The sequence below is a fragment of the Sciurus carolinensis genome, chromosome 1 (genome assembly GCF_902686445.1).
Source record: "Sciurus carolinensis chromosome 1, mSciCar1.2, whole genome shotgun sequence".
In the NCBI taxonomy this organism is placed as follows: domain Eukaryota; kingdom Metazoa; phylum Chordata; class Mammalia; order Rodentia; family Sciuridae; genus Sciurus; species Sciurus carolinensis.
The window spans coordinates 92,754,067-92,898,245 of record NC_062213.1 but is presented as its reverse complement, the minus strand read 5'-3'; the positions used below and the strand labels follow the sequence as shown (position 1 = coordinate 92,898,245).

Genomic DNA, 144,179 nt, shown 5'->3' with positions numbered 1-144,179 from the left:
CAATTGAAGGACATCTAGGTTGGTTCCACAATCTGGCTATTGTGAACTGAGCAGCTATGAACATTGATGTGGCTGTATCTCTGTAATATGCTGATTTTAAATCCTTTGGGTATAGGCCAAGGAGTGGGATAGCTGGGTCAAATGGTGGTTCCATTCCAAGTTTTCTAAGGAGTCTCCATACTGCTTTCCAGAGTGGCTGCACTAATTTGCAGCCCCACCAGCAATGTATGAGTGTACCTTTCTCCCCACATCCTCGCCAACACCTGTTGTTGCTTGTATTCTTGATAATCGCCATTCTAATTGGGGTGAGATGAAATCTTAGGGTGGTTTTGATTTGCATTTCTCTTATTACTAGAGATGTTGAACATTTTTCCATATGTTTGTTGATTGCTTGTAGATCTTCTTCTGTGAAGTGTCTATTCATTTCCTTAGCCCATTTGTCGATTGGATTACTTGCATTCTTGGTGTTGAGTTTTTTGAGTTCTTTATAGATTCTGGAGATTAGTGCTCTATCTGAAGTATGATTGGCAAAGATTTTCTCCCACTCTGTAGGCTCTTTCTTCGCATTGCTGATAGTTTCCTTTGCTGAGAGAAAGCTTTTTAGTATGAATCTATCCCAGTTATTAATTCTTGCTTTTATTTCTTGTGCTATGGGAGTCCTGTTGAGGAAGTCTGGTCCTAAGCCAACATGTTGAAGCTCTGGACCTACTTTTTCTTCTATAAGATGCAAGGTCTCTGGTCTGATTCTGAGGTCCTTAATCCATTTTGAGTTTAGTTTCTTGCATGGTGAGAGATATGGGTTTAGTTTCATTCTGTTGCATATGAATTTCCAATTCTCCCAGCACCATTTTGTTGAAGAGGCTATCTTTTCTCCATTGCATATTTTTGGCCCCTTTGTCTAGTATGAGAAAATTGTATTTATTTGGGTTTGTGTCTGTGTCCTCTATTCTGTACCATTGATCTACCTGTCTATTTTGGTACCAATACCATGCCGTTTTTGTTACTATTGCTTTGTAGTAGAGTTGAAGTTCTGGTATTGCGATACCCCCTGCTTCACTCTTTCTGCCAAGGATTGCTTTAGCTATTCTGGGTTTTTTATTCTTCCAGATGAATTTCATAATTGCTTGCTCTATTTCTGTAAGGTACATCATTGGGATTTTAATTGGAATTGCATTGAATCTGTATAGCACTTTTGGTAGTATGGCCATTTTGACAATATTAATTCTTCCTATCCAAGAACATGGGAGATCTTTCCATCTTCTAAGGTTTTCTTTAATTTCTTTCTTTAGTGTTCTGTAGTTCTCATTGTAGAGGTCTTTCACCTTTTTTGTGAGATTGATTCCCAAGTATTTTATTTTTTTTGAAGCTATTGTGATGGGGTAGTTTTCCTAATTTCTCTCTCTGAAGATTCATCGCTTATGTATAGAAATGCCTTAGATTTATGTGCATTGATCTTATATCCCGCTACTTCACTAAATTCACTTATGAGATCTAACAGTTTTCTGGTGGAATTTCCAGGTTCCTCTAAGTATACAATCATATCATCAGCAAATAGGGATAGTTTGAGTTCTTCTTTTCCTATGCGTATCCCTTTAATTTCTTTGGTCTGTCTAATTGTTCTGGCTAGAGTTTCAAGGACGATATTGAATAGAAGTGGTGAAAGAGGGCATCCTTGCCTTGTTCCAGTTTTTAGAGGGAATGCTTTCAGTTTTTCACCATTTAGAATAATATTAGCCATGGGCTTAGCGTAGATGGCCTTTACAGTGTTAAGGAATGTTCCCACTATCCCTATTTTTTCTAGTGTTTTGAGCATGAAGGGGTGCTGTATTTTATCAAATGCTTTTTCTGCATCTATTGAAATAATCATGTGATTCTTGACTTTAAGTGTATTGATATGGTGAATTACATTTATTGATTTCCTGATGTTGAACCAACCTTGCATCCCTGGGATGAAACCCACTTGATCATGGTGCACTATCTTTTTAATATGTTTTTGTATGCGATTTGCTAAAATTTTGTTGAGAATTTTTGCGTCGATGTTCATTAAGGATATTGGTCTGAAATTTTCTTTCCTCGATGTGTCTCTGTCTGGTTTAGGTATCAGGGTGATATTGGCTTCATAGAATGAGTTTGGGAGGGTTCCCTCCTCTTCTATTTTCTGGAATACTTTGAGAAGTATTGGAATGAGCTCTTCTTTAAAAGTTTTGTAGAACTCGGCTGAGAACCCATCTGGTCCTGGACTTTTCTTTGTTGGAAGGCTTTTGATGACTTCTTCTATTTCATTACTTGAAATTGGTCTATTTAAATTGTGTATGTCCTCCTCGTTCAGTTTAGGCAATTCATATGTCTCTAGAAACCTGTTGATGTCTTCGAAATTTTCTATTTTGTTGGAGTATAGATTTTCAAAATAGCTTCTAATTATGTTTTGTATTTCAGTCGTGTCTGTTGTGATATTTCCTTGTTCATTCCGAATTTTAGTGATTTGGGTTTTCTCTCATCTTCTCTTTGTTAGTGTGGCTAAAGGTTTATCAATTTTGTTTATTTTTTCGAAGAACCAACTATTTATGTTGTCAATTTTTTTGAATATTTTATTTATTTATTTATTTTTTATTGTAAACAAATGGGATACATGTTGTTTTGTTGTCAATTTTTTGTATTGTTTCTTTCGTTTCAATTTCGTTGATTTCAGCTCTCAGTTTAACTATTTCCTGTGTTCTACTACTTTTGGTGTTGGTCTGTTCTTCTTTTTCTAGGGCTTTGAGCTGTAGTGTTAGGTGGTTTATTTTTTGAGTTTTACTTCTTTTATTAAATGCGCTCCATGAAATAAATCTTCCTCTAAGTACTGCTTTCATAGTGTCCCAGAGATTTTGATATGATGTTTCTTTGTTCTCGTTTACCTCTAAGAATTTTTAAATTTCCTTCCTAATATCTTCTGTTATCCATTCATCATATAATAGCATATTGTTTAATCTCCAGGTGTTGGAGTAGTTTCTGTTTTTTACTCTTTCACTAATTTGTAACTTCAATCCATTATGATCTGATAGAATACAAGGTAGTATCTCTATCTTCTTGTATTTGCTGACATTAGCTTTGTGGCATAATATATGGTCTATTTTAGAGAAGGATCCATGTGCTGCTGAGAAGAAAGTGTATTCGCTCTTGGTTGGATGGTATATTCTATAAATGTCTGTTAAGTCTAAATTATTGATTGTGTTATTGAGATCTATGGTTTCTTTGTTCAATTTTTGTTTGGAAGATCTGTCCAGTGGTGAGAGAGGTGTGTTAAAATCACCTAGTATTATTGTGTTATGGTCTATTTGGTTTCTAAAATTGAGAAGGATTTGTTTGACATACATGGATGAGCCACTGTTTGGGGCATAGATGTTTATGATTGTTATGTGTTGTTGATTTATGCTTCCCTTAAGCAGTATGAAATGTCCTTCTTTATCCCTTCTGACTAACTTTGGCTTGAAGTCCACATTATCTGAAATGAGGATGGATACTCCAGCTTTTTTGCTGAGTCCATGTGCATGGTATGTTTTTCCCCATCCTTTCACCTTTAGTCTATAGGTATCTCTTTCTATGAGATGAGTCTCTTGCAGGCAGCATATTGTTGGTTTTTTCTTTTTAATCCAATCTGCCAGTCTGTGTCTTTTGATTGATGAATTCAGGCCATTAACATTCAGGGTTATTATTGAGATATGATTTGTATTCCCGGTCATTTGGTTCATATTTAAAATTTTTGACACATCTTGGTTCCTCCTTTATTTGACAATTCCTTTAGGATAATTCCTCCCTTTGCTGATTTGCTTCTTTGTTTTTCATCTCTTCCTCATGAAATATTTTGCTGAGAATGTTCTGTAATGCTGGCTTTCTTTTTGTAAATTCTTTTAGCTTTTGTTTATCATGGAATGATTTTATTTCATCGTCAAATTTGAAGGTAAGTTTTGCTGGTTATAAGATTCTTGGTTGGCATCCGTTTTCTTTCAGAGCTTGAAAAATGTTGTTCCAGGCCCTTCTAGCTTTTAGGGTCTGGATATGAAAAATCTGCTGATATCCGTATTGGTTTTCCCCTGAATGTAATTTGGTTCTTTTCTCTCACAGCCTTTAAAATTCTGTCTTTATTTTGTATGTTAGGTATTTTCATTATAATGTGCCTTGGTGTGGGTCTATTGTAATTTTGTGTATTTGGAGTCCTATAAGCCTCTTGGACTTGATTTTCCATTTCATTCTTCAGATTTGGGAAATTTTCTGATATTATTTCATTGAATAGATTGTTCATTCCTTTGGTTTGTTTCTCTAAGCCTTCCTCAATCCCAATAATTCTCAAATTTGGCCTTTTCATGATATCCCATAGTTCTTGCAGATTCTGTTCATGATTTCTTACCATCTTCTCTGTTTGTTCAACTTTGTTTCGAGGATAAATATTTTGTCTTCAATATCTGAAGTTCTGTCTTCCAGGTGTTCTATCCTATTGGTTATGCTTTCTATGGAGTTCTTAATTTGGTTTAATGTTTCCTTCATTTCAAGGATTTCTGTTGTTTTTTTTTTTTCAATATCTCTAACTCTTTATTGAAATGATCTTTTGCTTCCTGAATTTGCTCTGTTAACTGTCGATTGGTGCGATTCTTCAATGCCTGCATTTGCTCTTTCATCTCATCATTCAATGCCTGCATTTGCTCTTTCATCTCATCGTTTTCTTCCCTAATCATTTTAATTATGTACATTCTAACCTCCCTTTCTGTCATTTCTTCTGCCATGCTGTTGTTGGATTCTATTGATGTAACATCTAGATTTGTTTGGGGCATTTTCTTCCCTTGTTTTCTCATATTGTTCAGGAATCAGTGGGTCATTAAGATATTGCAGATTTCCTCTATCGACTTATAATGTCCCTGAAGATTGCTAGTATATCCCCTCTTATCCTTCAGTAGCCTGAAGTCTTGGAGGAAGTTGATAATGCGGAGCTCCACGAAGAAGCTGCCTCTCTAGGGTGGTGACCCTCAGGTGGCGTATATTCCCTGCTAGTGGTCAGAGGTGTCACCACTTGTTGACCAATGGTCATCCAACGGGGAACTAGGCTGCAGGCTGAGGCAAGGCCTTTTGTGCCTGTGTCTCTGTTTTTACCGTCCCTGTGGGAAAACCTCTCCCGGTAGGGAAGACTCACTCGGTGGGAACGTCTCGCTGGTCAGTTCCCCTCCTAGAGGTTCCCCTCAATCTACAACTACCGCCTGGGCTGGGCTGTCTTCCTCTGCAACGTTCCCAGGGGCCAGGACCTACCTCCTGGGCCTGGGAGCCTCACCCTTCGCAGGCGAGTCTCCTTATGCTGCCTCTCCCAGATAATTTGCCCGCAGTCCTGGAAACTTCGCTCCGCCCCTAGGCGTGTCTCTGTGTGGCTCTTCCAGCAAGAAGCCACCTAGCTCCTGGGACCCTACTCTGCACCTAATCGCCTGGCTATGCGGCCCCTCCTCTGAGCCGCCACCTGGAGCCCTGTACAATAGCTCCGATACCCAGAGACCTGCCACACACCTCCTCCACTGGACAGCAGCCCGGTTTCCGACACAGTCACTAGGAGTCCAAGCAACTCACTTCGCATCTCCTCCTCCGGCCAACCTCCCGTAGCCCTAGGCAGTCACTCCAAGCCCAAGTGACCCGCCCTGTTCCTTGTCCTCCTCCTCCTCGGGGTAGCCCCCCGGGTGTTCAGGGGCGGTGGCTCCGAGACCAAGTGACCCACCACGCTCCTCCTCCAGGCAGGCCACTGGTGTTCAGGAGTGGTCGCTTTGGGTGCAATCAACTCACCACTCGCCTCCTCCTCTGGCAACCGCCTGTGGCTCTGATGCAGTCACTCCTAGACCAAGCGACCCACCGCGCTTCTCCTCTTCCTCCAGGCAACCCCCCGGGTGTTCAGAAGCGGTTGTTCTGAGTCCAAACAGCTCGCGATGGAGCTCCTCCTCTGGCAACTGCCTGTGGCTCTGATGCAGTCACTCCTAGACCAAGCGACCCGCCGCGCTTCTCCTCTTCCTCCGGGCAACCCCCCGGTGTTCAGAAGCGATTACTCTGAGTCTAAACAGCTCACCACGCAGCTCCTCCTCAGACAGCCGCCTGGAGCCCCAGTGGTTGCTCCGAGTCCAAGCGCTGTGCCGAGCCGCCTCCTCTATGATGATCCCAGTTGTCCATGTTTACCACTCTAGTGGGGGGAGGGGCATCTCGCCGAGCAACTTCACTTCACAAATTCCCTGCGTTCTGGGGCTACCGCCCCATCCGGGACGCCTCCCCAACGGGAGAGACTCACCCGGCGGCTTTGAGTTGGTCCCAAGTCTCTCACTATCTCCTCTTTTGAATCCTGTGTCCTGGAGCAACGTGAAATGCAGCCGCCCTCTAGGCCGCCATCTTGAAACTCCCTCCTCTTATTATTAAAGTCTTCATTAATATTCATAGATCTTCGTCTCATCATTTAGAATTGATCGACAACAACTTCGGATCTTTATTTTGATGCTTGTTTGTATAGTTTCTGTAGTGGAAGTGGTTTGCCTTCTGAACACCACCTTTACAGGATCCTCTGACTTTCTGTGGACTCCTTGCTCTTGAGGCTGCTGTGTGACTGTCACCTTGGAATGTTTTTCACTGCACACCTGTGTCCCACAATTTTGTGGGTCTTGTGTCTATTCCTCTTAGGAATTTTATTTTATTTTATTTTGTTAAAGTTTAGATTTGCTCAAATGCATGCTCTGTCTGTAAAATAATGTGGTTAAGAGCCGGCCTCTTGAGTTTGAAACCATTTAATAATCCTTGATCTTTGACAAAAGTGTGATCTTAGCACCACGGCATCTTCATCTGAAACATGGGCATAATGTATCTCCCTCAGGGATAATTTCAGGGATCTGTTGAGATAACGCACACAGTATTGTAGGACAGAGACCAGTAAATGATACAATAATATTTTGGTGGCTTTGGAGAGGAGTCAATTGGAGTCCTCCTTTGACCCTTTGAACTGACAGCCAAAGCATGTTCCCAAAGTGGTCACAAAGGCTCACTCTGCACTATGCCTCCCTTGATGATGTCTTTATGCCAGTGACTGACAGACACATCCCCAGGCCTTTCTCCTGAACCAAGACTTAGGTTGTGGATTGTCTGCTTAATTGCTCTGCCTGTAGGTTCACTGTGCATCTCAAATGGAACTTGTTGAAAATAAACTTCTGATCTTCTCCCCCAAACTTGTTCCACTCAGGCTGTTTAACATGTTAGGATGGAATTGCCATCCTTCTAGAGAACCAGGTCAAATATTTTGCAATTCTCCTGCCTCAGCCTCTCGAATCGCTGGGATTACAGGCATGCGCCACCATGCCCAGCTTCAAATATTTTGGAGTGTTAATTCTTTTCTTTCTCATGTACTCATCATCAAATTCACCAGGAAATTCTGGGGTACTCTATCATCAAAATATGGCCAATATTCCACCATTGTCATCTTCATCTTGTCTCAACCATCATTATCTCGGTTGGCTCTCGTGATGGTTTTCTCATTGGTCTGTCTGCTTCCACTCTGTTGCTCTCTGCTGTCTGTCCTCAAACTCATCAGGTATGATCCTGTCTTATGGCTTGAGGTTCCCTGGGCACTCCTGCTGAGGCCCTTGGCCGTCTGACGGGCTATGGGACCTTCACACTTTACCTTGCCTGACTTCTCAATGAGCACTTCCCTGACTACCTCATTTTTAATAGCAGGTTTCCCTGGGCACTCATGATCTTCCTATTCTGCTCTCTTTCTTCTTTCTCAAGGCACATACTACCTTCTACATTACAGCATAATGTTCTCATCACATTTATTGTTTTACGTCTGTTTCTCCTGCTGTAAGGCTGTTGGATTCTTGAGGACAGAATTTTTAAAACCTTTTTTGTTCACCAATCTATTCAGACTGCTTGGTACAGTGCCTGGCTCAGTTGTATACATTGAAATCATATCCAGAGAACAGAGTAGTGGATGGCTGTGAGGAGAGTGGAGGTTCTCCTGCATTGGATTGCTCCCCTGGTCCAGTTGTTTGAAGAGGACTTTTTTTTTTTTAAATTTATTTTTATTGTAAACAAATGGGATACATGTTGTTTCTGTTTGTACATGGAGTAACAGCATACCATTTGTGTAATCATAAATTTACATAGGGTAATGATGTTTGATTCATTCTGTTATTTTTTTCCTTACCCCCACCCCTCCCACCCCTCTTTTCCCTCTATACAGTCCTTCCTTCCTCCATTCTTGCCCCCATCCCACCCCCCATTATGCATCATCATCTGCTTATCAGCGAGATCATTCATCCTTTGGTTTTTTGAGATTGGCTTATCTCACTTAGCATGATATTCTCCAATTTCATCCATCTGCCTGCAAATGCCATAATTTTATTATTCTTTATAGCTGAGTAATATTCCATTGTGTATATATATATATATATATATATATATATATATATATATACCACAGTTTCTTTATCCATTTATCAATTGAAGGACATCTAGGTTAGTTCCACAGTCTGACCATTGTGAATTGAGCAGCAATGAACATTGATGTGGCTGTATCTCTGTAGTATGCTGATTTTAAGTCCTTTGGGTATAGGCCAAGGAGTGGGATAGCTGGGTCAAATGGTGGTTCCATTCCAAGTTTTCTAAGGAATCTCCACACTGCTTTCCAGAGTGGCTGCACTAATTTGCAGCCCCACCAGCAATGTATGAGTGTACCTTTTTCCCCACATCCTTGTCAACACCTATTGTTGCTTGTTTCTTGATAATTGCCATTCTAATTGAGGTGAGATGGAATCTTAGGGTAGTTTTGATTTGCATTTCTCTTATTACTAAAGATGGTGAACATTTTTTCATATATCTGTTGATTGCTTGTAGATCTTCAGAAGAAGCATCTGTTCATTTCCTTAGTCCATTTGTTGATTGGATTATTTGTATTCTTGGTGTAGAGTTTTTTCAGTTCTTTATATATTCTGGAGATTAGTGTTCTATCTGAGGTATGAGTGGCAAATATATTCTCCCACTCTGTAGGCTCTCTCTTCACATTGCTGATAGTTTCCTTTGCTGAGAGAAAGCTATTTAGTTTGAATCTATCCCAGTTATTAATTCTTGCTTTTATTTCTTGTGCTATGGGAGTCCTGTTGAGGAAGTCTGATCCTAAGGCGACATGTTGAAGATTTGGACCTACTTTTTCTTCTATAAGATAAAGGGTCTCTGGTCTGATTTCAAGGTCCTTGATCCAGTGTAAGTTGATTTTTGTGCAGGGTGAGAGACAGGGGTTTAGCTTCATTCTGCTGCATATGGATTTCCAGTTTTCCCAGCACCATTTGTTGAAGAGGCTATCTTTTCTCCATTGCATATCTTTGGCCCCTTTGTCTAGTATGAGAAAATTGTATTTATTTGGGTTTGTGTCCGTGTCCTCTATTCTGTACCATTGATCTACCTGTCTATTTTGGTACCAATACCATGCCGTTTTTGTTACTATTGCTTTGTAGTAGAGTTGAAGATCTGGTATTGCGATACCCCCTGCTTCACTATTTCTGCCAAGGATTGCTTTAGCTATTCTAGGTTTTTTATTCTTCCAGATGAATTTCATAATTGCTTGCTCTATTTCTGTAAGGTACATCATTGGGATTTTAATTGGAATTGCATTGAATCTGTATAGCACTTTTGGTAGTATGGTCATTTTGACAATATTAATTCTTCCTATCCAAGAACATGGGAGATCTTTCCATCTTCTAAGATTTTCTTTAATTTCTTTCTTTAGTGTTCTGTAGTTCTCATTGTAGAGGTCTTTCACCTCTTTTGTGAGACTGATTCCCAAGTATTTTATTTTTTTCGAAGCTATTGTGATGGGGTAGTTTTCCTAATTTCTCTTTCTGAAGATTCATCACTTATGTATAAAAATGCATTGGATTTATGAGCATTGATCTTGTAACCTGCTACTTTACTGAATTCACTTATGAGTTCTAAAAGTTTTCTGGTGGAATTTCCAGGTTCCTCTAAATATATAATCATGTCATCAGCGAACAGGGATAGTTTGAGTTCTTCTTTTCCTATTCGTATCCCTTTAATTTCTTTGGTTTGTCTAATTGCTCTGGCTAGAGTCTCAAGGACGATGTTGAATAGAAGTGGTGAAAGAGGGCATCCCTGTCTTGTTCCAGTTTTTAGGGGGAATGCTTTCAGTTTTTCACCATTTAGAATGATATTGGCCATGGGCTTAGCGTAGATGGCCTTTACAGTGTTAAGGAATGTTCCCACTACCCCAATTTTTTCTTGTGTTTTGAGCATGAAGGGATGCTGTATTTTATTGAATGCTTTTTCTGCATCTATTGAAATAATCATGTGATTCTTAGCTTTAGTCTGTTGATATGGTGAATGACATGTATTGATTTCCTGATGTTGAACCAACCTTGCATCCCTGGGATAAAACCCTCTTGATCGTGGTGCACTATCTTTTTAATATATATTTGTATGCGATCTGCTAAAATTTTGTTGAGAATTTTTGCGTCGATGTTCATTAAGGATATTGGTCTGAAATTTTCTTTCCTCGATGTGTCTCTGTCTGGTTTAGGTATCAGGGTGATATTGGCTTCATAGAACGAGTTTGGGAGGGTTCCCTCCTCTTCTATTTCATGGAATACTTTGAGAAGTATTGGAATGAGCTCTTCTTTAAAGGTTTTGTAGAACTCGGCTGAGAACCTATCTGGTCCCGGACTTTTCTTTGTTGGTAGGCTTTTGATGACCTCTTCTATTTCATTGCTTGAAACTGATTTATTTAAGTCGTGTATGTCCTCCTCGTTCAGTTTAGGTAATTCATATGTCTCTAGAAACTTGTTGATGTCTTCGAGGTTTTCTGTTTTGTTGGAGTATAGATTTTCAAAATAGCTTCTAAATATGTTTTGTATTTCACTCGTGTCTGTTGCGATATTTCCTTTTTCATTCCCAATTTTAGTAATTTGAGTTTTCTCCCTCTTTCTCTTTGTTAGTGTGGCTCATGGTTTATCAATTTTGTTTATTTTTTCAAAGAACCAACTATTTATTTTGTTAATTTTTCCGATTGTTTCTTTTGTTTCAATTGCGTTGATTTCGGCTCTGATTTTAACTATTTCCTGTCTTCTACTACTTTTGGTGTTGGTCTGCTCTTCTTTTTCTAGGGCTTTGAGCTGTAGTGTTAAGTCATTTATTTGTTGATTTCTACTTCTTTTGTTGAATGCGCCCCTTGAAATAAATCTCCCTCTAAGTACTGCTTTCATAGTGTCCCAGAGATTTTGATATGATGTGTCTTTGTTCTCGTTTACTTCTAAGAATTTTTTTATTTCCCTCCTGATGTCTACTGTTATCCATTCATCATATAACAGTGTATTATTTAATCTCCAGGTATTGGAGAAGTTTCTGTTTTTTATTCTGTCATTTATTTCTAATTTCAATCCATTATGATCTGAATAGAGTACAAGGTAGTATCTCTATCTTCTTGTATTTGCCAACAGTAGATTTGTGGCATAAAATATGGTCTATTTTAGAGAAGGATCCATGTGCTGCTGAGAAGAAAGTGTATTTGTTCTTTGTTGGATGGTATATTCTATATATGTCCATTAAGTCTAAATTGTTGATTGTGTTATTGAGATCTATGGTTTCTTTGTTCAATTTTTGTTTGGAAGATCTAACCAGTGGTGAGAGAGGTGTGTTAAAATTGCCTAGTATTATTGTGTTGTGGTCTATTTGATTTCTGGAATTGAGAAGGATTTGTTTGATGTATGTGGATGAGCCAAAGTTCGGGGCATAGATGTTTATGATTGTTATGTGTTGCTGATTTATGCTTCCCTTAATCAGCATGTAATGTCCTTCTTTATCCCTTCTGACTAGTTTTGGCTTAAAGTCCACATTATCTGAAATGAGGATGGATACTCCAGCTTTTTTGCTGTGTCCGTGTGCATGGTATGTTTTTCCCCATCCTTTCACCTTTAGTGTATGGGTATCTCTTTCTATGAGATGAGTGTCTTGCAGGCAGCATATTGTTGGATTTTTCTTTTTAATCCAATCTGCCAGTCTATGTTTTTTTTTTTTTTTGTTCTGGGTTTTCTTTTTTTTTTTTTCTTTTCTTTTTTTTTTTACTGTAAACAAATGGGATACATGTTATTTCTCTGTTTGTACATGGCGTAAAGGCATACCATTTGTGTAATCATAAATTTACATAGGGTAATGTTGTTTGATTCATTCTGTTGTTTTTTCCTTTCCCCCTCACCCCTCCCACCCCTCTTTTCTCTCTATACAGTCCTTCCTTCCTCCACTCTTGCCCCTCTCCCTAACCCTAACTCTAACCCTAACACTATCCCTTCCCACCCCCCATTATGTGTCATCATCCACTTATTAGCGATATCATTCTTCCTTTGATTTTTTGAGATTGGCATGATATTCACCAATTTCATCCATTTGCCTGCAAATGCCATAATTTTATCATTCTTTATTATCGCGCTCCCTCTGCCCGCAGAGAGAGACACGACAAACGTCTGAAGCTTTGGAAGTTTATTATGTACAGTCCCTCTCCTACACTTCCCTTACTCCTAGCTTCCGCGCACTCTCAGCTTCCAGCTCAGCTTCAGCCTCCGTCTCCGCCGCTTCTTCTGCTTCTGCCTCTCTACTCTCCCACCCACCAGGCTTATATACACTTCAACCAATCAGGGGAGAGTACACGAGGTAAACGCGGACAGCTGCAAGCATAGGATAGGTACACGAGGGGGGCATGCTCTAGTCACATCGTTAACTAGCCAATCATTGGAATTCGCTGGTTGTTTACTGTATAGTTGGCCGCTTTTGGCTCAGCGTCAGGCGCCATCTTGACCATGCCCAAGGCTGGGGGTCCTGGAAACCCCGACACTTTATGGCTGAGTAATATTCCATTGTATATATATATTCCACAGTTTCTTTATCCATTCGTCAATTGAAGGACATCTTGGTTGGTTCCACAATCTGGCTATTGTGAACTGAGCAGCTATGAACATTGATGTGACTGTATCTCTGTAATATGCTGATTTTGTCCTTTGGGTATAGGCCAAGGAGTGGGATAGCTGGGTCAAATGATGGTTCCAATCCAAGTTTTCTAAGGAATCTCCACACTGCTTTCCAGAGTGGCTGCACTAATCTGGAGCCCCACCAGCAATGTATGAGTGTACCTTTCTCCCCACATCCTCACCAACACCTGTTGTTGTTTGTATTCTTGATAATCGCCATTTAATTGGGGTGAGATGGAATCTTAGGGTGGTTTTAATTTGCATTTCTCTTATTACTAGAGATGTTGAATATTTTTCCATATGTTTGTTGTTTGCTTGTAGATCTTCTGTGATGTGTCTATTCATTTCCTTAGACCATTTGTCGATTGGATTATTTGCATTCTTGTGTAGAGTTTTTTGAGTTCTTTATAGATTCTGGAGATTAGTGCTCTATCTGAAGTATGATTGGCAAGGATTTTCTCCCACTCTGTAGGCTCTTTCTTCGCATTGCTGATAGTTTCCTTTGCTGAGAGAAAACTTTTTAGTTTGAATCTATCCCAGTTATTAATTCTTGCTTTTATTTCTTGTGCTATGGGAGTCCTGTTGAGGAAGTCTGGTCCTAAGCCGACATGTTGAAGCTCTGGACCTACTTTTTCTTCTATAAGATGCAAGGTCTCTGGTCTGATTCTGAGGTCCTTAATCCATTTTGAGTTTAGTTTCTTGCATGGTGAGAGATATGGGTTTAGTTTCATTCTGTTGCATATGGATTTCCAATTCTCCCAGCACCATTTGTTGAAGAGGCTATCTTTTCTCCATTGCATATTTTTGGCCCCTGTGTCTAGTATGAGAAAATTGTATTTATTTGGGTTTGTGTCCGTGTCCTCTATTCTGTACCATTGATCTACCTGTCTATTTTGGTACCAATACCATGCCGTTTTTGTTACTATTGCTTTGTAGTAGAGTTGAAGATCTGGTATTGCGATACCCCCTGCTTCACTATTTCTGCCAAGGATTGCTTTAGCTATTCTGGGTTTTTTGTTCTTCCAGATGAATTTCATAATTGCTTGCTCTATTTCTGTAAGGTACATCATTGGGATTTTAATTGGAATTGCATTGAATCTGTATAGCACTTTTGGTAGTATGGTCATTTTGACAATATTAATTCTTCCTATCCAAGAACATGGGAGATCTTTCCATCTTCTAAGATTTTCTTTAATTTCTTTCTTTAGTGTTCTGTAGTTCTCATTGTAGAGGTCTTTCACCTCTTTTGTGAGATTGATTCCCAAGTATTTTATTTTTTTCGAAGCTATTGTGATGGGGTAGTTTTCCTAATTTCTCTTTCTGAAGATTCATCGCCTATATATAAAAATGCCTTAGATTTATGTGCATTGATCTTATATCCCGCTACTTTACTGAATTCACTTATGAGTTCTAAAAGTTTTCTGGTGGAATTTCCTGGTTCCTCTAAATATATAATCATGTCATCAGCGAACAGGGATAGTTTGAGTTCTTTTTTTCCTATTCGTATCCCTTTAATTTCTTTAGTCTGTCTAATTGCTCTGGCTAGAGTTTCAAGGAGGATATTGAAAAGAAGTGGTGAAAGAGGGCATCCCTGCCTTTTTCCAGTTTTTAGGGGGAATGCTTTCAGTTTTTCACCATTTAGAATGATATTAGCCATGGACTTAGCATAGATGGCCTTTACAATGTTAAGGAATGTTCCCACTCTCCCTATTTTTTCTATTGTTTTGAACATGAAGGGGTGCTGTATTTTATCAAATGCTTTTTCTGCATCTATTGAAATAATCATGTGATTCTTGACTTTAAGTGTATTGATATGGTGAATTATATTTATTGATTTCCTGATGTTGAACCAACCTTGCATCCCTGGGATGAAACCCACTTGATCATGGTGCACTATCTTTTTAATATGTTTTTGTATGCGATTTGCTAAAATTTTGTTGAGAATTTTTGCTTTGATGTTCATTAAGAATATTGGTCTGAAATTTTCTTTCCTCGATGTGTCTCTGTCTGGTTTAGGTATCAGGGTGATATTGGCTTCATAGAATGAGTTTGGGAGGGTTCCCTCCTCTTCTATTTTATGTAATACTTTGAGAAGTATTGGAATGAGCTCTTCTTAAAGATTTTGTAGAACTTGGTTGAGAACCCATCTGGTCCTGGACTTTTCTTTGTTGGTAGGCTTTTGATGACTTCTTCTATTTCATTACTTGAAATTGGTCTATTTAAATTGTGTATGTCCTCCTCGTTCAGTTTAGGCAATTCATATGTCTCTAGAAAACTGTTGATGTCCTCAAAATTTTCCATTTTGTTGGAGTATAGATTTTCAAAATAGTTTCTAATTATGTTTTGTATTTCAGTCGTGTCTGTTGTGATATTTCCTTGTTCATTCCGAATTTTAGTGATTTGGGTTTTCTCTCGTCCTCTCTTTGTTTGTGTGGCTAAAGGTTTATCAATTTTGTTTATTTTTTTGAAGAACTAACTATTTATTTTGTCAATTTTTTGTATTGTTTCTTTTGTTTCAATTTAGTTGATTTCAGCTCTGAGTTTAACTATTTCCTGTCTTCTACTACTTTTGGTGTTGGTCTCTTCTTCTTTTTCTAGGGCTTTGAGCTGTAGTGTTAGGTCGTTTATTTGTTGAGTTTTACTTCTTTTTTTAAATGCGCTCCATGAAATAAATTTTCCTCTAAGTACTGCTTTCATAGTGTCCCAGAGATTTTGATATGATGCTTCTTTGTTCTCATTTACCTCTATGAATTTTTTAATTTCCTTCCTAATATCTTCTGTTATCCATTCATCATATAATAGCATATTGTTTAATCTCCAGGTGTTGGAGTAGTTCTGTTTTTTACTCTTTCATTTATTTCTAACTTCAATCCATTATGATCTGATAGAATATGATAGAATACAAGGTAGTGTTCTATCTTCTTGTATTTGCTGACATTAGCTTTGTGGCATAATATATGGTCTATTTTAGAGAAGGATCCATGTGCTGCTGAGAAGAAAGTGTATTCGCTCTTGGTTGGATGGTATATTCTATAAATGTCTGTTAAGTCTAAATTATTGATTGTGTTATTGAGATCTATGTTTTCGTTGTTCAATTTTTGCTTGGAAGATCTGTCCAGTGGTGAGAGAGGTGTGTTAAAATCACCTAGTATTACTGTGTTATGCTCTATTTGGTTTCTGAAATTGAGAAGGATTTGTTTGACATACATGAATGAGCCACTGTTTGGGCATAGATGTTTATGATTGTTATGTGTTGCTGCTTTATGCTTCCCTTAAGCAGTATGTAATGTCCTTCTTTATCCCTTCTGACTAGTTTTGGCTTGAAGTCCACATTATCTGAAATGAGGATGGATACTCCAGCTTTTTTGCTGTGTCCATGTGCATGGTATGTTTTTCCCCACCCTTTCACCTTTAGTCTATGGGTATCTCTTTCTATGAGGTGAGTCTCTTGCAGGCAGCATATTGTTGGATTTTTCTTTTTAATCCAATCTGCCAGTCTATGTCTTTGATTGATGAGTTCAGGCCATTAACATTCAGGTTTATTATTGTGATATGATTTGTATTCCCAGTCATTTGAATCATTTTTGTTTTTTGACATGATTTGGTTTCTCCTTTATTTGGCTATTCCTTTAGGCTAGTTCCTCCCGTTGCTGATTTGCATTGTTGTTTTTCATCTATTCCTCATGGAATATTTTGCTGAGAATGTTCTGTAATGCTGGCTTTCTTTTTGTAAATTCTTTTAGCTTTTGTTTATCATGGAAGAATCTTATTTCATCGTCAAATCTGAAAGTAAGTTTTGCTGGGTATAAGATTCTTGGTTGGCGTCCGTTTTCTTTCAGGGCTTTGTAAATGTTGTTCTAGGCCCTTCCAGATTTTAGGGTCTGGATTGGAAAATCTGCTGATAATTCTTATTGGTTTCCCCCTGAATGTAATTTGATTCTTTTCTCTTGCGGCCTTTAAAATTCTGTCTTTATTTTGTATGTTAGGTATTTTCATTATAATGTGCCTTGGTGTGGGTCTGTTGTAATTTTGTATATTTGGAGTCCTATAAGCCTCTTGTACTTGGTTTTCCATTTCATTCTTCAGATTTGGGAAATTTTCTGATATTATTTCATTGAATAGATTGTTCATTCCTTTGGTTTGTTTCTCTAAGCCTTCCTCAATCCCAATAATTCTTAAATTTGGCCTTTTCATGATATCCCATAATTCTTGTAGATTCTGTTCATGATTTCTTACCATCTTCTCTGTTTGACCAACTTTGTTTTCAAGATTAAATCATTTTTCTTCAATGTCTGAGGTTCTGTCTTCCAGGTGTTCTATCCTATTGGTTATGCTTTCTATGGAGTTTTTAACTTGGTTTATTGTTTCCTTCATTTCAAGGATTTTTGGGTTTTTTTTTTTTTCAGTATCTCTAACTCTTTATTGAAATGATCTCTTGCTTCCCGTATTTGCTCTTTTAACTGTTGATTGGTGCGATCATTTAATGCCTGCATTTGCTCTTTCATCTCCTCCTTCAATGCCTGCATTTGCTCTTTCATCTCCTTGTTTGCCTCCCTGATTGTTTTAATTATGTACATTCTGAACTCCTTTTCTGACATTTCTTCTGCTGTGCTGTCATTGGGTTTTATTGATATAGTATCTAGGTTTGTTTGGGACATTTTCTTCCCTTGTTTTCTCATATTGATCAGATGTCAGTGGGACTCTGAGATATTGTAGATTTCCTCTATTGGCTTATAGTGTCCCTGTAGATTTCCAGTGTATCACCTCCCAGCCTTCAGTAGCCTGAAGTCTTGGAGGAACTTGATAATTCAGTGCTTCTGAAGAAAGTTGCCCCTAACCCGCTACTGGTTCCAGGTCTTGGAGCTGGCTCTGTGTGGAAAGGCTCCCGCTGGCGGCCTGCTCCGAGAAGCTGGCCATGGAAGGAGCCTGCCACCGGAGGGAGCAGGGCTACCTGGGGAAGACTCTAGCTGCCTTGCCCTGCTCTGATAAGCCGCCCCTATCCATGCCTGCCGCCCAGGCTGAGTTTCACCCGGTGGGGGAGACTCACCCCATGGCTCTATTTTAGTCCGAGTCTCTCAATGCCTCCCTTTTTTGAGTCCTGGATTCTGGAGCGACTGGAGATGCAGTCACCCTCTAGTCCGCCATCTTGGATCACCCCATGGAAAGAGTCTGCGGCCGGAGCAGGCAGGGCCACCTGGAGAAGTCTCTGGTGCCCTGCCCTGATCCCAGAGGCTGCCTGAGGGTCGGAGCTCTCCGCTGGCTCGGGGACTTGTGGCTGACTCTGTGTAGAAAGGCTCTCACTGGGCGATCTGCTCCAAGAAGCTAGCCTTGAAAGGCGCCTCCTGCCGGAGGGGGCCGGGCTGCTTGGGGAAGTCCCTGGCTGCCCTGTCCTGGTCCCTGAAGCTACTTGCGTGCTGGAGCTCGCCACACTGGCTCCGGGACTTGGAGCTGGTTCTGTTCAGAAAGGCTCTCACTAGGGTGCCTGCTCCGAGGAGCTGGAGAAGCTGGCCATGTGGGAGGGGCCCACTGCCGGAGTGCGCAGGGCTGCCTGGGGAAGACTCTAGCTGCCCTGCCCTACTCTGATAAGCCACCTCTATCTGGGCCTGCCACCCAGGATGAGCTTTACCTGGTGGGGGAGACTCACCCGTGGCTCTATTTTAGTCCGAGTCTGTCAATGCCTCCCCTTCTTGAATCCTGGGTTCTGGAGTGACTGGAGATGCAGTCACCCTCTAGTCCGCCATCTTGGATTGCCCCCCCCAATAATTCTTAAATTTGGTCTTTTCATGATGTCCCATAGTTCTTGGAGATTCTGTTCATGATTTCTTACCATCTTCTCTGTTTGGGCAACTTTATTTTCAAGATTAAATATTTTGTCTTCATTGTCTGACATTCTGTCTTCCAAGTGGTCTAGTCTGTTGGTGATGCTTTCCATTGAGTTTTTTATTTGGTTTATTGTTTCCTTCATTTCAAGAATTTCCATTTTTCTTTTCTTTTTTTTTTTCTTTTTTTTTAGAATCTCTATCTCTTTGTTGAAATGATCTTTTGCTTCCTGCAGGTGCTCTTTCAGCGTATTGGTATTATCATTCATTGCCTGCATTTGCTCTCTTATCTCATCCTTTGCTTCATGAATCATCTTAATCATGTATAATCTGAAGTCCTTTTCTGACATTTCTTCTAACATACTGTCATTGGATTCTATTACTATAGATTTGTTTGGATCATTTTCTTTCCTTCTTTTTTCATGTTCATGTATCTTCCCCTCTAGCAGTGCAGATCTGGGGTATTGCAGATTTCCCCTTATAGGCTTATAGTGACCCTATAGGTTTCCAAAACCCTGTCTTTAAAGGGAGATCACTATTAGCAGTGCCAAATTCAGACACTATGCTATCCTAGACCAAATAGCCCCTATGAGGACAATAACAAAATTGTCATAATAAACAGAATGAGTTCAAATATTATCTTCAGTAAAACAAACATTTGCAATAAGTTCTGCAGTTTCAAATGGAGGACTGAAGAGGACTTTTGACTAACAAGCCCGGGGAGCAGAATCTTCTTAAGGGAGGTAGATTTCAGGGTGGAAAGAGGGTAACAGGATACATGGAGACTTCCCACTCCAGCATGCACTAAACCACCTGTGTCAAGGGTTTTTTTCAACTTTCTCTTCCTATGACTTCAGGCCTTTTGGGGTGTTCCAGAGCTGGGGATTCCAGCATAGGCTGAGTGATGTCTCAACAGAGATGCTGTGGAGGGACTCAAGCAGGAAAAAGACATAAAGAGTAGACAGCCCTCAAGGCTCCTCTAAACATGAGCCATGAGAATTAAATAACTGGCCTCTCCCTGAGCATTCTGACTCCTAAGACCCAAGTCTCAGTCCTGGAATCCCAGACCCTGTTGGTGGGATGTAACTGATCTTCTTTCAGCACCTCCCTCCATCTAACTAGTTTATCCTGTTTTGGGTAAGGCAAGGTAACAGTTACCTTGACTGACAGAGGGCACCCTGGGCAGATGGAAAGAGTGAGGGGCACCTGCTCTCAGCCTTATTCTTTCATTTCTCCTAGCTCTCCCCCTCACTCTTCAACAGCTGTAAAACCAACCATGTACAGAACTTTCTATTAGGTTTGCACTGTGGTTCTGGAGAGGGAGGATGTGGTGTTCGGGGGTGTGGAGAAAGCACCTAAGGTGTGAATGAGAGCAATGAGGGAGCCATGGGAAGGGAGGGCGGGGGCTGGGTGTGGAGGAGACAGCCGGAGACGCCCAGGAGCCTGAGCACTCTCATTGGATCTCTTTTCATCCCTGCCCTCAATCTCTTGAGTTACCTGGTGCCAGGTAACCTAGCTGTAGGACATGCCAGGGCCCCCACCCATGGAACTTGTATTTATCTAAATGTTCTCATGAGCAAACAACATGTTCTTTTGTCAACAAAACACGTGGAAGAGTGCTCTAGGAAGTGACCCCTCTGCCTTTATTTCAGTGGACAATGGTCCAATAACACCCGAATCACAAAAGTGAAACTGAGTGCACTCCCACACTCCTGCTTCATTATCACAGGCCCCTCGTGTTAAGAAGGATGCCGGATTGCTTTCTCTCATTTCCTTCTGAAGCATCTTTTTGTTTTGGGAATTCAGCAGCTGCTTCACTGTAATGATGGGGGAGGGACCAATAAAATCAAATAGAAACCAACGTGAACTTTGTAATGAACACGGGTACCTCCCCACCTGCTTCTGTGAACATCTGCAGGTGTTTACACAAACCTTGTCTCCTTCCATATGCCAGTCCGTCAAGCAGCTGTTATTATTTTCTATATATTACAGATGAAATAATCAGAGATCAGAGAGGTTAAATAGTGAGTAATACCAAAGCCAGAGCTGTTGACCCCAAGTCTCACGTTGTTGTACTTCTTCACAAATGCTTCTGCCCAAATGGGACCCATGAAACCATCAAGGACATTTGGTAAAGTAACTAAGAGCAGGGACGTTGGTGCTGGACAGTCTTAGCTCCAACTTATTCATATGTGACCTTGGTTTAAATTAATTTCCTAACACCTGAGTTTCCTCATCTGTAAAACAGGGACATTAGTGGATTATTGCACAGGTTTGTTGTGGTAAACATTAATTATGATTTATGCAGAAAACTTAGCATGATGTCTGATGTTAATTTTTTAATACATAGTAGCTATTTTTAAGAGTTAGGTCTCTCTTGTTGCAGTGATCAGAAGATAGAGGAGGGCAAGACTATAAGGTTGGCTAGCTGGAGTAAAATTAAACTAGGAGACATTGTGTTAGAGGTGAAAGAGAATGATGACTACCAGGAGGGACAAAAGGCAAAACAGGCAGAAAGCGGGCCTAACTTTGGAGTGGTTTTTAACCACAAAAGTGAGGGAAACTCAGTCCCTTACCTTTTTAATGAGCCCCTTCTTCCTATCAGAGTTCTGACCTAAATGAGAACCAAGTCAAGGAATATAGTAGGGTCACTAGAACACCTTCATGACCAGGATGGTGAATTGCATGTGTCAACTTGATTAGGCCATGGGGTGTCTGTCACTGGGTCAAACATTCTAGGTATTTCTGTGAAGATAAATCTGGATGAAATTAACATTTGGATCAATAGATCAAATCAAGTGATTGCCCTATATAATGTGAGTGGGCCTCATGAAACCTGTTGAAAGCCTCAGTAGAACAAAAGACCTGACCTCCCTCAAGTAAGGGGGCTCCTCCTGCCTGAGTGCAGGCCTTCCTGCCTTCAGACTTAAAACTCAAAAATGGCTCTTCTGGGTTCTCTAGATTGCTGGCATTTGAACTGGAATTACAAAATTGGCTGCTGTGGGTCTCCAGTTTTCTGACTGTGGATCTTGGGACTTGTCAACCTCCAGTACATAAGACCTAATTACTTCCAATAAATACACTCTTTCTCTGGTCTGTTTCTCTAGAGAACCCTGATGAATGAGATGGTTAATAAAGCTGAGCTCTAAGAGCCACATGGGTCAGCTAAGTGCCTACTCTCCAGGATAAAACTTGAGATATCTCACTTCAGGAAGTTTCCACCTGAGTGGAAGTTCCACCTGAAGGAAGTTTCCACCTGAGGAAAGTTTCCACCTGAAGGAAGGTCTCACCTGAGGGAAGGTCCCACCTGAGTAAAGGTTCTATGTTAGGGAAATGGGGAAGACTAAGAGCATTTTAAAGGAAAAATTCTACAGTCCCTAGTTTTTGGTTCTTTCAACCCATTGGTATATATTATCCAGTAAGCCTGTGGTTGACCAGGACTGTGGTAGGCAGGAGGACTATGCGTTCTGCTTCTCCATCATGGAGAGTCTTCTGAGATCACTGCTAGGCAGTGGAGAGTTTGAGAACTCTGAAATGGGTTAAAACAGAGAACCAATTACAGGCCACCCAGGTCACACTATACTCAAGGCTGAGAGTTTACTCTTTGTTGTATTATCCATTCCCAAATATTTCACCAATATTTCCTAACAGTCTATTAGAGATTCTGCAATGAGATCCAATGACATCATTAAGTATTCCAATCATAACGTGACAATACAAAGGTACTCTGATGTTGAAACAAACTTCATTCCATTATGCAATTCCCCAGGGAAATTTTACAGATTAAATTCCCAAGGACATTAAAGTAAAGTATCTTATGTTAAAAAAAAAAAAAAAAGAAAGAAACAAACTCCAGTAATTGTCCTCGATGTCTCATTTGGTTCTGTCTCAGTCAGGGAGTCCCTAACTGCCTAGGCCAGGAGAAGTTTCTTTCCACACTCTCAGTGGAGAGGAAAGGGTGAGGTTCCATCAGCACCTCCGGGACTCTTAATTCAAAGTCAAGTGTCTGATATTCTCCATTCTTCTACATCTAATATTTAATTTTAGAAAATTCTAAATCTTCCCAAAATTGAAAGAATAGCTGCCACTATACCCTCCTTTATATTCAGCAATTATTGTCATCTTTTAAGGTCACATTTACTTTTTCTTACTTTCTCTCTCACCCCCTACATACACACACACACACACACACACACACACACACACACACTCACATGCATGCACATAATTATAAATTTTTTACTGAACTACTTGAAAGTATTTAAAATATTATCAAAAGTATTTTGATAATATGGGATTATTGAATTCAATAATTATTATTCAATAATTACTCAATAATTTCTGTGCATTTTGCTCTTCTGAAGTCTCCTTTATTTCTCAAGGTTTGAAGTCTTGCAGGCACATATCTATAGAGGTTGGTCCTTTCAACATTTTGGAGTGGGGGTTCTGAGAATATAACCCAGGGCCTCACCTATGCTAGGCAAGCACTTTACCACTGAGCTATATCTGCAACCAGAAGAGGGTCTTTGGAACTTAGGATGGAGGAGAACCTCCACTCCTGTGGGCTGCCCTTGGCCAAGACAAAGGGAGAGAGACCGACTGGTCCATGCCTACTCACACTCTTTCCAAACCCTTCAGGGAGCTAAGGAACTGTTTCTTATCTAAGGCAGAGAGGGGTCAGCAGTAGGGTGCTAACGGGCTCCCTCCACATGGTGGGATGGGGATATCAGGAGTGGTGACAAAATGCTCCTTCCTCATATACCCAAACTCCAGGGCATTGTGTCAAGATCTCCTAAAAGCTCCCTCAGTGGGTTGGGCCCTGGGGCCACTCTATGAGGGGCCTCTGAATTCCTGAGCTGAGTGGTGAAGTACTATCTTCATTTCTCTAAGCAGTTATTCAGGAGTCCTCTTTTTTTCCCCTGGTTGGGTCAGGAGGGCAGATACAACACCCAGCGCCCTCACTGGATCACCACCTCCTCCCCCACTATTTCTTAATAAACTCCTCACATCAGCTGATAAGGGATGCCTGAGGAACTGGAAGTGCTGAAGGGTGGGTGTGCCATTTCTTGGTCCTATGCGATGTGTCTAGAAGCGCCTCTTCAGAACATGGTGGGTAATTGTTAACTGTTGCACTCAGCTTTGGGGCTGTGGGAGTTATTCTGAGAAAACAGGAGAAGTTCCATTCTACACACTTATCCATTAAGATTTGAACATCTGATTTACCAAGTCCTGTACTGTGGGTTGGGGTGATATGAGAATCGGGGAGGGTTTCTCTCTCCTTTCTCCATAAGGAATATAAGAAACACAGATGCAAAAGTTATGGAGACCCAGAGAAAAAAAGTGAAGCTTCCCTGAGAGGTGAATTAGGTCTTGGAGGACAAGTGATTTTGATGAGGGAACAGTTACTGGAAAAGATGTAGCGTGTGCGAAGGCATGGCCCCATGAAATCAGGTGTATATGTGTGTGTGGCAGGAGCATGTGGCACCTGTTCCTGTGGTGGTGGGAAAGGACTAGAGATGAATGGAAATTAAGGTTGGAACTAAACTGGAAAGAGCCTTGTGCTCCATAGTAAAGTTGGAACTCTCTGACAAATGAAGGATTTTCAGCAGAGGAATCAATAGGCTGAGTTTTAGAAAGTTTATACTGATGTTGCTGCTGGAAATGAGTCTGGAGGTCAGGACACAGTCTCAAGTCCTCATGGTGGTTGATGAGAGCCTGTACCAAGGAGTGGCAGAGGGTGGTGAGAGAATATGATTTAAAAGGTACCTAAGATAAAAAGCAAAATGGATTGGATTGGGTGACCAATTCAGTGTAGAGACCTAGAGACAGCTATGTATCTCCTGGCTGGAGTGACTGGGAGAGTGGTGTAACTTTAGCTAAAAAGAGGGAGACGAGAGGGGAAAAAGGAAGGAAGGGAAGGAGGGAAGGAGTGAGGGAAGAAAGAGAGAGAAAACAAATTTTGTGGGTTCATCTGATTGGTTTTTTTCTTATGTTTCAGATACCAGCAGGTTGTGCTGATTTTGTACAAGTTAGAAAGTTTACTATAGACTGACAGATTGGTGTGATAGAAATACTTTTATTGGTATCCCAAAACATTCTGAGATCTGAGGATTGAATTCCCCTGGAATAAGAGTAAGTCAGTAAAGATATGGATAAGTTTGTGGAGATGATGTGTATTCATTGGGGGACTTAACCAATATTCAATTTGACAACCGTTTATTGAAAACCAGCTATATGCCAGGCACCATGCTGGGCTGTGTACATCAACTGGAATTGGGCTTTGCTTTTATGGCTTCTCATAGTTGTTGGAGAAACAGAAGTGAACCCTCCCACCATGTCACTGCAACAGAAGAGACATGTGGAGGAAAGAATATGGGGTCAGGGACCCTGGGTTTAATTTAGTTTGGGCTGTGCTTCTACCTGGTTGTGTGATCTTCATCTGGTTTCTTCCCAACTTTCTGGTTCCCCATTTCTAGCTACAAAATGCTACAAAATTAGAGTTTCTTAATAAACTCTAAGTTTCAACTTTGATAATGGTAATTACAACTTTCTCTGTAAAAGTGCTGTAGGTGACCAAAGGAGAAACTTGTGGGGTGAATATTAGTGGGGCTTAGAGAAAGGGCAGGATTCCAGTAGAGGGAGGTGACAGGAGAGGCCTTCCAGGAGAAGGAATTGCAAAAGGGCTGAGCTAGGAAGTGGAGATGAGCATCTCCTGACTAGGTGCAGGGTCTGGAGAGCAATAGCAACAGGAAAGCCTGGAGAGGTAGGTAGGAGAGCTTTGAATGCCCTAGGAAGGATTTTATTTAAGGACGGTGGAGCTTAGCAATGATCTCATGGTATAATCCACAGGGGATAGAGATCAAAAGATGGTGTGACAAGCATCGTTAAAGTGGCACAAAGCATCCCATGGCTCAGAGGTGGGAAAGAACTGCTTTGACCAATTCAAATGGAGAGGGCATATTCATGCATAGAATGTTCATTCTTTTCATGGGAAAGTGTGGGGAAACAAAGATGGCGGCCACCTTCCCCTGCCAAGGGTGGCTGATAAAACCCAAGATGCTGCAGAGAAGTTCTGTATGCCATAACAGCTGGTGGTGCTCTGGTTGAAGGATAGCTCAGGAAACAGTGTGATCCTAGTGAAAGGCCCCTGTGGAGTTACATAGAGGCAGCCAGACCTACTGTACCTCAACTCTCAGTATGGTTCCTGGACTAGTGGCATCAGTATCACCTGGAAATTTGTTACAAATGGAGAATCTCAGGATACACCCAGACTCACTGAGTCAGAATATGAAATTTCATAAGATCCTCAGGTGATCCACAGGCACATTAAAGTTTGAGAAACCCTGTCTTGCTAAACCAAATTCCTCAACCCAGCTCCTTCTTTTTATTTCTTACTCAGAGGAAAGAGAAGTACCTCTTGAATTTTCTAGGGAACATGCTGGAGCTGGATCAGATGCCAGTTGGATCACCCATAGTTTCTTCCTCATTTGTTCATTCAGTCAAATTTTAATTTGCATATATTCTAATAGGCATTCTATCAATGTCCTTGTTCATCCTGGACTTGACATTATGGTGTTACTTCTGGAAAGTTGGGAAAGACCGGGGAACTGGAGTGCAAAATTCACTTACTTGGATAAATAGATGTTAGCACATGAGCAGGAGAGAAGTTATCCTCAAGTCAGGTAACTTATAGTTTCAGACAGGTTGAAATCATGAAATGCAGTCCCACTAGAAGGAGGTCCATATCATGCCTATCATCCATGTGCTTCCCATTTGGCAGGCTACTGAAATAGTCCCAGCAGATTGTTAGCAATTGAGAAATGTGCTCACTGAGAGCAGTACCTCCATGAGTTGAGTAATGGCAGGACCCATCAAAGCTGAAGCCCACTAAGGAAGCCTGGAGATGTGATGGACCCTGGGTTGGGAGCAACTTATCACTAGATTAAAAAGAAAAAATCCAGCAGGGCAATTGTAACCAAGGAACCAAGGTGGAACCAAGGTGAGAGTCCAGCAGGGCTCTGGTCTCTGTGCAGACAGAGAGCATGGGTATTTGACACAGAAGCTGTTGGCTGTGGCTTGGCATGGTTTAAATCTTCCCATTTCAATGCTCCTTCTTCCCCATGGAGAAGACTTGGATTCAGAGGCTGAGACAGCAGTTGGGGAGATGTGTGGACTCATCTGTGAGGAGTCAGGGAGGCCAGTTGCTGGGGCCCAAGGGCTGGAGTGGATGTCCCCTTCACCTTGGAGTAGATAACAGAGGAGTTCTAGGAGGAAAGAACATTTGGGTGAAGACCAGAGCTGTTGGGCCCATGGGTGAGGCAACACAGGTCATGAGACTCACCTTATCCATGCTGAGGCTGTGTGCACAGGTCTCTGTGGAGAGAAGGAGAGTACTCAGCTGTGGAGGCCCGCTTGGGGCCCTCTCTGTGTCCCGTGCTGCAAGGCCAGTCCTTTCCATCCTAGGTCCTCTCCTGCCAGCAACTGCTCCATTCTGTCCTTAACCTTGAAGTGCTGACCAACCCTCTCCTCAATATCACCTCACACTTTGTGTCCCACTCTGAGCTGCCAGAAGCTCTCAAAAGAAGGCCTTTACCTTTGATCTTGTTAGTTCCTTGATCTTAGAGTCATGTTACATATTATGGAGCATTGTCTGAAACATGCTTTAGAGAGAAGATTCTGAGTCCAGACTATCTGGGACTGAATCCTGGGTCTGCCCTGCTACCCCTGTGGTCTGGGGCAAGTCACTCAACTTCTCCTGCCTCAGTGACCACGTCTAGATGATGGGAATCAGCATATCATCTGCCTATAGGGTTATTGTAGAGATATATGCCTTCATACAATGCATGCATATATTGTGCATATGCTTTTATATGTATAATTTCTATCATCTATCATGTGTTGAGCAGTTTCTTTGTGCCAGGTACAATTCTGAGTGCTATAAAGAAAATAAACTCTCTTTATCATATGCAAGTATACTATATTTCTGTCTTTCTATATCTATATTTACTACAGGTACAGTTCTAAGGGATGTATATATAAGATACTTTTATATATATGATAAGTATATACATATATATATATAGATAGATATAGATAAACTATTTATTTTTACCCCAGTTCTAAGGAATATATCTATCTTAGATCTTAGACATAAATATATATCTTAGATCTTATATATCTAAGATCTCTCTCTAAATACACAATATTTATTTATATCCCATTATAGCCCAGTTCTAAGGGATATATCTATATCTTAGATACGTTAGATGATTTATATATACACACATATATATCTTAGATGTATCTTAGATTTTATATATGTCATATCTAAAAATAGAAATAAACATACATACATATAATATTTATTGGTACCCCTTTATAACCCAGTTCTAAGGAATATATGTATATCTGTATATAAGATATACTACATCTAAGATATATATAATACACACATGTATATGTGTATATATGTATACATACATATATATAAATTTATTTATTGCCCTTAGAACTGTATCTGGAACATAAGAACTGCTCAACATGTAAAAGATGTTAGAAATTACTATTACTGTTTTGTTATCTACATACTGGAGTGAAATATAATATTCTCCAGAAAGGGCTCTCTACTTTTGGCTGATTATTAGGCTCCCTAGAACTGCACTGAGTGTTTGGGTTCTGGAGACAGATTTTTGGGTGATTTACTAGTTGTATGACTTCAAGGAAGTCTTTTAAGCTCTCTATGCTTCAGTCTCTTTATTTGTAAAATGGGATAACAGTGCTTACCTCAAAGAGGGTTGTAAATTTGAATGGGTTAGTATGTGTTAAAGGAGTATTATTAAATACAACAAGTGGGGCACAAACTTGACTTTATACAAAGATATCAGCAAACAAGAGAAGGAAGTACATGGGTTAAATCACAGCACTTTTTATAAAGCAGAGTTAGAAAGAAAAGCCTGCCCCTAAGGACCTTGCTCTCCTTTCCTGTTCTTGGCAGGAGGAAGTCAGGCTTGGATCCCTCACTGTGGCCACCTACAGAGGTGAGAACACAGCACAGGGCCATGGTCACAGATGCTTCACACTCTACTGATTTAATACCATTTCCACATCTACTTCTTCATGTAGTCCTCACAACAACCCTGCGAGATAGTGCAGTAGCTAGAACAATGTCCTCCAAAGATGTCCACACCCCAATCCCTAGGTGTATATATATATGTTAAGTTACCTTAGATGGAAAAGAGGACTTTTCAGATGTGAAGGTTATGAATCTCGAGATTCTAGATAATCCGGTTGGGGGCAATAGAATAATGAATACTTAAACTCAGACAGCCTTTCCCAGCTGTGGTCAGAGGGACACCTGACTATGGAATAATGGCTGGAGAGCTGCCATGCTGCTGGCTTTGAAGATGGAAAAGGCGACATGAGCCAAGGAAAGTGGGTGGCCTCTAGAAGCTAGAGAAGTCAAGACACATTAATCTCTACAGTCTCCAGAAGGGTAAGGAGCCTTGCCCACACCTTAATTTTAGCCCACTAAGACCCGTGTCAGATTTCTGACCTACAGAGCTATAAGATAATCATTTGAATTATTTAACCCTACCGAGTTTGTGGTAATTTGTCACAGCAGCAATAGAAATCTAAAACGGGTAGGAAGGTCCTATGGATTGAATATTTGTGTCCCTTTCCAAATTAATGTGTTGAAGCACTAATGCACATTGTGAAGAAGATGCGACCTTTGGAATCATTAGGTCATGATGGGATTGGTGCCCTTAGAAGATGAGACACAAGAAAGATGATCTGTCTATCATGAGGGGATATAGCAAGAAAGCATTGTTTGCAAACCAGGAAGAGGAAGAGGGGAAACTGACTACGTTGGCACCTTAATTTTGGACTTCCAGCCTCCAGAACTGTAAGCAACAAATGCCTGTTTTGTAAGTCAACCAGTCTATAGTATTCTGCTATAATAGCCTAAACTAAGAGTGATAGTCCTGTTCCATTTTACAGATGGGTTTACAGAGGGGTTAAGTGACCACCCAAGGTGATGATTTTATTTAGGTTACACTGAGGTATCCATTGAGAACAGAGAAAGTAGCACCATATGATGGGCTTGGATTTAACCCCAAACAATATAGGCACAAGTAAAGAAGTCCCAGTGATCTAGTGTAAGGTGCAGCTGACTCTGTATCTGGTTGGCTCAGACCTTCTGAGGAGGAGGAGATTGAGCAATAATAGGCTGTCAAAGTTGAAGGTTGGCCAGAACAGATGCTTCCTCCGGTCTTACCTGAATGTTTGTTTTTCTTTTGGACGCACCACACTTCTGAGTAAACCACATCTTCTCCTCTAGAATTTACTTAGAAAAAAGTTGAAGTGTCAGAGGACATGAAGGTACTTGCCTCTTTCTGAGCGATTTCCTCCTCCCCCAGCCTGTTTATTCTCTGGAAGGACTAAACCTTCTGGGTCTGTGTGTAGTTCCTCCTCATCTCCAGTCCCAGATCTTTCCCACACCAACCCTTAGGCCCAGCCAAAGCAGGGTGCCGTTGGTCCTCACCATTCATGTATACTGGTTGCAGTTCTACCCATCCTGGTACATTGTGGTAGGTGGGATCTTGGGGGTTTGAGTCTGAAGAGCACCTGTAAGATACAGAAACATTGATGTTTCCCAGGAAGCCTGACAAAGTGGTGATGGTGATCACTCTCAGTGAGTTTTTACCACAGATTGGCAGTCAAGTCTGGAATCATAGAAAATATATAACAAATGGTCTGTGAGTATTATATTATGAATCATGAGAAATTAATACTATATGTTTTTCTAGACTTTATGGCCACTGGGTATATATTAGGCACCATGCTTAGAACAATATTAAATTAGTTCTATTTTATCCACATTTTACAGATAAAAAAGAAAATGGAGTTTTTACAAGGTGAAATGACTTACCAAGATCATGTGAGAAAGGGGAAAACCCAAAATTCAAACCAGGTTTCAGAACCTCTACATTCAGAGAGATCAGTCTCAGAGAAAGCAGCAATCAGAAAAGGTCTTAGGAACTCTGGATGGTTTAGATACTGCTACCACTGCTACCATGGGCTTGCCCAGGGATAGTCTGTAAGCCATGGTGTGGCTACTGAAGTCAGCCTTAAGGATCCAAGACAATGGCCCCTTCTTGAGTTGTTAGAGTGATTTCAAGGGGTGACCAAGTTATGTGACTCCATTCACTTGGTTGTCATTACAACAGGTCTTGATTATGTTGGCCAGAGCTTTCCAGGTTAATTAAGCTAAATCATCTTAAGGCATGGATGGATTCAGTGGTCACAGTGGTCACTCAGACAACCAAGCCGACAATGTGGCTTGGTTGTATAAGGAAGTGAGTTGATAAATAAAAAGTAATTAATACTTGATGTGAGAAGAAGGCCTATACAGTTAAAATGATGGATGAGAAGGTCCTGGGAATTTGCCTTGAGATATCCCAACGGAATTGGCAACATGAAGTGGGTACCACCCATCTCAGCATCATACAGCAGAAACTGATTATCTTTGTGATAATCAGGTTCAATTCCATTTTATACTCTCTGGGAATTTCATTAAATACATAGAAACACAGCCCAGGTCCTACCTGGAGGGGTCAGAGGCAGCCTGTTGCCCTGTAAAAGAAAGCACAGGAGTATTGGATTTAGGAAAAGGAGACCTTCTCAGGGGTCCCAGCCCCAGGAGACTTACTTAGAAATTACCAGGAGTTGCTGTCACTCAAGTCTGAATCCTTCTTTGCTATTCCCAAGGAAGGTGATATATGGGGCTAAAGCTACTAAACTACTGACCCTGGCCTCCAAAGGGGTATGATTATAATGTGAAATAGGAGTCCACAAACAAAAGGCCTTTAACTTAGAGTTTTTAAAGAATGATCTTTTTAAAAAAAATGGCAGGTAGTTTAATAGCTGCAGGCAGGAAAATAGACTTTATCATCTACAAAATTACTGTACATATAAAAAATCACTAAGTTATCAAATCCTATTTGGTTTCTGTTTTCGCCTCTGATTCTCAGAGTTGAAATCATCCTCTTCCCATTGCTTCGGGGTCTTCATGGATACAGAGGGAGATACACTGCAGTTTATGAGGTTGGATAAACCACCTCTCATCAAAGCTGGTTCTGCCAATAGGGCTGTTTCAGCAATTTCAGATTTGGTAAAGAGGGCTTTGAGGGGCCCAATGGGAAAGGTGAAGGGTTATGGGATGGGACAGGAGGAGCTTTTGAGAGCCTAGGATATGGTCCCGCAGTCAGTGTGGGCTTGAGAGAGACGAAGGGATGGACCGTGCAAAGGTGAGCCAGGGAACTACCCACCTGCTTTCCTTGAGAACCAGGAGTGGAGTAGCAGTGCTGCGGCCACAAGGCTCACCCCACTCAGCAGCCCCCCAGTGATTCCCGAGGCCACAGGACCACTTCTGCTCTCCGTGAGCCCTGAGTGGGAGACACCATGTGTGAACCCAAAGAGAGACCTTAAGCCGCTCCGACCCCTGAAGCTAATGCCTGGCCTGGGAGAGAGGATGAGCCTAGATGACCAGTTCCTGAGGTCAAGCAGGTGCTGGTGAGGCTCAGGACATGGCTCCTGTCTTGTGAGGTAATTCGTCACCATGCTAGAGGCAAGGGCTGAGCGTCAGGATGGAGAGTGGCCAGTGAGAGAAGAGCCAGCTGACGAACCCTACGTTCAGCAATGCTCTTTTCCCCCCCAAGTGCCATCAATTGAGAAACGCTTTGGAATGTAACAATTTACAGAGCTACCAGCTTAGCGTACTTGTACCTGAGAAGCACCCTCTTGGTAAAGCATGGCAAGAATGATCAGAGGGTCCTTGGAGGAAATTTTTGGCTCACATCTGTGGCTTGAGCATAAGAATCTTACCTGTGATGAAAAGTGTCACCGCCTCACTGCGCTGAGCCCCCAGGCCATTGTCAGCCTCACAGGAGTAGTTTCCAGAATGTTCTGCAGTCAGGGAGAGGTGGAAGGATGCCCCTCCTCCAGAGGGAGCCAAGCTGTTCCCCAGGGTGACGTCCTCATGATAAAACCAGTACAGGATTGGGGGAGACCCTCTCAGGGCCTCACAGTGAAGCTCCACCTCATCCCCCACCACAACCTGGGCCCTGGGAGTCCTGAGTGTGAGCACAGGGTGGGACACTGGAACTGAGATAAAACAAAATGCCCATAGAAGTTTCTGCTTCTAACATTATTTGTAAGAAAGGGAAAAGTATAAGCAAATGAGTCAGATCTCAATCTCTGAAAATAGATTGAAACAAATGATAATTACTTTGATCTATAAATACCTTTTAATGTATAGAAATATTCAATAGAAAAATATAAAAAAAGTGTACTAATTGATGAAAGCTTAAAATAGCCAGTAAATACAAAAAGACTTTGATCTTCATTATTAATTACATGGATGCAATCATAAAATACAATCATAAAATACAATTCCTTTTCCTTCATATCTGATTGGCATAGCCTAAATGCCTACTAGGTATGGAAAAATCAGGTACCTTGTTATTTGACAGGTGAGAAGGCAAATTTGAGACACTTCTTGGACAATTTGGCAATATCTACCAAATTTAAAATACTTAAAAACTTGGACCCAGCAAATCTACTTCTAGGACCTTTAGGGATACTGACACAATGTAGGTCAAAGTTATTTGTACAAGGATTTCTACAATAGCTAAAGATCAGAAACAATCTAGGAGACCAAGTAATGCAATAATGAAAAATATCCAAGATGTATAGATATATTTTAAGTGAAAAATGGAAGTTGGATAACTATATGTGTAATATGATCCTATTTTGATAAACAAATTCTATGCCTGAATGTTCATGGAATATTTATGATGAACACTCATGAAACAGTTAAGAGGTGGTAATACTAGGAAGAGAAGTTAGAAAGAGACCTTTATGTTCACTTGTACATAGATGTTAGAAATGCAAATTGGTGCAACCACTCTGGAAAGTGGAGTTTCCTTAGAAAACTTGAAATGGAACCACCATTGGACCCAGTTATCCCACTCCCCAGTTTATATCCAAAGGACTTAAAATCAGCATACTACAGTGACACAGTCACATCAATGTTTACAGTGGCTAAATTCACAATAGCCAAGTTATGGAACCAACCTAGGTACCCTACAATAGATGAATGGATACAAAAGTGTGGTATATATACATAGAGGAATATTAGTCAGTCATAAAGAAGAATGAAATTTGCAGTTAAATGGATGGAACTAGAGAATATTATGCTAAGTGAAATAAGCTGTTTCCAAAAAATCAAAGACGAATGTCCTCTTTGATATGTGGATGCTAACCCTAACAAGGGAGGGAAAGATTAGAAGTTTCCTGGACTAGACAAAGGAGAATGAAGGGATGGGAGGGGGGATGGGAATAGAAAAGATAGTAGAATGAATCAGACATATCTTTTTTATCCTTATATATGAATACATGACCAATGTAACTCCACATCACGTATAACCACAACAATGGGATCCTAATTGGAACAAGTTATACTTATTCTATGTATGTATAATATGTCAAAATATACTCTACTGCCATGTAGTAAATAAAAAAAGAAGGAAAGAAGAAGGAGACCTCTACAATGTTGGTCCTTTTTTAACATTTGAATTTTTATCATGAAGATAAAAATTCATGATATGAATCCTGAGACTAGGACACAAGTCACAGAGAGCAGAAACTGCCTCCCAGACTGCTTTTTTGGGCAGTTTCTGTTCTCCATGACTTGTGTCCTAGTGCTAGAACTCAACTCAGACACAATTTATCCAGGATGGGTAGGATAAATTAGCTATGTTGATAACAGCAGCAGAATAAGAGGCATTTGTGCCAGGGAATCATAGAAACAAGGAAAGAAGGATGATCAACATTCCCAGTTCAGAGGAAAATTGTCTGAGGCAGGTGCTGCTGGAGCAGGAGGACAAATGAACTGATTGAATGGGAGAAACCAAACCCGAAATCAGTTCACCTCCCTGTGACTTAGAGATGGCTGCACTGGCTACCTTGAGTAGAGGCTGGATCCTGAGCTAGCATTCCCAAATTATTCTTCTTATTTAACTTTGTCTCTACTCCTTAAGATACCCAGGGATCCAGCCAAGAATGACTAAGAGTATCAACCTACATTTTGCTTTACATGATTTGGGAGGTGTTGCATACCATCGCATGGTCTCCTGTTTCTGGGGTGTATCCCAGAGGTAGGGACAACCATCTTTTCCGTTTGCATGAGTCCTTCTAGGAACCTTTGTGACTGTATGCTCTATATTCTCTGTCCACGAAATTCACAGAATTCTAGGGCAGGGGATGACATGATTTCCATCTATTCTGACTTCCTACTTCATGGGAGAGGAATTTGAGATCAATAAAGGAAAGATCTTAGTCAAGATCATATAAGTAGTTATCATTAAAGCCAAGTCTAGAACATTCATCTCAACAGCCCTAAGCATACTTTTTCTTTACCTTAGGTCTCCCTAAACAGGGATTTAAAGGTTTGGTCATTGCCAAACAGATTAAAAGCTCACAAGAAGCAGTTTTCCTTTGGTTGTTATACTTGATGGCAAGGGTTGAAAGGACAGTTTAGAGAATAGACGAATTTAATTGATGGGGGCTATTTTCATTCATCCTGCTGTTCCTCCTCTGCCCCCATCACCCGCGCCCTTCCTTTAAGGACTAAAGAGTGTCTCTCTTGAAAGTCTGTGCTAATGTTAGCGTATGATTTTCTGGGGGGCAGTCATCAGGAATTGAACTCAGGGGCGCTCAACCACTGAGCCACATCCCCAGCCCTATTTTGTATTTTATTTAGAGACAGGATCTCACTGAGTTGCTTAGTGCCTCGTCATTGCTGAGGTTAGCTTTGAACTCACAATCCTCCTGCCTCAGCATCCCGAGCCACTGGGATTATAAGTGTGTGCCACAATGCCTGGCAGCATATAATTTTAATAGGGAATGTGAATAAAATTTTTATTACTGGTAATGAAGTGAACTCAAGAGTAGAGGCTCCTTGGAAGTCAATGAGCGAAGAACCCAGGTAAGGAATGGCCCAATATTTTTGGGAGCAGAAAAACCCATCCTCAGAATTCTTTGGTTTCTCTTTCATATCATAATTTCAGGCCAGAATGTTGTCTATGTTCTAAAACTGTCTTCTCAGTATTTTCAATGAGGAGCATTGCTCACATTGAAGAAAAACTGTGCTGTCGGGAAAGTTGGGGTTCCTGAAACCATATCTCAGGAATGATCCCAGATATTCAAATAGGGACTCTATAGAGGGGAACTATGCTGGGAAGCCATACTAGAAAGCAGCCCTGAGGAGCCCCGCAGCTTCATTACTGCTAGAAGAGAAGGCAAAGACAGTTCTTGCTTGTGCTGCTGGTGGGCAGAGTCAGCTCACCTGTGACATTGAGAGTCACCACTTCACTGTGCTGGATCTCCAGGGCATTGTCAGCCACACAGGAGTAGTTTCCAGAATGTTCAGCGGTCAGAGAGAGGTTGAAGGACGCTCCTCCTCCAGAGGGGGCCGTGCTGCTCCCCAGGGTGACGTCCTCATGATAAAACTTGTACTGGATCGGGGGAGAGCCTCTCAGGGCCTCGCAGTAAAGCTCAACCATGTCCCCTTCCACAGTCTGTTCTCTGGGAGCCCTGAGTGTGAGGACAGGGCGGGACACAGGGACTGAGGGGAGAAAAACAACCATTAGCTCTTTCTGGTTCAATATACTCATCTACACTAAAGACATTTCAAACAGGAAAACGCTTTTCTTAGTTTTTAATGACCTGTGACATAAAAAACCTGTGGAACCAGAACTCTTTTGCTGCTGCTAGTTGGAAGGGTCAACTTACTTGTGACACTAAGTGTCATTGTGTTACTGCGTTGGGTCTGCACACCATTGCTGGTCTCACAGAAATAGTTTCCAGAATGTTTTGCAGTCAGAGAGAATCTGAAGGACATTCCTCCTCCAGAGGGGGCCGTGCTGCTCCCCAGGGTGATGTCCTCATGATAAAACTTGTACAGGATTGGGGGAGATCCTCTCAGGGCCTCGCAGTAAAGTTCAACCATGTCCCCTTCCACAGTCTGTTCTCTGGGAGCCCTGAGTGTGAGGACAGGGCGGGACACAGGGACTGAGGGGAGAAAAACAACCATTAGCTCTTTCTGGTTCAATATACTCATCTACACTAAAGACATTTCAAATAGGAAAACGCTTTTCTTAGTTTTTAATGACCTGTGACATAAAAAACCTGTGGAATCAGAACTCTTTTGCTGCTGCTAGTTGGAAGGGTCAACTTACTTGTGACACTAAGTGTCTTTGTGTTACTGCGTTGGGTCTGCACACCATTGCTGGCCTCACAGAAATAGTTTCCAGAATGTTTTGCAGTCAGAGAGAATCTGAAGGACATTCCTCCTCCAGAGGGGGCCGTGCTGCTCCCCAGGGTGATGTCCTCATGATAAAACTTGTACAGGATTGGGGGAGATCCTCTCAGGGCCTCGCAGTAAAGTTCAACCATGTCCCCTTCCACAGTCTGTTCTCTGGGAGCCCTGAGTGTGAGGACAGGGCGGGACACAGGAACTAAGGGAAGAAAACATCCATTAGCTCTTTCTGGTTCAATATAGTCGTCCACAGAAAAATGATTTTCTTAGTTTTTAATGACCTGTGACATGAATCAGAACTCAACCTTTCAAGCATTCTCAGAAACTTCTTCAGACCTCCCAAAACAATGACATCTGTGTAGTTATTATATATAGTTTGAGTACTTAGATATACAAACTCGAACATATTTGAGGAATCTGAAAACAGATTAAATTGACACCTAGGCATCTGACAAGTCAAAGATGATTGGGAGAAAAGAGAAATCAGTTCAATAAAAAACAAAGGAGAAGAGAGAGCTGTTGCATTGATAACCAGGGATGTAACTGCGTCTGGGCTGCTTCAGAAACAGCAGCCACAGAGAATGAGTATTGCAATGTATTTGCTCATTTTTATATTTATTCATCAAAATATAAGCAATATAAGCAATCCATAAGTCCCAAGAACTGCTGTATATAAAGAATGTTCAATGGTGAGAAAGACTCAGACCCTTTTCTCAGAGCCTATAATCCAGAAGAAATGATAGGCAGCAATTAAACATAAACACAGATTTAGAGTTAAAACATTGATAATTGACACCAAAGATCAGGGTGCTAAGAAATATTTGATACTAGGATTGGATTTAGTACCAATCAGCTGGGGAAAGTTTCCTCATGATGTTTGAAATTAACCATGGGAAGAGGGAGGAAAAGAGGGGATGGCAGACAGACAGTATATGCCAAGGTCCTGAGTTGGGAAGATGATTGGCATAGGTGAGAGCAGCACTAAGAGAAGGCTGGAGAGCTAGGCGGGGCTTCCCAAGCCACGATGAGGATTTTGATCCTTCTTCTTTAAGCAATGGGATGAGAATTTTGACCTTATTATGCAAAAGAGACTGTAGTGGGGGCAGGAGTGAAATTGAAAGGTAGTTAAATGTCACTGAAGTAGTTGAAATGATGATGGCTCTGACTAGGATAGTGGCAGTAGGGATAGAGAAGTTCCAAGAAATATTTAGGAATAAAATCAATAGGACTTACTATGAAGGGTAAGTGGGAGAAGAATCAAGGAACACTCCTGGTTTTCTGCCTTGTGTATTTGGATGAAGGAGGTGTGATGGAGCAGAGGATGGCATAGGATCGAGTGATGGTTTTCCTAGAGAAGAGAGAAATGTAGCATGTTCCATGCCAATGGGAAGGATCCTATAAAGAGAGGGGCTGAGAGTCATAAGTGAGAAAGGGATAATTGGTTTCATGAATGAAATGAGAATGCAAGAAAGGATGGAGTCTAGAGATCAAATGAAAATGTTCTATTTTAGAGAAGGATCCATGTGCTGCTGAGAAGAAAGTGTATTCGTTCTTTGTTGGATGGTATATTCTATAAATGTCGGTTAAGTCTAGATTGTTGATTGTGTTATTGAGATCTACGGTTTCTTTATTCAATTTTTGTTTGGAAGATCTATCCAGTGGTGAGAGAGGTGTGTTAAAATCGCCTAGTATTATTGTGTTATGCTCTATTTGATTTCTGGAATTGAGAAGGATTTGTTTGACGTATGGGGATGAGCTAATGTTCAGGGCATAGATATTTATGATTGTTATATGTTGCTGATTTATGCTTCCCTTAAGCAGCATGTAATGTCCTTCTTTATCCCTTCTGACTAGTTTTGGCTTGAAGTCCACATTATCTGAAATGAGGATGAATACTCCAGCTTTTTTGCTGTGTCCATGTGCATGGTATGTTTTTCCCCACCCTTTCACCTTTAGTCTATGGGTATCTCTTTCTATGAGATGAGTCTCTTGCAGGCAGCATATTGTTGGTTTTTTCTTTTTAATCCAATCTTCCAGTCTGTGTCTTTTGATTGATGAGTTCAGGTCATTAACATTCAGGGTTATTATTGTGATATGATTTGTATTCCCAGTCATTTGACTCATTTTTGTTATTTGACATGATTTGGTTTCTCCTTTATTTGGCTATTCCTTTAGGCTAGCGCCTCCTGTTGCTGATTTGCACCGTTGTTTTTCATCTCTTCCTCATGGAATATTTTGCTGAGACCACAAAGCTACTGTTAGCAAATACAAGAAGATAGAGATACTACCTTGTACTCTATCAGATCATAATGGATTGAAATTAGAAATAAATGACAGAATAAAAAACAGAAACTTCTCCAATACCTGGAGATTAAATAATACACTATTATATGATGAATGGATAACAGAAGACATCAGGAGGGAAATAAAAAAATTCTTAGAAGTAAATGAGAACAAAGACACATCATATCAAAATCTCTGGGACACTATGAAAGCAGTACTTAGAGGAAGATTTATTTCATGGGGCGCATTCAACAAAAGAAGTAGAAATCAACAAATAAATGACTTAACACTACAGCTCAAAGCCCTAGAAAAAGAAGAGCAGACCAATACCAAAAGTAGTAGAAGACAGGAAATAGTTAAAATCAGAGCCGAAATCAACGAAATTGAAACAAAAGAAACAATTGAAAAAATTAACAAAATAAATAGTTGGTTCTTTGAAAAAATAAACAAAATTGATAAACCATGAGCCACACTAACAAAGAGAAAGAGGGAAAAAACTCAAATTACTAAAATTTGGAATGAACAAGGAAATATCACAACAGACACGAGTGAAATACAAAACATAATTAGAAGCTATTTTGAAAATCTATACTCCAACAAAACAGAAAACCTCGAAGACATCAACAAGTTTCTACAGACATATGAATTACCTAAACTGAACGAGGAGAACATACACAACTTAAATAAATCAATTTCAAGCAATGAAATAGAAGAGGTCATCAAAAGCCTACCAACAAAGAAAAGTCCGGGACCAGATGGATTCTCAGCCGAGTTCTACAAAACCTTTAAAGAAGAGCTCATTCCAATACTCCTCAAAGTATTCCATGAAATAGAAGAGGAAGGAACCCTCCCAAACTCGTTCTATGAAGCCAATATCACCCTGATACCTAAACCAGACAGAGACACATCGAGGAAAGAAAATTTCAGACCAATATCCTTAATGAACATCAAAGCAAAAATTCTCAACAAAATTTTAGCAAATCGCATACAAAAACATATTAAAAAGATAGTGTACCATGATCAAGTGGGTTTCATCACAGGGATACAAGGTTGGTTCAACATCAGGAAATCAATAAATGTAATTCACCATATCAATACACTTAAAGTCAAGAATCACATGATTATTTCAATAGATGCAGAAAAAGCATTTGATAAAATACAGCATCCCTTCATGCTCAAAACACAAGAAAAAATTGGGGTAGTGGGAACATTCCTTAACATTATAAAGGCCATCTACGCTAAGCCCATGGCCAATATCATTCTAAATGGTGAAAAACTGAAAGCGTTCCCCCTAAAAACTGAAACAAGGCAGGGATGCCCTCTTTCACCACTTCTATTCAACATCGTCCTTGAGACTCTAGCCAAAGCAATTAGACAGACCAAAGAAATTAAAGGATACGAATTGGAGAAGAAGAACTCAAACTATCCCTGTTCGCTGATGACATGATTATATATTTAGAGGAACCTGGAAATTCCACCAGAAAACTTTTAGAACTCATAAGTGAATTCAGTAAAGTAGCAGGTTACAAGATCAATGCTCATAAATCCAATGCAGTTTTATACATAAGTGATGAATCTTCAGAAAGAGAAATTCGGAAAACTACCCCATTCACAATAGCATCGAAAAAAATAAAATACTTGGGAATCAATCTCTCAAAAGAGGTGAAAGACCTCTACAATGAGAACTGCAGAACACTAAAGAAAGAAATTAAAGAAAACCTTAGAAGATGGAAAGATCTCCCATGTTCTTGGATAGGCAGAATTAATATTGTCAAAATGGCCATACTACCTAAAGTGCTATACAGATTCAATGCAATTCCAATTAAAATCCCAATGATGTACCTTGCAGAAATAGAGCAAGCAATTATGAAATTCATCTGGAAGAATAAAAAACCTAGAATAGCTAAAGCAATCCTCAGTAGCAAGAGTGAAGCAGGGGGTATCGCAATACCAGATCTTCAACTCTACTACAAAGCAATAGTAACAAAAACGGCATGGTATTGGTACCAAAATAGAAAGGTGGATCAATGGTACAGAATAGAGGACATGGACACAAACCCAAATAAATACAATTTTCTCATACTAGACAAAGGGGCCAAAAATACGCAATGGAGAAAAGATAGCCTCTTCGTCAAATGGTGCTGGGAAAACTGGAAAACCATATGCAACAGAATGAAATTAAACCCCTATCTCTCACCATGCACAAAACTCAACTCAAAATGGATCAAGGACCTTGGAATCAGACCAGAGACCCTGCATCTTATAGAAGAAAAAGTAGGTCCAGATCTTCAACTTGTTGGCTTAGGATCAGACTTCCTTAACATGACTCCCATAGCACAAGAAATAAAAGCAAGAATCAACAACTGGGATAGATTCAAACTAAAAAGCTTTCTCTCAGCAAAGGAAACTATCAGCAATGTGAAGAGAGAGCCTACAGAGTTGGAGAATATCTTTGCCACTCATACTTCAGATAGAGCGCTAATTTCCAGAATCTATAAAAAACTCAAAAAACTCTACACCAAGAATACAAATAATCCAATCAACAAATGGGCTAAGGAAATGAACAGACACTTCACAGAAGAAGATGTACAAGCAATCAACAGATATATGAAAAAATGTTCAACATCTCTAATAATAAGGGAAATGCAAATCAAAACTACCCTAAGATTTCATCTCACCCCAATTAGAATGGCGATTATCAAGAACACAAGCAACAATAGGTGTTGGCGAGGATGTGGTGAAAAAGGAACACTCATACATTGCTGGTGGGGTTGCAAATTAGTGCAGCCACTCTGGAAAGCAGTGTGGAGATTCCTCAGAAAGCTTGGAATGGAACCACCATTTGACCCAGCTATTCCACTCCTTGGCCTATAACCAAAGGACTTAAAATCAGCATACTAAGAGATACAGCCACATCAATGTTCATTGCTGCTCAATTCACCATAGCCAGATTGTGGAACCAACCTAGATGCCCTCAGTTGATGAATGGATAAAGAAACTGTGGCATATATATATACAATGGAATATTACTCTGCAATGAAGAATGATAAAATTATGGCATTTGTAGGCAAATGGATGAAATTGGAGAATATCATGCTAAGTGAGATAAGCGAATCTCAAAAAACTAAAGGATGAATGATCTCGCTGATAAGCGGATGAGGACATATAATGGGGGGTGGGAGGGGTTAGCATTAGGGTTAGGGTTAGGTTTAGGGTTAGGGATAAGGAGTGTGGTAAGAATGAAGGAAAGAAGGACTGTATAGAGGGAAAAGAGGAGTGGGAGAGGGGGGGGAAGGGAAAAAATAATGAATCAAACATCATTGCTCTATGTAAATGTTTGATTACACAAATGGTATGCCTTGACTCCATGTACAAATAGAGAAACAACATGTATCCCATTTGTATACAATAATAATAATAATAAAAAAAGAAAATGTTCACTGACATAGGGAGAAGAATCTTCTCCACACCTTAGGGAAAGGAGGGATGGTTTGCTGGGTGGATAGAGAGGCAAATACTCAGCTTGATGGTAGGAATCAAGGGTGTTCTTGTCTGACAGATTAGGGAGGGAGTGGGGTGTTGTTGAACTGGGAGTTCTGTTGAGGTCTGAGAACAGTAGTGATAGAAGGAGTTGACAGAAGGACAGGAGGTCATGGTGAGATAATAAGTGCCTAAAATTGCCATTTTGGAGATGGAAGTGTGTGTATATGTTTTAGTGGATGATTGATGTGAGAGAAGGACAGGCCACAGTGTTGGTAATAGACATAGACATAGACATGTGGTCATTAGAGTCATGAAATGAAGGTGGATGGAAATGGTTGCTGGATCTAAATACATGGAGGTCTTCAGTGATCATGTGAGACAACCTGGTAGTTGAGTCGTTTTTCAAATTTAGCTATGATGGAGCAATAGATGGAGTCAGATCAAGTGAGGTGGGACCAGGGGTTAGCTCATGACAAATGGGACTTGGTGATACTCCTGAATGGAATGCAGGCATGTCAAAAAGCAGGACTGGGGTTGGGAAATTTTCTAGCAAGGTCCTGAATGGGAGCCCAAGTTGCTCTGGCACAGGGGCAGGAGAAGCTAGGGAGAAATCTGTGAGTTTTCATAACAGTGGTTGCAGAGCATTGCTACTAAGGAAAAGCACAGCTAGAGAAAGGAAGGTGCAAGTTCCTCAACATGTAAAATCCAAAGTGCACCTGCCCTCCGTGTAGCTGTGCACACAGCAGGCCTGCCATGCAGCTCTCAGTGGGTGGTTCTGTGGAGATGGAGCTCCAATCTTGCCGACTGGGGATGGTGGGGAGATGGTCTGTCCCTTTTGCTGCTGCTAGTTGGAAGGGTCAACTTACTTGTGACACTAAGTGTCATTGTGTCACTCCGTTGGATCTGCACACCATTACTGGCCTCACAGAAATAGTTTCCAGAATGTTCTGCAGTCAGAGAGAGTCTGAAGGATGTTCCTCTTCTAGAGTGGGTCCTTCTGCTCTCCAGCATGACATCTTCATGATAAAACTTGTACAGGATTGGGGGAGAGCCTCTCAGGGTCATACAGTGAAGTTCTATCATGTCCCCCACCACAGTCTGGGCTCTGTGAGGCCTGCGCGTCAGGATAGGGCGGGACACTGGAACTGAAGAGAGGAAACAAGTATACTGACATCAGTGTCTTTTTAAAAAATTTAAAACTATTCCTAATTAAAAAAAATGTTTAGAGAATTATACAAAATAAATATGAAATGTTCTATCATTTTTCATATTTTCATTTTTTAGAAGTTTCCTCTGTTGAGTTTGTGGTAATAACTTTCTAAACCTTTTCTACATATGAATACACTTGCTCATATCAACACACAAATAAATATAAAATCACATTCAACAGATCACAATACACACTGGTTTATAACCTGCTTTTTCCCCTACCAATATTTCATGAGCATCCTTCTGTGATATTACTGAAAAATCTGCAACATTCACTTTTAAAAGAACCAACTTTATTGAGGTATAATTTTTATATACAATAAAGTGCAACTCTTTTAAGTATGTAAAATTTTGTACAAATATTACCTGTTTTGCCAACAGCAGACTATTCCATTGTGTGGACTTACTATAATATATTTAAGCAATTCTCTCTGAATGAATGTCATAATTAAAAAATTTTTGAATAATAGTGCATTAAATAATCCTGTAGATATATCATTGTGTATTTGTGCATGTATTTCTTAGGATAAATTCTTAGAAGTAGAAATTCTGAGGTGAGGTATATGACAGTTTAAGTAATGATAAATTGTTCTTCAAAGAAGTTGGACCAATTAACACTTGCACTAATGGCAAAGAAGTTTTTCCACAACTTGATCAGTTAGGTTTGTATTTATTATTTATTTTCTTTCTGTAGTCACTCTACTTGAATAATTCACTCATTCTCTTTGATGTGATTCTATAGGTTATTAGTTGGTTTTCTATGAAACTTCACTAACCCATTAATGAATTATTCAAAATTTTCATAAATGATTTATAAAATGGAAATTTAAAAATTTGTTATTAATTTAAAAAAATGTTTTCCCATTTTTAACTGACATATAGTAATTGTACATAAGTATGGGGTACAGTGATAGTTTGATAATGTATACAATGTATAATGATCAGATCTGGACAATTGACATGTTCATTACCTCAGACAATCATTTGTTTGGAAGCATCATTAATTTTTTTAAATTGTCAAGTTGATTCTTTTTTGTTGCTCATTATGAAATAAAAATGATCACAAGAAAATAATTGTTCTTTTACTTCCTCTCCTGCTTCTGATTAGCTGATTTTTCATTACATTTTTTTACATTCTCAGTGTTTATTTAATTTTCTGTTCTTAAACCATAGTCTTCATAATTGGTTGGCCACCATTTTTATATCTAAATATATGGTTTTCAACCTTGTTGGTACAATATTCTCACCTGAAAATATTGTTTCTGAAGCCTTATTTGAGAGAGTATGAATTTAATTTCTTTCGTAGAGGAGCTTAATAATAGGTGGTTTTGCCAAGTTCCCAGGCTGGGTTGAGAACCACTGAACTACATGGGTTCGGTCCTCATTTTCATACCATGTTTCCCTCATTACGTGTCCTTTATGTTGGTTCACATCTTGGTGGGCTGAATTTTATCATGAGGTAATTTTTTTTCCAAGAAGGTTTAATGGGCACTAAATTCCTTGAGTTTCTGCATTTTTGACAATGACTTTTCAATTTGATACAGAATTCTCAGTTCTCATCCCTCTCCTGGAGATCCAAGTCTGGACACCATGGCTCTCTCTTTAGCATTGACTATTGTGCAAAGTCAAGGACCAACTTGGTATTTTTCTGTCTGAGATGACTGCTTGTTTTTTCCAAAAACCCAATCTCTCTCTCCACCCTCTTCTTTCCCCTCTGCTTCTCTTCTTTCTCTCTCTCTTAAACACACACACACACACACACACACACACACACACACACATTTAATTTTGAAGTTTGATAACCTCATTAAGATAATCTTATGATGTATGTAAGATGTACATATAATATGTAACAGATGATGTACGTATTTTCTTCATTTTACAGAATTTTCAAAATTACATCTTTGAGGTTTTTTCTCCAGTTTTTTTCTAACTTAGAGACATTTTTCTATTTTGCATTATGTATTGTTGTTATTTTGTATGTATTGTATTGCATTATGTATTCTTCTTCATAAAACTATTGTCATCTTTCTTTCCCATTAAAAAAATTTTAGTTTTAATTGACACATAATAATCATATCTATACATGGGCATTGTGTGATATTTTGATTCATGTATATAATGTGTGATGATCAGATCAGGATAATTAGTTCATACATTACACCAAAAACTTATTATTTCTTTGTGTTAGGAACATCAAAATCTTCTCTACTAGCTATTTTGAAGTAGGCAATTAGTTGTTGTCAGTCATAGTTACCCTAGCAGTGTGCCACAGAACATTAGGAATATTCCCCCATCCAACTGCACCCCTGTGCCTATTAAACATCTTCTCCCCCACCACTTCCCAGGCTCTGGTAATCACTATTCTATTCTTCTATAAGACCAGTTTTTTTTTTTAAAGCTTCCACATATAAATGATAATATGCAGTGTTTGTCTTTCTATGCCTGACTTAATTTGCTTAACAAAATGCCCTCTATTTATCTATTTTTGCTTTTTTGCTTCTGTGTTTCAGGTCTCACACCCCCAAATGGGATTTTTCTTTTGAAGCGATCAAGAGAATAAAGGAAATAATCAAGATAATAAGAATTGACCTGAAGAATGGGAGAAGATATTTGTAAACTATTCATCTGACCAGAAATTAAAAGGCAGAATTAGATAGGGAATTCAACAGAAGAAAATAAATATTCAAATTAAAAACAGAAAATGGTATGAATAGACATTTTTCAAAAGAAGATAAAAAATGGCTAACAGATATATGGAAAAATGCTCAATATCACTAATCATTAAGGACATGCAAATCGAAACAGAATGGCTTACCAAAAAGACAAAAAATAACATGCTGGTGAGGAAGTAGAGAAAAGGAAATTCTCATGTACTGTTGCTGGGAATGTAAATTATTAGTGCAATCTTTAAGGCAAACCACACAGAGGTTCCTTAAAAAACTAGAAATAGAACTACCATATGATCCAGCAATCTCACTGTTGGGTATATACCCAAAGAAATGGAAATCAGTATGTCCAAGAGACTTCCCTTTATAATTTCAAATGCATCTATGCAAAGATTCCTACATTGGACTCTTTTTTTCTCTTGTAACTCATCCTTCAATGAATAAAGTTATAGTCAGAGTCTGGCATTCGCTTGAGAATACTGCCTGTGTACATGTTTCCGTGTCCTCAGGTCTATTGGTAGATTTTCAGAAATTTATTTATCAGAACACATTCCCACAAAGTCTATCTGTGTCCTGTTTGGGTCCTTTGAACAAAGCAGATTATTCTACCAAAGGTCTGCATGGCTCACAGTGAAGTTTCTCAGCTCACAGACAATTTTTTGCTAATTCAGGTTTATTTCTGTTCAGTTGCTATTATATGAAGTTTCAAAGATCAGTGTTTTCTCCTTGCTCTCCTCTTCCTTTATCTCACCTCAGAACCCTATTGTTCTTTGAGTTCCAAATGCCCAGTGCCACACATTGTTAGGCACAGGGAGGTAGGGAAGACCTATACTGATGAGGTGCTGTTGTCTTGAAGCACCTGTTGGCATTGAGGGAGACAGACAAGGACCAGGAAGTTAAGAGGTTTTTGATATTGTTAAATGTGAGTAGATAATAAACCCTTGTAATGGGATAGAGGGTGCGTTAAGGCTGGGAACTCTGGCTTTGAAGTTCAGGTCTCAGGACATTTAAGAGTCTTATGTAATCTATTTACCCAACAATCTATATTGTAGCATGTCTTCCTTTGGTTATTCTTGATTCCCATAACCTGAAATAGTTGCTCCCCCACATCTGAATGTTCCAAGACTGTAGTAATGAACTCTACGTGGACTTGTGTTCCTAAGATAAGACCACTGGCCATTCTAGTCATTTGCCTACACCAGACCAAATTTTCATCACTCTGGTTAATTTCTATCCCCAAAAGTCCTGTAGCTATCTCCCCTCACTCTCCCCTTTGATGGATGTCCAGACTGTCAAGATCACGCTGCCCCCTGCATTTCCCAGTAAGGGAGCCTGGTGATCGTGCATAGGGCTTTGACAAGTGCTTCTCGGCCCTCTTCTTTTCCTCCAGGGATTCATGAATGACTGGCCTTTGGATTCCTATTCCAACTCAAATCATAGAATTCTGGGGCTAGATGGGGTCCTAATTATTGTCCTACCTAACTTTCAAAATCAAGTGAAAAGAGTGAGTCAAAGAAAGTTTAAACATTTTGCACAAATCATGAATCAGTCATTTTTGTGACCAGAGCTAGAACTCAGGCCTGACATATAGTTACACCAGACAACCCAAGCAGGGTGTTTTTCATGGATATTGGCTCATAGCCCCTGCTATTTGTATAATTCTCTAAAAAGCTATTTTCTTAATTATGTGCCATGTAGTCCACATTACTAACTTGGCCATAATTTGTTGAACTAGCAATGAACAGTTCGATTAAGAACAGTCCATGTACAGGATTTCCAGTGGCCTAGGAGGGGCTTAGAGGCTAGGCTACCCAACTAGTTAGACTAGTTAAGACCATGTCTAGCAGTGAATCTGCAGAAGCCTGGGGTTGTAGGTTTTGGGGCGAGCAGAAGCTTTGAGTCAACCAAAGTCATGGGGTAGTGAAACAGGAGGGAAGATCACTTAGGATGAGAAAAAATGAAGAACAGAAAATGAAAATAGTAGGGGGTCCTAGGAATAGAGAGCAATGGAAGCTTCCAGTCCAGTGGGTATCAATATAACCTGTTTCTGAGAAGTACATTCTATTCTGAGGGACCTCTCAGTTCTTCCATTAATCTGGCTATGTGGTCTTGCTTGTTTCCCTTATTCCTTAGATATCTTTACAACAAATCCTCACCTACCTGGGACACCAGCAGCTTCTGTTTTCTTTTGATATAAAATAGTCTGACATAAAAGACTCAAGATTTTTCTCTTATATCATTCTACTTCTCTAAAAAGAAAAATGTACTTTCACCCAAGTGTAAACAGAGGCAAATTTCCCTTTCCAAATAACACCTTCTTGATGGTCACATGGGTAACCAGGAGTTTATACTTATGACGTGTATACTTTTCTGAATGTATGCGATACTTCACTAAAAGTTAAAAATGTAATGCAATTACTTTTATACTTATTTTATAAAGATGAGAGAAAACCCCAGAAAACCCAGGATCAGTTTCCTGGGAAGCCATTCTCTCCTTTCCTTTCACATTCTGTTCTCTCCAAAAGTACAGGGAGAGCTATAGCTGCTTGAGACTTCTTTGGAGAAATTGTGGTGTTGCCCAGTATTTGCCCTTATGACTGTGCTTGCAGCTCAATTATATGTGTTAATGGTGAAGCATCTGTCCATCAGATGAAGAAAAATTGACTTGGGGACTAAACGTAGAGGGCACAAAGAGATGATCTGTGAAAATAATGTGTTTGAAAAAAGCTGGGGGAGTCTCTGAGCTGTCATAGGGGTCAGGCTAAGCCAGGGCTGGATGAGTCCTGAGGCCTGGGTTTGCTGAGAAGAGAGTCAAGAAGGGTGCTAGGCTGATTGTGATAGGAAACTGGAAGGTTTGCGCAGACTTGTGAAGAGGACTGTGAAAGAGAGATCTGATCAGGGATGGACTGAGCAGGAACTCAGGGCTTACCCAAGACGGACAGGATCACTGCCTCGCTGCGCTGGGCGCTGGAGAAGCTGTTTTCCGCCGTGCAGTAGTACTTCCCAGAATGCTCTGCGGTCACAGAGAAGTCAAAGGATGCTCCTCCTCCAGAGGGGATTGAGCTTCTCCCCAGGCGGACGTACTCATGATAAAACTTGTACAGGATCGGGGGAGAACCTCTCTGGACTTCACAGTGAAGTGTCACTTGGGTTCCTTCAAGAACCTGGCCCTTAGGAGTGCTGAGGGTGAGGACAGGCCGAGACACAGGGGCTGAGGGAGAGAAAATGAGCCAACAGTTACTTCTGCCTCTTAACTGTAGATTTCCATTATGGCCAGAACAAATGCCCAGACTCTAGTCTCTACTGGCCCTCAGGGTGTTTCAGCAACCTCCCTCACCATCTCTCCCCATCTTTCCCCGTCCTCCATGCTGGTCTTCTCCAGTCTACTCCTTTTCCATCAGATCCCTGGTCTTTTCCCTCCCAGCTCCCTGTATCAGGTGACCTGACCCCCTTTTGCAGAGATGAAGCCCTTAGGGAACAAGTTTCTTATCTTGCTGCCACCAGACCCATATCTTTACCCCCATCAGCTCTCAGCTCCTCCCCTCTGCCCTGTGACCTTGGAAGAGTTACTCCTTGGGTCAATCCAAGTAACAACAGAGAGAGATTCTCTAGAGAAGAAGTTTATGTGGGACTAGCAGAGTATTGCAAGGGGGATACAGGCTCAGTAAATTATGGACATAGCCAAGGAGACTGAGGCAAAGGGTAGAGGGGCCTTTAAGCGAGTCTGTGGTTCTTGTTATTGGGCATGCATGCATAAGTTTCCTTCTTGTAATCTGGCTTTGTTTATTTTTCCTAGGGCTTGACAAAAGTGACTCCATTTTGATTCTGACACCTGTCACACTTGCCTTCCCAAGGTAGATTCTCCTCGGTTTCTTGACCCCTATGCCCACCTGCCTCTATTCTGGATGTAAATTCTCTTCCTGTATCAGCTTATTCCAAACATCATTTGGATTTGTTTAATCTTGTTTAATCCTCTCCATGTTAGAAAAACAACAAAACAATATAATAGCAACCTTGCTTGCATTTAATGTTTTCTCTCTCCTCTTTTCTGTGGACAGACTTCTACTGGTTCCACTTTTGTACCTTAAACTCATTTCTTGTTTATTACCACTGGTGTTTACCTCAAATCTACTAAAGTTTGGTTTTCATGTTTGTGAATATAATGATGATCTTCATAATAACAAAAGATACTTGCTATTATGATAGTAGAGTTCTTTTAACTATAAGCCTGGGATATATATGTATTTGTCATATATAATATATAGATTTTTACACGTGTGAAGACATGAATCATGAAAACAATTCCCTGAGGTACGTTCTAACGTTCTATAGTTGTTCTTATTTTACAGATGAGAACACTAAGGCTCAAAGAGATGGTCATACAGGTGATAAGTGGTAAGGCAACACTCAAACCCTGGTATTCTGGTTATAGTCTGTGTTCTGCTAAATAGGACTCTGACTAAATTCAGTGCCTGAGATCAGGTTCTTATCCTCCATCTTCTCTCAGCTTGGCCTCATCTGAATTGGCTCACTATCTTTTTCTTAAAGCAGTTTCTTTTTTTAGTTTCTGAGTGTATACACTCCTAGCATCTCTTCTCTCAGTTGTGGTCTTTTTTGGCATCCTTTCTCCTCAGCTGAGACTGGCCTGGGGAGTCTGTTCAACAGGACATTCTCTTCTTGGGTTTTTGTATTTACTCCTGGTTGGTTCCTAAACTGGCTGTTCTGCAATCCATTATTCATACTACAGCTGGAGTGATTTTCTCCAGCATTAAAACTCTTCATGGATCCCAGATGACTCTTTTGAATAAAGTCCAAGCCTTTATTAAGGACTAAGGCGAGGCTGGCCCAGCCTCCCTCCCCATCCTCATCCTGCCTCTCCCAACCTTCACTCTCTACTTTGGCCAGTGTGACCCAACCTCTTGTCCATTCTTTGAATATTTCCTCCCTCATACATCTGGGTTCTTTAGCACATGCCTTTACACAGCTTGTTTCTTCTCCCACCCTTCCTTTCTTTTCCTAAATGTTCTCTTTTATCCTTAGGTCTCAACTCACACATAAGGTGTTTTCAAATTGCCCATAATTCTCCTAAGAAAAGTCCTCTCATCTCCCAAGTCAGACTGGTGAGCCCTCCCGTTTGCTTCTGCAACCTCCAGGTATTTCTATCCCTGGGTTGGCATCTGTCCTATGACTCGTCTGCATCTGCTTTAGACCCCAAGATGGGTCCATGTGGTCCAATTTGATGTATCTTTAGATGTCAGTACATTAGGTGAACAGATGGGCCACCATATAGCACTTTAAACATCTCTAAATGCATTTCATAATGATATCACTGTCTCCAATTTCCTTGTCTGAATGTCAGGGACCCAGCTCCTTTATCTCTTCCATGTGAGCTCTCTCTAGAGGGTTTCCTGGTCCTTTCTTTCATAACGTGCACATCTATCATGTGAGGGACTGGATTCTGCCTTTTCTTCCAGAATGGGTCTGTTGTATTAGAGGAGGTCAAACTGAGGCTGATTCTAGACTTAACCAAAAGTGGACTGTCTACCACCAGTACAGACCCAAATCAGACTGTTTCCCTAAAAATGGGGCCTGGAATTTGGTCATGTGAATGGCACAAAACTGAGATTCAAGTCTTAGCAGAACCCATTCGAGCTATATGACAACTGCCTTTAAGAGCCTTGAGGGAGGCTGGGGATATAGCTCAGTTGGTATAGTGCTCGCCTCGCAAGCACAAGGCCCTGGGTTCGATCCCCAGTACCAAAAAAAAAAAAAAAAAAAAAAAAAAAAAATAAGAGCCTTGAGGGCATTAGACCAAAAAGCAAAGGTCAAGCTGTCTGGGAACCTGCTTCCAGACCCTTTCTCTTCTGTGCCTCCTCACACCATTGCCTAATTAACTCTTAAAAACCCTCCAATCAGAGAGACATATTGGACTAACAGTGGTCCTGCTGCTATGTCTTATGTTGCTTGATACACTGTTTTAACAAATGTCTGATAGTAAAGGAACAAGAGATACCTCTGTGCTCTGGAAACTGACGTTATAGCTACTGAGAACAACTTTCTGATTTTCCTCCCTGAGGATCCACAGGAAAAGTAGAGAGAAAGGGAAAATTTTGGATTTCTCCTGGTTGGGGGCCAGGAGAGAGAAAGCTGCTGTGACACATTCAGAGGTGTGGTGGCATCTGGGCTGTCCAAGGAACAGGGTGGAGAGCCAGGGAGTGGAGAGTACATTAGGTTTTCCCAGGGAAGAAGCAGAGGATGCTGGGAGGTGGGAGCACATGTCTGAAGGGGTCAGGGAGAGAGGGGTGGGTGAATGGAGGAAACCAAGGCTTACTGATGATGGATAGCCTCACAGCCTCGCTGCGCTGGGGGCCGTAGCCATTGTCAGCAGTGCAGTAATAGTTCCCAGAATGCTCTGCGGGCAGAGAGATGCTGGCAGACCTCTCCTTCCATTGTTCTGCTCCTATCTCCTGAAGTAATACACTCTCGCGAAAAAACTGATACCGGATCCGGGGAGAACCGCTCTGAACTTCACAGTGAAATGTCACCTGGGCTCCCTTACGAGCTTGACCCCTAGCAGGATTGAGGGTGAGGACAGGCCGAGACACAGGGGCTGAGGGAGAGAGAATGAGCAACAGTTACTTCTGTCCCTTAACTGTAGATTTCCATCTGTGGCCAGAGCAAATGCCCAGACTCTAGTCTCTACTGACCCTCAGGGTGGTCCAGCAACCTACTTGGCCTCTCTCACCAACTCTCCCCTGTCCTCCATGCTGGTCTTCTCCAGCCTATTCCTTTCCCATCAGACCCCTGGCCTCTTCCCTCCCTGCTCCCCTTGTCAGGTGACCTGACCCTCTTTCACAGAGGAGATGATGCCCTTGGGGCCACTCACTAGGGTTGGCCTCAGGGCTCTGACCTTGACCATTTTCCCTTCCAGATTCACATATTCTTGGACCTTCTCTCTCTGCTCATACCCTCTCCCTGTGCCCATTCTGACCATCTCTTATGTGTGCAGGGAGGGTCCCTGAGGATTCTTAAATCAAGGGACCTTGTCAAGGGGAATGGCCCTAGACCAGTCCTGATTCTAACATTCTAATTGTTCTAATTTTCATTCTTAAGAGACATTTCACTTAAACTGCAAAGGAATTTGTAAATATGAAGGATATAGACATAGTCCTAATTACTGAAAGTATTCCTTAATCTCTATTTCTAAGAGTTTCCAAAAGTTCCCACTGCCCTCAGCCCCTTCTGTCCTTAACTCTTCCCTGCTACACTCTCACTAACTCCTGGCAAGTTATTCAGAGCATTGGTGTCAATGGCCACTCCCACCCGACTGCCTGTGGTCTTCACAGAGGAGTCCCCTGTTCAGTTTGATAATCCAGGCTTCGATGACACTCAGCAGAACTCACCCTTCCGTGGCTCGATGGTTACCAGTTGGCTGGTAAAACTTCTGTGACTGTTATTGACTTCACAGTAATAGTCCCCAGCATCACTGGCTTTCACCATGGAGATCCTGAATTCTGCTTCCGAGGCTACGTGAATCTTTGTTCCCTTCCTCTGCTTGTCTCTTTTATACCAGGAGAATGTGATGGGCCCCGGGAGCCTGTCTACTGAGCAGGTTAGCTTCAGCGTCTGTCCTTCAAACACGGATTCTAAGGCTGGTACAGTGTTTATCTGGACATTGGCAACAACTCCAAAATAAATAAATAAATAAATAAAAACATATGTGAGCCTCTTAGCAGTGGGGTGCTCGTGGGTAGAGAAGAATCACAGGATGGAAAGGGTAGAATCTGCTGATTTCCTACATAAGGTTAGCCCGAGGTAGAGTTACCCTGTCCTTGGGAAGAAGGAGACAGTTGGAGAGACTGTGGTCCCCGCTTGGCCAGGGAGGCCATCTACTTCCTAATGTTCTTGTAGAGAGTCCAGGCCAGGAATAGAGGTAACCCTGTTCACCCTGCTCTCGTGTCCACTCACACCTTGATAGAACATGGTCAGTCATCCAGAGGTGACATCTGGTGCCCAAACAGCTGAATGAAATGATGAGGGTGTGCAGGGGGCAGGGAGACTTGGCATCAAAGGGGATTGTCCTGGGGATTCAGTGACAGCAGCAGCTAATTGGAAATGAGACATTATGGACATATTCAGTAAGTTTGCCCTTGAGCAAACCCTTCTTAGCCTGTCTAGCATGTCAGATATGTGGTCATAGGAGGTGGAACCAGGACAGTCCCTTCAAGTAGGCTAATCTGTGATGGGCATGGCTTTTGGTAATGATATTAGTTTAGGACAGTGCTTTTTGAGTTATCCTAAGGTCTTGAAGAACAAAGAAAGATAATTGAACTGTTGGAGAGAAGAACCTGAGGATGGGGGAGAAACTTTGCTAGAAATTATTGTGTCTTAACTATTGGATAATACCCTCTCCACCTTCTCTGGATTGTTCATCCTTAAACTAGTGACCCTAGAAACTCCTGTTTTCTGTAACTGCAATATTAATAGAATTTATTCAGTTTACAAGAAAATGTCATAGAACTTTCATTTTGTGTTTTTTAGGAACAGGAGTAAATTTATGGGAAATGCTGTTACTTTCATTCCCTGCTCACTCAGGGAAGTGGGCACCTCAGACCATGTGTCCCTTCCTAATACTTAAATATATTTCCATAAGACAGACCCAAGTTAATGAAGGGAAGCATTTGGTCATTAGTTAAGAGTCATGCTTGAAAACCTATACAATTTTAGAAACTTAGGAAAAAGTGAGAATGGGCATACCACTATTCCTAGGGACATCAAATTGGAACTGGTTATTCCCCAACATTTTGCCCCTGGATTTTCTTGTTCTTAAGCACTCTGCTCCAGCATCTAGTATTCTAAGTCTGTCCATCTGGCTGGGCAGAGACCACTCAGCCCAGCCATAGCTTATGGCTATAGACTAGCAGGAAATAAAGGACATCAGGGAAGACAGCTTTAAGAGAAAGAGAGTCGTACCTAAACACATTGAAAGAAAAATGCACCTTGTTTCTCTTTTCCTTGTTTTTTTTTTTTTTTTTCTCTAAGTTCTGCTAAGATGTCCAGAGTTGAGGTTTCAGCTTTCATTCTCACAAGGGGAAGAGGCATTTTCCACATGGACCAGCACCCGAACTGATGTGCAATTCTACACAACTCTTCCAGTCTCATTGCCTATAAATCCCAGAACCCACTGATACTCACTCTCCACAGAAATGGAGGACTTCTGACTCTCTTTCAAAACATCCAAAGTCAATGTCTTTGCCTGGCACGAGTAGAACCCTGAGTCTTCTCTCCACATGGCAGGAATCTGAAGCTCTGGGGAGCTGCTCCAGCCTGACCCCAGAGTCTGACTGTTTCTTAAGAAGCGGAACTGGAGCTGGACATCTGACCTCTGCGGAGGGACTTGGGTCTCACAGGTCAGGGTCAATGGGCTTCCCTCAATGGGCTTATCAGAGCTGGTTCTCAGCACAGGACGTGGAAACAGCACTGCAAAGGAGGATCAGAGCAGCCCCCAGGGCAGTGAAGTTTGGAACTGCACTGGAGAAAAGCAGTTCCTCTGCAGCACCAGCAAGCAGTTTTGTGGCACCACATTATTCAGATGAGAAAGGGAAGTCACCTTTGAGTTCTAACATCCATCAGCACAAAGCACAGTTGTGTTTTCTCTCAATGGCAGCGCAGTCCACCCTTTTCTTCCTAGTCTACTTCTGCAACCTCAGGGACCCTCCTTTTCACTAACGCTCTTGCAAAACATTGAAAGCCTTACCTTGGACTTGGATTCTGACTGTATTGGAAGAAGCTGCACAACATGTTTCCTTATATCCAGCACAGTAATATTCACCATTGTGCTCCAGATTTGCACCACTAATATGCAATTCAGGGTTATTATTAGGTAATATTAGAGCTTCATTATTCTTGTAAAATACCAAAGTATTCAGTTCTGTTTTTGCCCTTGCCCGACACCTTAGAAGCACCGACTCTCCTTCAAACACATCAAGTGGGCCCTGGAGGATCAGTGAGGCTGTAGGACAAACAAGACCAGTTATTTGGTTCATCCCATTGTTCCCTCTTTCCTTTCATTATTATTCCAAGGATTCTTAAAATAATTATCACTTTTTTCTGATTTTAAAATGAACTCATGCAATTTGAGAAAAGTTGGAAAGTAGAAATATAAGTAAAAAGCATCCATTATCTTACTGCCCATAGATGCTTCCAGTTTTTTTTTCTTCCATGTTCAGGTAAGTGAGAGTCTCTGTGTATCTTTTTTTATGAAATTGGAATAATTTTTATATATTTGATAACTTGCCTTTCACTTACTATGCTATAAATATTTTTTCTCAGTAATATCATTACTGAACTTGATTGGCAATGGTGACAGTTTTCCTTCAGTGGCAGCAATGTAATTCATTTAATGAGTCTTCTTTTCTTGATCACTTAGGGTCTTCCATTTGGGGAGATATATATTTATGATCATTTTAGTAGGTAAATGTTTAAGAGAGGAATTGTTATGTTACTATGCTGTTTCCTGTTTACTAAATTAAAAGGCATTGTAACAAGGGTGATACTACTTAAACTTCATAACAGGTGGTTTTAGGACAAACAGGAAATTCTCTCTCTCTCCATCTATAGCTATAAATGTGACAAATCTTTATGCCAAGTAATCCTTATGCCATAAGTAATGTGGCTTAAAACTATACAACTTTATGTACAGGAACTGTTCAAATAAACTTCATTCCCAATTTTTTTTCACCTGAGCAGCTTACAAAACATACTAATTCTTGTACTGCCCTCCCATAGGTAATTTATTTTGTAATACCCAGACCCTTATACATGCTAGGCAAGCACTCTATCACTGAGCTACATCTTCAGCCCTTTTAAAGTTTATTTTGAGGCAGTGTCTTACTAAGTTTCTCAGGCCGGCCTTGAACTTATGATCTTCCTGCCTCATTCTTCCCTGTAACTGAGACTGTAGGCATGTGCCTCTGTGCCCTGTACACCTATACATTTTGATTCAGTAAATGTAAGATAGGGCCTGAGTAACTGTATGATTAAAAACCTTCCCAGGTTTTCTGGGTGAGATCAAACTTTGAAAAACACAGGGTTAGCTGGGCCTGGTGGTTGGTGCATGTCTATAATCTCAGTGAATCAGGGTACTGAGGCAGGAGGAGTACAAGTTCCAGGCCAGCCTAAGCAACTTAGCAAGACACTGTCTCAAAATTAAAAATAAAAAGGGATGGAAATATGGCTCAGTAGTAGAGCACCTGAGGATTCCATTCCCCAGTACTCAAGATAAACAAACGACTCCCAGCAAGAAACATGAAACTACAACATCCTCTCTCTACACTCCCCTGGGTGTAGAGAAATTTATTCACTCTGAAGAAATGGTAGTGTTTGGGTCATCCATAACCTTTAGCTATAATGTGACGATGATATCCTTCTGGATACACTACTTGGAGTCTCTGCCCATTGGGCTGAATGACTTTTTTCTGAATAATTTCAATTTTCTTAATTTTTATGTTCAAACTTAAGAAGTTAAGTCTGTTCCCTGTACACAGAGTCTGTTAACTCCCTTCTTGTTTAACTATAAAGTGGAACGAAATTGTTCATTCCTGAGTTGACCAAAGTGAATGGTGTTGGCAGCTTGAGAGAAAATGATCTGAAATAACTTCTAAGGTTTTTATTTCTTTTACTTCTGTCTCACCTTTAGAGAAGTCCAAGTGCACAGTGTTGCTTTCAGGCAAGTCATCAGCCTGGCATTTGTAGTCTCCAGATTCATGGACGTTTAAGGTGCTTGTTTTGTTTTTTAATTTTTTTCTCCCAAGGTACCATTTTGTTGTCTGAGGTGAGTGGGAACTAAATCCTTTGCAGGTCAGATCCATGCTTTCGCCTTGGAAGAAAACAGTCCATGGAAACTGAAGGGAAATCATGGATTTGGATGGAGTTACTGAGGAGAAGGAGAGAGAAAATGAGTCTGAGGTGGCAGTGCCTACAGTCCCAGCAGCAGAGGTTCTTGTGGAATAGATGGGAGGACCTAACTTTGGACAGTGCCTAAGAGGCTCCCTGAGAGGGTCAATGATCACTCAAAGCTGCGTGTCAACCAGCAGCACTCACCTACCCAGGGGAAGAGCGAGTAGCCATGAGCAACATGAATTCAGGAGGATTTGCTGTGATGTCTATGGTTAGTTATCTGTCATGGAAGTGGGTCATAGAGAGAATTACCCTCACCCCTAACATCTTATCATGCTCCTAAGCACGTGTACACATGCTCTTTCTCTCTCTCACACACACAAAACCCCGCAGGCTTAGAGACATTAATCCATTTTGAAGAAATTGTAGTGTTTGTGTCATCCATAGCCTGTAGCTGTTATGTGACAATTATATCCTCTGGATATGCTATTTGGAGTCACTGCCCTTTGGACTGAATGAGTTTATCTAGATAATTTCAGTTTTCTTAATTTTTATGTTCAAACTTAAGCTAATTCCATTCCCTATCTGATTATAGACATAGCTTATATAGGCATTGTTAAAATCACAACTTTGCACTCTCCCTAAAAGAATAGGCAATTTTATCAAGGGATTTTGGTACCGAGAAAAGCTTGAGACTTGCCTAAAAACTTCATTTTATAAATGATAATTCAAATGTCCAGAAACCCCTTCCTTCATAGCTAATTATGGCAGAACAAGAAATGGATAAATTCTCTATTGGAATCCTGAAGGGACCTAGGGTACAGCTGAAGTGACTGATTTGGGATTGGGAGAGGAAATGTAGAGTTCTTTTTAAAAAATTTTTTTTCAACTCACCAAGTTGTTCACTGACAGGAGCTGAAATAAATAAATAAATAAATAAATAAATAGCCAGAGGTTAGCAGAGAGCATGGATTCTTCAGTTTTTCAAAGATAATATATTTTCCCATTCCTTTATCACTTCTTTCATTAAAAAAAATTCTTTTTTAAAATACTGTTACTTTTCAAATGTCTTGATATACTACAATGTATGTCTTGATATATTCTAACATAAATTTAAAAACTGGTATCCAAGACTATCATGCTAATGAAATAAGTCAATCCTCCGAAACTAAAGGTAAAATATTCTTACTGATATGTGGATGCTAACTCACAATAAGTGGGGAGGGTAGGGAAGAATAGAAGTACTTTGGATTAGACAAGGGGGAATGAAGGGATGGCAGGAGGATGGGAAGAGGAAAGACAATAGACTGAATCAGCCATTACTGTCCTGTGTGCACATATGGTTACACAACCAATGTAATTTGACATCATGTTCAATCAGAAGAATGAGCAGTTATACTCCATATATGTCTAATATGTCAAAATACATTCTCCTGTCCTGTATAACTAATAAGAACAAATTTAAAAAATGATATCTGCTAGTAAAAAGTTAACCAGTGGGAGAAACAGAAATATGATGCCCAGGAATATAATAAAGGGTCTAAATACAATAACAGAATTACACATGAGGGACCTGGGGGACAGAAGGCTACCCAGCCTGGTGTGTAGAGTGTGTATGTGTGTATTGAAGAGGGTGAGTAACCAGGGAAGGGTCCTGAAGGAGGCGATGCTCGAGAAAACTATGAATGAAAAAATAAGGACCCGCCAGGCGAGGGGTAGTGTTTGTGCAGCAAGAGATGATGGGAAGAGTGATCAAAACAGGGAGGGCACAGGATTGAAGAAGTGACACTGGTGTCCAGGAGTTGGGCGGTTCTGGAAGGCAAGGCAAGACAGGAAAAATAAGATTAAGAGGGAATGCAGGGCCTGAGGAGGTAGGTCCATTTTTATTACAAAAGTCCCCGGGAGCCATGGAAAGGTTTCAAGGAGGAGCGTGACAAGTTTAGAATTGGACACCTAGGTGGAGCACTCTGACAGAGGGCGTCCTTCCATGGGAGAGATGTGCAGCATCCTGGAAGGCAGGGTGAGAGTGATAATGTTTAATTTTCTCCAGATTGTTTATCCAATATGGGACATTTATCTTGATTATTCATGATTATAACCATTTTACAGACCAGAAGGCTTAATATCTAGTAGGTAGCAGTTCAGAGTTTTGAAACCAGATCCTATTTGACCCCCAAAAGTGAATGCTCCTGGCCATTCTCCTATCCTATTCCTCTGTGTTATGTCACACCAGGAGGTGCTTCTATCTCTGGAACATTCTAGCATCTCATGCACCTTCTATCTGTAGGGCCCTCTTTTCCTACATCACATCCACTCTGTTCCTCCCACTTCCCTCTCCCATTCCTGCTTTCCCTCTGAGTTTTGTGAAGTCTTTGCCAGTATTTATTGCGTAGTTTATTATCTGCCCATACCATCCATTGCGAGTTTTGCCTCCACAATTATTTCACTGGGATCTTGTTCCATAGCTGTTTATTGCACACTGGTTTTGCTGGGTGCTCTTCTATAGTTGAGCTTCCTGAGCATGGAAATGGTATCTCCCCTGTCCTCTCATCATTTCCCAGCATCTGGCATAGTGCTATCCTCAGATAATAAGTAATTTTTTGCCAAACAAATTAATAAACATTTAATTCTAAATTTTAAACTTTGGCAAAAATCTAGCCACTTTGTAGCTATGACTTCATAGAGAATTAAGCACAGCCACAGGCACCAAGAGAATGTCATGTGCTTTAAGTTTTGCCTTGCCCACTGTATCTACCCCTGTCCCTACTGTGTTCTTAATCTGTCAATCATTGCTGTGACTTGCCCTCTCATGCCCAGGACAAGGATCTGGCTTTGTCATACAAGTAACAAATGCATCTCCTTTGCATAAAAGAGAGCAGGCTGTTCTCAGAATTAAACACTAAGAGTAAGCAGGCAAATACATTTTTCTAAGGTTTCATGAAAATTTTGTTAAAGAAAAATGTAAGTGAAACCTTAATTGTCTGATTGCTATGAATTCCTTCTCTTTAAGATTGAAAGATTTTTCCATCTGACCACTTTCTTTGAATTCACTAGAGGAAACCCTGGCCTGTACAGTAAAGCATTAAAATACAGTCTCCTTATGTGGGAAAGACTGTCTGAGCAGGGGCTGGGCCCCAAGAAAGGGCCAGATCCTGGTGGAGAGAGGAGCTTCCCAGACCCCACCCCAGGCTCATGTTGAGTCATCTACTCACCCAGGACCAGTAAAGTCATCCACAGCAGCATGAAGACTGGAACCACCAAGAGCTGAGACCCAAAGACAAGTTTTCTCATAACAGTTTTGATCTTGATCTTACAGTCAGTACACTGTTCACATCACCCTAAGTAGCACATCTGAGAAAATATTTTTTCAAAAAGAGCAACATGCATTAATAATTCAGAAACTAGGAAGTGGGAGTACTTACATTTAACTACGAATCAGAGTTTCCTGCCCTCTGATTAAAGTGAGAAAATAAGGGTTAGGGTTCTTTAAAAAAAACCACATGCCCATTGACCCCATATTTCTGTTGTTGGGAAATCACCTTAAGGAAAGTATGTGAAGATGGCTCTATAAAAATGTTTATTGTACTAGTGTTCATTATTACCTACACACTGGAAGCATGGGGCTGTTTAAGAATATTCCAATCCCTCTAAACAATGACAAACCATTAAGAATGAGGCAAACCTAGCTGGGCACGGTGGCACGTGTCTGTAATCCCAGTGGCTTGGGAGGTTGAGGTAGGAGATCAAAAGCTCAAAGTCAGCCTCAGCAAAAGTGAGGTGCTAAGCAACTCAGTGAGACCCTGTCTCTAAATAAAATACAAAATAGGGCTGGGGATGTGGTTCAATGATTGGCCCCTGAGTTCAAATCCAGATACCCCTGTCCCGCAAAAAATAATGAGGCAAAACTACACATACTAAGACAAGACCACCCTGATTAATGGAAGGGGAAAAAAAGTGAGGTGCTGATTGGCATTTGTAATATTATTCCTTTGGTATAGATGAAAAAAAAATAGAATCTATGTGTATACAAACAAGTACATACTTTTTTTTTCCTGGAAAGCACTCAAAAATGGTTATATTCGAGGCATTATAGGTAGGAAGGAGCCTCTTCATTGTGTTTTTCTATCCTGTTTTACAAATCATCATGTGTATGAATTGCTTTTGTGATTTTTTTAAAAGTCAGGTTTCCGTGCTGGTGCACAGGTTGACAAAAGTCCCTAAGACATTAGCTGCCACGAGGAATGGCAGTTTCTTTTTCTGAAATATTTTTTCCCACCTTTTCTCTCAGGACTCATACTTTGGTCCACCTAAGGGAACATTTAACTTTGTATCCACTAATGCACATAGCCTTTGGCATATTATGTTACATTAGACCTACTGTGCCCCAAGAAAAACATACGTGGGTAAACAGAGATGAATCATCTCAGTTTACTAGAAGAACCTCAAAGGGAACAGTCACTCTGTACATTCGGAGCTAAAACAAATAGTACAGCTGTGAATATTCTTATATAGGTCTCAGTGTATGTGCATGGATTTCTACTGGGTACCTCCCTGGGAGTGGAATTACTAGCTCGTTAGTCACACATATACAGTATCCAGTTTAGAAAGTACTGCCAAGTTATTTTCCAAAGTGATTGTGCCACTTCACATTCTACCAAGCAACACAAGAGTTCTCATTGCTCTAGTCCTGGCTAATATAGGTATTGTTAGCTTGTAAATTGTAGCAATTTTGCTGGAATTATCTTAATGAGATTTCAATTTTCATGTCCCTGGTGAATTATGAGATTCAGCAGTTTTCTAATTTGTGACTTAGATATCTTTTCTTTATGTAAAATATCTGCTCAAATATCTACCCACTTTCCTATGTTTGGTCTTTCTCTTCTTGTTTCACAGTTCTTTTAAACTCTGGATATAGATCCTTTGTTGAATATTGTAAATGTCTTTCCCCAGCCTGGGCTTTCCTTTTTGCTCATCGATAGGGCCTTCTGATTAATGATCATTCTAAACTTTGACGGAGTCCAATTTGTCAGTCTTTTCCTTTATGGTTAGAAATTTTTACAATCCCTTCTGATTTTGTCTACTCCAAGGCCATGAAGATATTTTTGCAGGTTATGTTCTAGTCACTTTTTTCTCTGAATTTTTACACTGACTAGAATCTTCAACATGATGCTGAATGAAGTGATAATCAGTTATCCTTTCAGTCTCACAGGGAAAGTTCTTAATGTTTTACCATTAAATAGTATATTTTCTATAGGTGTTTTTGGTAGATACTCTTCATTAAATTTAGTAAGTTTCCTTCTATTTTTAGTTTGCTAACAGTTTTTCTTTTTCTCCTTCATGATGGATGTTGAGTATTAGTAAATACCTATATGGCATTTATTGAAATGATTTTTTTTATTGCTTGTATGGTCAATTACATTGATGATTACCAATGTAAAATCAATTATGCATTCAACTTGGCCATGATGAGTTTTTTTTTTTTATGAATTACTGGATTTGACTTATAATTTAGTATTTGTGTTCATGAGAAAGATGGACCTAATACTTTTTCTTTCTTGACAAATTTTAGTATAAAAATTATATTGGTTTCATAAAACAAGTTCCTTTTTTCTCTATTGTCCTAAACAGTTTTTGTTGGAAGATTTTGGTGGTAAAGCTCACTGGACCTGAATTTTCACTAGTGTATGTTTGTGTGTGTGTATGTGTGTGTGTGTGCTTGTGCATGTGTATGTTTAATTACAGATTTGACTTTGAAATCCAAATAGGTTTATTCAGATACTTTCTTTTTGTGCTATTTGCATATTTCCAGAAATTTATTCAATTACATTTCAAAACATATTGACATTACTTATAATGTCTTCATATTGTTTTTAATAGTTCTGAGATCTGTAGTGATATCCCCTTTTTCATTCCTAATTTTACTAACTGTGCTTTCTCATTCTCATCTTTTTTTTTTTTTTAATTCTTGATCAGTCTTTGTAGGGATTCATTGGGGAACTAACCTTTTCAAAAAACCGTTGGCCTTGCAGCAAAATGAAATTAAACTTCTATCTCTTACCCTGTATAAAACTAAACTCAAAATGGATCAAGGACTTAGGAGTTAGACCAGAGACCCTGCACCAAACAGAAGAAAAAGTAGGCCCAAATCTTCATCATGTCAGCTTAGGACCAGACTTCCTTAACTAGACTGACTCCCAAAGCACAAGAAACAAAAGCAAGAATCAGTAAATGGGATGAATTCAATAAAAATGGTGGAATAAAACAAACATCATTACCCTATGTATATGTATGATTACATGAATGGTGTGACTCTACAAACAAGAGAAATGAAAAGTTGTAGTCGATTTGTGTACAATGCATCAAAATTAATCCATTCTGCTATCATGTATAACTAAATAGAACAAACAACAAAAAAAAGAAAGAAAGAAATAATCCAGTTGGGAGCATGCAAGCCTATAATCCCAGTTGTTTGGGAGGCTGAGAGTTCAAAACCAGCCTCAGCAACTTATCGAGGCCTTAAGCAACTCAGCAAGACCCTGTCTCTAAACAAAATACAAAAAAGACCTGGAGATGTGGTTTAGTGGTTAAATGCCCCTGGGTTCAATCCCCAGTACCCTTCTCCCCATATCCACTTATCCTTAATAATGATTTTCTTTTAAAGTTTTTTCTTTAGGTCAAGTTTGTTAATCGTGTTATTCAAATCTGCATCCTTATGATTTTAGTCTACCTCAGCTCTTGATTTCTTCTATGCCATGGCTCCTGGTTTTTATGCAGGTATGTTTTAACTTTAAAGCATTAACAATTTTTATGATGTTTTATTTCTCTTGAATATTATTCACTGGCTAGTACTATATGGCAGAGGCATTTACTGCTCACGGAATAGCCATATGCTCAACATTCCCAGCTCCCAGATAATAGAGAATCACGTGATTTGTGTGTCCAATAAACTGTGGTGGAAGTGGTGTATACTAATTCCAGGCTCAAATATACAAGAATAGGTATGAAATGTTCATCAGTCCTTGCCTGGCTCTTGGATCACAATCCATGTGTGGAGAGTGGCGGTAGAAAATGGTGAAGCCTCAATCTGCTTGGGTCTTCTGCTGGGGCACATTGGACACATAACTGGGATTAAAGTCAGCTTTTATGTGATGAGTTACTTGAGTTTTGGAGTTCTTACCGCAGTACAAACTGTCCTTTCCTACAACATACTATCAGAAAAATTCCAAGCTATCATACATATTCCAGCCTTACTGGAAATTATTGTAGTATTCTTCATTCAAAGTGAATCTGACTTTTGAGACACATAGTGATTTTCATATTAAGGAAGGATCCTTCTAGTTTTATTTTTTTATGTGCTGCAGGACTGCTTAAGTAATTTTGTAATTATCTTTGAATTTTAGAGTCAGAAGAATACTTATGTTACAATGTTAATGTAGCATATTTAATAAGTGACTACAATGAACGATGTTAAACTCTTCTATCCTGAAGTTAAATAAATAATACACCTTCTATTCTTTTTAAAGGCCCATGTAAGTGTGTATAGGAGCTGATGATCCCTATCAGCTTCTTTCTTCCCTTGGTTTTGTTTGAATTTCACTACAGTTTTTCAGAGTTTATAGGTTGGGGTTGTGGCTTTTAAGAAGTTTCGTTGAAGATTAAGATTCTTTTTCTTTTTCTTTTTGTCATTGTGGTTGGTTTCAGAAAGTAAAATGTGGTAGATATGCTTTTATTCTGAACTGAAAGAGTCTTAGCCCAATAATAGCTACATATATTGGATGGTTACTGTAATAAAGCATCACATCAGATATTTGTAAAGATTACTTTCTTGATCTTTGCATCAACACTAGAAAACTTAAACAGTGAAATAACACAGGCAGTGTTCTTTCAGGCAGATATTGCTATCCACATTTTATAAATGTAGAAAACAGAGGCTCAAGGAAATTATGTATCTTAGTTTCAAGTTCTTTGAAAGCCAAAGACTTATGGACTATAAGTGGTAGAGCCAAGACTAGAATTCAGATCTGTCTGAGCCTTAACAAATTCAGTAAAAAGATACACTAGTCATAGGCATCGGAACAGGAACTTAGATGCAATGGAGTCCTGAAGCCAGCTGTAGCAGTGTCAGATTTCATAGCTGAATAGTTACCTCTCAAGAGCAATTGTTAAGGGCTATTCTGGTGACAGGAAATGGAAACTCAGTGTTCTGAAGTTTAAAGATGAACACTGAGCTATTTACAAAACATACAGATCATAGTCAAAGTTGTTTGGAGGACGTATTTCAGCAGGAGGTGGGAAATTAGCTGTAGCAATCTCATGATCATTGAGTGGGGCTGGAATATATTTTAGGGTTCTGTTCATCAATTTGGAGAAGGGGCAGGACCTCTCAGGAGCTCTTTGAGTGATGAGGAGAATTTTAAATGTTGATGAGGATGATGCTCTGGCATACTAATAGGAGAAAAGTGTCATATAATATAGTAGGGAAGAGAGTTGGTACAGGAAAAGAGGGAATACTGGAAGCAAAACCAAATTAGAACAGTGAAAGGACTTTATTTCTTAAATGTTAATTTTGGATCATTTTCTGCAGAAAAAATATTACAGACAATATACTATCATGACAGAGAGACAAAGGAACACAGTTTCTGACATCAGGTTCTGCCACTAACCAGCTCCATGACTTTGGCAAATTATTAGTTAATTTTCTTCATTTTAAAATGGATACCATGATGCCTACCTCACTGGGCAGGTATGAAAATCAAAACTGATAATGTTTTCTTTGCATATTCAAAACTTAAATGTAGGTGACACAAAATTTGTTGCTCTTTCAAAGTTCTATTCATTTTTTCCCCTCTAGCCTTTATACCAAGTTGCCTTTACCTTGTGGTAATGGATGCTTGTTAAAAATTGCTGGGTGAATGAATATATATTTAACAGCTCGACTGAGGTATAATTTGTAATGAGAAAATTCACTTATTTGGAGATAGGAATGCAGCTCAGCAACGGAGTGCTTGCCTAGCATGTGTGCACAAGGCCCTGGGTTTGATGTCCATCACTGCAAAAATAAACAAATAAACAAATAAAGTAAAATAAAGGCACTTGCTTTTAATCAACATAAAACAATTTCAATTCAACCTTTATTTTATTTTTCGTTTTTATGTTTTTATGGTGCTGAGCATTGAATCCAAGTCCTCTTGCATGCCAGGAAAATGCTGTACTACTGAGTTATCCCCCAGCCTACTGTAATTTAATTTTAGACCATTTTTCTCTACCTCAAAAAGAACCTGGTACCCATTTATAGTTACTCTCAACTCCCACCCACAGCTCCAGGAAATCAGTTGTAATAATTTACTTTCTTTCTCTATAGATTTGCCTGTTATGAGCACAGAAATGGATTTGTTCAGTATGCGATATTCTTGGGTCTTGCTTCTTTCACTTTGTGTAAAGATCCTGAGGCTGTTCATGTCAGAGCAAGCCTAGGTGCTTTGTTGATATGTATTTTATAGCTTGAATCTTCCTGAGCAGTATAACAAGATTTATTAAAAACTACTGGAAGATTTCACAATTGTCTTTAGGGTACTGCCTCAACCCAAGGTTCATAAATAAAGATAACAGTCAGAGAAAAGGAAGAAAGAAAATGTCTGATATCCACCATAAGCAGCTGCTCAGACTTTCTGGACAAGTTACCTATGCTTTGGGGTCAATTTTCATTCTTGCTACTATTTCCCTAACCATATCCAGAAGATATTATGCCAGATTAATCTAACCTTTGACTTTTGTCTCTGAATTCTGGGCCTACTTTTTGTTTACTCCATCTTTGCTTACAAGCTCCGGGGTCCAAAGCTCTCAAGCCTTCAGATTCCTTGGTAGTTCTCTGATGTATCCATTCTCTCACCTAAGCCAACCCTGGATATCACCCATCACTCTACTCATATTTTGATTTTTCTTCCTTATTAATTTAGCTACCTGGACTGGGCATGTAGTTCAGTTGTAGAGCACTTGCCTAGCATGTACAAGACCCTGGGTTGGATCCCTAGCACTGAAAACAAACAAACAGATAATATAACTACCCAGTTGTATTTAGGAAAAAAAAAATTCACAGGCACTTAGCATTAGGTTTCTCAGGCAAATTTCCCCTCATCTTAGAATACACGCTGGATCTGCCAAGGTGAATCTCACCTAAAATCTCTACAGAAAGATCCTTCTCCTTTTTGTAGTTCTTTTCCCACTCAGTCTTTTAAAATCAGACTCCAACTCTTTAATAAACCAGTAAAAGAGCATGTTGTATAGGAAGAACATGGATACTTGAATTGTTCAGATATGAAACAAGCTTAGTTCTGTTGCTTATCATATGAATGACTTTGAGCAAACTTTGCAAGATTTTGAGCCCCAGTTTCCTCATTTATAAAATTTATATTATACTTGCCTATACGATTAAATAATATGTACATAAAGTATATACCAAAAAACTGCATAAAAGGTAGTTATGAAGTTTGTTAGCCTGCCAACACTGCTTTTAGCTGTTCTTATTCACATATCTGTTCAACCAAAACTGTTTCTAGTCTGGGATTTTTAGGTCCAGTTAGCCTTCCAAACCCAGCATTAGCATGATTAGATATTCTAATGAAGGTTCAGTTAGTTATATAGAATTTATAGACACTAACTTGTTTGTTTGAGGGTAGATAATGCTGTTTAGGTCCTGTTTGATTCCAGAGAAGTTCTCTATTGGAGAGGCCTCTGATCATCCTTCATGACTTGATGAAAATGTCTAACTATAGCTAGTATCATGGGATATGGCCTGTCCCATAGGACCCTATACTCAGAAGGGTCCCAAGCTTGGTTTAATACTCTACTTTTGCCATCTTGAAATTACTAATAGTATTAACTTCAAACTTGTGCTTTGTAAATGAAATCTGTAGGGACAACAGTCCATGTGTGATCTGAGCTGAGGAGGTATCTGCAATAGCATGTCCACCTTTCCTGCTGCCAGTTTACAAATGGTATTTGTGATACTTTGTCGTCACAGAACTCCAGGTGGGAGTTCAAGGAGGCTGAAAGCTATTTCTTGTAGAATGTGGATGACTGACAGCCCAGCGAAGTTGCACTTTCCATTTGAACTAGAACTAGTTCATCACATAGAAAGAAGGAGATGGTATTCTAAGAAACAATGAAAGTTCAGTTTACTGTCCTTTTTATGTTCCCTCTCTGCGTTAGTTAATTACTTATGATGAAAACAACACAGAAGGAAAGCAAAGACAGGGCAACCTGGAGTTGCTTTGCCCTTCAGTTCTTTCTTACTCATCAATAAGCTAAAGGCAGAAAGATTTCATAGAAAAAATGTTTCTTAACATTATTAAGAAATGGAATACAAACAATGGAGTATGTTTAAATTTTTGCAGCGTTTCTACCGTTCTGATAAGAACAAAATGCATTTTGTTTGTACAAGCTATAAAATAAGAACTAATTTTTGGTGATTCCACTGACATGGTTTGTGTATGGGGTGCCCTCCAAAAGCTCCTGTGTTGATGCAGGAATATTCAGAGGTGATACAAGTAGATTATGAGAGCTGTAATCTAATCAGTCCATTTTAGTTTGAATGGACAAAGGAGGTGGTTAACTGTAGGCAGGTGCCACATGGCTGGAGGAGGTATGTCACTGGGGGCATGCCCTGGAAAGGTGCATCTTCACTGTGGTTCCCTGCGCCCTGCTTCCTGGCCAGTCAGGAATGGAGCAATGCTCTTCCACCATGAGTCCAGAGCAATGGAGTTGGCCTACCATGGACTACATCTCTGAAACCATGAGCCAAAATAAGCTTTTCTTCCTCTAGATTGCTCTTGTCAAATTTTGATCAAAGCAGTGCAAAACTGACTAACATATCTACATATTAATTAAATGCTCTTATATTTGCAGGTAAAATTGGCATTGCAGGAACATTCATGTTAATTACTTAAAATTTTATTTTTTCTTTTCTTAGGATGACATCAGATGGGAAATAAAAAAGATCATGACAAGTCAAGAGAGAGACTAAGCAAGAAAAGGAAAAAGCTTTATATTTTATTACTTTTCTGTGTGTGTAGTACTGGAGCTAGATCCTTGTACCCCAAGGTTGCATCCTCAACCTTTTTGTTTTTTATTTTGTGACAGGGTCTCTCGAAGTTGCCCAGGCTAGCCTCAAACTTGGGTTCAAGTAGCTGTTATTTATTACAGTACATTTATTTTCTTATCTTTTAAACAAGGGATTTTGCATTTTAATTTCACACCAGGTCCTACAAATTGTCTTTTCTGTGGTCCCTGGGTAGATTCCTGGGAAGAACTGTGGCTTCTTAAATAGATGTGTTCTCAGTGAAGAAGGACACTGTGCAGAGGGGCCAACTTCCTTTTCTAATGAAAATCCTAATTTTTAAACCAGAAAGTAATAAAAGCCAATGGGTTTGAGTCTTTCCACTAAACCCTCCAATTTATGTAAATGTTTGAGGTATTATTTTTCCATGCCTCTGGGAAGTCCGATGACCCAACACACTTTTGCATAAACATGAATGATATATTTATCTTGGGGTTCCTCTTTCTGTGACTCTTGAACTGACGTTTGGGTGGGGGCTGTTAAGTTCCACTAAGTTTTAGAAATTTTGTTAAATATGACCAGCAAGAATTGGGATGGAGTTTCAGTGCACAGAAGGACAATGGTGCACACAGGGGAATCATGAAATCTTTGAACTGGAAGGATCATAGAAATCATGCAGATAAACTTTCTAATTTGACTCAAGAATAAAGGCAAGGAATTGTCAAAAGCATACAAAACTCTTTAAAAAATTTCTCATGTGAAAGAGAGAGAAAGAGGGGTTGGGGAGATAGCTCAGTCGGTAGAGTGCTTGCCTTGTCAGCACAAGGCCCTGGGTTCGATCCCCAGCACCCCAAAAAAAAAAAAAAAAAAAAAAAAAAGAGAGAGAGAAAGAAAAGGAATTTTTTAAAAAAGGGGATCTTGCAAAAACAGAAATGAGACCAACAGAGTAGAGAAAAGGGATCTAGAGGGAGTGAGGAGGGGAGGGTGTGGGGAAGTACTGGAGAGCAAAAATCTACCAAATTATATTATGTCCATGTACAAATTCATCACAATGAATCTCGCTTTTGTGTGTGATTATAATGTAACAGTTAAAGTTATAATAATAGTCCAGGAGCAGGGTGCACTCCTGTAATCCCAGTGATTCAGGAGGCTGAGGCAGGAGGATTACAAGTTCAAGGTCAGCCTCAGCAACTTAGTGAGGCCCTAGGCAACTCAGTAAGACCCTGTCTCTAAATAAAAAATAAAAAGAACTGGGGATGTGACTCAGCGGTTAAGCACCCTTGGGTTCAATCCCTGGAATAATAATAATAATAATAGAAGGGAATCAGTATATTAAAGAAAGTGAATCAGGGAAAGGCAGGAGGGGAAGAAAAGGGAAAGGAAAAGGGAATGAGATTGATCAAACTACATTATGTGCATGTACAAATATGGCATAATAAATCCCACTATTAAGTATAATTATAAAATAGCAATAAAAAAATTAGGGCACAAAATGATGAACTGGGGAGAAAGAAAGTTGAGGGAGACTCAAAATTGTTGTGGGAGCAGATTGGGACAATCTGAACCAAGTGAGACTACAGGGTGGCCAGTGGGTTTTGTATTATGCTTCGGTCTATTTGTGGTTTCCTCCTTTCCCTGGTCACTCCAGACCTATTCCAGGGAGTCATTCTAGACTCCTCCTTTCACCTTCAATCAATTAACTGCTTTTAATGAGTAACCCACAAAACGAGTTTTTCACCGGACCTTTCTAACACATCTGTGACTCTGGTCCCCTTCATCTAACCTGATAACCGTTATCTCACCTAGCTACCCTCCCTGTCACCAACTGGTGTCTCCCTCCTTGGAGTTATCTCTTACATAGCCACAGGAGCCTGTCTGAAGGACAAATATAAATGTTGATTGATTTTAAAACTTCAGTGGCCCTCTGTAGTTATAAGCAAAGGTCATACATACAATAGAACATTATGCAACTATACTACTAAACTGTACTGTGCTGAACACTTTTTGCTGTTTTATGCCTTGATGCATTATCTATTTCACACATTTATTAAATACTATGTTCTTAAAATTTCATGAGCTTCTGAATTCACATTAATTAAAATCTGTAGTTATTCCCATTTTTCTGAGCTGGAAAGTAGGTCAGAATTTGAGTAAATTAATTAAGGTCACATGGCTACTAATCAAGATTGTATAGCTACCGATTGTGACCTAGCTTTGAATTCATATTTTCCTGTCTCCACATGTCAGTGCTCTTTCTCTGTATGCTGTCTCCCCAAGGAAAATGTCCTTGAGTATTTCCCTTGGCAGAATGTGGCAGTGATTGACTAGGATGCTGATCAGATCTGTGTCTTCTGCTTCCTGAGCTATAGCTCCACCATTTTTCTCACCTACCCCTGAATTAGGCAGGAACTGTGGCTAAATTCTGGCAGATGGGAAGTGGGGGGAATTAATGCATGCCTCTCTTAGGTCACCTTTCACACACTCTTTTCTTTTGCAGAGAATCTGGAACCCTGACCATAGTGTCACTATGAGATTCAAGAACCCTGGGTTCCAGAATGACTGTGTGGAGCAGAACCATGCCTTTCAGCCTGGATGCAAGAGTGAGTATTTTGTTTTAGAGAGCTCTTGAGATGTCTGGGGTCATCAGTTATAACTATTAGTGTTATTTTTCCTAACACACAGGCTAAGTACACATCTAATGTTTTTACTATATCCTATGAAAGTAATTTTTTTAATGTATCTATCTCTTTCAGTACACTGCTTTGGAAACTTCTTAAGAAAAGACACTTTTTCTGACCAATCTTTGTGTTTGATATATACTAAGTTCTCAATAAATATTTGTTGAGTTACAAAATGTGAGTTAATATTAACAATTCACATGTATTGAGTTCTTATATGAGAGAAGTTCATTACTGGGCACTTACATTTATTGCTTTTTATAATCCTCATAATTCACAAATGTTACTTAAGTGCTCACTGTGTTTTGGTTTCTGAAAAGAGGCACTGGGAATACATTAGTGAGTGAACAAGACAGATCAAAATCCCCATCCTTGTAGACCATCAGTTGTAGGTGGAGCAATCAGATAAATAAGAAGAACTCTCCAGAAGGTAAAAAATACTTTGAGAAATATGGATCTGGATGAGAGGTATTGTTGGGAGCTGGGCAGGTTGCTAACCTAAACAGATGATCACAGAAGACCTCACAGAAAAGGTAACATTTGAATAGGTGCTGAAGGTTGTGAGGTAGTGAGCAGTGGCTGCCAGGGGGAAGAGTATGGCAGCAGAGGGAACAGCAAGTGCAGAGCCTGAGGCAGGAATGTCCCCCCAAGAGCTATGCAAAGGAGATAGTACCTTCATTTTGCATAGAGGGAAACTGAACCCAGAAAGTTATTTGCAACTTGTCTAAGAGCTTAAAGCTAACAAGCAGCACATCATGGACTTGAAATCTCTTAACTTAAAAAACTCATGTTCGTGGAGAGGTTCATGTTAAAAGAAATAAGCAAGACTCAGAAAGTTAAGAGTCATATGTTTTCTCTCATATATGGAAGACAGAAAAAAGGAACAAAGGGATCTCATAAAAATATAAGGGAGATCAGAGGGTAGAGGAAAATCATCTTAGGAGGCAGGACGGGATAGCTAGGAGAGATGCTGGGGAGTAAAATCAATCAAATTATATTATGTATCTGTATATGTATTATGTATATGTTACAATGAATCTCACTGTCATGTATAATTATAATGTACCAAAAAAATTGTAAAATAAAAACTTATAAAAAATAGGTGAAAGGATAAAGAAAATCTGGCCTTATATACACTAGAATACTATTTACCCATACAAAGAAGAAAATCCTATGATTTGTGGCAACGTGGATGAGCTTGGAGGACATTATTTTAAGTGAAATATGTCGAGGCACAGAAAGAACAATGCTGTATATTCTCCTATGTGGAAGCTAAAATAGTGGCGTCATAGAAGTAGAGAGTGGAATAGTGTTTGCCAGAGGCGGAGAAGGGTGAGGTTGGGGAGAGGATTGTTAGTGGGTACACAAGATCTTTGGAAGGAGTGTCACAGTGCCATGTACCCTAGACGCTGGAGCTGAATCCACAGGACTTGTTTGTCCAACTGGATTTCAGTCTTACTTTGATCCCATCCCTTCTTTGTATGCCCATCTTTCTCCCTTTTGAAATGGAAACGTTTACTCTGTGCCATTATATATTGGATATATGCAAATTGCTTTTAATCTTTACTCTTGCAGCTAAGAGTTTTGCTTGAGTCTCATAGGAGATCGTGACTAACGCACTTTGCACTATGAGATGGGCATGAGCTTTGGGGGACCAGGAGCAGAATGTTATGATTTAGATATGAGGCATCCTCTAAATGCTCATGTGTGAGATAATGAAGGAATTTTCTGAGGTGAAATGAATAGGTTATGAGGGCCTTAAGCTAATCAGTGAATTAATCCACTGATACGGATTAACTGGGTGGTATCTGCAAGCAGGTAGGGTGTGACTGGGAGGAAGTAGACCACTGGGGATGTGCCTTTGGGATTTTTTTTTTCCCCTGGTGAGTGGAACACTCTCCCTGTTTCCTGGTTATCATGTCCTGAGCTGCTTTTCTCTGCCACATCCTTCTGCCATGATGTGCTGCCCCACCTCAGGCACAGAGCTATGGAGTCAGACATCTGTGGACTGAGAGACCTCTGAAACCATGAGCTCCAAATAAACTTTCCTTCCTCTAAATTGTTATTTTCAGGTATTTTGGCCACAGTTACAAAAAGTTAACTGAAGCGGGGTATAGGGAAACAGTTGGTTAGGTGGAATAACTCGTAATGTACAGCAAGATAGCTATGGTTGACAACAATCAATTATATATTTCTAAAGAATTAGCAGAGAGGGTTTTTAATGTGTCCAACGTGAAGAAATGATAAATTGGGGAGGGGGTGATAGATATGCCAGTTACCTTGATTTTTATCATATTACACATTTTATAGATTTATTAAATGTACAATTATTATGTGCTTACTAAAAATAATAGTAAAAGTAGAAACACATCTTGTATTTTTAAAAATTTTTATTGAAGTGTTATGGTATACATAACAGTGGAATTCATTATGCTATATTTGTACATGGACACACAAGTTGATCAATCTTATTCCCCAGAACCTTCCTTCAACGTTCTATCTTAATATGCTCCTTCTGTAATTTTTGTTAGTGATACTCAGAGTACATAGGTGTGGGCACAGATGCACACACACGCGCGTGCACACACACACACACACACACCATTCTAAAAGAATTATTGTGAATTATTACTGAAGAATGGCTCTCTTAAAACCAGCCTTTTTCTAGAGTGACTTCTTGTTTAACAGGGACTGGAAGGGTACATCCAGGGTCTCTGCATGTAGCCTCTCTTCACTAAATAGACCATCTACAAGACTGAGAGTCATTTTGAATATAATGATGTTATGACGTGTGTGTCTTTTGGAAGCTGGGTGATGGATGTGAGCATTTTGGTTCTTCTGAACTAATTCCTTGAGCTAAAATCTCTAATTTTGTGGTGCTGAGTGGAAGCTGCAGTGGCTTCCTGTTCTCTATGGCTCTTGAGTCAGCTGGTGACAGTGTCTGCTCTCTTGCCAGTTCAGTTTGGCAGTTTGTTTCTGGGAGTGTTCCCTGAGGCTCACTCAGCCTAGGGCCTCACCTTCTAGCCTTTCCCTCAGTATCCTGCATTAAATCTTTTTCTTTCTCAGTCAGTTAGAGTAGATCCTTTTGTCTGCTCTGAGCCATGACTCTCATACTAATTGGCACAGAAAAGGGGTGCCCATGACTTTGATGATTCAAGCCAGGCTTTGAGTTTGTTTCCATTTATACAGTTAAGACCTGCTTGCCTCTGTTGGTCCCATTATCCAACGTCAGTTGTAGTATTCTGATTGCCATCTTGGCCTTGCTTCCTCTTATGGTAGCCATGCCATGGGTTTCAGTAGCAGCATCTTTACTTTTATTCCTGATCTGTTTCTGTTATGCTTTTCACAGAGTCTGGTATTTATTTTTTAAAATATAAAAGTATTTTTCAGTGTTGTGTGGAAAGTAATGTTCTCTTAGTTAACATAGGGAATATGTGAATGGGTGATAAATTCACTTCAATAATCTCGTCTCTATAAATCTTTGAATCCTTCCTCTATATTATGTCAAGGAATTATTATCTCAACTGAATTTATTTCAGACCACTGTTGAGTACAGGTTTTGATCCATCAAGAAAGCAATGAATTAAGATTTCTCCTGTATCTTTGAACTAGTACCAGCATTCAGAATCTTTTCCAAGTGTACCTATATTGATTTACTTAGTCCCAAACAATCTATTCTTCCATTTCTGGTATTTTATTCTTAGCAAACTATCCAGATTTTTTGCTGCTATAAATTAGCAAATTCTTTTATTTATGTTTTTATTTAATTTCTCCTCTCTAGTTTTCACTATGTAATTGGCCCTATGCAACATGTTGGAAAAGTGCTTTCAAGGAAAATTAAGTTGTTTTTGCTATTTTTTTCAGGAAAGAAATTCAACATTTCAAAGGCCTCTGGGTAAGATTTGGTTGACCTGTTCAGCCTCAATAACTGAATAACCCCTAAAACTACTGTCTCTGAGTGGGCCCTTGAGCAAACAAGAGGTCTTTAACTTGTTAGAGCTACAGTGCTGCCAGCTCTGTCCTTGGCTTTTATAATCTAGCATATTGAAAAGACCCAAGAGTGCTGTGGCTATTCAGGATGTTGTGTAAAATCTGCAGCAAGTCTTGAGAGGATACGCTACAGTTTTGAAGCAAAACTGTGCCCTCTTAAAATAACTATCTTTATTTTTTCTTTTTAAAGAAAGCTCTTGGCTAGAATTGCATCCTGGTGGTTATTGAACACTTTACCATGATGTACCAGAGATCTGACCTGCTCATTGTGAACTGTAAGTTCCTGATCCAAGAACCAAAAAGTCATACATGTTCAAGATCATTCCATCACTAAGTGCACACAGTGGGCTGATCTGACTCTGACATAATCTGAAAGCAACAGTGAATTGAATGAACAATGATTGACTCATATTCTGCTGCTCTCTAACCCCACAACTATGGCTTGGTGGTAAATTCCCCACGTCCAGTTGACAGATGGAAAAATATCTATCTTGGTTTAAATATGCCAGCATCAGGTGGAGGTCACTATGCAGCCCTGTAGCCACATGCAGCAGGGAGTCCCTGGAGACTGTGGAGATGAGGGATTAGTCCCAGGGTTTCACTTTGCCTAGAAGATGAGATTACCAGAGTTGGGGGTTTACTCTGGTTTATGAGTGGTGACTAGTGATTAGAGCCATGTGGTTGGGTTTAGAAAGATCGAAATTGCAAAATTAGGAAAGAGTCATATTGGTAGACTTCTCCAAATGAACCAAAGCAGAGTAATAAAATTCTTGTGACTGATATGAATACTCACCAGTGTACTTCCTGCAAGAATTTCAACATTCAGGAGAACATGGTAACCTGCCCTAGGTAACCAGCCTTCCTTTCCAGTTACTCCAGTTATTCCAGGGCTCATGTGTCAGGTGGATTTGTGGAAGTTGCAGAGGCTACATTTGGATTCATTTACATAAGCATATGCTCACCAAAGCCACTCTGCCCACTGCCAATGGCCCAACCTGACAGAGCCTAAACCTGAGCCTTTCATAGAGCACCAGATCCTTGGAGGGCAGTTTTCCATGTGGTGGCAGATTGTTTACATTGGATCCCTTCCATCACGGAAAGGAAAGTGATCCTCCTCATCAAAATAAATAATTCATTCATTCAAAAATATGTATTATACCATATATTATATAGTAGGCACAATTCTAGGTATTAGGATCTGTCAGTAGACAAAAAAAGACAAAGGTTGTTGCTCTTAAGTGACTTTCTCGAGGGGTGATATGCAAAAAGGATACTAAATAAGCAAATTTTATAGTTGAAAGTCATAAGCATTATGGAGAGAAAAGTAAAGCAGGGTAATGGAGATTGGAAGTAGTGAAGATGGGTGTATTAGTCAGGGTTCTCTAAAGGAACAGAATCAACAGGAAGTATGGTTATAAAAAGGGGATTTATTAGACTGACTTCTATGACCAGAAGCTGGATAGTTCACAATGACCATCTGCAGGCTAGAGAGCTGGAAGAACCAGTAGCTACGTAGTCCAAGAGGTGGAAGCCCCAGAACAAGAAGAATCAACAGTACTACACTACTCTGAGTCTAAGGTTTCTGGAAACTCCCTGGAGAATGGCTGGCAGAGTCTGCTTTGGAAGAGTGAGGAGAGTCCAATATTCTCAGATGATCGAAGCAGCAATCAACTACCCGGTCAAGAAGAGTTGAGCTTGCATCTGCATCTGCTTCCTTGTTCTTCCAACTTTTATTCCATCCAATTGGGTGGTGCTGCCCATGCTTAGGGAGGGTCTCCCCTTCAGTTCACTATCCCACATGCCAATCATTCCTAGACAGGCACCCATGGACACACCCAGAAACCGCTTAATCGTGGCATTTGTGGCATTTGTTAATCCAATCAAGTTTATAATCGAATCAACCATTACAATGGGCAAAATAGTTTCTAAATTTACTTGTGATTCAGGGTAGACCTCAAAGACTTGGTGAGTATCTGGGGGGAATCTTCCTAGGCAGATAGATAGAGCTGCCAGGGCAAAGGTCTCAGAGGACATTTGCCTGATGTGTGAAGGAAGTATCAAGGAAGGTAGTGTCTGCAGTGATGTCATGAGGGAGCGTGGCAGGAGATGAGGTCGGAGAGGCCATGGGGGTACTGATGGACTCTGACAGTCACTGAGGAGTCACTGAAGAGTTTGGAGCACAATGATCACAGCGCTGAGAATGGACTTGGGGAGGAAAGGGACAAAGAAAGGAGCCAACCATTCTTGTAACAGAAGTGAGAGTCATCTCAGTCAAGGGTTGAATCTGGGAGTGACAGATGAGGTGGCATTCTGGTCACAGAGATTTTAAGTTTTTATTGTGGAAAATTGAAAACATACAAAAAGAAGAGAATAGTATAAGTAGTAATAATAATAGTATAAACCTCACTTGCTTCCACAATGTACCCATCACCCAGCTTCAGAAATGTTGTATGCATGACCAATTCTATATCCCTCTTCTCTTCCTACCCACTCTCCCCAATGGTTTCCTTACAGTCAAATCTATCATTTAATTTACTACTTTAAAGTGTATTTAATTCATGCTAATAATTTCATTTAGTACTTCAATATAAGCTCTAAAAATGAGTGCCTTTTTGTTTTTATAAGAATATAGCCATAAAGCTGGGCATGGTAGCACATGCCTATAATCCCAGTAGTTTAGGAGTCTGAGGCAGGAGAATTGCGAGTTCAAAGCCAGCCTCAGCAACCTAGCAAGGCCCAAAGCTACTCAGTGAGACCCTGTTTCTAAATGAAATACAAAAAAGTGTTGGAGATGTGGCTCAGTGGTTAAGGGTTCCTGAGTTCGATTTCAGATACCAAAAAAAAAAAAATTTATATACATACATATATATATATATATGTATATATATATATATTATATATATGTATGTGTGTATATATATATATATTACTGTCACTTATATCCCAAATACAAGAACTTCTTAATATTGGCATACAATTTTCTCCTAGTATTTTATAATTTTTTTTTTCTTCACTGGATTTGATTGAATCAGGTTCTAAACAAGGACTGCTCATTCTTTCTGGTTGAAAGGTCTCAAGTCCCCTTTAATTTATGTCTTCCTCCCTTTTCTCTTTCCTTTGCTTTGCTCTTTTCTTCTTTACTTTTTCATTTTCTCCCTTTCTCTCTCCTTTTTCTACCTCCCTCCTTCCCATTTATTAGTTGAAGAAGCCAGATCATGGGTCCTATAAAGTTTTTCCACAGTTTGCATTTTGCTGGCTGCAATCCCCTGATGCTATTCTAATCTGTTCCTTTGTCTCATGTATTTCCTATAAACTAGTACTTAGGTCTAAAGACTTGATGGGATTCAGTTTTGATATTTGGGGCATGGGTACTTTGTAGGTGGTATTGTACTGTTAGGAGTACATAATTTCTATTAGGAGTCACATAATGTTTGGCTGTTGTTTTTCTTTTTTATGTTAACCAGTAGTGGGTAGCATGAAACATTCATGAAAAACAGTGATTTCCTATTCCTTTCATTGTTTTTTCACTTATTGGAAAAATTATTCTCATGTCAACTATTTGATAACTCAAAGATACAACTCCTACAAGAAAGGAAGTCCTATTTTCACTTGAGAAGGAAGTGGTGTTCAGAGACTATAACCTTTGTAAGGGTGCGTATTGCTGTTTAACTGATAATTACGTCTAAGTCTTTCCAGTGGATGAACCTAGAAATGCACATATTTTTTTAAAATGCAGAATTTATCATGAATTTATACTGATAGTTCATATTCAAATTTAGGTTTGCAAAGTTGCTTTTTAATTTTCTATTATAACATTTTTCTCTGATTTTAAAATGTTGTGTCCAAAGTGATAGTAACATAATTCAGCCTAGAGCCTGCTTATTCAGCTCTCCCGAAGATTTTGTAAGGTTTTTAAAATCTTTAAAAAAAATTCCTGTCTCCATAAACTATTTTATGTGGATCTTTTAGTTTTCAGCTGAATCCTACAGTGCAAACTATAGGCAGGTGGGAAGGGGTGGTTCATGGTCTCTGCAGCACCTATACAACTGCTCACAGATACACCAAAGGGTGTGGATGATTCTCCACTGATAGAATCATAAGGCATTAAATGGAGACCCAGGTTTCCCAGTCTTTTCTGTCTTTGTGCAAGTCCTAATTCACTAAAATGTATATTTCTGTTTTTCGAAAGCATTCCTTCTCTCACCTTATTCCTCTTCCCCAAATCAGATCCTGGGGAACACATTAGGTCAGGCCCAGCGTAGGTGCACAGAGTCTTCCCCTAACTCTGGAGAAGAACCACTCATTTTAGCAAAGACTTTCAGAGGTCATCCCACCACCGCTTCAGGGTGAATAAATTAGGATTCTTGGGAGTGAGTGCATACGGTGAGAAGGGTGGGAAAGCTGGATCTGTTGGTTGCTCCAAGGACCTGGAGGACTGCACTGGGCCTGGTGCTTTGGATAGGGTGAAGTCACCTGAGTAGGATATTTTCATAATATTCTGCTACATCTTCATCCTTGGAGCTGATCTTTCCAGCTGAGTTAACTGGCAGCTGTGTCTTCACCTCAGAGTAGACAATTAAGGCATGCTGCGATGGAAAGAAGATAAAAGAAGAACTGGAACGGGAGAGGAGGCAAAAGGCTGGAGGTGATAGTGATAGAGGGAAATGAGGCTCACCTTGTCCTCTTGAGGTATCCGGGGGGTATTAGCTGTGGAGGAAAAGGGAACCATGGGCATAAGAATTCACTTAGAACCCAGTCTGCCAACTTAGTTCCAGAATCTAGGGGTCACTGGGCCCTGTCCATGTTTTCTACACCCCAACATATCTTTTGATTTTCTATTCTACCATTTCTTTTTCTTTCTTTCTTTTTTTATTGGTTCATATTAGTTATGCATAACATTAGGTACTTTACCTTTTTTAACTAAGTTCTGCAAGTTCTTCTCAAGCTTCATTGATCTGTAAAGTTCTCCCTCAATATCACATGAAGAAACTTCACTTCTTCTTCTACCAGATGTCAAAAGATGATTTTTCTCTTAATTTAATTCTTAGTACTCTTAACTTGAAGTACATCCACCTCACTGTCATTGATGGTTTGGCGAGTTCTCATAGAACTCTCCATATGCCCAATGAGGAAAACTCTCACATTAGCATGTTCTAGCTCTTGATTTTATCACCATGATTTTTTAAGAGGTGGAGTCACAGAGAAAAGAAAGTTTAGCAGATATATTTTTGTTGGATCATGAATATTAGAATTTAGGAGTCTCAGAGAAAAAGGTAAAATCATTAGATCAACATACTAATTTTATGATGAGATAGAACCTGAAAAGGAGATATATCTTGGGGCACCTGAAGTTTCTGATTCACCATGTTCTTACCATACACCTTTTGGGATGACAGATATTGTTAATGAAGTGATAAAAATTGTGCACTCTTTCCCCCCACCGAAATGGACAGAGCTTTGCTTATGACTTCAGGGCCTTTATGAAAACCTGGAGGCACAAGTGAAGAGGGTTTTCTACAGTTCACTAATACATCAAGTGCCTGAAATTTAACCAATCCATTAATGAAAATGCTGTTTTGGACAATATATTAAGGATAAAGAGTGAAGAATAGCAAGATGATTGAGGTAACTCTGTGAGATAGATGCACTCAATCAACCCGAGCAAACTGCTAGTTCTATTTCTACTCTTCAGAGAGTCATGACTAATGGGGTGGCTCAGGGAGAAAAGAGACAGACAAAGCATCTGATCAGGTGATAGATACATTATTGGTCAAACACAGGAATAGGTTGTACTAGCAGCAAATATTAAATCAAGATAGAAGACTTGGTCTTAGCTTTGTCTTTTACTGGCTTTGTGACCTTGGGAAAGTATTTAACTTCTCTGAATCTTACGTACTTCATTTGTAAAACAGGTTCAACATTAGGTTACAAATGAAATTCCCACTCGGCATAAAGATAATTGAGATTTTAAATTCCCAGGTGAGATGCCATATTTAGATTTATAAAAAAATATTGTTTGTTTCTTTGACTCTAAGAGCCTGTGTTAATCAACCAAATCAAGGAAGTATGGAGAGAAAACAATTTGTTGAACAGATTTCTTTAGAAGGAGAGATCAGTTTCTGTGCAATGAGTTTCTACCCAGAAGTTTTATTGGCAGTGTATGTGTGTGTTGTGTGTGTGTGTGTGTGTTTAGGGAATGGGGTGTTGATATTTTATAAGCCCCCAGTCTGGTGAAGGAGCCTTCAGAGATTCCTCTTAGAAACTGTGAAGTGATTTCCCTGATTTGGAAAAAATAAAAACTTTTATACCTGGAGAAAGCCATAGTGGACTATAGGTTGCAACAGACCACAGTCATGTCTTTCTAACAGTAGATCTCCACTCATTAAAGGTCTTGAAATGGGATCTGAATAAGATTCAAGAAAATGAAGTAGGACTGTTCATTTTGGCCAAAAGGGATTAACAAGACTAGGTTTATTTTTCTATTTTAAACCATCAGAAAAAAAGAAACAAAAAACAGATAATGCAATGGTTTTTGGGCATTTGATAACGGGTAGTACAGGACTGGAAGACATAACAGAAAGCAAGTAGACAGCTGAGCCCTGCAGTTGCCTGGTCTTGCCACTTGGAGGCAGTTTCTACACTGTACCACAGGTTGGAGAGCCCTAACAAAGACTGGCTCTGACTTCAAGTGGCAGAGACTAATAGTCCTTAACAACTCTAGCTAGAATTTACAGGACAGAGTATCAGAGAGGCGGCAATGCAGATTGAAAGCTCCAGAGATCTCCAGACAGGTATGTAGCCTCAAGTCTTTGACTGAATATTAATAGTGCATATGAGCAAGGAAACTATCTTGGGTGGGGTAAGAACAGTTAAAAAGGAACAGGCAAAATAATACCAGATGCTAGTGTAGATCTTGTGATACATGGGGCAACCGTGGCAGAATCCTCAGAAATGTTGCTTTAGTATTAGAGATAGATTAGCCTTCTACAAGGTTGTTTGGCACCCGCCATAATAAAGCTTAAAAGCAAACCTTGAAAGGATCCAATCATACCAAGTAACTTAACTTGGTCCGGAACAAAATCCCAAATTCAACAGTAATTAAGGAATAATTAATGTAAAATTCCCATTTTTCAGCCTCCAGTAAAAAACTATCTTCTATCTATCATCATCTATGGAGACCGGGGTCTGGGTAGAGGGGTAGACACTGACTCCTACTTAAAATCATTTGACCTTACAATGATGCAAAAATCATAGAAGAAACCATACGTCAGATTTAAAATTTTGACCTTTTCCTGGGCTAGTGATATGTGGTATGATACTCTTTTAGTCAGTAATGGGGATTGAACCCAGGGCCTCATGCATGCTGGGCAAGTGCTCTACTACTGAACTAGTTATATCCCCCATGAGGTGATCTTGTGATGCTAGACAGTGACAGGAAGCCGCAACCCCCATTCAGCCATGAAATCAGGAGACTGCTAAGCTTGACGTTTGGTAGGGCAGAATTAAATATACTTTCAACTTAAAATATTCTCCATTTATAATAAGTGTATCAGGACATATCTCCATTGTAAATTTGTATTTGATGTTTTATATATAAATGTTCTCAGTCCAATGCCTACCATAGTAGTAGGCATGTTGCAAACATTCATTCATTCATACCTAAAGGCAACCTTAGAACACAAACCATCAAGATCACAATATTTATCAGAAGGATACTTAATTTTTGTTCTGATCATCAGCAAAGATACAGAATGTATTATTTCATATCTATCTTCTCTCTTTAGAATCTCAGCTCCACACTGTAGGGAACTGTGTCCACCTTGTTTGCTGATCAACTCTCCACATTTATAATAGCACCTAGCACATGAGCGATAAATATTTGCTGAATGAATTAGTACATTTTGCAGTCATAATCTTTTCCCCAAAACATACCTTCTCCTTCTTCTCCCTGCTGAATAGTCTGAATCTCAGCATATACCAAGTCTCCTTCTTTGGGGTGCACTAGAAAGAAAAGACAACTTTGCTAGCCTGTCTCTCTCTGTTATGTTCTGCAGATGCCTCTTCCCAAGCATCCCCTCCACTCTCCTTGGTCACAAAATGAAGTGATTATTCATTGGGCATATCTGACTCCAGAGTACTGTAGGGAGATGAGTGACATTTTCCAGGGGCTCAGAGCAATTTCTCTTTCCCTGGCAGAGTCCAGGAGAAGTTTCTTATAAGGGGAAACCTCACCATTGTCACAGGAGATCTGTGGTTCCATCTGGGCAGAGCAGATGGAAGGAAAAGGCTCTCCCAGATCCGGGGTGGGAGGGCTCCTATGAGACAAAAACACATGATAATCCTTGGAGCATTCCAACATGTGTGAGGGTGAGACGTTTAGGTGGAGGTTGTGGGAAAAATGGGTTGGAGAGAAGTTAGCAGTCAATAGCTGAAGCTTTAATTGAAGCTTCCACATGTCTATATTAAGCTGGATTGTTCTTTTGAAAGAAACTAGAGAGCTTTGGTAAGGGAAGTCTACCCTGGGACAAGATCAAAGTCTTTGACATCACACTAACAATAATTGTCTCATAGACAGAATGGATAAAAACTGGCCTTCTCATCAGGAAGTAGTAACTAAATATATTCACATTGTTTATGTCTGGGAAATTCAAGAAGGAATTAGATATGATCCAAGATTCAGTTCCTGGGAATAACCTAAGACTGAAATACTGCCATAGAAGAGGATCATATTTTCCAAACTGAAGTTAAGAACACAAAGTCTAATTAATATATTTGCATATCTGGGAGAAAAATAAGTATATTAAAAATATAAGTCTCGAAAAATCTATAACATTTGTAGAAAATCTAGAATCTAACAATTGTACACATATTTAATAATATACTAACTCTAGAGTTATTTGTACAGAAATATTTTGTGCCAACCCAAGAAAATCTATAATCTTTGATATCATCCTTTAAGATGAGTGCATTAAGTTCAAATAAGAAATCAATCCAAACATATGCAAAAGCTATTTTTTTGCTATCATTGTAATTTTTAACTGACAGAATAGCTTTAGGAAGCTCATTTTTGACTGATTCAAGGAATATGAAAATGGAAGAATTTAGCCACAGAGTCTAAGAAAAATAACTTGACCTAATTTTTCAACCCCATGGTTTTGCATATTGTGTATTTGGGAAACAAAAAAGGCACTTGCAGAAGTTAAGGTCTCACCTGGTTTCAGCTGTCCAGAAACCATCTCCTGTAAAATAAAGCAAAGGCATACTCACGTCAGCAGAGGGAGCTCTTTCTCAGACTTTACATACATGAGTCACCTAAAGAGAGGTCCTCCAGAAAGACACCATTCAAATACTGACTGAGTCCTGATTCTCAATAACATATTGTGAAAAAGGATGGAACAAAGCATATAACTTACGGGGGCCAGTGCTACACATTCCTGGGTTTACATATGCAATCATATGAGACTTTATTAGGGTTCAAAGTTGTGTTAGTACAGCTCAAGAAATATTAAATATAAACAAATCATCACTCTTATAAAATAGTGACTGTGGGTAGACTTCAAGCAACACCAGGGGCTATGTCCAGAGGAAACTGAGGATCTGACTCAAGCATATTAACACTTGTCAGAGGTCCAAAGCTCCCCACATCCAGCTCAATACATGGTATGTGGAAGTTCTCCCAAGGATCTGGACAGCAAAATTGAATTGAATTGAATTGAATTAAGAGAAAGAGTTGTAGGATGTGGGTAATTTTCTAGACCCAAAAAATGTTTCTTTGCCTTTTTTTTTTTTTTTTTTTGTACTGTGGATTGAATCCAGGAGGCTTTACCACTGAGCTACATCCCCAGCTCTTTTTATTTTTTATTTTGAGACAGGGTCTCACTAAGTGCTAGGAATTTGCTAAATCGCTGAGGCTGACTTTGAACTTGTGATGCCTCCCGAGTCTCTGGGATTACAGGCATGAGCCACTGTGCCCAGCTCTGCACCTGTCTTTTATCCCATGTTTTCTGCCATCTAAAACTAGCTTGACCTGGTCTTGAGTCAGAGGGCTTTGGAAGCACATGGTAGACAGTGCCTGGGAGAGACCTTCTCCCACGTTGGGGAGGCTGACCAATGGAGAGCAAGGTCATTGGAGCACAAGATGGCAGGTTCAAGTCAAGATGGCCAAGGAAGACTCAGAGTACAAACCTGCCAGCTTCTATTTTCTGTCATTTCTTCATAGCCCATCAGTTTAGTTCGAATATCCATTTATAGTAGATTTGGGTCAGTCTGAATGATCTAGTTGGACTATCTGTATGAACTGAAGAAACTGCCCTCAAAAACTGTTAAGATAGTTTTTGAAACTTTATTCATTAAAGATTCTTTTTTTCCTTCCTTCCACTTGAGACTTAGTAGAATAGACTAGGTCTAAGCAGCTGTCACACACTGGTCTGTTTGGAGAACTGCCCTAGAAGAGACCTTGGGAGTGGCTTGGTGGTTACTGAGGCTGACCAAAGCTGAGGTGTCTGAGGCAGGGACAGGGAAGGAACCCTAGCAAAGACAAGAGAAGAACACAAACCTGATCTCCTCCAGTGCCAGTAGAAAAACAGCAGGGCCCCAAGCAGGAGAAGAACGCTGAGCAGTCCCCCAGTGGCTCCTCCAGCGATGAGGGCATTCCTGTTGTGGGCAGTCACTAAGGGAAAAGAGCCCATGTGAGCCCCAGCAGGAGAGGCTTAGGGCTTGGAATGGCCATGCATTCCAATCCTGGAACCTCTCCTTAGCTTGGCTGGGAGGGGAAGAGGCACAAGAAATTATGGGGTGGGGGGGGGGGGAAAGAAACTATGGGCCAAGGTAAGGCCAGAAGAATTCACCCTGTGTGGCCCAGGGTGGAGTGACACAGAAAATATGGGAAATATACATACAACAAAGTTAGTTGTGGGTGTTTCTGATTTTCCATATGACTCTTTTGCCTAACTTGTCATCTACAGCAAGAGAGATTTCATTCAGTTCTTCCATCACCTAACAAACATGCCCAGCAGGTGCCAGGCACAGATCTAAACCTTGAAGATACAGCAGAATATGATAACAAAGACTCTGTCTTCTTGGAGTTTATGGTCTAGCGAGGGGAGTCAGACAAGAAACAATTTTATAAGGGCTAGAAAGCAAAAGCAGGATGGAAAGACTAAGCGTGGGGTAGCAGTGGTGCTTTTTACACAGATCCTAGGTCCCCAGGTAAGCCAAATTCAGACGTGATAAGTGTCTCAGATTTAAACAGAAAACACCCTAATGTGAGAACAATAAAAATGCTAACAGTAATTTCCAATTATTTGAGCTACAATTCTTGGAACAAAATGGCCATTGGCCAGCAGGAGAAATTTCTGTCTCTATTTTTCCCATCCTGACAAATCTAACAAACTGCCATTTGACCTAAGAGTGGTTTCATCTATAAGTGTTCAGAGGGCAGCTGGTGCAGCATCCTTATCACAACAGTTGAACCAGATGGTTGGAGAGTAGGAGAAAGAAATCTGGGGGCAGAGCAGACTGGCCACTGTGTCCTGTATTGAATCTTTCCCCATTGCCTATTACAGCATCTACCTGAGCAAAATCAGAATCAGGGCTGGGATTTCAGATTTAATGGCTAGAAAGCAAATTATCCCTCCTTTCTGATAACTCAATAACCTAGAAGAAATGGCTACTCTTGAGGAAGGAATTGAAATTTGTCTTAGAAAGGCACAGGATTCTAAAACCAGATCATGGAGTTAGGATTTCATCTTTTCCACTTACTAGCTGTGAGGCTAGGGAAAATAATTTAATCTTCCTGTACTTCAGTTTTCTCATTTGTAAAATGAGAAAATGTTATGATTTGGATGTGAGATGTCCCTGCAAAGCTCACTGTGAGACAATGCAAGAAGAAGGTTCAGAGGAAAAATGATTGCGTTGTAAGAATGTTAACTCAATCAGTGATTTAATCCCCTGATAGGGATTGACTGAGTGGTAAATGAAGTGGTAGGGCATGGCTGGAGGAGGAGGGGATTGGGGCATGGCTTTGGGTGTATATTTGTATATGATGAGTGGACTCTCTCTGCTTCCTGATGATGTGAGCTGCTTCCCTCTGCCACACTCTTCTGCCATGATATTCAGCCTCACCTCCAGCCCCAAGTAAGGAGCTGGCCTTCTATGGACTAAGACCTCTGAAACCATGAGCTCTCAAATAAAATTTTCCTGTACTATTCTTCTGGTTGAGTCTTCAAGTCACAACAGTGAAAAAGCTGACTAAAACAGGGACCATAGCATCTATGCACTATTGTTGGTGGATTAAGTGAGCTAATATGTGTTCTGCACTTTGAACAAACAGTGCCTACAATGTAAGTGCTGTATCTACCTAAGTATTAGCTCTTAACCCCACAGGTTAAGCCTGCTTCCATACAGCACCACAGCAGTCAACCTCAACCCTTGCAGTAAGTCCCCTCAAAATTCATATGTTGAAGCTCTAACCCCAAGGTGGAGGTATTTGAACACTGGCCTTTGGAAGGTAATTAACTTCAAATGAAGCCATGAGGGTGGGGAGCCTCATGATGAATTAATACCTTTCTAAGAAGAGACATTAGCAAGCTTGCTCTTGTCTTTGTCTTTGTCTTTGTCATGTGAGAATACAGCAAGAAGGCAGCCATCTGCAAATCAGAAATAGAACCCTCACAGAACCCAATCCTGTTGATGCCCTGATTTCAAACTTCCAGCCAATAAATTGTTGAGAAAATAAATTTCTGTTGTTTAAGCCAGTTAGTCTATGGAATTGTTTTAAATGATGAGGTGTTTTTCCCCTTGTAGTGCTAGGAACTGAACCCAGGGCCTCATGCATGTTAGACAAGTGCTCTACCACTGAGCTACAAGCCTGGTCTCAGTCTGTGGAATTTTATTGTGGTGACCTGAGCTGCCCCATACAGCCCATCTTAGGCCTACTGCAGAATTTTTTCCTGCTATAAATTCTATTTCTAAGCAGAGAGATTTTGCATTAAGTCCATAAATGTGAAAGATTTAGAAGGAAATCTCACTTCATCAAACATCAACTGCATTCTTGCCATCTGTCTAACTCTCTGAGATGATGTTTCCCTAGTATGTGGAAAAACTGTCAAGCCCAGAACTGCAGGGAGGCTGTGAGAGGAAAATGAAATTACATGTGTGAAGTAACCGGCTCACTCCCTGGATCAGAGAAACCTAATCCATTCCATTACCTTAACCCCCCAAAGCAAGGAGAGTAATTTTACACTTGAGTGTCAATCACCAATAGATTTACTACTGCTCTCCTCCAGGATTATTACCTCAGCTCCCTGGGTAAACTTTTCAGTACAGGAGACCTCCTGGAGAAGCAACACCTCCTACCTTCAGAGTCACTCTGGATTTCGGGAGTCTTTAGAGTGTGCTCTGGTGGCTTTTGGCTTTCCTAACCTCTCTTCTCTTCCTCGAAATTGATTCTTGAAATGCCATCCACTCAGTCTCAGTCCTTCTCTGCCAGGAATTACACCCAATGTTTCAGGTCCTGAAGTTGTTCTAAGACCGAGATGCAACTCCTTCTGTGGCACCTAGTTCTGGGAGAACATCAGTCCCCTGACCTGAGAGGGCCCCCACTTGATCACAGGACTTGCCTCAAGGGAGTTGAAGAGAAAATTGAGCAGCAGCTGGCTATTAGTATAGTCACCCTTTCCCTGAGCCACAGTCTAAGCTGTTCAGGTTCATGGCTCTGTCTACCAGAGCTGACTGCTTATATAAATAGTACAGTTCCCTGCTTATTTAGCATGGTTGACAGTGTAGGTACTTGACAGCATGGCCTTTGGAGAACTTTGGCATTGCTGTCTGTCTCAGAGGTTCAAATCTGGGCTGCCATGTATAAACTCTGTGACTATATGCACATAACAAAACCTCTCTAAGCTTCACTTTCCCTTTTTGTAGAATGTAGATAATAAGATCTTTGTTTTCTAAGACTCTTACTACAATCAACAGAGATGATGTATGAAAAATTCATTCATTCCACAAGTATTTATTGAATGACTGAGTTGAGCCAAGCACTATTCCAGGCATGTGGGATACAATAGTGGTCAGAACATGAACCCACTGTCAGGAGGCTAACGTAAGAGGAGTGAAGAAGACAACCAAGGAACAAGGGTGCGCATGGCATGATAGTTGGTGATGAGTGTTGTGGAGGGCAACTCAAGCAGGACTGGGGAAGGGAGTGCTGAGGTGAAGGGCTGCCATGTTGTAAAGCATGGTTGGGGAGGGACTCATTGAGAAGAGTAGGGTAGAGCCCTGGAAGAAATGAGGGAGTGATATCAAAGAAGAGCAATGCGAATGCCCTGAGGGGAGAGTGTTCCTGGGAAATTTGAGGAAGAAACAGAGGGTCAGGGTGGCCAGAGTGAAGGAGATGGGAGAGTGTTGGGAGATGCAGTCAAAGTGACAGGAAGGTCAGCTCTGCAGGGCCTGGTGCGTCTTTGAGAATGTTGGTTCCATTCTGAAAGAGATGGGAAGCCAGAGGAGGATTTTGAACAGAAGAGTAATATGATCTGATGTAAGTGTTCCCTCTGATGTTGTTTTGGGTGAAATTCAAGAGTTTGGTTTCAGAGTTAATTTTTTTTGTTTGTTTTTTGGGTTAAACTTGAGAGGCTAATTGGAATTGTGAAGTGCTTGGTTTAAGTACTTGGGTGTATGGGTCTTGAGTTTCGACGAAAGATCTAGCTGTAGGCTGACTTTGGGAGTTCTTAGTACCTGGAAGTCATAAGTGCATTTAAAGCCATGACACTGGGTGAGATGATGGAAGACTTGGCACAGAGAGTCTGAGGACAGTGCCTAGGAGTTTCCAGAATATACAAGTTGGAAATGTGATGAGGCTCTGAAAAGAAACCTAAAAAAAGTGTCTGATGAAAAGGAAAGAGTTGTGCCCCAGAAGTTAAGGACAGTATTTCAAGAAGGTGGGATCCATTGAGTCAAGAGCTGGAGGAAGATCAAGTAAAGTGGAGGCCGAGCATTGCCCAGCCTCAGCACCATGGAGGTCATTAGTGACTATTACCGGAGTAACTTAAGTGGAGTGGGGCAAATATGAGAGAGGAGGGTTTGAGAGAAATGGAAGAAGTGAAGGGATTGAGTAGAGATAACTCTTCTGAGGAGTTTTGCTGTAAAGGAAAACAAGGAAATCTAGCTTTCCAGTAGCTCCTCCCTGGAAGATTTATTGAATGCCTAGGGAGGCACTGAACCCGAGGTAGGGGAGGAACTGAAACTCAGCGGAAACCAGTTCCTTAGTGCTAAGATGTTGACTGAGAGGATGACTTGGTCCACTGTGGCTTCTTGGGCACACAGGAGGGTGTGAACCAGAACTATAGGATCCCAAAGCAAGGTTTGTCTGCTCAGGGGACAAAGCTGGGCTCTGTGTCTGCTCACTGTACTTAAGTTTCCCGCATATAATTGTGTAGCTGAGAATCCCTTAGGCCTACAGGACGAAGCAAAGGACTGCCTTATGCCTTTGGTTCTGTCCACCTCGAGGACACTGATCAGATGTGCAATGAATCATTTACTGAAAGAAGTACAGGTGACACTTAGGCGACAGAGCTGTGCCCACCCTACAATGCTGCTAATGAGATAAGGCTACTCTTTGAAATGAGCACATAGTGGATCAGAGAACAGACATACAAAATCACCTCCAAGAGGCAAAATGGCTCCTGGCCAGCATTACCTCACTGTAATACTTTACACTGAACTGCTTGGTTTGTTAACATTCTAATGGAAGAAATTGTCTATCACAGGGGAGGATGGAGAAAGTAGTCAGGTAAAGACGAGCCACAAAGCTAATGTTGGCTATGCCCACTCCTAGTTTGAGGAAGTGTGCTGAGAATAAATAAGGTCAGTGGTGATTGAAACTTACCTGTCACAATGATGTTCACCACCTGGCTCTGGATGGGGCCGTAGCTGTTGTTGGCTGTACAGTAGAAGCCCCCGCTGTGGTTCTCCCTGACGACAGGGATCTCCAGCTCTGCTCTCTGGGAACGCTGAGTTTTCCTCCCCAGACTCTCCTTTGTGTCTTCTCTGTGCCAGGAGAATGTGGTGACCCCTGTGCCTTCGGCCACGGAGCAGACAAGGACCAGCATCTCCCCCTCAACCACCTGGCCCCCTGGGGGCTGGGTCTCCATGGAGACCTGAGACACAGGGACCCCTGTGTGAACAGGAGCAGAAACTGAGAGCTAGGTATGGGGAAGGCAGGATTGGGTGTTAGACAGAGTCACTTTTCACGTGACTTTAAGGTGTACACCTTAGCAGATACTAGTGTTGTGATCAATGGACTGTGGATTTTGAATCTAAAATGTCCCTAAATGTGCTAACTTTTCTGTCCTAATACACAATGTCCCAGGAGAGAAAAATAGACCATTCCTGGAGATGTATTTGAGTTTTGTCTGACCTAGCTGGTGGTCTGAATATTTTTGAGATATAGGTAATAGCAATAGTGGTTGTTATGGCCCTAAGCTGGACCACACCTATTTCCAGAAGTCCTGCTTTGGTACCTAAGACAAGATGATATACATATATATAATTGTATAATGATATACATATGCATGATATAATATATATAATTTTGACATATATATATATATATGTTTAGGTTGATGGACAATTTTTATTTAATATCAGGAAAAAATAGGCCACAATTTAAAGAACATACAAAGAAGTTTTTGGTCCCTTAAGAAGAAAATTTCTTAGAGAATATAAGTCATTTTTCTTACAATGTTTAATAAAACTGGCTCGTTCATTACCAAGCACAATGGCACATGCCTGTAATCTCAGCAACTCAGGAGGCTGAGGTAGGAGGATTGCAAGTTCAAGGCCAGCCTGGGATAATTAGCAAGACCCTGCCTTAGGAACAAACAGAAGAACAACGACAACAACAAAATCCTGACCCTCTTTTCATCCTGGCTTACACATGCTAATTCTTCTACAGAAATACAAGTCCAATTCCAATTACTTGTAAACATAGACAAAATGGTATTTAGTGTATTTATCTTTATATGTATATAGCTCCTTCTCCTCTGCTGCACACATCACAGGCAGTACATTGTTTTTACTATTGGTTAGGAAGAGGTGGATAATAGTCTTCTAAATAGTTTGCCCCAAGTTCTGGCAGGCTAGATCTGCCAACTCAATAACAGAGAACCTTGTTTTCTTTTCTTTTCTTTTTTTTAAACCCCAGTTCTTGAATCTAACTCCACCAATCTGCTGTATCACACCACATGAAAGAGTTTGAAAGGAAGACTGAGTTGTTAGGGAAATAAAGGTGGAAATGAAATTCCCTATTATTATTACAGTTCCTCACTTCTTATTCTAAGCCTGCTGCTCCTATCAGAATGACAAAACCACTCTCTTTCCCATAGTCTCTATCTCCACAGGTTCAGAAGGAGCCCAGAGAGGTGGGGGAGATGCCCCAGTTCCTCCCAGCTCCCAGCTGTGCTACTCACTCTGTACCAGGATCTTCTGGGGAAAGCTGAATTTCTGGACGCTGCTTGTCACTGTTTCAGCACCACATCTGTACGATCCTGAGTTTTCTCTCCAGATGGTGGAGATCTGGAGCTCTGAGAAATTGCTCCAATCTGACAGGATGATTTTATCATCTCTGAAGAAGATGAAATGAAGCGGGGTGTCTGATCGCTCTGGAGGAAGCTGTGTTTCACAGCTCAGGTTTACAGAGTTTCCCTCTGTAGGCTGAGAGGCTGTGACTTTCAGCTTTGGACGTGGAAATAATTCTAGAGAGAAAAGGTGAATCAAGTAGGAGCATGAGAGTATTTAACACTTGGGGAGAAACAGGTTTGGATTCTAAGTCCCAGGAAACTTCAGACATACAACTAGATAATTGTATCAAGCTGTCTTTTACATTTTTCTTTCCTAGGTCTATTCAAGTCCAATCACTCTTATTTTCTCTGCCTCCTCTCCAATTCCCTCTTGACATGCCCAACTTCCCCACTCTGACATTACTAAATGGATCCTATATGAAATGAAAGATTTACCTTGAATTCCAATATATAATCTATTTGAGCTAAGTATCACAATTTCATTCCTAAGTCCAGTGCATTGATAAGTGCCACTATTATTTAATGTTGCTCTCGGGATAGAAAGATCCAAGGTTTTGTTAGAAATAAGGACTTTTCCATTCCAAGTGTATTTCATGTAGGTCAACTCCTCTTTTCCCCTTTTCTGGCATCTCAGAACCAAAGTGTCTCCTTCAAACACAGAATAAGGAGCCTGTAGGATTAAGGATCCTGGAAAAAATACAGAGAAAAGATATCATCATTCAGGGCACTACCTTCTTTCTCCGTGTCCCTTCAATGACAAAGCCTTTATTGTTTTTTCTCCCTCCACCAGAATTTAATCTCCTGAACAAAGTCTATTTGTTTCTTTCCCAATCAGTGAGACATGCTTCAGATACAACACCTAAACAAATTCTAAACACATTTATTCAATCCTTTAAGGACAGATTCAAAATGTAAGGATTTTAATATGGAGAAGAAAAGCTAAAGAAAGTGTGATCAAAATCCCTGACATCATATAATATAGCAAAAATCAACACCAATCTGCTCGTTGAATCTCTGAGGAGATGCTATCAAAGAAGTAGCATTTGGAGACATATACAAGGAATTATGGTGGTCCATTGGGGAATGCTATATAGAATAATTATTTTCAGAGGCATAAGTCTAGGTGCAATTGATAGTGAATGTGGTCCTCTATGGAAATTTTCCTGCTGTTCAGGTTGTGATTTGAGATTAGCTGTATCAATTCTGTCTTAGATAACTGTGGTGAATACCTCCCTCTATAGAGCCATGCCTGTGAATGGGATCCAGAACATTATGTCAAAATGAGGTAAAACTGCACAGAAAGAGATAGGAGCATTTTGTAAATCAGAGATAAAAATAGAAATGAAGAAGGGACAGATACCAGGACAAGCAAGGATGAAAGGCCAGAGGTTGGAAATTTCTAACTTTCTTTATGACGCTTTTCACTTTCTGCTTTGTGCTCAGTGTGTTCATGTGTGTGATTTCTCCTTTACAAGGCTGCAAAGTCCTACAGGGTAGCATCTCAGACAGTTTCCTTTTTGTATTGACTAAAGCAAAACTCATTTCCTTGACTGTGTAAATGTGTAAATGTGTGGAAATGTTTGCTGATTGATATTAAGCATTTAAACTCGAATTTCAAGTGAAAAACATTTGCAGACAATGAGGAAGAATGTGAAACAGAAAGTAGCTGAAGTTGAGGGATAGAAAGGAAGGAAGGACCCTAATTCTTAAAAACTGCAGAGAGCTAAAATTTTAAGCAATTCACCTTCTTTCTCACCTGTAGAAAAGGTCAAGATTACAGGGTTACTTAGAAGTGAGCCCTGGACCTGGCATCTGTAACTTCCAGATTCATGAACTTGCAAGGTATTTCCTGGGGTTTCTCTTTCTTTTCTATTGGTGTGTCCACTGTACCATTTTGTTTTCTCTGATGCACAGAAATGAAATCCATTGCAAGTCAGATTCACTGTTTCTCCTTGAAAAACTGTGGTCCATGGAGGATGGAGGGAAATCACAGGTTTGGGTGCAATTGCTGAGAAGAAGAAAAATGATCTGAGTGGCGGTCCCTGCAATCCCTGTCACAGAGGTTCATGTGGGATAGACAGGAGAACCCGGATTTGAAGAATCCCCTGGGTGCTGGGGAGGGCTACTGCTTCCCCAAGTTGCAGGTTTTCCAGCTGGGCTCACCTTACTCCCAGGTGCAGTGGCTCCTCAGGGTTTCCAGGAGCAGACTGACTTTTCAGAGGGCAACTATAGTGGGATTCATTCATGATTGATCAATGATGGGAGGCTTACAAACCCTCTTACCTTTTCAGGTGGACCAGGTCCTCAGGTACATAACTGAGCATTGCATTTCTCCAGCACATGAACCTCCCTCCAGGGCTCTTCACACTACAGAGATCTCTCTAAGATGAGTGTGCGTGTGCATGAAGGGTACCAGAATATGCCATCCCAAAATATGCTTCTTTGGCATATTTGAATTATTTTGAGCTAAAAGCCCATTGAGGACTACCAGAAATAAGGAAAACTCTAAAAATAGGGCATATGTTTTCTTTTCCTAAAGAAAATTTGCTTTCATAAAGGCATCTCCTTCTATTGGACCTTCTCGGTAGAGGAATGTTGGCTTAGATCTGCACAACAAATCATAATAAACAACCCTTGTTGCCATGCTTTTCCTGGTCATCTTCCCATAACTTGTTTCTCCCTTTCCACGACCCCCAACCCCTTTAACTTTGTTTAGCCTAAGATGATATATAAGCCTCAGTTATCTGCTGCCTGCTTGAGCCACACTTGACTTTGTGAGCTCCCATGGGTACTTATGTAATTAAAGCTTAATTTTTCTCCTATTAATCTTTTACCAATTAAATATCAGCCTCAGCCAAGGAGCCTAAGATGGGCTGAAGCAAAAATAATTGTCCCCCTCCCCTTATATGCAGCATGGGCATATGTTGGGACTGGACTTACATATGGAAGAAATACAGAAATTTGGAGATCACTTATGCTGGTATGAAAAAAGTCCAAGTTGTATTTCTACTCATATTGTAACAAGGACTTAAACTCTTCACTTCTGCCTGCAAATGTGTGATGGGTGGCTAAAAGGAGTATTAAAGACTTGGCATCTTTACCTCCATTTTACATCTATTTCCTTTGCTCTGAGTCACCTTTGATTTCAGGAATGGAATCTGATACAGTAAATAACTGTGATGAGTTGAAGCTACCCTGCCAGGCAACAGCAATTTTTTTTTTTTTAACCTGACAGAATCAGACCTGACCAATCCTGAAATAATGAGATAATATTGAGACGGACCACACCTGATCAAAGTCACATGTTTGGTAGCATTACAAACCTTCTAGCTCTGCAAACCCATGACTCTTGCCTTCATTTTCCTCTTTAAAAGCCTCAAAGTCATTGTCAGTGCCTTGTGTGGGGGTTTCTGCCACATCCCACATGGATGAGAAAAGGGTTAACTGCTGGAGGACGATGTTGGCTATAAATCAATCAATTAGGGGCTGGGGTTGTGGCTGTGGTAGAGCGCTTGCCTAGCATGTGTGAGACCCTGGGTTTGATTCTCAGCACCACATATAAATAAATGAATAAAATAAAGGTCTACCAACATCTAAAAAAATCAATCAATTACTCATAAACTTATCTAATCAATAAAAACACAAGAGCCAGTACTCTTTTTAAATGAGAGGCGACGTGATAGATCCGCTTCTAACAACATGGAGTAGCCCAACTCTTTCATTTATAGTCACACAGGTAAAGGGGCCCGGACTGGGAGGGACGACTTCTGTGATGAAAGGATGTGGTGGAGTTAAGGGAGCCACTTTCTCAAGGAAACTATCATAGAACTAGACAGGGAACCACTCCCACGCAGCGTCACATACTCGCCATCCTGGCTGCCAGTTCCTAGAAGCCAGGCCTCTGTGTCCCACGTCTCTACCTTGTCTGTTTCTACTAGATAACGATGGCTTCCCACACCCTTGAAGACAGAGCTAAGGGGATGAACCACTTCTCTTCCCAGTGTAGCTACACTGATTAAAGTTTCTTCATGCTTTGTATCATTTCCTTTTCTATTTGTTTTTGGGGTGAGTGGCTGAACCTGATTTGTTGGATCCTCCGAGTCAGGCCTCTGGCCTAGGACTCCAGTAATAATATCAATGAGAAGTAGGTGTGAGAACAGGGAGCAGGCTGCTGTGTGAGGTATGAAATACTTCTAGACAGCTACAAAGGGTAAGACTGCAGGGAGATAGGTACTCTCAACACTCTAAACCTCAAAGACACTCTGATGGCAAGAAAATATTGACCTTGTGTGAAACTGGACCCTGAAATCTTTGAAACACGGATGGACAGATCTGGAGAATATAGGGTAAAAACAAGTTAAGAAAAAAAAAAAATCTAATGCTCCCTGTGGAAAACAAGGGAAGAGATTTCTCTCCCTTTTCTTTCAGAATTTCTTTTCCTGTCCTGTTTGAATGTTTATAAATCTTTATAATGACTAACTAAACAAGAGTCTGGCCAGTCTGAAACCTCAGGAAAGTCCTGGGTGCCATTTATTATCCCTAAAGAAGGCAGGGGGACAGTAAAATACCATCCCCAAATGCTCCCTTCCTTTTTCTAAAAGCTCAACCAAGTCAAGGGAGCAATAACTGCTTTGGGCTGGAAAGTACAGATACATACTCTCTTAGAGGACCCTGGTTTTCTCTCAGGCACACTGGGAACCAGGGAAAGTTAGTGCCATCTGTCCAAAGCTACCTTCTTGAATATATGCTGGGAAAGTTGCTCCTTGAGACGCTGGTCATACAAGCAAACTAATGCTGAAGATGTCACTGCTGCTGCAGCTAATGTATAAAACCCCTCTCTGAGTAGGGCTAGTTATGGAGCTGAGTGCCTTGTAGAAAGAGTACACGCCATTCCTGAGCCAGTCACCACTGGACAAAGTAGCAAGAGGGAGAGGAGGCACTTGCTTGATGGAGGGGCTCTCTGTTCAGCCTGTCACCCATGAATTCCCCTTGGAGCAGTCACTGTCCCCACCCCCTGGTACTGGGGATTGAACCCAAGGTGCTTTACCACTGAATTACATCCCCAGCCCTTTTTATTTTTCACTTTGGGACAGGATCTCACTAACTTGCTGAGGCTGGCCTCACACTTGCAATGCCCCTGCCCCAGCCTCACTGAACTCTTCCCCAATAAATCCTATGTCTCATATGCCATCTCTGGGTACCTTCTTTGGCCTTTCCACAGCCTACACCACTGCCCTGACCCAACCGGGCCGTGGACATGACATGCTACCTTTTTGGTTTGGGGGAGATGGCATATGGGAAGATGGCACCTTTGTCTTCCAGCTTCTGTGGGAGACTGAGTCTAACTTTGGTGGGCTCACCTGACTCCAACATGTAAAACTATCAGTTGTTATAAAAATATGAGAAGTTTGTTTCTCCTACAGTAAAAGTCAACCAGCTAACAGGTGCCTCCTGGTTATCATAGTTAAGATAAACTATATGTCAATTTCTTTTATTTGAAGACCAATTATTATTTATCTTGAAAACACGTATGTATGGATTATCTGCTTGTCTAAATAGAGGAACAAAATTCCTTTCTGTCTTTGCTATCTTTTAGTGGTTTGTCTATGATGTGTGTTTCATTCTGATTTAACACTTATTCAATAATAAAGTGTTTTCCTTTCTTTACTACATTTATGGAGAGGATTTCTGGGTTGGGAGAAGATTTTATTTGTAGTGCTCTGAGTCCTGTAGTTTTAAGATTGTGAAGCTAACAACAAAATTATTATTAGAAACATCCTTCTCAATGTAATGCTATTCTCTGACTTGCTTAAAGATGAGTGGTTTGGTAAGCTAATCTTTCAATGGGTGTACAAGTGAAAATTTTTTGATTACTATTTCAGATCCTGCCTAAGATGCAGTATTTCATGAAGTTGGAAAAGTGACATGGAACCACTGTTCTGATGGCTGACAGCGCTGAGGAGTGAAATAAAGCAAGATCTGTTAAAATGAAAAAGGAGAAATGAATAAAAGGAAAGCACTGGTCTGGTTCCTGGGGGTTAGTCCTAATGCCCTCTCTGGACTGCTGCCCATCAACGGGTTTGAAAAAGTGAAGTAACTGGCCTTCCCAGCTACACCGTCCAGGTCTGGATGAAAAGATGTCAGAGTAATAAAGCTAAGGTACACCAGGCAATGGGTTCTGGGGGAAAGTCTGCCTTTATGTTGAAAGACAGAAGCACTTGGGAATTCTTTGACAGCTTCAGTTCCCTTCTCTGCTGCCCCACACCCCTTCCTGTCTTGAACACAGCCAGGAGGCCTGGAGCTCTCACAGATGCCACATTTAAAAAATCAATAGTAGATTCACGCTTTGTTCTACAAATCACCTATGATAATCCAACTTCTGCGAAGTGGAAAATAAAACAAATTATAATTGTTTTTTTATTTTTCAAAAATAAAATTTCAATTTTGGGGTGCTGTTATTTACTATACAATTTTAAGTGGAATCACTTTAGATTGATTTTTGTCTTGTTACCTTTTCATGCTCCGATAAGGGGGAACTGTCCACAGTTAAGGACTTCAAAGCAATTGCTTTTTTAAAGCTCGAGATATTAAATATTCTAAACTTTTTCTGGAAGGATTTCCCAAATGAGTCTTTTAATAATATCCAAATGAAAAGAAAATAACTTTCCTCTGATTATGGGGAAAAAAAAAACTGTAAGGTCACTTGAATGCATGTTTTAGATGAAGAGGTTAAATGTTTCTGTTTGGTAATGTAAAACATTCATGAGTTTTTGTAGACTTCAAAAAAATTTTTTTTTCTTATCCGGGCACAGTGGTGCACGCCTATTATCTCAGGAGGCTGAGGCAGGAGGATAGTGAGTTCAAAGCCAGCCTCAGCAACTTAGCAAGGCCCTAAGAAATTCAGCAAGACCCTGTCTCAAAATAATAAAATAAAAGAGAGCTGGGGATGTGGCTCAAGTGGTAAGTACCCCCGGGTTCACTCCCTGGTCCCCCGCCCCAAAAAAAGAAAAATATTTTTCTCTGAAGGAAAGGTACCAGGGAATGAAATTGATCAAATTACCTAAAATGCATGTAAAATATGCCATAATGAATTCTACTATTGTGTATAACCATGAATTCTACTGTTAGGCACCAGTAAGAAAGATTAAACGTTTTGTCTCTTAAATATTTGGACAGAATGCCCTGTGTGCTCATTGGGAATGGAGTTGTGCTTCTCCTGAAGAGAGTAGAAATCCCCATCAGTTATGTTCTTAGGAAGATCTTGGGGCAAGGGAATGGGGACTTGGGCTGGCTGCAGGTACTTTCCTGGAAGGAAGGAGACCTTCCTTCCTTTGGTAAGTTCAACTAGATTCTTCTTTGGTTCAAGTAAGCTGCCCATCTGGTGTGCAGTGGCTCTGTGACCAGGAGGAGACCCTTTGTCAGGACCTTTGTGAGGTTTGGATTGAATTCTGAGATTAATCACACTAAGTGACTGATGTAAGACATTCTGTTTCATTTCCTCATCCTAGAAACATTAGCAAAGTCTTGCTGAGTTACAATCCTATCTCACTTTGGCAGGGAAATAGTTTGTGTCCATGACGTTGAGAGGGAGAGCTATAAGGGACAGTGTATACCCCGGGGGCTGTGGTTTCTGTCGACTCAAACAGGATAACCACCAGCAATTCTCAGGATGTGTTTGGAAGGAATTCCACAGTGGTTGCCAAACATCTGTGAGACAGTTCCTTATAAAACACTGGACTTTCTATCAGGGTGTAGCAGTGTGCACCTATAATCCCAGTGACTTGGGAGGTTGAAGCAGGAGAATTGCCAGTTCGAGGCCAGCCTCAGCAACTTGGACCCTGTTTCAAAATGAAAAAAAAAAATTTTTTTTTTTGAAAGGGCTGGGTTGTAGCTCAGTGGTAGAGCACTTGTTTAGCATTTATAAGGCCCTGGGTTCAATCCCCAGCATGAAAAAGAAAGAAAGAAAGAAAGAAAGAAAGAAAGAAAGAAAGAAAGAAAGAAAGAAAGAAAGAAAGAAAGAAAAGACAAGACAGACTGGACTTTCTGCTGACCAGCAGGATAGATGGGTGCTCAGAGTCATCATGATTTGAGCTATTTCTAGAAAAAAGTGTCTACAGAGAATTGGTCATACATTGTTAGGGGCAAAGCTGAGCTCCAGTCTCCCACTTTGTAATAATGACTTTTAAAAGTCTTTTCCTCTCAGAATTCTACGCATTCCAACATCAGGCTTGGCCAGAATCTCACATCAGGTGAGATGATGCCTCTTCCTACTGTAAACTCCAGTGACACGTGTCCCAGTCTTCCATGTTCATCCAACACAATGGCAAGTTTGGTCTGAGAAAGGTACTTCCAAATACTCTAATGCTTAGCATCAGAATCACCGAAACAACTGATATTTTTATGTCTCTGCAGCACTCAGAGAAGAAATGAAGAAGACAATGTGGTCTTTGTTACAAGAGATAGAGGACAGTTATTAGAACATCTGGAGATATGAAAGAGAAAAGAAAAGGGGAACTTACCAAATTGTCCATGGACTGGAGCTGCAAAATAGTAAAAAGCCAGGTATCAACACAGGTAAGGTGTCCCCAACCATTTCTCCCTGAGAACCTGCATGCTATATTCTATTTCCAAACAAAAGGAAGAGAAATACATGCAGTTCCACTTATTCAGAGGAACCAAGTAACATGGTGACCCAAATCTCATGTTATAGACTCAGACACCTGGTTTCAATTTTAACCATGTAAACCCTGGGCAAACCACATAAACTTCCAACTCTCAGTTTCCTCTTTTGAAAAATGAGGACCATAAAATGATTTCATGGTGTTATTGTAGTGAATTAAATTAATAAGTCCTCAATTAATGGTTGATGTCCTATTTTTAAAAATGTATGGGGCTATTGCTGAAACTTGATTCCATGATAGTTTTGCCTGGAGTATTCTTCTTCTTCAGTACCAAGTCAAGTCACATCCACGCATTAGGGTCTAAATGAAACCTTACCTCCTCCATGAAACCTTCTCAGGTGTCTCTAGGCTGAAGCAAGCTCCCTCTTCTCGTGACTCAGAACACTGACTATCATAGCTTATTGAAGCTCATAATTAAACACACAATATGGGGTAAATGTTAAATGCATAGTGTCCAAAGTCAGATGATGGGTTTGAATCCTGACACCACCACTAATTCTAGCTGCATGAATCTTAGTCATGAGACCACAGTTACTGTGCCTTCGTTTCCTCATTTGTAAATTTGAGTTATAACAGTTTTGGCTATTGATTGTTACAGAATTGAATAGATTAATACATGGGATATTCTTAGAATGGTGTCTGGGACATGGGAGTTAGAAAGAAACAATTGTTATCATCACCCATTATCCTATGATCCAGTATGTAATATTTCTCTTGTATAGGCAAGTCAAATGTTCTGGCATTGGAACTTCGATATTCTAATCAGTGTCAGTTCTTGAGGGCAGAGGCTGTGATATCCAGGCTTCTCGACTCTCTGAGGTGCTCATCTCTATGCTATGCTGAGAATATTCACCCGTTCACTATTTACTGAGTTCCCATGATGTACACTAATTATAAGTCTTCCCCAAGTTAGAGTCTGGGGATCCAAGTTGGAGCAAGATAAATTCACTTAACAAGTACACAGACTGACTTTTAAAATTCCCTAGTGTGAACTACTAGGAATTCAGTGTCTCATGTGGACAAATATTGTCAAATAATACAGAAGCAGGGGCAGGGGATGGTGAATTGAAGGAAACCATTTCATTTTTTTTCTCTTCTCATGATCTTTGCAAAGTCACAGTAGGTTTGATCTTAGGATACAGAGAAGGAAATTACAATTCTCAGCAGAGCATCAATTGTCTCAGCTCACAATTAGAATATATATGGTTCTTAGAATCTCAGATTGTATTTTTCTCTGGGTTTTCATGAACTGCAATTTAGTGGGGGGTAACTGAATCTAGTTATTTTTTGTTTGTTTGTTTTCACATGAAAACAAAAACGGAGAGGGCTTTTTCATAGGCAACTAAAAGCAAAAGTGGATGAGGAACACGTTTTTGGAAATCAATTTTGTTTATTTCCCTCATGCCGTTAAATCAATACCTTCTCCTTTGTTCATATTCTGCTGTTCTGAAAAGGGAGTAAAAAATCCATAGTCACTAGCCAGAAGAGGGGCCTTTGGCTTGGCCTGAGGCTCAGGCCAGACTCCTCTCCGTTACTTACCAAGGATCAGCAAGGATGCCCACAGCAGCATGGAGTCCTACCCCAGCAGCCAGAGAAGGAGTAGATCTTAGGAGACAAGACAGGTCAACCCAGACTGTCAAAGCAGCGTGTGTCCACACTGTCTGCTCACAGAAGTGAGTGCAGGAGTACTTCTCTGAATAGACCTGTTTGCATAATGATGTGAAGACGGAAGTAGGGCAATCTTTCTTAAAAATACCATGTGACACAGTGTAAGACAATCCAGAAAGTGAAATTATTTAAGTATTGCTCTGACATCATGGTATGAAGAGTTTCTCCAGTTTAGCTGTCACATTTCCAAACTTTCTAGCTTCTGTCTTTCCAGGAGATCAAGGTTGATCCTCTCTGCCTCCAGAAACCAGGCAAGACTGAAGTCCTCCTGAGATTCACATAATCCAAGGATGTACCTGAAACACCCTGAGATGGAGAATATTCCATTCAGTCAGAAATATCCTCCCCTGTTCCATACTGCCTCTGCTGGACCCACCCCAGGATGAATTTCTCAGTCACAAGACAACTCAAACTTCTAACATATATGAAAATATCATGACTCATCTGTCCCAGGGGAAGTCACAACCTTTGATCTGAGTAAGATGAGCTAAAGAGGAAATTATATCCTCATCACATTCTTCTTATATAATATGACTATGTATTTTCACTTAAGGTCCTAAAATCTGAAATTTGCTACAGGACTATCTTGGCAGATATATTGTATATCTTGGCAGATGTATTATATAACTGTATTCTAGGTATAGAACCAGATGCTGGGAGCATAGTGGAAATCAAGACTCAACAAGCTTTTCATTCTAGTAGGGGAGACAAACAGTCAATAGGGAATTATACACTGAATGAAAATGCTCTGGTAGGAGGGAAAATGACTTGGTGGGGAATCAGGAGAGGCTTCCTAGTGGAAGTAACATGAAAGTTGAAGGGATGTCATTCTAGAACTGGAAGTTAGCATGGACGAAGGTGGAAGGCAGTCACCATCACCATCATCATCATCCTACAAACCTGTGAATAAATGACCTTTGGTCTTCTTATAAGGAAGGATAATGCACATAGGAGTGAATTAGGAGCACTCTGTATTTCTAATATAACTATATAATTATAGTCATATATAATATATATATCATTATATGTATGCACACACACACACACACACATACCCCAAAATTTTTACTCTTGCCCTGGTCCCTTTCAAAAGTCAGGGAGTCACCAAATACTTAACAAGAAGGGAAAGGGGTGATACTGTTTTTCCATGAACTTCATTTAATGTGGTAACTGACTTTCTTACTACTTCCTTTCTGCTGGCTAAAAGTGAGTTAATGTCTTGAAAAAGGATCACCAAAATAAAACATCTTAAACTATCATCCTTCATTAGATTTTATGATTTTCCAAATCAGTAATTTATTGGAAAGCTGTATGTAAAAGAACTTAAAATTTAGAGACTAAAGTGAAATTCCCAATTCACCAGTACACAACATTAAACTGTGCATTACATGACTTCTGAATGCTATCTGTGACTGCCCATTTTTAACTTGAACTGAACATCACAAAAAGTATTTAACAAAAAGCCCATTTTAGAAAGGCATATTTTAAAAAACTGCACTGGAGGGTCCTCTTTACTTTATGGGAGCGCAGCAAGTGCACATTTTACTGATTTATTCTGGTTTGATTTCTTTTCATAGATTGGTGCCCCTGGCATTTGTTTTAATCTGACTTAGTCTATTTCAAATAGGCTTTGCAAATTCAAAGCCTATGGGAGCCAGATCAGCAATGTAGAGTGAAGGGAGTGACATGTTAGAATAATCAACTTCCAAAATGCAATAAAATTCAATTACTTTTTTTAACTGAACTATTGGATATGCTTGTAACAATATAAGAATGTATTAGAGACTATATTTTCAATCAAAACTTGACAAGTACAAATTGTAATGCAGACATAAAGTTTTTTCTTCATTATTCATTACTTTTTAGTTTGGGAACTGGAAACCTGACATCTCCTCTTCTACACCAAGAAATCAGTGTCAGAACTTACATTTCACATTGTATATGCAATGTAGGATTCAGCTTTGTATACTTTAAATGGTTGCCATATTTAGTTTATTGTTTTATAAAGGCAAACAATTATTTGCAAATGTAGGCACTTTTGACCATGGGAAGGAACTTTGCACAATAGTTTTTATATTTAGGAGAACTTCTTCTTTGTAGAATTCTGGCAGTCCTCCATTGCCATATTGTTTTTCAGTGTTGCCTTACTCCTCAATTATTTCTATTTGTAACTCTTCAGTCTCACTATCAATATTAATTGAAAAAAAAAGCAAATTCAACTATACTGGTTTATTTTCAGATCTTTCCTTTCTGAATTCATTTTTCAATTCCACAGTTTGGGATATGTAGTTCAATCTATTCCTTTTATTTCTGGAAATTGATTTCAATGAATAGGATCATTATTTTGGGTAATTACAAATGCTTATCTCAGAAGTAGTTGACGTGCTTAAATGGGTTGCATTGTACACTAAAAGTCCAACTATTTGATCTTTGGTAAGAAGCTGAGGCCAAGTTTGCTCAGTGGATGACATAAACAATTTATTTCCTTTTAATTCACCATGCTGCAAGTAAACTACCTATACTACAAAGAAATACATGAGGCAACTAACTTATAAAGAAAAGCAACATCTATGTATCTCACAGCTGTGGAGGTTCAAAGGCACAGCACCTCATTGGCTTGGTTGTGGTCAGGGTGGCAGATGACAGCAGCAGGGACAGCTGTGTCAGAACATCTTGAGCCAGGAACAGAGAGAGGAAGGGCAGAGTCAGACTTGGGCTTTTCTGTTAATCCTCTCATGAGAACTACCAATGTGTCCCATGAAAACTATCTTCCACGGGTACTCCCTTAAGGGCCTAAGGATCTCCCACTTTGGGAGAGACTTGTCTCCCAAAATACAGCACTTACCAATGTCTCCACCCTAGAGACCAAGACAGTATATCCCTTTGGATTGGTCGATTGTTTGATTGATACTGAAGATTGAAGAGCCTCTCACATGCAAAGCAAGTGCTGAGCTATATCCCCAGTCCTCCAAACATGCACCTTTGGAAGACACTCTGTGTGGTTCAGATCTGGAATGTCTCATGTGCTCAGAAGTGGGGCTTTTGGGAAGCGATTTTATCATGAGAGCTCTGGGCTCTTCAGTGGATTAATTTATTGATGGTTAACAGACTACTGGCAGGTGGAAACTAGTTGAGAGTAACAGGTCACTGGGAGTGTGCCCTAGAAGGGTTTGTTGTCCTTCAGGCCCCTTTCCCTCTTTTTCTTTGCTTCCTGGCTGCCATGAATGAAAGTATATTCCTGTTGTGCCCTTTCACCATGATGTTCTGCCTCACCTCAGAATCAAAGCAATGGATCATGGACTGACACCCCTGAAACCAGAAGCCAAAATAAATCTTTTCTCCTCTAAGTTGTTTTGTGCAGGTATCACAGCAATAAAAAGCTGACCAAACTCAAATTATACCCATAGTGACATAGTGCCTCCTAAACTTCATGTATGGCTGATCACCATATTCTACACCTTTTCATCAAATAAAGTATTAATCTCTCTGTGCTTCCAACATCAGGAACTTACCTAACTCATGGTTTTTCCCCCTTTTTATTACTGAGTTTGTGCCATATTCTATATCTAAAGTTTTAGTACAGATTGATTGCTGGTTAATGATTTAATGATGGCTTTACATTCTCTATCATTGCAGAACATTGCCATCTTGAATTTAAATTTCCTAACAAGTTCAATATTAGGATGTTAAGATCATGGTAGGGGTGCATCTAGATTCTGTTAACTAATGTGTTCAAGCTATATTTGACTTTTTAAGACGTAGTAAGTTGCAAAAGTGGCTATAAATTCTTTTCCCTCCCTGTATCATATGCTTACAGTGTAACTTTACAGCTTCTCCCAAAATGTAGAATCTATTTTTATAGTTCTTAATCATGTTTTGAACTTGTATTTTTGTGACATGATAAAAAATATACTTTGGTTTCTGGAATGGATTTTATGAAACTCATAATTTCCTGAATGACAGGGGAGCTAGGAACATTTTTTATTCTAATATTTGTTCTTTAACTACAGTTCATGACTCCAAATATTAAATCATTTGGAATGTCCTGGACAATAGAACCATCTTTTGTTCTAGCAAGGTGTCTCTTGATGGAATCTTGGATAGTATCAGTAAAGGGTCTAGTTAGAAGTCTTGAAAGAACAAGCCATGAATAGAAGCCTGGAATTTTCAATTCTACCTTCTCACACATACACACCCTAATTCTCCAGGAAGGGAAGAGAGAGTTGAGATTAAGTTAATAATAGATCATGTTATATGGTGGAGCCTCCATAAAACCCCTTGATAAAAGGTTCAGAGAGCCTCTACATTGGTGAATACATCCATGTGTTGGGAGGGTGACCCACCCCAACTCCACAGGGACAGAAGCTCCTATGCTCTGACTTCTTCTGGACTCATCCTATGTACCTCTTCATCTGCTGTCCATCTATATTCTTTATCATATGCTTTATAATAAACTGATAAAGGTAAATTAAATGCTTCCCTGACTGAGTTCTATGAGCCATTCTAGCAATTATCAAATCTGAGGAGGGACTTGTGGGAATCTATTATGGTTTGAATATGTGGTATTCCCCAAAAGCTCCTGTGTAAGACCATGCAAGAGTGTTTAGGTATGAAATGATTAGATTATGAGGGTTTTAACCTAATCAGTGGATTGATGCACTGACAGGGATTAACTGGATGGTAATTTTGTAGGCAGGTGGGGAATGTTTGCAGGAGGTGGGTCACAGAGAGGCATGCCATTGGAGTTTATATTTTGTCCCTGGTGAGCAGAGCTCTTTCTCTTCTTCTTTGCTTCCATGTCCTGAACTACTTTCCTCCACCACACCCTTCTGCCAAGATGTTCTGCCCACCTCCGGCCCAGAGCTATAGAGTTAGTTGACCATGGACTGAACCACTGAAGTTGTGACCCAAAATATACTTTTCCTCCTCTATGTTGTTTTTGTAAGATCTTTTAGTCACAGTGATGAAAAAGCTGACCAAAACTGAGCACTTGATGTGTAGCCATGTTGGACAGAAGTGTGGGTATCCTGGACAACTAAGATAGGTGAATGGCATCTGATATGGGGAGCATTCTTGTGGGACAGAGCCCTTAATCTGTGGGTTCTGCATTAACTCTGGGAGGAGTAAATTGCACGACACCCAGTTTGTGTCTGCAGAGAACTAGAAGCTTGCTTGGTGTTAAAAACCCACACATTTGGTGTCAGAAGTGTCATGAACCGAACAGTTTTCCTCCACTCTTGCTTTGACCAATAGAAGCGGCAGAAATGAAAGTTCTGAATGTGGCTCCCAGGAGGCCTTGCAGATTTTACTTTCACTGTTCAGATGACTTGACTCTGTGAATGAACCTGGATTGGCTTGCTGAGGGATGAAAGGCCTTGGAGAGAGGACCCAGTTACCTCCGCCAATCCAAGTGAAGCCATCACAAACAAGAAGGCCCGAACCTGTGAGCTGACAACATAAGTGCATAAGTGAGTCCAGGAGAGATCACTTAACTACCACTCAGACAGGTCCAACTGAGCCTCACCCACATCGACAAACAGCAGAATCATGAGATAAACAAATGGCTTCTGTTGAAAGTCACTAAGTTTTGGAGTGCTAACACATAGTTACTAACACAAAGAGGGCATCCCTGACATGTTCCAGTTTTTAGAGGGAATACTTTCAATTTTTCTCCACTTAGAATGATGTTGTCTTGGGCTTAGCATAGATAGGTCTTACAATGTTGACGTATGTTCCCAGTATCCCTAGTTTTTCTAGTATTTTCAGCATGAAGGGGTGCTGTATTTTGTCAAATACTTTTTCTGCATCTATTGAAATAATCATATGATCCTTGTCTTTAAGTCTATTGATATGATTACAATATCAATATATCACAATTTTTGATTTCCATATGTTGAACCAACCTTGCATCCCTGGGATGAGCCCCACTTGATTGTGGTGCACTATCTTTTTCATATGTTTTTGTATGCAATTTGCCAGAATTTTGTTAAGAATTTTTGCATCTATGTTCATCAGGGATATTGGTCTGAAGTTTTCTTTCCTTGACATGTCTTTGTCTGGTATGGTATAAGGGTGATACTAGCCTCATAGAATGAGTTTGGAAGAGTTCCCTCCTTTTCTATTTCTTGGAATACTTTGAGGAGTATTGGTATTAATTCTTATTTGAAGGTCTTTTAGAACCCAACTGAGAATCCATCTGGTCCTGGGTTTTTCTCGGTTGGCAGGCTTTTGATGACTTCTATTTCATTGCTTGGAATTGATCTGTTTAAATAGTATATGTCCTCCTGCAGCAACTTGGGTAAATCATATGTCTCTGGAAATTTGTTAAAGTCTTCAAATTTTTCTATTTTATTTGAGTATAAATTATTTGAGTATGAACAGTGACATGGCCACATCAAGGTTTATAGCAGCTCAAGTCACAATAGCTAAACTACGGAACCAACCTAGATGCCCTTCAACAGATGAATGGATAAAAAAATGTGGTATATATACACAATGGAATATTACTCAGCCCTAAGGAAGAATGAAATTATGGCATTTGCAGGTAAATGGATGGAACTGGATAATATCATGCTAAGTGAAATAAGCTAATCCCAAAAAACAAAGGCTGAATGTTTTATAAGTCAATGCCGATCCATAGTGGGAGGTGGGTAGGGAAGAATGAAGGAACTTTGGATTAAGCAGAGGGGAATGAGGGGAGGGGTGAGGTGGTGGGGATGGAAAGGAATGTAGAATGAGACAGACATTATTACCCTATATACATGTTTGAAAATTAAAAAAAAATAAAAATAAAAAAACAGAAAAAAAAGGAGTCACACTCAAAGGAGAAAAGAGTAGGATGATGGTTACCAGGCTGAGGGTGGAAAGGGTGGGAGATGTTGCTCAAAGGATTCACAATTTCTGTTAGGTGAAATAAATTCTAGAAATTTACTGTAGATCATGATGACTACTGTTAATAATGGTATGTTGTATACTTGAAAAATTGTTTTTAATTTATTGGTTCTTTTTATTTATACATGACAATGGAGTCCATTTTGATATATTTATAAAAGCATGAAATATGTCTTTTTCTGTTTAGGACCCCATTCTTATGGATGTACATGATGGAGGGATTTACTGTGTTGTTTTTCATTAGGAAAGCAGATTTTGAGTTTTCTCACTATAAAAAAATGCTAAGTATATGAGGTAATGCCCATGTTAACTAGCTTGATTTGGCCATTTCACAATACAAACATATGTTAAAACATAATCTTATATATCATAAACACTAAATATTAAACAGACTTAGATTACAGATTTATCTTCTGTGGACTTTTTTTGTTTTCTACTTAATACATAAATTAGTTTTATCATGGCTATATTTAATTTATGAACACTTTAAAGAAACCCAGTTCAAAGTTCAGTTCTTTATTTTTTAGTTTAAACTCTTCAACAGCCATGTTTCTCTAGTCTGTTTTAATTCTTTCTTCAACAATTATCACTTCATATATATATATGTTATATATATATTATATATATATATATATATATATATATATATATTCAGGAACATTTTTTTCTGCTTTCACAAAGAAACAATCTCTTCATGAAACCACAAGTTCTTCTGTTTCTATTTTATTCTCTTGCTTTTGGTAGAGAAATGGATAAAAGTCATAGTCTTCTTAAATCTACTGTAAGTCAAACATCTGTGAGAATAACTGGTACTTTGCTTCAGTGTTGGGAGACAGAGTGCAGAGACTATGGCCAATTGGAGAACATTTGCTCCACTTAAAGGTGGCAGTTGCTATTTAACTTCTGAGTATTGCTATCAATAACTGATAATAGCACATGTTCTAAAGATCAGCTATTACCTGATTTTTCTAATTTTTAAAAAGAAGTTCAAAGTATGTATTTTTATGTGAAACCTCCCCATTTTTAATTTGTAAATGATTTATGTGATATCATTATATGAGCCAACAATGTGGTCATTTGTGACTTTTATATTTAGGACTTTATATTTTCTTCAGGATCAATCCAGACCAATAAGCAAAGTGGCCCAAACACAGACAAGTTGAGTGAACACTTGAATAAATGATAGAATAGTATTCTTAATAGGAGCACAGAATAGGGAAGGACAAAACCCTTTCAGTATCTTGTCTTTGGTTTTGATTTAGGATTTGTAGAATAAGTCAGGGGAAAAAGGAGAAGACAAGATGTCAGAAGGCCAGTGGCAGAGGTGTTCTGAAGGAGATTTTTAAGAAAAGAGCTCTCTCTCCTCAAGCTTCCTCAACTCAGCATGATGAGCTACTCTTCCTCTTTAATAGAGAAGCTCTGCCACAGGACCCTAAAGTTTTGGATCCCCTCCCCCTATTTTGGTACTGAAGACTTAGGCACTTTACCAGTGAGCTATATCTCCAGTGCTTTATTTATTTATTTTTATTTACTCTAATTAGTTATACATGACAGCAGAATTCATTTTGATCATAGTACACAAATGGAGAACAACTTCTCATTCCTCTGGCTGTACATGGTGCAGAGTCACACCAATCGTGCAATCACATATGTATATAGGGTAATAACATCCATTTCATTCCACCATCCTCCCTGCCTCCCCTACCCTCACTCCCCTCTGCCCAATCCAGAGTTCCTCTGTTCTTCCCTAGCTCCCCTCCCAGTGTGGAACGGCATCCACTTATCAGAGAAAACATTTGACCTTTGATTCTTTGGGATTGGCTTATGTTGCTTAGTTTAATATTCTCCAGTTCCGTTCATTTACCTAAAAATGTCATTCTTCTTTAAGGCTGAGTAATATTCCATTGTGTATATATACCACATTTTCCTTATCCATTCATCTGTTGAAGAACATCTAAGTTGGTTCCATAGTTTAGCTACTATGAACTGAGGTGCTATAAACATTGATGTGGCTGCATCACTGTAGTATGCTGATTTTAAGTCCTTGGAGCCCAAACTGAGGAGTGGGATAGCTGGGTCAAATGGTGGGTCCATTTCAAGTTTTCTTAGGAATCACCACACTGCTTTCCAGCGTGGTTGCACCAATTTGCAGTCCCACCAACAATGTATGAGTGTTATCTTTTCCCCCCACATCCTCACCAACACTTATTGTTGCTTGTATTATTAATAATTGGCATTCTGACTGGAGTGAGATGAAATCTTAGTGTAGTTTTGATTTGCATTTCTCTAATTGCTAGAGATGTTGAACATTTTTTCATGTATTTGTTGGTCAATTGTATTTCTTCCTTAAGGAGTGCCTGTTCACAGAAGTGCCCATTTATTGATTGGATTTTTTGTTTTTTGGTGTTAAGTTTTTTTTAGTTCTTTATATATCCTGGAGATTAGTGCTCGATATATCTGAGGTGTGTGTGGTAAAGATTTTCTTCCATTCTGTTGGCTTTCTCTTCACATTATTGATTGTGTTTTATTTTGATATAGGGTCTCGCTAAGTTGCTGAGGGCCTCACTAAATTGCTGAGGCTGACCTTGAACTTGCAATCCTCCTGCCTCAGGTTCCCAAGCTGCTTTTTCAGTAACCTCTCTTGCATCATGTCCACATCATGGAATGGCTTAAGGGTGGACTAAAAAAAGAAAAAGTAGGAGCTGGAACTTGCCATAGCCCTCTCGTTAAGATGCCAAGAGATAGACACCAGGATATAATTAATACTACTGATCTACTTACTTAGAGTGTTAGTTGCCCAGGTCTTTAGCAGATTCTTGTTATTTACTTACTTGATGTCTTTGGTACAAAACGGCCTTCCAGTTAGCACTTTTATTTGTTTTTAAGTGGACTCACCACGTTCATGGTCTTAGTGGAAAATGGTGTAGCCTCCAGGATTCTTCCATTCCCTATCCAAATGCTGTCAAAGCCTGGGCATGGAACCTTGGTTCAGCCAGTTAGATTTCTATCTGGGGACTTGCCAACTTGAGCTGGTGACATCAGGGTGTGGAGCCTCGGCAATGTATGGATCTGCACTACATGGATAACAACTTTCTATGGCATGACATTTGCAGTGCTTCCTGCTGCTTGGGCTGTCAACTCCTTTTTGTTTCCACCACTCATTTTTAAAGCCTATTCTTCCAGTGAATTATCTCCCTTTTAAAAAGAGAGCCAGAATTGGTTTCTGTTGCTAGGCCCAAGAAGCCTGACTAAAATGTTCTCTGAATATTGGAAGAAGAGACTTGGACTTTCTGCAGAGTCTACTCCCCTGATTAGAACTATGAATGCATATGAGGACTCTGCCTATGTTTCTGTGCTTGGAGATGTAGTATGGGAATATATGGTGGCAGCAACATGGCAAAAGTCATTAGCGATATCCCGCTAAGTTGATTTTAGAAAGTCTATAAGGGACAGTACTTTTCATAATAATGATAACAATGATTAGATATTATAGGTACCATTTATTATTCACCACTTTTGCAGCAGGCATGTTTTCAAGGGTCTCATGTAATCTTTCAACAACCTGATGAGAGAGAAGCAATTACTCCCAAATTATAGATAAGACTTTGGAGGTCAGAGATACAATAAACTTCTAAGATCAAACAACTAGAAAGCAACAGTTGGCATTTTGTTTGTCCAAATTCCATTTTCTTTTTGTTCTGCCACATCTTGACTCTTCCAAAAACAGAGAGAGAAAAAGTCTATCCTTAAATATACATCACAGACTTTATGTTATCTTTAAGACTCTGTGGTATCTTTCTTAACCACTGTACCAACTAGATGTTCTCAGACCCTCATCTTGTTTTTATGTCTTATTGATTTATAGTTCACCAATGAGAGCATGTCAGAATTACTCGATTCAAAGCACAGAGACAAACTCTACTGGATAGAGTATGGATGCAAAAAAGAGAAAAATATTCAGACCCAATTGCCTAAGAAAGTCAAATGCTCCTTTTTTTATTTTAAGTCGATGTCAAGTTGAAAGTTAGTCTAGAAATTGTATTGAGAATTAACTTGTCCTACTGGGTCCAGTAGCACACACCTCTAATCCCAGTGACTTGGGAGGCTGAGGCAGGAGGAGGATCTCAAGTTCAAAGCTAGACTAGGCAACTTAGCAAGATCCTGTCTCAAAATGAGAAATCAAAAGGACTGGAGATGTAAAGTGCCCCTGGGTTTGATCCGTAGTACAAAACAACAACAATAACAACGACAATATAATTCATTTGTTTCAGGAGTGGGAAACAGAAGGTGCGGAATGAGGAGGGGAACCCTTTAGCAAGAAACTTAATGGCTTTGAGTAATTCATGTAATTAAGCTATATTAATGTAGTAGAGCATAGTATCATTACAGTATTACAGCATAAGTAGATGTATATAAAAGTGTACTGTTGATGTGGAGTGTGACCTTAATTGTTTGCTCTTCAACTAGTTTTCTTATTCCAGTTAGAAACTACTCACACCACCTTATTATGTGTAGTGTGTTTATTTACATGGGACTCATGAGGGTGTGAAATTTGTCAAAATCAAACGTAGAGTTGCTTATGTCAAATACTAACTAGCTAACTGGCTAAAGCTGGGAGTTATACAGGAGAAGATCTTATTTGTGCACATATGAGATAACAATGATCACAGAAGACTGCTAGAACCATAGCCCTGCACAAAGGCCAATGCAACCTTAACACAGAAATTATTTCTGCAAGGTCATCTGACCAGCAAAGGCCTATTCAAACTTACATGGACACTACCCTCCTTATTGATTCTCATAGCCAAGGATTATTATTTCAAAACAATTTATGTAATCCTCTTCATTTTACCTCAAAGTCTCCCCCATTCCAACTTTCTTAAATGTGCTCATAGTAAACTACATTGTGCATATTCCCATTGTAATGTTTATTCCCAACAAATAAACACATTTGTTTATTCCCAATTAAACTTTAAAAAATATTTTTAGATCTTGATAGATCTTTATTTTATTCATTTATTTATATGTGATACTGAGAATCGAACCCAGTGCCTCACACATGCTAGGCAAGTGCTCTACCACTGAGCCACAACCCCAGCCCCCAATTAAACTTTTAATCTTTGGAATAAACCTGTGTTCCCACCATACAGACAAAGAAAGAACTAACACCCAAGTGATACCTTTGTTCTATTCTCTTCTTTCTAGTCATAACGTCCTTTTACATCAAAACTTCTTTTGCCCAAGAATTCAGGATCTCTAGTACTGTTTCCAGACATGGGACGTCGCTCTGCCTCACTTCAGTGGGACCCTGAGTCTTCACTCAGTGTGGTGCTGACCTGGTTCACCAGGGAGTTATTTCAGCTTGATCTCAGGGCTCAGGCTGAAGAAGTGGAATTGGAGCTGAATATCTGACCTACAGAAAAAACCAAATCTCATGTTCAGGGTCTTTGGGCTCCCCTTGGAGGACCTGAGTGCTGGCATCAGGACTGGAGGTGGGACAACTCAAGAGAGAGGAGAGAACACACAACCCCCAGATCAGTGAGGCTCAGAGTTCCTGGAGGGAAGCCCTGGTACTGTCAGCACCAGCAAGCAGGTCTTTTAGAAACAAATCAATGTGCCATTGATCTGGCCCAACTGAATAGTCAGAGTTTCTACCCACGAGACCTTGATGAGCACACTCTCTGTCTTCTAACCCTCCACAGGCTTTGTTTGCGTCTAACCCTATCACACCTAGACTGTAGCCATTACCTTGAACTTCAATCCTTGTAGGATTTGAAGTTCTGCTCCATAGATAACCTTCCCAAGAAGCAGTGCACTCACACAGATCTCTGTTGGGAGGCCACTGTGTTGCTTGAGGATGCTATTGGTATGATGAAACTTGAACGTCTTATAAAAAACACCATTTCTCCCTTCTTTGTAATAAGATATTTCTTTCATTTTCTCTTTCTCTCTTGGCTGGCATCTCAGAATCACTCTATCTCCTTCAGAATTAGGAAGTGGGACTTGGAGAGCCAGCAGGTCTGCAACAGGGGACACTTAATTCACTCCTTGATTTTCCCTTGCTTGATGATACCTTGCATAGATATCCTGCTTGATATCATCTCCACGGTGGATGATAACTCGAACCCCTTTTCCCCACAAAAATCACCTGCTCATAGCTTCTCCAGTGACAATTATATTTTTCCTTTCTAGGTTTATCCTCCATCCAGGAGCAGGTGACAGCTGATGGATACTTCCCCAGTTCATCAGCAGGACTGCTAGGCTCCTCAGCAGTTCCCTCTTTTGATCCCCAGCACTGATGTGGAATAGCACAGAAATTGGAAGGCAATGGAGAATGATGTCTAGTCCTTCACCTTTCTTGGAAGTTGATCTTTCCTAACTGCTGGTTTGACTTTAGTGTCCAAAGGAGGATTTGACATATGTCTGGTCTCACCAAAATCTTACTTGGGGTACAACAACTTTGCAAGAGCACCCAGTGGAAACAATTTCCATGTTCATTCATTCTTCAACAGATAACTCCATGAATACTTACTGTGCCATCCTGGGCATGAATAGTGTAGTTACCAAGAAGAGTGAAACCCTGCCCCTACCCTCAAGAAATTTACAGTCTAACAAAGGAAATTCAAAGTAGGAAAGCAGTTATAATTCAGTGTGATAGAGCGATGGCAGTGGGAAATGGGAAGTTGTAAGAGCACTGACGATAGCATGCAACTTCTTTCACTGTTTAAGAAAGGCATTTATGCCAGGCACGGTGGCACATGTCTGTAATCCCAGGGGCTCTGGAGGCTGAGGTAGGAGGATCACGAGTTCAAAGCCAGCCTGGGCAAAAGTGAGATGCTAAGCAATTTAGTGAGATACTTTCTATAAATAAAATACAAAATAGGACTGGGGATGTGGCTCAATGGTCGAGTGCCCCTGAGTTCAATCCCCAGGAATCCCCTCTCCCCAAAGAAAAAAGACCCATTGTGTACATGGATATTACAGGAATAAGAGTCAAAATGTGAAGCCTATTATGATAAAGTTGGAGACCCTTTTTTTTTCTTTTATCATTTTTTCAAATATGTTGAACGTCAGTTATATTTTAAAAAGTAAAACGGTCTCAATTTTGTAGCTCATCTTGTTTCAAGAACTGTTTCACTATTTGTATATGCATGATCTTAAATTATTTTAAAAATATTTTTATTTTTATCTTTTTGCAGTGCTAGGGATTGAATCCAGGTCCTCACACATGCTAGGCAATTGCTCTGCCACTGAACCATATATTCATCCCCCAAACCTAGGTTTTTTCTTTTTTGTCCTAACCTAGTTTTAATGGGTGTTAAGATATGGTTCAGGATTCTGTTTTTATCTCCTCAGTATTATCATAATAACTATAATGAACATCATTGTGTACATCTTCTTCTGCACATTTATTTTAGATCTTGGTACTGGGATTACTGTGTCAAAATATACATCAGTTTTTCCCCGCTGGCTTTCCAAATGAGCTTGGCCATTTGTGCTGCCAGCAGCAATGCCTCTCTCTGCCAGTCTTGGCCAATCTCCCCACACTGGTTAATTAGGATTTAGCCTTTTTGGGTGGTTGCCGTCGCTATAAATTTAATGACTATAAACTGCACCTCCATTTGTATTTCTTGAATGAATTCATTCATTCACAAAAGAAATATTTATTGAGCGTAAGCTATGTGCTAGGTGCTCTGATAGGTTTTGGGGATAAACAATGGTTCCTGTGAAGATCATGACCAGCTAAGCAGCGGCTGGAGGAAGTGTTTTTGTTTTATATAAGCATGCTCCCTATCCAGTGTTACTCAGTAACACTTTCAAGTTTTTCTTCCCAGTTTATATGAATTATTTATATCTCAACATTTTGATTTACTTGCTGTAAATGTTTTTCCAATGCAAAATTATTTTCTACTTTAGTTCTGTTATTATAATACCATAAATTTCTAGTTCTTATATTATAAAATCTCTGATTTTTCCACAACATCAATGTTTATGAAAGTAATCTATTTTAAAATAGCCTTAATTTTCCATCATGTTTTGGAGAATTAAAAAATTTACTTTTCTTGTAATAATCCACAGTTTACTTTTAAATTTGTAGTAGAACCTGAAAATATCTGTTTGATGATGTTTATTTATCATGCATTAAGTAATATATGATTAGATTTATTTCTAGGTTTATATTATTTATATTCTTATTTCTGGGTTTATGTTATTTTACACTGATCTATATTTATATGGAAGTAGATTTTCAACATTGTTCTTTTAAAAAATATATCCTTTGATATTCTCACCAATATTTTTTTCCAGATCAGACTTCTGAATATTTTATTGAGTTCCAAGGAAAACTCTGCAGATAGTTCAAAATTGTACAGAATAGACTCATTGACTTGAGATGAACCAAAATTTTTATAACATTTCCACTATTTTCCCATTTTATTGCTATTTTGGATGTAACTTCTTCATTATAATCTGTAACTGGTGATTGACAATATTCGAGGATTTCATTGTTTTTTGATATTTATCTTGCATATTTCTAACTAATGTGTATTTGTGTTTGTTGTTTTTTGTTTTTTGGTGGTACTAGGGATCAAATATAGGGACATTTTACCACTGGCTACACCCACAGCCCTTTTAAGTTTTTAAAATTCTGAGCCAGGGTCTCACTAAGTTGCTGAGGTTGGTCTTGAACTTGCGATCCTCCTGCCTCAGCCTCCTGTCACAGGATTACAAGCATGCACCACCACATCTGGCATGGTCACATTTTGAACTTCCCCACATACATGACATGATCAAGAGCAGAGGCTGTATGGCTCATGGCAGTAAGAACAAACAAGCAAGTGCTAAAGAAGCGTGTTGAGACAAATAAACAATGAATAATGATTTTAAAAATCTTAGTCTCCACTATGCATGCCGCTTATTTTAATTCATAATCTAGTGTGCCTGCTAGGATTTAAATACTATTGCAAATGATGTTAATTGTAGACATTATAGTTCTAGCTCCAATTTAAACAGCAATTTTAATCCTATCCTTTTATGTATAACACTGGATGTCAATTTAGAATGCATATTCTTCATCATGTTAAGTAAATATCCTTTGAAATTATGAAAGGATTACTTTAGGAATCGATACTGATTTTTAATACCTATTCCAAAACCTTTGGCCCCCCTTTGTCATTATGGGTTTCTTTTATTTAGCATTTTGATGTGAACTTTTATATAATAACAGTGGATTTCCCTATGTTCTTCAATTTGAATATGAACCTTACTTGGTAGTAGTTAGCATAGAGATTAAAATGATTAACACATGTCCATTGCTAGTAAGCATTCAATAAATATTAGTATTTCTATTGTCATTATTTTTATTATGAAGTGTAGCTAATTTTTTTATTCAAGAGGTCAGTAGCCCATCATCTAAAGGAAGCTTGCCCAGTGCCCCCTAAGCCTGGAGACTACCCTGAGAGCAGAGATCTAGAGAAGGAAAGCTTTCATGCGCATCTGAGACTAATCCTCTGGGGAAGGCACAGGTTCTACCCAATCTAGGTCCTGCTGCCTGGCATCCGTTCACCTATCACCAGAAAAAAAAAAAGGATAGTGGTATGATGTCCTGTTCCAGGAGACTCTAAGCAAGGTTCTTTTGGTAATTGACTATACAACTCTTCTCTGAGGATAGTTGTCCTCTGTGGGACCAATGGACATTGTCAGAATTTTTTTTAAAGACAAGCCAAGGCTTTTGGTTCACCATGTCCTCTGTTTATGGATCTAAGGAATGGAAATACTCTCTTATTTTTGGATCTGTTTAAATACAGGGCAACACTATGGCTAAACTGAGTGAGAACCCACCCTGGGGCTCTAAGATTTGCTGTTCTGTTAACAGTGGAAGTCTCAGCCTCTGTCTGAGGAACATTTTTCACTTATTCATTTACTAGTTGTCACTTGAGTATTTCCTGTGTCTCATGTGCTGAGCAATATAATTGAGTTTTACTTCACTCATTGCATAGTGTTGCCTAAGGTTTGCTTGATCTTTATTCTCTTTTAAATTCTCACCTAATAATTGAAGAAAGACTTTGTAGAGAATGGCATGCCCTCTGCAGTCTTGTTAACATCCCAAACTTTAACATAATGCATTTTGGCAGAGTATGTTTTATCTGCCATAGTCTCTTCTCTATAGTTTCTACTTTGTCTATACCCTGCAAACAGACTTACTCATATGTTCTGAAGACTATTGGCTTTCCCCTTGAGCAGAAATCTCAACTTTTTCATCATTATTAAATGAGTTAATATTTGAAATGCTTAAAATAGCGCCTGGCACATATAAGTAATAAAAATGATGTAAAAGACATGCCCATCTGTCTCAACTCAGCACACACCAAATTATTCTTTTAAAATTTTTTTATTTGTTCTAATTTGTTGTACATGACAGTAGAATGCATTTATATATTTTGATAGATCATACATAAATGGAGTATAACTTCTCATTTTTCTGATTATACATATTGTAGGATCATATTGGTCATGCAGTCATATATGTACCTGAGGTAATAAGCACCAAATTATTCTAATTCACTTCCAGAGTATATGCACTTCACTTCTTCTCCACCTGTTGGGTCTCAGTGATCCAATACATCTTGTAAGTATCCCAGGGTGTGTCCTATGGCAGTTCAACAGTAAGGGTTGCATACTCTGCAGTCTGTAAATTACAATGATACCAGTCAGTATTAGAGAAGCTTCCTTGGGAATAAGTACCTCTGGGTGGGTCCTCTGCTTAGGCACACTGCTGAAGGTACAATACCCTTCCCAGTAGTGGAGTCAATAGTTGACTCATTCTAGAACTTTCTGGAACACAGACGTATCCTGGAAATAGGGTCAGGGGAATACTGAAGAGTATAATCTATTGAGGAGCAGATGATCAATCACATCCCTCCTTGATTTAAAGCCTCTCCTTCTTTTCCCTACTCTCATTTCAGATCTTTCCACCGCTACCTTTGCCTTCTGAATTTAAGGCCTTCATTCCCTTCTACAAATTTGAGATTATCTCTTAGGGAGAGCACGGTGAAAGAAAACTGCTCAGCTTATGGCAGTCAGGAATCAGAGAGGGCAGGGGGAGAGTGAGAGTAAAGAAGGGGTCAGGGACAGACAGTCCCCAAGCCCATGCCTCCCAGTGATCCATCCTCTACAGCCACACCCCACCTGCCCAGTTGTTCATTCAGCCAATGGACTAATTCACCAATAAGGTTAGAGCTCTAATCCCAAAATCTTACCTCTCAACCTTGCTGCATTGGGGATTATGCCCTTAATACAGGAGCCTTTTGGGGAACATTCTAGATCCACACCATAATAGAGGGGGATTAACTCGTAGCAACCCAAGAGTCTGTCTTTCTAGGATCAGAGAGGGTTTAGTCCTAGGAGCCCCCAAAACCCGTATATCTTCTTAGAGATTAATATCACTGTTCCCCCTACCTTTTCCTCACACCCCTGCCCCACGGGCACATTCACACAAATGTATGTGGCAAGTGTGGTCTGAGGATATTGCCTGTCATATTCTTGTAAAAACCATAAAACAGTCTAGAGTTTCACTGGAACATATTGCTACATTTAAAATGATGCAGACACATAACAACCATTTGCACACATATGAGCTGGCTTCCTGAATTTGAAGACTGCTTTTTACGAAGAGCTATGGATGTAGTTATCTGTAAATTGGATGTTATATCTGTTCTTTTTGACTTTGCTGATTATAGTCCGGAGGGGGATGAGGGGAGTTTTTGAAGGTCTGAAAAGACCATCTGTATGTAGTCATGCTTACATTTCTGATATAATAAATAAACAATAAACATCATCATCACAGTTAATATCTATTAAGCACTTGTTTAATGCCATGTTGAACTAAGTATCTCATTTTCTCCTCATAAAACCCTGATAGGTTAGATTATATTCCTATGTCAAGACATCTCTAAAGTTAAACAAAATTGCTGTATCTCACACCACCTTATTGCTAAAGAAGAGGTGCAGTACTTGGTAGATCTCGTTGGAAGCAACATATTCCTCACTTAAGTGTATTGCTCTTACCCATTGCTATCAGTTTTGAGTGAGGCCTAGGGCAAGAGAAGTCTCTACAACATTCCAGATTGCCATGGAAGCTGTTTACCACTTGAGATTTATGATATGGCAGATATGATGTCACCTGAAGTAACTGTCACAACTATGCATGTTGAAAGGAGCAACAGAACAGAATTAGAGCATAGACTTCTAGGATTTCAGAGCAAAACTATCCTCTTTGCCGCAAAGAAACATTCTTTTGAGAAATAGCATCTAGTTTGACACTATCTTACTAGAAATTTAATGTTTAGCCATGGGACATCAAGTGACCATGCAACCTGTATGGCTTATCATGAGTGAGGTGTAATTGAACCACCAGGTTATGCATGAAGAGTGGCAAATCCATCCTCAAAAGGAAATGCATATATCAAAAATGACTGAACCATAGCAGGCATGAGTAGGTGGTATGAGCAGGTGACTTTGACTGAGAAGGCATTCACTTTGGCTGCACAACCTTCCTCCCTCAGTCCACACCTATAACCTTACATAGATTTTTTAAAGTTCTGATTATTAGTGTATATTAATTGTACAAAATAATGGGATTCATTGTGACAATTTCATACATGCATACCTCCCTCTGGTCTCCTTCCCTTTCCCTAACATTCCCGTTTTTTCTTTTTCTTTTTTTAATTTCTAGATTCACATATGAGAGAAAACATGCAACACTTGTCTTTCTGAGTATGGCTTATTTAACTTAACATGATGATCCCCAGTTCCATCCTTTTTCCTGCAAATAACACTGTTTCATTCTTCCTTATGGCTAAATAATATTCATATAACTAGCTAACTAAAGAAGAAAAACTAGGGCTTCTTTCACAGATGGTTTTGTACAATCTCCTGGCAATAAATGGAAGTAGACTGCAACAGCATTGCAAACTCAAATAAGATGGTTCCTGAAGGAAAGTTGTGTTGGTCAACTTCGCATCACTGCGCCCAGATACTTGTTAAGAACAGTTTAGAGGAGGGAAATTTTATTTTGGTTCATGGTTCTAGAGGTTCGGTCCATGGTCAGTGAAGTCTGTCGCTCTGGACTGAGGTGAGGCAGAACATCATGGCAGAAAGGTGTTGTGGAGAAGAACTACTCCATTCATGGCAGTCAGGAAGCAGAGAGAAGAGGGGTGAAAAGGAGCACAGGGAAGATGGACCCTCAGGGGACCCCTAGTAAGCAACCTCCTCCATCCACCTGCCTATAGTTACCATCCAATTAGTCCATTCAAACTAGGATGGACTGATTAGGTTACAGCTCCCATAATTGAACTATTTTACCTCAGAATATTCCTGCATTAATAGGAGCTTTGAGGAGACACCTCATATCCAAATCATAACACAAGTGATAAAGGAAGTCCTTCATATGCTAGTGGAGAACTGATATTCTTCAAACAATTAAATCGATGAGCTAGTGTCAGAAAGTGGAAAGTTCTATACTAAAAACAAAACAGAAATTGTTTCTATTTTGAGACAGAATGAGACAACCACTAGCATCAGCAACAGTGGTTGGAAGGGTTGGGAAATTCCACATGTAGTTCCAAGTCCTTTATCTGTGTTAATGCAGTCAATCCTCACAACTGTCTTCTGGGGTAGACATCATTATTCTGATTTTACAAATGAAGAAGGCGAGGCATAGAGAGGTTGAGAAGTTTGCCCCAGCACATGGATGGCAGGCAAAGGAATCTGTCTGGATGCATGGGCAGGGTAGTCCCAAGAATCTCAGCAACACCCACACTTTCTACTTCCAGCTTATTTCTCAATGTTTGCCCAGGTATTCTAAAAGTCATCCCTTTTTCTTTATAATCAATTCCCATTTCTATGTGAGGTCACATATGTTGGCCCATGTTCCCTACTAACAGAAGATAGATAAATATAATGAATAGAAGAGCAATTCCCACTTTCAGTAGATTTAAACCTTCATGAAAAGCAAGATGCTTCTCTTTTCCATATTGGCACTGGGGGAGGGGCGTACTTTCTTTCCATCAGGTACTGAGGGATGAATGTAGTTTGCACGAATAAATATTTGAGAGATGTGGTCACCTTGAATCTGAAACTGAGTAACAGGGTTGGATATTGAACACAGATAATCAGGAAATTAGTTTATTTGGAACAAGGAACATGAATTTCTCAGTAAGATTCCTTTTGAGCAGATTTGTTTTCAGTGACTATCTCACTAGAGTTGGTCAACTGCTGTACCTTGAAGAGATTTATAGCTCAGATGTTGTTCCATCAGTAGCCACTGTAAACTCTGCCCTTTCCTCTGAAGATCTCTTCTTTGCCTCTCATTGGCATTCCTCAGAAGATAAGTTTCCATATTAGGACAAGCTCTGATCACACAGAATGAAAAACAGGTGACCAGGATGGAGATGAGTTTAACCACAGAGCTTCCGTGGTCCGAGGTGATGGGGACCATACTCTTGCACCTGTTGGAGAGAAGGAACTTAGAGGATCTTCACAAGTCTCCCCTGCACCAACCAGAGAGCCAGGCTTGCCTGAAGGTCATGGGGGAGGTAGAGAAGAAGCCAGACTTGTTTCTTCTGTTTGAAATTGTCAAAAAAAAAAAAAAAAAAAAAAAAAAAGGTGGGGGGCAGGAAAAGGAAAAACCAAAGAGTAGCACAGAACTATTAATCTTCCAGAATTTTTAAACTGTAACCTCTGAGAACTTTCTTAAGAACCCACTAACCACTATTTCCTCTTTTTGTGACTACTTCCCTCTGTTCTTTTCTGACTCTTCATACCATATGTAAAGCAACCCTGTCCTACTTGGTAAGCTGAGGAAACCGTAGTTGTTGAAGAAGAATCATATTAATTGCCCATTGACAGGGAAGAGGGGAAAGTTTCATGTCAAGAGCAGTTTGTATAGAGAGGTCCATTCTACTGCCTTCAATCCAAGGAAGGGAGAGTGGAGAATTTACATGTGTCAGGAAAAAAATAGTCTGCAAATAGTATTTCACTGACAAGAAAGGACAGTAGGGGCAGGAAGTAGAGACTCACAGGGACCTGTAAGAGGCTCCAGCATTGTCAGTTGTGGCTGGATGTGCCTCTCTCTTTATTAACCAGCAAGGCACTGCTTTGACTGTGTATATTAAAAGGTTTTTTCCTTTAAGTGTGTAGTACGTTAAAAAATTGTGGATGTTTTAATCTGTATTCCATTATACTCACTTTTGGAAAAATGAAGCTCTTTCTAGACTGAAGGATCCAAGGTTTATGACTTTTTAAAATGATAACCCTTAGTCTGTGATTCTGAAGTGATCCTTTGCTGTTAGCAATTCCTACCTTTAGTCCATTCTCTCCATCATTGTCTTTCTAGCTGGTGGAACTAAGGAAAGGAGCCTGGTCAACTGCAGATACTAGGAAGTGAAGGTAGAACTCTGGAAAAGGGAGACACTGAGGAAGCCCTATAATTTTGTGTGTGGACAATACTCAAGTCCAGGCTGACTCCATATGCAAGTACAGGACAGTCTCAGAGCAATACAGTGAAGAATTAAAAGAACTGAATTAAACCTTGAGCTACCACCAACAGAAGGAAAGAGTCTAACTGGATTAAATGCTGGCTAATACAAAAACATCAACATTATTCTGATGAGGATTACAGAACACAAAATCTACACAACCTAACATTCGCAACATCCAAGATATAATAAAAATCATTCAGTGTAGAAGGAACCAGGAAAATGTGATCAATTTTCTAGGATAAAGATGACTTACAACAACTTCAAATGTCTCTGAGGTTGAAATGATGTGGCAACAATTTTACAGCCACTACATACTCAATGAAGTGAAGGAAAATATACACAGAATAAACGAAAAGGCAGAAAATTTTGGTAGAGGTACACAAATATCCCAGAAACAAACAGAAATTTTAGAAATACATCTATTATATTTGAAAAAAGTGATCAAATGAAATTTACAACAGAAAGGATAGATCAGAGGAAAGAATCAGTGAAATTGAAAATGTATTAATATAAATAATTTGATCTGAAAGAAAGTTAAAAAAATAACAGAAACTTAGGGACATTTTGGACAATATGTAAAACTATAACATATATATATATATATATATATATATATATATATATATATATAAATCTAAACAGGAGGTAAGAGATACATAATAGGGAGGGGGGATAGTAAAAGGAATGACATTGGAATGAATCTCACATAGTTTTCCAATGTACATATGTGAAAACATCACAGTGAATTCCACCATCATGTACATCCACAAAAATGGGATCCTAACTAGAATAAGATATATTTCAAGCTTGTATAATTAAATCAAAGTGGATTCTGCTGTGGTGTATAGTTTTTTTAAAAAAATGATAAATTTAAAAATCACAATTGAAATAATCTCAAATTTTGTGGAAAACATACATTTGCCAATTTGAAAAGGTCAATGAACTCCAAAGAGGATAAATTCAAACACCACCATACCCAGACAATAACAATCAGACTGTTGAAAGCCAAAGATAAAGACAAAATTTTAAAAATAGATAAAAAATGCTATGTTATTTGTAGAACAATGATTTGAATAACTACAAACTTCTCTCAGAAATCATTGACACAGTAAGACAGTGGGACATTTTAAAGTGTTGAAAGAAAACAATTTCAAACCAGGTTTCTATATACAGCAAAAGTAACATCTTCAACTGGATACAGTGGTACATGTCTGTAATTCCAGCGACTCTGAAGGCTGAGACAGGAGGATCACAAGTTCAAAGCCAGCCTCAGCAACTTGGCGAGGCCCTAAGCAACCCAGTGAGACCTTGTCTCTAAATAAAATACAAAAAAGGACTGGGGATGTGGCTGAATTCAATCCTCAGTAACAAATAACAAATAATAACAACATCTTTAAACATAAAATAACATCCGAACACAAATGCAAAAAACTAAAAACAAAACCCTTAGAGACTCATTGCCAAAAGACTAAGGAATTGTAAAGGGAATCTTTCAGGTTGAGGAGAAATGCAAGCAGAGGTAAGATGGATCATCAGGAAAAATTAAGAACATTGTAGATGGTAAATATCTAGGGATAATAAAACACTACATTTTATGCTTAAATTATGTTAAATATATAAGACTACATAAAGCATAAATTATAACAAGTTCTAGTGTGGTTTTTAATGTATGCATATATAGCACCTATTGTGATCATCCTATAAATGTTTGCTAGGACAGAGATACAAAGACATTTATTTTGTTTTATGATTTCTATATTTTGGTGTTAACTTTTTGAGTTCTTTATATATTATGGTTATTACTCTCCTGTCTGAAAAGCAGATGGCAAAGATCTTCCCCCTTTCTGTAGGCTCTTTCTTCACACTTTTAATTGTTTCCTTTGTTGTGTGGAAACCTTTTAATTTGATGCTATCCCACTTATTGATTCTTGGTTTTATTCCTTGTGTTTTAGATGTCTTGTTAAGGAAGTTGGTACCTGTGCCAATGTGTTGAAGTGTTGGGTGTACATTTTCTTCTAGAAGTTGCAAAATTTCTGGTCTAATTTTTAGGTCCTTGATCCACTTTGAGTTGACTTTTGTGCAGGGTAAGCGATAGGGATCAAGTTTCATTCTTCTTCACAGGAATATTCAGTTTTCCCAGCACTATTTGTTAAAAAGTTATCTGTTCTCTAACATAGATTTTTGGCACCTTTGTCAAATATCAGATGACTGTATCTACATGGGTTTGTCTCCGTGTCTACTCTGTTCCACTGATCTTCATGTCTGTTTTGCTGCCGATATCACACTGTTTTTGTTACCGTAGCCCTGTAGGATAACTTGAGATCTGTATCGTGATGCTCAGGATTGCTTGGGATATTCTGGGTCTCTTATTCTTCCAAATAAATTTTAGAACTTTTTCCTTAGTTCTGTGAACAATGTTATTTTACTTTGATGGGGATTACATTGAATGCTTTTGGTCACATGGTAATTTTTTTTGGAGAGGAGGGATACCAAGGATTGAACCCAGGAGCGCTTATACACTGAACCACATCCACAGTCTTTTAAAAATATTTTATTTTGAGAGAGGATTTTGCTAAGTTTCTTAGGGCCTCACTAAGTTGCTAAGGCTGACTTTGAACTGTTGGTCCTCTTGCCTCAGCCTCCTGAACTGCTGCACCACTGCACCTGGCCCAAGTGGCCATGTTGATATTGATTCTGCCCATCCACGATAATGCGAGTTCTTTACATCTTCTAAGTTCATCTTCAATTTCTTTCTTCAATGTTCTATAGTTTTCATTGTAGATGTCTTTCACTTCCTTCATTAGATTAATTCCCAAGTACTTTATTTTATTTTTTTGAGTTTATTATAAATGGGATAGTTTTCCTAGTTTCCTTTCAGCAGATTCATTATTGGAGTATAGAAAAGCAATTGCTTCATGTATGTTGGTCTTGTATGCTGCCACTTTATAAATTTATTTATTAGGTCTAGAAGTCTTCTGGTGGAGTTTTTTTTTTTTTTATTTTGGGGGGTGTCTTCTAAATATAGGAGCATGTCATCAGCAAGCAGAGAAAATTTGACTTTTTAAAAAGTTGTATCCCTTTAATTTCTTTTTCTTGTCTGATTGCTCTGGCTAAAAATTTAAAGATTATGTTGAATAGGAGTGGTAAGAATGGACATTCTTGCCTTGCTTCTGTTTTTTGAGGAAATGCTTTCAGTTTTTCTCTATTCAGTATCATGTTGGCCTTGAATTTACCATATACAGTCTTTAGAATGTTGAAGTAAATTCCTTCAATCCCAAGATTCTCTGCTGTTTTAAACATGAATGGGTGCTGAACTTTGCTGAATTCTTTTTCTACATCAATTGAGATAATTATGTGATTCTTGTTCTTAACTCTATGTGGTGAATTACATTTACTTATTTTTGTATGTTGAACCAATCTTGCATTCTTGGGAAGAAATCCACTTGATCATTGTGCACTATTTTCTTAACATGTTTTTGAATGTGGTTTGCAAATATTTTGTTAAGTATTTTTTCATCTATATTCATCAACACATTTTCAGATATGTTTGTCTGAAGTTTTCTTTCCTTGATGTGTCTTTGAGGTTTTGGTACAAGGATGATATTGATTTCATAAAATGAATTTGGCAGTGGTCTTTTCTATTTCATGGAACATTTTGAGGAAGATTATCATTAGTTATTCTTTAAAGGTCTACTAGAACTTGACTGAGAATCCATCAGGTCATGGGCTTTTCTTTGTTGGAAAACTTTTAATAGTTGCTTCAATTTTGTGACTTGATATTGGCCTGTTTAAGTTTTCTGTATCTTCATAGATCAGTTTGGGTAGGTCATATGTCTAGATATTTGTCAATATCTTTGAGATCATCTAGCTTATTGGAGTTTAAAGTTTCAAAATTGTTTCTAATGATCCTCTGGATATTTTAGAAGTATCTATATATTGCCTTTTTATCTCTAATTTTTGTCAATTTGAGTTTTCTCTTTCTTGACTGGTTTAGCTCAGAGTTTATCAATCTTATTTATCTTTGCAAAGAACCAACTGTTTCATTGATCTTTTGTATTATTTTTATTCTCAAGTTTATTAGTTTTGTCTATGATTTTAATAATTTCCTAGATTCTGCTGATTTTTTAATTAGTTCTTTCTTTTCTAGGATCTTGAAGTGTAATGTTAGATTATTTATTTAGTATTTTTATAGTTTTTTTTTTATTGTAAACAAATGGGATACATGTTGTTTCTCTGTTTGTACATGGAGTAAAGGCATACCATTTGTGTAATCATAAATTTACATAGGGTAATGTTGGTTGATTCATTCTGTTATTTCTCCCTTCCCCCCACCCCTCCCACTCCTCTTTTCCCTCTATACAGTCCCTCCTTCCTCCATTCTTGCCCCCTTCACAACCCCCGTTATGCATCATCATCTGCTTATCAGCGAGATCATTCATCCTTTGGTTTTTTGAAATTGGCTTATCTCACTTAGCATGATATTCTCCAATTTCATCCATTTGCCTGCAAATGCCATAATTTTATCATTCTTTATGGCTGAGTAATATTCCATTTTGTATATATGCCACAGTTTCTTTATCCATTCATCAACTGAAGGGCATCTAGGTTGTTTCCACAATTTGACTATGGTGAATTGAGCAGCAAAGAACATTGATGTGACTGTATCTCTGTAGTATGCTGATTGTAACTCCTTTGGGTATAGGCCAAGGAGTGGGATAGCTGGGTAAAATGGTGGGTCCATTCCAAGTTTTCTAAGGAATTTCCACACTGCTTTCCAGAGTGGCTGCACTAATTTGGAACCCCACCAGCAATGTATGAGAGTACCTTTTTCCCCACATCCTCGCCAACACCTGTTGTTGCTTGTATTCTTGATAATTGCCATTCTAATTGGGGTGAGATGGAATCTTAGGGTGGTTTTGATTTGCATTTCTCTTATTACTAGAGATGTTGAACATTTTTCCATATGTTTGTTGATTGTTTGTAGGTCTTCTTCTGTGAAGTGTCTGTTCATTTCCTTAGACCATTTGTCGATTGGGTTATTTGTAATCTTGATGTTGAGTTTTTTGAGTTCTTTATAGATTCTGGAGATTAGTGCTCTATCTGAAGTATGAGTGGCAAAGATTTTCTCCCACTCTGTAGGCTCTTTCTTCGCATTCCTTTGCTGAGAGAAAGCTTTTTAGTTTGAATCTATCCCATTTGTTGATTCTTGCTTTCATTTCTTGTGCTATGGGAGTCCTGTTGAGGAACTCTGGTCCTAAGCCGATAAGTTGAAGATCTGGACCTACTTTTTCTTCTATAAGATGCAGGGTCTCTGGTCTGATTCCAAAGTCCTTAATCCATTTCGAGTTTAGTTTCGTGCACGGTGAAAGATATGGGTTTAGTTTCATTCTGTTGCATATGGATTTCCAGTTTTCCCAGCACCATTTGTTGAAGAGGCTATCTTTTCTCCATTGCATATTTTTGGCCCCTTTGTCTAGTATGAGAAAATTGTATTTATTTGGGTTTGTGTCCGTGTCCTCTATTCTGTACCATTGATCTACCTATTTTGGTACCAATACCATGCCATTTTTGTTACTATTGCTTTGTAGTATAGTTGAAGTTCTGGTATTGCGATACCCCCAGCTTCATTTTTCCTGCAAAGGATTGTTTTAGCTAGTCTGGGTTTCTTATTCTTCCAGATGAATTTCATGATTGCTTGTTCTATTTCTGTAAGGTACGTTATTGGGATTTTAATTGGAATTGCATTGAATCTGTATAGCACTTTTGGTAGTATACCCATTTTGACAATATTAATTCTTCCTATCCAAGAACATGGGAGATCTTTCCATGTTCTTAGATTTTCTTTAATTTCTTTCTTTAGTGTTCTGTATTCTCATTGTAGAGGTCTTTCACCTCTTTTGTGAGATTGATTCCAAGTATTTTATTTTTTTCGAAGCTATTGTGAATGGGATAGTTTTCCTAACTTCTCTTTCTGAAGATTCATCACTTATGTATAAAAATGCATTAGATTTATGTGCATTGATCTTATATCCCGCTACTTTACTGAATTCACTTATGAGTTCTAAAAGTTTTCTGATGGAATTTCCTGGTTCCTCTAAGTATACAATCATATCATCAGCAAATAGGGATAGTTTGAGTTCTTCTTTTCCTATTCGTATCCCTTTAATTTCTTTGGTCTGTCTAATTGCTCTGGCTAGAGTTTCAAGGACGATGTTGAATAGGAGTGGTGAAAGAGGGCATCCCTGCCTTGTTCCAGATTTTAGGGGGAATGCTTTCAGTTTTTCACCATTTAGAATGATATTGGCCATGGGCTTAGCGTAGATGGCCTTTATAATGTTAAGGAATGTTCCCACTATCCCTATTTTTTCTAGTGTTTTGAGCATGAAGGGGTGCTGTATTTTATTGAATGCTTTCTCTGCATCTATTGAAATAATCATGTGATTCTTGACTTTAAGTCTGTTGATATGGTGAATGACATTTATTGATTTCCTGATGTTGAACCAATCTTGCATCCCTGGGATGAAACCCACTTGATCATGGTGCACTATCTTTTTAATATGTTTTTGTATGCGGTTTGCTAAAATTTTGTTGAGAATTTTTGTGTTGATGTTCATTAAGGATATTGGCCTGAAATTTTCTTTCCTTGATGTGTCTCTGTCTAGTTTAGGTATCAGTGTGATATTGGCTTCATAGAATGAGTTTGGGAAAGTTCCATCCTCTTCTATTCCATGGAATACTTTGAAGAGTATTGGAATGAGCTCTTCTTTAAAGGTTTTGTAGAACTGGGCTGAGAACCCATCAGGTCCTGGACTTTTCTTTGTTGGTAGGCTTTTGATGACTTCTTCTATTTCATTACTTGAAATTGGTCTATTTAAATTGTGTATGTCCTCCTCGTATAGTTTAGGCAATTCATATGTCTCTAGAAACTTGTTGATATATTTGAAATTTTCTATTTTGTTGGAGTATAGATTTTCAAAATAGTTTCTAATTATGTTTTGTATTTCAATCGTGTCTGTTGTGATATTTCCTTGTTCATTCCAAATTTTGGTGATTTGGGTTTTCTCTCATCTTCTCTTTGTTAGTGTGGCCAAGGGTTTATCAATTTTGTTTATTTTTTCGAAGAACCAACTATTTATTTTGTCAATATTTTTTATTGTTTCTTTTGTTTCAATTTCGTTGATTTCAGCTCTAAGTTTAACTATTTCCTGTCTTCTACTACTTTTGGTGTTGGTCTGTTCTTTTTCTAGGGCTTTGAGCTGTAGTGTTAGGTCGTTTATTTGTTGAGTTTTACTTCTTTTATTGAATGTGCTCCATGAAATAAATTTTCCTCTAAGTACTGCTTTCATAGTGTCCCAGAGATTTTGATATGATGTTTCTTTGTTCTCATTTCCCTCTAAGAATTTTTTAATTTCCTTCCTAATATCTTCTGTTATCCATTCATCATATAATAGCATATTGTTTAATCTCCAGGTGTTGGAGTAATTTCTGTTTTTTATCTTTCATTTATTTCTAATTTCAATTCATTATGATCTGATAGAATACAGGGTAGTGTCTCTATCTTCTCGTATTTGCTAACATTAGCTTTGTGGTCTATTTTAGAGAAGGATCCATGTGCTGCTGAGAAGAAAGTGTATTTACTCTTCGTTGGATGGTATATTCTATAAATGTCCATTAAGTCTAAATTATTGATTGTGTTATTGAGTTCTATGGTTTCTTTGTTCAATTTTTGTTTGGAAGATCTGTCTAGTGGTGAGAGAGGCGTGTTAAAATCACCTAGTATTATTGTATTATGGTCTATTTGGTTTCTGAGATTGAGAAGGATTTGTTTGACATACATGGATGAGCCACTGTTTGGGGCATAGATATTTATGATTGTTATGTCTTGCTGATTTATGGTTCCCGTAAGCAGTATGAAATGTCCTTCTTTATCCCCTCTGACTAACTTTGGCTTGAAGTCCACATTATCTGAAATGAGGATGGATACCCCAGTTTTTTTGCTGAGTCCATGTGCATGGTGTTTTTTCCCATCCTTTCACCTTTAATCTATGGGTTTCTCTTTCTATGAGATGAGTCTCTTGTAGGCAACATATTGTTGGATCTTTCTTTTTAATCCAATCTGCCAGTCTATGTCTTTTGATTGATGAATTCAGGCCATTAATATTCAGAGTTATTATTGAAATATGATTTGTATTCCCGGTCATTTAACTCATTTTATTTATTTATTTGTTTATTTTTGACACGACTTGGTTCTTCCTTATTTGAGAGTTCCTTTAGGGTAGCTCCTCCCTTTGTTGATTTGCTTCTTTGTTTTTCATCTCTTCCTCATGGAATATTTTGCTGAGAATGTTCTATCATGCTGGCTTTCTTTTTGTATATTCTTTTAGCTTTTGTTTATCATGGAAGGATTTTATTTCATCGTCAAATCTGAAGGTAAGTTTTGCTGGGTATAAGATTCTTGGTTGGCATCCATTTTCTTTCAGGGCTTGAAAATTGTTGTTCCAGGCCCTTCTAGCTTTTAAGGTCTGGATTGAAAAATCTGCTGATATCCATATTGGTTTCCCCCTGAATGTAATTTGGTTCTTTTCTCTCACAGGCTTTAAAATTCTGTCTTTATTTTGTTGTTAGGTATTTTCATTATAATGTGTCTTGGTGTGGGTCTGTTGTAATTTTGTATATTTGGAGTCCTATAAGCCTCTTGAACTTGATTTTCCATTTCATTCTTGAGATTTGGGAAATTTTCTGAAATTATTTCATTGAATAGATTGTTCATTCCTTTGGTTTGTTTCTCTAAGCCTTCCTCAATCCCAATAATTCTTAAATTTGGCCTTTTCATGATATCCCATAGTTCTTGGAGATTCTGTTCATGATTTCTTACCATCTTCTCTGTTTGTTCAACTTTGTTTTCAAGGTTAAATATTTTGTCTTCAATATCTGAAGTTCTGTCTTCCAGGTGTTCTATCCTATTGGTTGTGCTTTCTATGGAGTTCTTAATTTGGTTTATTGTTTCTTTCATTTCAAGGATTTCTGTTTGTTTTTTTTTTCAATATCTCTCACTATTGAAATGATCTTTTGCTTCCTGTATTTGCTCTTTTAACTGTCGATTGGTGCAATCATTCAATGCCTGCATTTGCTCTTTCATTTCATTGTTTGCTTCCCTTATCATGTTAATTATGTACATTCTGAACTCCCTTTCTGACATTTCTTCTGCCATGCTGTCATTGGATTTTATTGATGTAACATCTAGATTTGTTTGAGGCATTTTCTTCCCTTGTTTTCTCATGTCGTTCAGGTATCAGTGGACCGCTGAGATGTTGCAGATTTCCTCTATTGACTTGTAATGTCCCTGAAGATTTCTAGTATATCCCCTCTTATCCTTCAGTAGCCTGAAGTCTTGGAAGAAGTTGATAATGCGGTGCTTCCCAAGGAAGCTGCCTCTCTAGGGGTGGTGGCCTTCAGGTGGGGTATATTCCCTGGTAGTGTGCAGAGGTGCCTCCACTTGTTGACCAATGGTCATCCAAAGGGGAACTAGGCTGCAGGCTGAGGCAAGGCCTTTTTGTGCCTGTGTCTCTGGTTTTACCGTCCTTGTGGGAAAACCTCACCCGGCGGGGAAGACTCACCCAGTGGGGAGGTCTCGCTGGTCAGTTCCCCTCCTGGAGGTTCCCCTCAGTCCACAACTACCACCTGGGCAAGGCAGCCTTGCCAGGCAACGTTCCCAGGGGCCCAGACCTACTTCCTGGGCCTGGGAGCCTTGCCCTTCGCAGACAAGTCTCCTTAGGTAGCCCCTCCTCAGAGAAGCTGCCCGCAGTCCTGGAACCTTTGCTCCGCCCCTCAGCTTGTCTCTGTGCAGCTCTTCCACCAAGAAGCCGCCTAGCTCCCCGGACCGTGCTTTGCACCTAATCACCTGGCTATGCGACCCTTCCTCTGAGCAGCCACCTGGAGCCTCGTACAGATGCTCCGAGCCCCAGCGACCCGCCACACGCCTCTTCCTCCAGGCTGCCACCCGGTGTTCTGTGTGGTCGCTTGGAGACCAAGCAACTCACTGCGCACCTCCTGCTCCTCAGGGCAGCCCCCCACCGTTGTTCAGGAGGTTGCTCTGAGTCCAAACAGCTCACCGCCCAGCTCTTCCTCTGGCAGCCGCCAGAGCCCCGGCGGGTTGCTCCGAAACCAAGCATTGTGCTGAGCGGCCTCCTCTGCAAAGTTCCCAGCTGTCCGTGTTCACTGCTCCAGTGGGGGGAGGGGTATCTTGCCACCTGGGCTGGGCAGTCTTCCTCTGCAATGTTCCCAGGGGCCCGGACCTACCTCCTGGGCCTGGGAGCCTCACCCTTCGCAGATGAGTCTCCTTAGGCTGCCTCTCCTCAGAGAATCTGCCCGCAGTCCTGGAACCTTCACTCTGCCCTTCAGCTTGTCTCTGCAGCTCTTCCACCAAAAAACCGCCTAGGTCCTGGGACCCTGCTCTGCACCTAATCGCCTGCCTATGCAGCCCCTCCTCTGGGCAGCCACTGAAGCCTGGTGGGTTACTCTGAAACCAAGCGCTGTGCTGAGCCGCTTCCTCTGCAAAGTTCCCAGTTGTACGTGTTCACTGCTCCAGTGGGGGGAGGGGTGTCTCACCGAGCAACTCTACTTCACAAAGTTCTCTGCGTTCCGGGACTACCACCCCATCCGGGACGCCTCCCCAACGGGAGAGACTCACCCAGCGGCTTTGAGTTGGTCCCAAGTCTCTCAATATCTCCTCTTTTGAATCCCTGAGTCCTGGAGCAACATGAAATGCAGCCGCCCTCTAGTCCGCCATCTTGAAACCCCCGTATTTTTATAGTTTTTAATGCAGTAACTTAGTGCTATAAACTTTCCTCTTAGAATTGTCTTCATACTCTCCTAGAGATTTTGATGCATTGTATCTCTGTTTTTATTTGTTTCTAAGAATTTTTATATTTCGCCCCTGACTTCTTCTGTGGTGCATTCCTCATTAAAAGTGTATTATTTAATCTCCAGGTGTTATAATGGTTTCTTATTTTTATCTTGTCATTGATTTTCATTTTATTCCATTATTATCTAATAGGATGTAAGGAATTATCTCTATATTTTTGTATTTGCTAAAATTTGCTTTGTGATCTATTTTAGAGAATGTTCCATGCATAACCCAGAAGAAAGTGAATTCAATTGTCTGATGAAATAATTTGTATATGTCTGTTAGGTTCATTTGATTAATAACATTTTTTTAAGCCAACCAATTTATTTAGAGTTTAATAACATTTTTTTAGTTCTGAAGAGTCTATAATTAATTTATGTTTGAAGACCTATCTAAGGGTGAAAGAGGTGTGTTGAAATCAGCTAGTATTATTGTATTGTAGTCTATTTGATTCTTCTTATTGAGAAGTGTTTGCTTTATGTATGTGGAAATGCAATTGTTTGGGATCTAAATATTTACAATCATTGTATGCTTCCCTTAACTAGTATGAACTGATTTCCTTTGTATCTTCTGATTAATTTTGTCTTGCTGTCTACTTTGTCAGATATGAGAATAGCTACCCCTGTTTGTTTTTGGTTTCCATCTGCACAGTGTATCTTTGCCCTTTCTTTCACCATCAATCTGTAGATGTCCTTGTCTGTAAGGTGAGTCTCTTGAAAGTAACATATGATTGGGTATGATTTGGTCTTGCTTTTTAATCCAATCTGCCAATCTATATGTTTTGATTGAAGAGTTTAGACCTTTTATATTCAATGTAATTATAGACAGAACATTTTATTTTCTGCCAGTTTTACATATTTCTAATGCTTAGTTCAGACATGATTCTCCTTTAATTAACTATTCTTCTAGTGCAATTCATCTTTATTCTGTTTTTCATTTTTATTTTTCATTTCTGCTGCATGAACTATTTCATTGAGTTCGTTTTACAGTGTACATTTAGTTGTTATGAATTCTTTTAATTTCTGTTTATCATGGAAGGTTTTATTTCATCCTAAATTTTGAAGGATAATTTGCTGGATACCGTAATATTGGTTAGCACCTATTTTCTTTCAGGGCATGGTACATATTATTCTAAGCTCTCCTGGCTTTTAGGGTCTAGGTTAAGAAATCATTTGAAATCTGAATTGATTTGCCTCTAAATGATTCTTATATTTGTTCTCTGAATATTATCCCAGATATCTTGAATATTCTGATCATGGTCTCTTAACATCTTTTCTTTATTGCTGACCTTATTTTCAATGTTATATACATTGTATTCTATGTCTGAGAATCTGTCTTCAAGGTAGTCTAATGTATTGATGATGCTTTCCATTGAATTTTTATTTGACTAATTGACTCATTTATAGGATTTCCATTTAATTCTTTTTCAGAATCTTTATCTCTTGAATTGAAACATTCGTTCATTCCTGCATTTTCTAAGTTCATTCCTTACATCCTCTTTTAACTTGTTGAACATTTTAACTATGAACTTTCTAAATTCTTTCTCTGACATTTTCTCCTCTGTGGGGTCTAGGGGTTTGGTTGTTGAAGTGTTGTGGGCAATATTTTTGGTGTGCTTGTTTTGTGATTATTATTAGTTGCATGAGATCAGGTGTGGAATTTTCCACTTGTGCCATCCTGTGGGAGCTCAAAACTTTTAGATTTAGGGGCTTTTCAGATTTCAGATTAGGGATGCTCAACTTGTAGTACTATATCTACTGAGAGCTTGCATTCATTATCAAACATTTTCACAAAGAAAAAATTAAGTCCAAACAGTGTCATTGTGTGTATTTTATCAAATATTTAAGAAATATATCAATCCTATGTAAATTCTTTCAGAAAATTGAGAAAAGTTATCAAATTACACTAACAATAAGCAATTAGAAAATGAACCAAAATCTCCACTTATAATACCACACAACATAAAATGATTAGGAATAAACTTAATCAAAGTTACGTGAAAGGGAATTAAAGAAGACCTAATGAAATGGAAAGGTCATGCGAAGTTTGTGAATTGAAAACTTCATTTTGTTAAGATGGATATTCTTTCCAAATTGGTGTAGAAATTCAATGTAATCTTAATCAAAGAATTTTTTCTTAAACTGAAAAGTCAATGTAAGGTTGGGGTTGTGGCTCAGTGGTAGAGCACTTACCTAGCATGTGTGAGACACTGGGTTCAATCCTCGGCACCACATTAAAATAAATAAATTAATTAAATAAAGGTATTGTGTCAATCTACAACTAGAAAATAATGTTTTAAAAAAGTCAGTGTAAAAATGTATATGGAAAGGCAAAATACCCAGATTAACCAAAATCATTTTGGGAAAAACAAAAGAACAAATCTGGTGGTTTATACCAAGTGATTTCAAGTTTTACATCCAGCAACTGTAACCAAGAAAGTGTCTATTTTTGCACAAGGAGAGAGCCTTATGGTCTATTCCAAGTTAAAACAAATAAAACAATATAGTCCAGAATTAGGCTCACATTTATATAGTAAATAGGTTGTTGCCAAAAGTGACAAGATAATTCACTCTCTTCAGGCAGTTTGCAATGGATATCTGTATAGGAAAAAAATTAGTATCAACCCTGACCTCAGGCTATATATAAAAATTCTCTTGAAATGTGTCACATACAAATACAAGGCTAAAGTATTAAATTTCTAGAAGAAAGTATAGAAGAAAAATTTTAAGACATTTGGTTAGATAAATATTTCTTTTTTTTTTTTTCAGTAATCCATTCAATTGACTAAAATTCCTTTCGTAGCAAGATAAACAAGGCATCCTCCGAACGGCTATAGCTGCTATGGCTATTGTACTGGGCATGGTGCCTCTTGTGGCCACTTGCAAAACACCGTAGTGTGAAAAGAACATTATCTACCTGGAGCATGAAGCACTGAATATTTTCAAATGTTCTCAAAGAACATCATGTTCTGGATACTAACACAATTTTATTGACATTTTTCTCTTCATATCTCTAAAATAAAAACAGCACATGAAAACCAGTGTCTTATCCCAAAATCTCAATTCTACTGATTGCCCAAGAAAGGCCAAAAGAATATCATCATCTTACTCCTCTGCATAACCATTACATAGCAATTTAAAGTTTCTGCCCATCCCAAGACACAGCCAGGAATCAAACCCTTGCTGCCAAATGCAGGGACTCCTGCTTCTCTGCATCCTTTTTTCTCAGTAGCCTGTCCCATCTGCTGGAAGTGGATCTTCCTGATGGCTATTCTTCAGGGTGGGTCAAAGCTGAACTAGGAAGCACAGTCTGAATCCATCACCTCCCATCAGCCACCAGTTGGCCAGTCAGGGAATCATTTCCATGTAGTCCGGTTCACCACCCTTAATCTCCCTCTTCCTCCTTCAAAACTCGTTGCTATCACTTGCGTGTAGCCATGGATCCAGTGTCCATTAAACTGCCTGAGAAGTGGTTTGAGCCTGACACACTTTCCTGAGCTTCCTCATTCTGTAGCACATAGACCCCCTAAGGAAGTGCAATCAGGAACTGGTAAATGCTCATGGAGGCATTGATGGCCACCTTGCGGCCAAACTAGCTCTTGATGTCATTCTCCCGGATGGCACTGGGGGCCACATCAGCAATTAGTTTGGCCAAACCTTGAATTCCCATGGCAATATGGAAGAGGTGGCTGGCCTGTGAAACGAGAAGCCTCGGCGCTGGGTTCGGTATTGCCCAAGAGAGTCCCAAGCCCCGGTGCTGCTCAGCTCGGCCGCGGGTCGTCTCCAGCTCCGCCGCCTTCCAAAGCCCCAGATAAATATTTCTTAAACAGGATATAAAACTATTGGAGCTATTAGATGAACTATTATATATGAACTATTAGAGAAAAATGATAAATCCAATCAAATTAAAAACTTTGAAAGTCACAAACTGAGGGAAAATACTTGATAAGCAAGTATCTGACAAAATTATAAAGCATTATACATTTTAAAAATGTACATTTTGATATTCCCTCAAACTTCCCACAAAATGGCAATGAGTACATACCAAGGCAACTGGACGCTTCTAAGAAAAAAATGGATAATTTTCCTTGAACTATACACAAACACATACAAAAAAAACCACACACACACACACACTCTACACAGATCTTAAACCTAACTTTAAAAGTGAAAACTAAAAACTTCTAGGAAAAGAGTCTTTTGATTTGGGGCTTAACAAATTTTCTCATACTGGAAACATAAAACATAAATCATAAAAGGACAAAGTTAATAAATTTGACTACATCAAAACTAGACACATCTGCTCATCAAAAGATGCCATTAGGAAAATAAAGATCAAGCTACAGATAAATATGTAAATTGGACAAGAATATATAAAGAATTCATACAACTCACATAATAAAAAGACTATCAAAAAAGAAGTGATGAAAGGTTTGAACAGAAAAATCACAAAATATCTACAGAAAGTCAGTAAGGACTTGAGGAGATGGTCAACATCAGGGAAATGAGAATTAAAACCATAACACCACATTAAACTATATTCCGTACTCCTTAGGATGGCTGCATTTCAAGACTGGAAATGTCAAGTATTGACAGAGATGTGGAACAACTGTGACTACCATACACTACTCATGGGAATGTAAAATTGTGTGACCATTTAGGAAAAGAACATGATGATCTTTAAAATGTTAAACATGAATCTACTATGTGACCGAACAATTATACTTCACAGTATCTGCAAAGGGCAATGAAAACATGTTCACAAAAATATTTTTATATAGGAAGCTTTATTTTTAATAATGACAAGTGGAATAACCCAAATATCCATCAACAGGTAAATAAATCATCAAATATGGTGTATCTACACAATGGAATATTACTCAGCAATAAAAATAAATACGTGTGGATATATGAAACAACATGAATGAACCTCACAATCTTTTTGCTTAGTGAGAGAAGCCAGGCACAAAAGAGTTCATCCCATGATTCCATTTATATACATTTTTATAAAATATAACCTATAGTGACAAAAGAAAACATACCAATAATTGAATGAGATGAGGTGAAAGTAAAGAATCATTGCTTAAGGGTGAGGGACTGTGAGAGTGATAAAAGTGCTTGGGAATCTTGATTATGTTATGTGATTTCATCTGTCAAAACTCACCAAAGTGTACACTTTAAATACATGCAATTTATTTTGCATAAATTGTTATTCAATAAACTTATAAACAAAATACATAGAATGCAAAGAAAGAAATTATAGTAATGCCTCAGATCCAAAGTCTCTGATGTCACTTTCTTGACTATCTGGAAACAACTTCCTCTTGGATCCTCCCCAAACTCTCCTTAGACTCACCCTGACTGCATACAAGTAGCACCGTTTGCCTTGGTTTTGAAGACCTGGATAGGAGTTCTGGTAGGAAGGACCCCTGCTATACTCAGAACT

The 144,179-nt window shown here is 39.5% G+C and overlaps 1 protein-coding gene across 2 annotated transcripts; it reads right to left on the bottom strand.

The window, feature by feature from the left end:
- Window positions 1-26,261: 26,261 nt before the first annotated feature.
- LOC124990328 (Fc receptor-like protein 4) lies at window positions 26,262-105,388 on the bottom strand. Of its 2 annotated transcripts, XM_047560246.1 has the most exons (17): window positions 105,270-105,388; window positions 103,569-103,589; window positions 96,806-97,057; window positions 56,610-56,864; window positions 56,048-56,332; window positions 53,184-53,462; window positions 49,782-50,063; window positions 37,129-37,407; window positions 36,683-36,961; window positions 36,237-36,515; window positions 32,714-32,992; window positions 32,158-32,274; window positions 31,435-31,462; window positions 30,372-30,454; window positions 30,105-30,173; window positions 27,171-27,202; window positions 26,262-27,093 (listed from the first exon to the last, which is right to left on the bottom strand). In XM_047560246.1, exons 1-17 carry the CDS (start codon window positions 105,298-105,300, stop codon window positions 27,004-27,006), a joined length of 2,940 nt encoding a protein of 979 aa, XP_047416202.1. In that variant the 5' UTR covers window positions 105,301-105,388; the 3' UTR covers window positions 26,262-27,003. The 2 variants fall into 2 exon arrangements, with proteins under 2 accessions (XP_047416202.1, XP_047416213.1); XM_047560257.1 differs by lacking the exons at window positions 26,262-27,093; window positions 27,171-27,202; window positions 30,105-30,173; ... (9 more) ...; window positions 56,048-56,332; window positions 56,610-56,864 and adding exons at window positions 81,114-82,059; window positions 82,149-82,180; window positions 85,406-85,474; ... (4 more) ...; window positions 94,939-95,223; window positions 95,485-95,736.
- Window positions 105,389-144,179: the final 38,791 nt, after the last annotated feature.

Coding starts and splice junctions, on each gene's coding strand:
- LOC124990328 (XM_047560246.1), bottom strand. CDS start 105,300: ATGCTGCTGTGGGCATCCTTGCTGATCCTTG. Junction 36,516..36,682: donor AATGACACTTAGTGTCACAA/GTAAGTTGACCC, acceptor TTCTCCCCTCAG/TCCCTGTGTCCCGCCCTGTC. Junction 27,203..30,104: donor AAAGAAAAACAAACATTCAG/GTAAGACCGGAG, acceptor TTCTCTCCACAG/AGACCTGTGCACACAGCCTC.